Source organism: Ursus americanus, chromosome 35 (genome assembly GCF_024610735.1).
Source record: "Ursus americanus isolate L20-20 chromosome 35, mUrsAme1.1.p, whole genome shotgun sequence".
NCBI classification, from domain to species: domain Eukaryota; kingdom Metazoa; phylum Chordata; class Mammalia; order Carnivora; family Ursidae; genus Ursus; species Ursus americanus.
This window is the reverse complement of record NC_142161.1, coordinates 27,371,302-27,486,109: the sequence shown is the minus strand read 5'-3', so window position 1 is coordinate 27,486,109 and position 114,808 is coordinate 27,371,302. Positions and strand designations below refer to the sequence as shown.

The 114,808-nt window shown below is 44.6% G+C and overlaps 1 protein-coding gene across 9 annotated transcripts; it reads left to right on the top strand.

The window, feature by feature from the left end:
- The first annotated feature begins 20,921 nt into the window (after positions 1-20,921).
- NIN (ninein) lies at positions 20,922-114,600 on the top strand. Of its 9 annotated transcripts, none has more exons than XM_045798677.2 (32): positions 20,922-21,058; positions 21,535-21,588; positions 29,569-29,772; positions 41,163-41,244; positions 50,758-50,847; positions 52,344-52,504; positions 65,499-65,538; positions 66,862-67,052; positions 71,111-71,257; positions 71,724-71,891; positions 72,378-72,514; positions 72,819-72,959; positions 73,206-73,380; positions 75,893-76,003; positions 76,394-76,483; positions 78,466-78,604; positions 80,396-80,517; positions 81,829-82,334; positions 83,169-85,313; positions 86,574-86,699; positions 86,809-86,878; positions 88,399-88,614; positions 89,660-89,773; positions 92,509-92,631; positions 93,767-93,880; positions 94,659-94,805; positions 96,374-96,553; positions 97,630-97,779; positions 100,087-100,188; positions 104,237-104,437; positions 107,739-107,852; positions 110,040-114,600. In XM_045798677.2, exons 3-32 carry the CDS (start codon positions 29,590-29,592, stop codon positions 110,247-110,249), a joined length of 6,495 nt encoding a protein of 2,164 aa, XP_045654633.2. In that variant the 5' UTR covers positions 20,922-21,058; positions 21,535-21,588; positions 29,569-29,589; the 3' UTR covers positions 110,250-114,600. The 9 variants fall into 9 exon arrangements, with proteins under 9 accessions (XP_045654633.2, XP_045654623.2, XP_087715124.1 ...); XM_045798667.2 differs by having other exon boundaries at positions 100,084-100,188; XM_087858998.1 differs by lacking the exon at positions 21,535-21,588 and having other exon boundaries at positions 100,084-100,188.
- Positions 114,601-114,808: the final 208 nt, after the last annotated feature.

The window sequence follows — 114,808 nt, the reverse complement described above, 5'->3', positions numbered from 1 at the left end:
TCCACCAAGGAGAGCACGGAGGGAGGAGAGGTTTGGGGAGGATGGGGAGGAGACCTTCATTTGTGAAGATGGTAGGTGTGAGAAGCAGCTGGAGCTTTCCAGTGGAAAGCTGGAAACGTGGCTACAAAGTTCAGGAGCAACTGTGGGACTAGGCCTCTCACTGCAGAGTCAACAGCAGAGACTTGTGACAGAATCGACAGGCATATCCAGGAAAAACGTGTGAGATGGGGGGACAAGCGCTCTGAGCTGGGGCCTGGGGGACACTGGTAGGCACTTAAGGGAACCTGGGAAGGAGAGGGGGCAACAGAGGAGACCGAGATCAAGTGGTCAGAGGGGAAGGAGGTGAAGCAGGAGAATTGGCCGTGGGGGGCCAGGATGCAGGGGGGAGTGGTGAAGACATGGGCAGAGGCAGCGGAGAGGCCCCATGGGCTGAGGACCAATCAGAGGCCGGAGGCCGGCAGTGGTGACTCTAGGGGACAGTTCCCAAAAGCTGCAAGAAAGCAGATCTCCATGCAGTGAGGAACGAGGAAGCAGAGGCCATATATAGGAGCTTCTCTTCCAAAACATTTAACGGAGAGAGAGGGCAAGAATCAGGAAGCTTCTAAAACAGAGGAAGGCAGGGAGTGGTGGGCGGAATCAGGGGATGACACTTTTGAGCGTGCTTGCGATGTGAATGGGAAGAGCCAGTGAGGAGCAGGAACACAGCCGTCCTTCAGGGGGAAGGAGCTGCTGGAAGAGGTGGTTGACTAGGGTCAGAGGCCGGAGGCCTTCGAGGCACAGGTGGAGGGAACGAGCGGGGCCATCTGTTCCTCTTCCAGGACAGAAGATGTTAAGTATAAGAGAGCACACAGCACAGTCTGGAGAGGTGAGAAGGAAAAGCGAAGGCATTCCCTCATGCCGATTTCCTCCTGGTAGAAGCGGGTCCAGGCCTTGTGGGTCTGAAATGCATGCAGTTTGGGAGGAGGGCCTGTTTAAGAAAAAACACACACAGTTTACAAAATCAAGATGAGGGACAGAATGGATATTATTTAGAATGAGAAAAGAAGTCACGCGAATTACACCACAAACCCTATAAAATTCAGAAAATCATGACTTACGCTCACTGACTGGCATGCCTCTACAATGCTTTCTTTGCCTCTACATATATGGCTATCAACTCTGATCATCACTAAAATGAAAATGAGTTTGTAATATTTTCTAAAGAGAGTGTAGAAGAAGAATTCAATATTTCTTCTCATGTGCTTGGTTGAAATTTATTTTTTGATATCGATGCACAAAGCTTGCAACTTCACACACACGCTTGCTGTTTGCAGCACTGCTATGGGGTTCTGGTCTGCAAATGCAGGAGTTACAGTTCTCTCTAACGTGATTCCCACTAAAAAAGAAAAAACATATATAACGTGTGTCTTAGCTTGGAGTGCTATAACAAAATACTGTAGAGGGGCTGGCTTAAACGATAGACATTTCTTTCTCCCAGCTTTGGAGGCCGGGTGGTCTGAGATCAGGCCGCCGGCGTGGTCAGGTTCTGGTGAGAGCCCTCCTCCTGGCTGGCAGGGCTGCCAGCTCACTGTCTGCTCCTATGGCGAAGAGAAAAACAGCAAGCTCTCTGGTCTCTTCTTATAAGGCCACTTACTCCACCATAAGGACCCCATCCTCATGACCTCATCTAAACCGAATTGCCTCCTGCAGGCGCCATCTCCAGATAGCATCCCACTGGGCGTGTTAGAGCTGCAACATATAAAAGCGGGGCACAGATATTCTGTCCACCAAAATGCATTCATGATTATTACTGTTGCTTTATCCAGTATATTCCCGACAGGGAAGGGTCTGTGTTTTGACCATGCCCTGAGAACCAAATCCTTTACTTATAATTTTATACATCAGAGAATTACAAGAACTTTCCAGCTTTCCAGAAGACCAGTTTCTGGCTCTGTACATTTCAAACCCTGGTTTCCCCTCAACCCTCATGCGTCTGCTGGCAGCCTGTATGGGACCCATTCCCCTCCCCATGTCCCACCCTGTACCCACGGTGCAGTGGGGGGGGGGGGGGCTGGGAGCTGCCCCCATGCTGGGATGGCCAGCAGTAGCTGAAATTGATATGGAAATGACCAAAACAAATGGATGTTCCCCGCTGAAGTCAATCTAAATGTGTCTCCAACTTTCCTTCATTAGCTGAATCCCCAAATGCCCCCAGCCACCTCAATGCTACCTAACACAGTGGCATCTTAACCAGTGCAGTTAAAATATCTTACTGTATTTTTTAAAAGATTTTATTTATTTATTTATTTATTTATTTATTTATTTGAGAGAGAGCGAGAGCGCACGCACAGAGAGAGAGAGGGAGAAGCAGGTTCCCCGCTGAGCAGGGAGCGTGATGCAGGACTCGATCTCAGGACCCCGAGACCATGACCTGAGCTGAAGGCAGGTGCTTAACCAACTGTGCCACCCAGGCACCCCAAAATATCTTACTTTAGAAATGCATATATCTTACTTTTGCAAACTTGATAAAAGCACCACATGAACACATTGCTAGGACCTCTCTCAGGGCCTGGAAAGTGAGTGAATTCACCAAGCAAGGAGCTTTCACTTCGAGGTGATTCCATCTCTGCCTAGAGGGCACAGGCTGTGAAGGAGAGGGTGGGAGCCACGATGAGCCAGGTGTTTAAACTAGCTGACAATTGTGTGGTGCTTACCAGGGGAAATGTTACTTGTGTGTTAAGTAATTTAATCCTCTTAATGGTGCTGTGATGTTGGTACTGTGAAAATCTTCATATTACAGATAGGGAAACTGAGTCAGAGAGCCATTAGGCAACTTGCCCTGGGTCACCCGTGTAGTAAGGGCCAGACCTGGGATTTGAACGCAGTCAGGCTCATCCTTGTCCCCAGTAGCAGCAGCAGCCTCTCCACAGCGGAGCTCACTACGTGCCCTGCCACCCAGGACTCTGCGGTCCCCCCTGTGACTTTCTGACAATATATATTTTACCTATTATTTGCCAATTTATTTATTTACCTATTATTACCTATATTTTACCTATTATTTGTCTACTTTCTGTCCGTTGCTACTAAAATATAAACTCTTGGAGGGCAGAACTGTCTGTCTTGCTCACTGCTGTCTCCCTGCCCCCGGAATAGTGCTTAACCCACAGTAGGTATATAGTAAATATTTTCTGTTTATCATAAATTCTTTAGTATTCTCCTAAACTTTTTTAAGATTTCATTTATTTATTTGAGACAGAGAGAACATGGGGGGGAGGACAGAGGGAGAGGGAGAAGCAGACTCCCTGCTGAGCAGGGAGCCTGCTGTTGGGCTCATTCCCAGGACACCCCTCCCCCCATCATGACCGGAGCTGAAGGCAGACGCTCGTATCCGACTGAGCCACCCAGGCACCCCTATTTTTCTAAACTCTTTGAGAAGTAATCTATTTGGGGGGGGGGAAGTAATCTATTTGGAAAAGTGCAAAGGAAAGTGAAAATAAGAGGAAATACATACCCAAAAAATGGGGAAATTTTGGCTCACATGAAATCCAGGGGAGTAAATGAACTTTATTATATATTTTGAATATATATAATTTATTCAGTATAACTCTGTCCTAAGTGTCTGTGATTCATGTCATCCAGTCCCATGTGTCTCAGATAAGGTTGGTGATACAGGAACCAACTAGGAGTGATCAGATCATCTTGAATTTCAGATGCTCTTGAGTGCCCTTGTTGAGGTTTGAAATTCAAAATTTGTCCTATCTCCTGACTGCATGACTATGTGTTATGTGATTTTCTCCAGTAATACTCAGGGGCCCAAGAAAACAGAGGGATGGATCCAAGGTGAGGATTTGTTGACTGGCTGTGCCATGAAGTCAAAGGAGTAAAGAGATTGTCTCTGATGATGCGAATGTCCTTAAATCCAAGAGGGCTTGGGGCTGTCAGTTAGGGAGACTCAAGGCCAGATGCCTTGGGAAGACTGAAGATGGGGGACACCTGTTAAGCAGCTAACTCTTGATTTTGGCTCAGGTCATGATCTCAGGGTCCTGGGATTGAGCGCCATGTTGGCTGGGCTCCACGCTCAGTGGGGAATCTGTTTCAGGATGCTCTCTTTCCCTTTGCCCTTCTCCCTTTTCACTCTCTCTCTAAAATAAATCTAAAAAAAAAAAAAAAAGACTGAAGACAGGAGGGATGGCGGGGTAGGGGAGGAAGGGTATAGGGTTGAGGTCAGAGTGGAATTTCAAAGTTTAAGATGTCAGAGGGGAAGAAGTTCTAGGTGATGACAAGGTCTTGTAACAGGATCGGAGATATTGATGACAAGTGAGCAGAGCTCTCAGATGTGTCATAGGATACGAGAAAATTTGATATTATGTGTGTTAGGCACTAATGTATAAGTTTATCAGCTTGAGCCAGGATTTGTAAACTGTAAAGCCAGCCTGAAATATCACCTTCTCCGTTTGATTGACAATACTTTATTTATAATAATTCTAAAACAATGAACCTCCCCAAATTAACAAACCAGGATACTAACATCATCTCAATTCAGTAGGTTTATAAAGTCGGGACTGTTTTGCTTGTTGAAGGATTAATTCTGTTCATTTGCAGACAAACACACACGAAAGAAGTGTTACTTCGTGGCTCCAGATTAAGCCCCTTGTAAGATGGTACTGAAGAATCCGTATTTTATTCGGTGTCACACACATTATAAAAGATCTGCAGTCTCCCCAAGTTCACATCCCAAGGCTACAAGATCCTCAATAAATGCAAGATTTAATGTAAAACAATGGTAGGATGGATAAAAGCACTTATATGTCCCAGCCACCCTGTCCATGAGGTGCTCCAATTACCAATAAAACCGGCTGATTTTCAGAGAAACAAAACTTTACGAGGTATTCACCAGTGGCTTTTAACAAAGAAAATAGAAGCTTGAAATTGGATGTAATGTCCAGTGAGGAGTAAGATTTCAACTTCTTTCACTCTCAGGTGCAGCTGGGGATTGGCAAAGAAGGATTTTGTTTGGTTTTCAGATTTTTTTCTGTCTAGTACTTAGCCTGAAACATTAAAGACCGATACCAGAAATCCCAGATCAACGGTAGCCGGCAAGGAGATTGATTTTACTTTAAGGGTATTTGTAATAACAGAACCAATCTGTATGTTCGTTAAATTCACCTGAATGATAAGAAGTCTCACAGAGGTCTTTCATAGTGGAGGTTTTGTAAAAAATGCTTTCAAGCCTGCACGCTTTCTAACCAGGGAGTAACGAAGCAATTTCTCCTCTCCCTGCTCTGGAGGAAAGTTCGACAGGCACCTGGGTGGTGTAGAAGTTAAAAGTGGAGGAATCCACGCGCCAGACCTTGCATGAGAAGTAATTTTTAGATCTTTGATGGAGCTAGGGAAACAATTTTGCCCTTTCCATTTCCCCTACTGAGTTTTCCGTATCTCCAAGACAGATGGAGCGCATGTTAACAAAACCAACCAAATGCAGGGAGTGCAATCTGGGAGAGGGAAAATAAAGTCTTTTCCAAATCTTCACAGGCTCCTTTAAAAACACTTCTACCCAAGTGCTAAAGCAGCTAACAGAGGTGTCTAAAAATGGAAAGAAGAGGTGCCCCAAGGGTTCTTTTTTCAAAACCAGTCAGCATTAATATTTACTTCTCAGAAAGGGCTCTATACACAATCAGCAAATATGACCAAATTTAGTCATATAGGGATCGAGATGATTATATCCCAGAGAGCTCTCCACTAAGAATCTTTAAATATAAAAATTGAATCTAATCCAGAAACAGGCAAATGCAATCAATACCCAGATATAATGTTAATATTTCAATGGACTCCAAATAAACATTCAGTACTATTATATTATTCAAAGAAATCAGTAAAGAGAATATGGTTAGCTAGATTTTGACACTGTATTGTTTGCGCTTACTAACTATAAACTCTTTATTGTAGACACGTTGTAGCTTATATTTTACATTTTCATAGTATTTAAATTTTATATTTTCATAATATTTAAATGTAGGAATCTATCAATTGCGGCTCCTGGGTTTTTAATTTTCTATGTAAAACTAATTTATACTGAACCTCATGTAATTTCAGATTTTCTAGGAGTAGATTAACCTCGCAGCATTGTGTTCAAATATCACTTTTCCATTGCCATCATCCAAAGAATACATCAATATTCAATTAAATGTAAATAAAATTAATTTTTCCTCCTTTTTTCCACTGGGGCATATAAGTAAATTGTTTGAAATGTATTACTGATGGAAATTAAAGTAAATTACTTATTTCTTAGTTTCTGGAACCTCTGTGCACTGGGAACTTACCTAGGTGCTGGGGATATAGCCATGAACAAAGCGAAAGAGGCCCAGTCAGGCTAACAGGGAAAACTGGCAACAGCTCGTAAGTAAGCACATGAATGAACAGGACCATTTCAGATAGGGATGAGCACTGTGAAGAAAAGGACATCTGCTCATGGTGTAGACGGTGCCGAGAGAGGGTGAGGCGCAGGGAACAGGGTGGTTGGGAAATGAGAGGCAGTGATGTTTAGACCACTGGAGGGGAAGGAGCCAGCAATGCCCAGGCTGGGGGCCCCATGTTGGGGGAGGGAAGGAGGGACCCTCTAGGCCAAGGGAACAGCGAATGCAGGAAGGAGCTTGACGTGTTCATGTAACAGAAGTGTGGCCAGTGGGGCTGGACTTGGCAGGGAGAATAGTGAGAGATGAGATCCAGGTGTTAGAGCCAAATTTGTAGTAAAGATTTGAAGTTTATTCCAAGAGCGAGAAGAAGCCATAGGAACTGTCTGCATTATTTAAAGCTCAGTCTGTCTCCTGCAAGGCCAATGGATGGGACAGAGCAAGAATGGACACAGGGAGACCAGCTGGGCTGATGCAGGAGTCTAGGAGAGCCACCGTCGTGGCCCCATGGAGGCTGCTGGCAGGGGCCTTGGCGGAGACTGTAAGGAATGTTCAAATTCAAAATGTATCTTAGAGATACAATGTAAAGGGCCTGCTGGTAGTTAACTGCATTTTTCCAAACTAAGGTCTCTCTCTTGAGCTACATTTCCAAAGCTTTTCTGCAACACTTTTAGGTCCCAGCTCCTTGCCCTCACCTCCCTGCTCATCTGCATATATATGCACACCTTTCAGGCCTCAGGAAAATGCCCCTCCCCCAACCCTCTTAAATCACAGTTGGTCCAAATGGCTTATCTAGCTTTCCTTCCAGTGCACTGAGTGCATTTCAGGGGCTTTTCTGTCTGCAGATCCCAGACATGACTCTCCAGACAGCCTTTCCTAGGTCCTATCACCTTACCATCCATAGCCATGATTTCTCTAAATTCCCGATCATTTCATATTTGTGCATGACTTTTCATGTGTCCAAGACTTCTGCCCCCTCTGGAGGTTGTCCTAGAAGCTACAGCAGCCCCATAGCATCATCAGTCCCAGCTCAATGCTGGGGTCTTCATGAGCCTCAAGTTACTTCACAGAGGACAGAACCCTATGCAGTGCCATCTTACAGTTGGGAAAACCAGGACGTAGACATGTTTGCAAATTGTGGAAAAATACCCAGCTTGGGTTTCAGTCAGGTGAAGCTCGACTGTGCTCTTAACCTCTTGCTTCTCCAAGAACTGCCGCCCCAAGAACTTGTTAAGCGGCATAGTTAGAACACAACTCTAGGGGCGCCTAGGGTGGCTCAGTCGGCCGAGCATCCAACTCCTGGTTTGGGTTCAGGTCATGATCTCAGGGTCCTGGATGGAGCCCAGGACAGGCTCTGCGCTCAGCAGGGAGTCTGCTTGTCACTCCCCCTCTGCTGCTCATTCTCTGAATGAATGAATGAATGAATGAATGAATGAGTGAGTGAAATCTTACACACACACACACACACACACACACACACACACACACACACACACCTCTGGAGCCAGATCGCCTGAAATCGAATCTGAGTGTCACCACATTTTAGTTGCCCGACTTTGGATGACGAGACACTTAAGCTCTCTCTCTGCACCTCTGTTTGCTCCTCTCTAACGAAGACACGATGACACGATGACACGTGCCTCAGGAGGTGGGGCGAGGAGCTACTGTGTATGGAGTGCTTAGAGCGGCACCTGGCACACGACAAGTGCTGTGTAAGTGTCAGCGATCACCGTCATCGTTCTCCTGGCCCACCCACCAAGGCGGCACCCTCATTTCTGAATTTGTGCATCAAAAATTCAGCTCTATGATTGGGGAGCCATTACCCAGCCCCCCCGGAAGGTGCGTAGGTGGACGTGGTTAGGAGAGAGCACAGTGGGGTCATATCAGAAAAGCTTGCTGGGGCAAAGCGATGAGGTGAGCTCAGAGATACTAGAGAGACACTTAAGAAGTTGTGATTAACTTACTCTGAATAATGCATCGATGTGAAGACATTTTTAAAGCATTCTTCGGATTAAGTTACCTACCCTTCCGAGGCTCATCTCACTGAACAGAAGCGTGTGGAGTGGACGGCGGAGTCTGTCCTTTGCAGTAACTCAGAACTGAGCTTCTGCGTCTCAAGCTCTTGCCTTCACTTCATTGTTCCGCTGTGGCTTTTAGGATGTTTGGCAGTCAAAATAAACCAGATTTATCTGTGGTCACCACACATTTCAGCAGCTTAAAATGATGAGGTTTACTTCTTGTTCATGCTATAAGTCCCCCTGGAAGCTCTTACTGAGGAACCAGATTGTCAGCGGCCCCATCTCACAGGCTTCCTTGATGCTAGGGGCAGGGAGAAGGAGCATGACAAACCACACGCTGGCTCTTGAAGCTTCTACCTGGAAATTGCTTATATTTTCCACCATATCGCTTATATTTCTTTTGTCAAAGCAAGTCATATGGCCATGCCTGGGCTTAAAAGGGAGAGCGTTATAATTTTTCTATAGGGAAGTGCCCCCAGATACTTGGGAACAAGTTACCACAAGCAGTTAACTGAAAGTTAACAGAAAACTCCTCCAAAAGCAGCTTAAACAATTAAGGGTTATTTTCTCACACAGCAGGAAGTTTGGAGGTAGATCAAGGCTCAAGATGGTAAATCCAGTAGCTCAAGGGTGTCTTCAGGGACCCACTTTATTGCCATTTTTCTATTTTTCCATCCTTAGGATATCAACAATATCTCCCTTTGTGGTCACAAGATGGCTGCAGCAGTGCCAGCTATCACATGAAGACAAGTAATACCCAAAAAAGAATAGTAGTGTTTCCTTCCACTAGTCTCATAGCATTGAGAAAATCTTTCCCAGCACCCCTAGCGTACCTTGGGTCCTGTTGGCCAGCATTAAATCACATGGCCATGACTCAGCCAGTCACGAGCAAAAGGAAAGCCCACTTCCTGGGATAAGAAAAGGCCTACTTTCCCTTTGCACAAACAACTCTCATTTCTATAAGAAATATGTCACCAAACATCAGAAATCAGGAAAATGTAACTGAGTTTTACCAACTACGGTAAGCTCCTTTATTCAGGGTGTAAATAAAGAGGGACAATTCCTTTATGAAAAGCCAGCATTTATGCTTACATAATTATTCACAGTCAAATAACTATGGGCAAATAAAGCAAGCAAAACAGGTATCTAATAGGGAAGGATCACTTACCTAAGGGGCGGGGAAATAGGAAACTACTTTGGATTGATATTACATCCATGTCAAAAGAGTTGTGGCCAAAAGAACTCAGCACTCCCTTCTCTGTGCAACCCGGACTGTAGTTTAACTGTTCTTTCTTCATCATCCCCACCACACTTTATTGCTGTTATCTCTGTGCCTGTCTCCAACTGCAAAACCATAAGCTCTTTGAAACATGTGGCCTGCTTCATCTGTTTATCCCTGCGCATGCTAAAAATAATAATGGGTAACATTATTTGATTGCCCACTGTGTAGCCGAGCCCATTCTAAGTTCTAAATGAATTGATTCTTGTAATACAACTGTCCCACGAGGCATGTGCTATTATCTATGCTTAATACATAAAGAGTTGGAGGGTCAAAAGGTTAAGTCATTTGACCAAATGTACACAACTGTTACATGATAGAGTTGAATTTCAGATGAAGGTGGCCCGGTTGGGTTATGCACGGCACATTTGCCCCTCAAATGGGTGAACCTAGTATGGTTTAATATACAGTATGAAGGTGTGAGAGAACAGCAGTGAAGGACAAGAGATACTATCTTTTATTTACATGTAGAATCTGAAATCAAGTATGATAGACTTAAATTCCCTGAGGGTAGTGATCATGTGTGTTTCCTTTGCGCAGTATGGTGTCTCTATCTCCTAGGATACTTCCTGGCACACAGTAGGTCCTCATATGTTCCCGGAAGTGGGGGAGGGAGGACGGGAGGGACCGAGGGAGGAAGGAAAAGAGGGAAGGAGAAAGGAAGAGAGAATGAATGAATAAACACAGTTAATGTTCTCTTTCTCTTGTATTTTCTAGCTTCTTTTCCTGTATTATTTCTATGAGTAATTTGGTGTCTAAAATCTACAAATCTTACCTAAGGTAGGAGGAAGTGTTAGTTTCTCTAAGTATCAAGGGTTCCCAAAGAGAAGAGTTTAAATGCAACATTGTTACAGGGTAGAGAGGCCTCTCTCTGACCTGTAATTCATTTGGCTTTTGAAACAATGTGTCTTATATAAAGTAGATTTTTCCTCAAATGGGAATATTTTTTAAGAATTTGGACTTGTGCTTTTTCTTCTAATCGTGTGCTGCTTGAAATGTCAATACCGTGCATGGGCATATTGATTTATTTTTTAAAAAATCAATGCAAGGCCATAAACAAATGAATAGCAATAATTAAGGAAATGGCCACTGTCAGTTGATGGAAATATTACTGTAGCAGTCCCCCCACCAGCAACTTGTTTCAGCAGACAAATAGTAGGTTGGGAACACTAAGAAAGCCATGTTTCTCCTTTATTTTAGCACCAGTGTCATCGGGGTCTGCTTTCATAGAATGCTCCAGTCATACAAACTTATTACATTAGATCTTATCTTTAGACCATATAGACCCTCACTCTAGTTTTAATTGGCAAAGAAAAATCCTGGTGAGACGGAATCATTGCACTGTTGTCGCAAGTGAGTTTTAAGTGTTCTTATTCTTAAAGGGAGTCCAGGTTCCTACTGTTGATTTTGTTGTTCTGGTTCCGACCCAGAGAGCTGATTTTAAAGTGTTTCTGTGGTCTAACCTTGAACTAGAACTTTGTGAGTCCCTAAATATCCCAATTTTCCCCAATATCCCATTTTTTCCCCTTTGTTCTTTATTCTCAGCTGATTTTCAGAGTTCATTGAAATTTCTTTGAGTTATTAGGGATTTTTTTTAGATGTTTTTCAGATCCAATTTCACTATATCCAAAAATGAACCCACTGATTTCTCTCCCCCATCTGTCTTTCCTCCTAGGTTCTGTCTCTTGGTTGATGGCACCACCATTCACTCTTTGATCCAAACCAACATTTAGCCACTTTTGATGGCTCTTGTTTCTCCACTTACATCTAGTTAGTTGAGAAGTCCATTCATTCAACCTCTAGATCCGTCCTCCCTTTTCATTCCCATGCCCTAAGTCCGCTCCTTATCATCCTCAGCCAAAAAAGTGCAGTAACCCCCCACCCCCAACAACTGGCTTCCATTGTGTATCTCTTATCTCACTAACCCATCTTTTATATTTCCATTCCATTATTTTCTAAAGGAGGGATGTATCATGTTTCTTCCCTGCTCAGAAACCTACAATGGCTCACTACTGCCAATTTTTTAAAAAGTCCAAACGCTTTAACGGCATTCAAGACTTGGGCGCCTATGGGGGCGCCTTGCGGCTCAGTTAAGCATCTGCCGTCACATCTGCCTCCTACTTCCCCTGTTTGCACTCTCTGTAAACTTACATACAAATAAGTCAAATAAATAAATAAAATCCTAAAAAAAGATAACAGTCAAGACTCCTCTTCCATTACTCGCAGCCCGCCGTAGCAGTCCCATTTCCTATCACTCCCCATCATTACCTTCCTTGGTGCGGCACGTAGATGTGTTCGCCTCAGATTCATTGTAACATTCCTCAGTTCCATCTACCTGGCAAAATCCAAACTACCCTTCAAGGCCTAGTTCAAATGCCCTCCTTGGTATCCAAGTGGAGTCAGTCAGTCCTTCTTTGTTCTCATAGCATTTTGTTTCTATTCTTATTATGGCCCTATCTTAGGTCAGGTTCCCAGAAGTAGACCCTGAGAGGAGGATTTGTAGGGAAGGGTTTGTTTGTTTCTTCTTTCTTTTCAGATCTTATTTCTTTATTTGACAGAGAGAGTGAGCATAAGCAGGGGGGAGCAGCAGGCAGAGGGAGAAGCAGACTCCCCACTGAGCAGGGAGCCCCATGGGGGGCTCCAACCCAGGACCCCGGGATCATGACCTGAGCCAAGGGACCACCCAGGCACCCCAGGGAAGTGTTTTCTTAAGGAATGTTCCCAGAAGAGATTGGTGAGTGAATGAGAGAAGGAGACAGGCAAGGGAAAGCGACTGAGCAAGGGTGGCTTCAGACAAAGTCCTAGAGGGAGTGGCTCAGCCTCATTCAGTAGAGAAAGCCTGGGCATTAATTTATGTCCTGCTCTGTGGCAAGGGGGCTGGGCCTTCCTAACCCTACACAAAGCAGTCACTAGCAAGGAACCCAGCCCCCAAGCACTTCCTGCGCTCTGAATATGCTCAGTACTCAAGGCCAGCCACTCAAGAAGTCGTAGGTGCAAGCCATTGAAGCAGAAGTATGTCAGAGCTGATGGAGAACAGGAGTGGTCAGAGGGATCCCCAGGCATTCGGGAGAAGGCAGATAGCGTCAGCTACACTCCGCAGTCTCGTTGGCCTTGTTTCCGCCTAAGCACCTCCAGCCCCCAGATGGTGAAGTACGGGGAGGAAAGACGTCTTCTTAGTCATCCTTGTCCCTACAGCAGGGAAGATAGCACTCCACACCTGGAAAGTGCTTAAATAGCATTTATTGGTCCAAACAGAATATTCGTCTTGTAGGTGTTTTGCAGCATTTTGCTGCTACTAATCATATTGCTGAGATTTTTTCCCCAGCTGGTTTTAGCTCAATAATAAAAGATAGGGCTTCTGGGGTTTCAAAACCTAAGGTTCAACTTTTCACCTTGCACTTTTCTTCCCAGGGCAACAATTTGCTCAGCATATCTCTTCCTAAATTCCAAGACAGGCTGCTTGCTCTGTTCAGTCAAGACTGCCAACCTAAGAAACATTTTCAAAAGATCACAGTCAACGTCATTGCCAAAAGAAGAAGTTCTTGGCACACAAAGGACCTGGTTCAATATGAGATGCCAGATGGTGATTTCAACTTCAGCTAAATTCCTGCAGAAAAAAGTGTTTGAACTGCAGATGAGAAAAGCTTCTATGACAAATTTCCAAGCGTTAGAAGCTTCAGAGGGAAATGGCAAGTGTTGATACAGCCCCCCCCCCCCAACCACATGCACACACCACAGAACTGCTACCTGCGTCTGGTACTCAAGATTCCCACAAAGATGCCTCTACTTTTTAAGAAGACTAAGCCCTGATTTGATTTTTACTAGTATTAAAGTGTATTAACCGAGTCCATTGAAAGCAAATACTGTTTGATACATGTGGTGTTTTTCAAAGGATGTGTCCACTTAGCATCTGCTGTAAGCTTGCTTAGTATCTGGAGGTAGTTCTCATTCCTCTCTACTAATAATTCCATTATTAAGCCAATTAATAACAAGCATGTCTCCCCACCCTCCATCCCTTTCTTTCTTCCTTCTTTTTTCTTTTCTTTCTTTCTTTCTTTCTTTCTTTCTTTCTTTCTTTCTTTCTTTCTTTCTTTCTTTCTTTCTTTCTCCCCTCTCTAACTACTTTCAAATTGCAGGGAATATAAATGAAGTATAAACTGGTGGTGCTCTGCCTGGACGCTCTTGGGTCCCTGACTTCCTGGGCAGGAGGTTGAAAGCCCAGCTCCCCTGAGTCCAGTCAGAGCACATTCCGGGACGTGCTTTATGCTCCAGAGCTCCATTCAAGATTCAGCTGAGGTTGGGACTTTGCCTGAAAGCGTTCTGTTGGCTGGTTCCTCTCTTCTACTTTCCCTATCCTGTTCCTCCCTCCCCACCCTTCTCCTCCACCACACTCCCTTACAGAACTAAGGAGCATCTCTTTAACAACATTCTTGCACACAAATCCTCGTCTCAGGGTCTGCGTCTGGGGAAATGACTTAAAATTCTGTACAATGGAAAATTCAAGGCATTTCATGCTGATAGAAGAGTCATTGTTTCTGGGGGCAAGAAATGTATGCATACCTACTTTATCAGTCAAGATTTAGAAGGAAGTAGTGGATAAACTCAACTTAGATATTGGAGAATAGGTAATAAAAGGACTGATTATAAAGGGGTGGGCTGGGTGCAGAGAAGCAAGGACAGTGTCTCCCTGGAAACTGATAACAGGGGTGCCTTTACCAGCCCGAGTCTCCACCGTAAGACAGAGAACTGGTGACAGGCTTGCGTGGAGAGGGCTGTGGGAAAGAAGCTGTGATCGTGAGGGATGCAGCCAGCCTAAGAGACCCTATAGGGAGCGAGCTGGCCAAATAAATATCCCAGTCTCATGCTCCTTCAATCCTCCCGTCTTTTACCAGTGACCCCATCAGCTGAACCTAATGGGAAGCCAGGTGCAAAAGAGCCCTTCCTGCAGTCCACCCAAGCTGGCCTCCTCGGGCATAGGGCAGGTGGAGGAGGGCAGCGAGGGCATCCAGAGGGACAAACAAGCTATCCGGCATAACTCCTACCTTTTCTCTCTCTCTCTCTCTCTCTCTCACAGTTTGTCCTGTTCTTGATTTTGACCTGTGACTAGGCAAACATAAATAGGCACTGATTTTCTCTCTGCTGATCTTGTTTCTTTTCAGCTTATTTATACGTCAGAGGACCCAGAGATATGGCCGTATCATATTGCTCGTCATACAGACTATCAATCATCAAGAATTGGACAAAATACATTTTTATTAAAGTCTGAGTATGGTATCTGAGCATCTCAACAGTAGCCCCTGAACCTCAGCCTCTAAGATGGCTTTTTTTTTTTTTGTAGATTGAAATATGACTCACAGAACTCACTACCATAAAATTTATCATCTCTTTGACCTCAGTATTTTGGTGTAGAGAGCTCTAATTTATATCCCCAGAGAACCATACCCGTTTTCTCCCAAATGAAAACAAAATACAAATCAAAGATTTATGTTGTTTTTTGTAATGTGCCTAATTGCTTTCTCATCAATCCAGGTGCAAAGATGCCCTCATTATTCGGTTTACTCCCAGATGTCCTCATTATTGGAAGCAATGCTCTCTTTCTGTTGGTCTCATTTTCTGTTTTTGAAATGGTCATTTTCCCCACAAGCAGCTTTGGCTTGGCTCAGAATATAAAGCGCTGCAAAATGTGCAGATTGAAGACAAAGGGTCACTCAGTTATTTGAAATCTTTGAGATTAATCATGGAGAGCAACGTCCTGGTCCTCAGGATGCTGGCAGGAGCTGATGTGGGTGAGATGACGGAGAAGCAGCGTTTCCACATACCCTGGAGGACAGGCAGTGCCCAGCAGTGCCTCTGTGTCTCTACCCCTCCCTCTCTGCTGGGTGCTCCGCAGACTCAGAGACAGCCGAGTGGAAAACAGGGAGGTCGTGGGGCACGCACTAGCAAATGGCCTCCAAGGCTGCCATTTCTAAGGATTAAAGTGGTATATATTGGGCTTTTTTCTTCTGCAGTTTTTTTTTTAAGATACTTTTGGGAGGTTCAAAGGTTTTAGAGGGTGGTGATTTTTTTAAAAATATCTCTAAATACCATGCTTCATTTTGAGGGAGCTGTTCACAGCACCCATGCAAACTCAGCACAGAAGGGGAGTGCAAGGGTGGCCAGGCTCTGCCTAGGCAGCCGGCGCAGCCACTATGAGATTGTGTTGAGCAAGGCACCCAACCCTTCCGGACCCAGGTTCCTTGTAACAACGAGGAATGAGGTTCGATGAAGTCAGAATCCTCTTCTTGCACTAACACTGCACTGCAAGCTACAGGAGCCACTGGCCACATATGGTTAGTCTGAACTGAGATGTGCGGCCAGTGCCAAAAACCACCAGGTTTCCAAGATTCCGTACAGACGTAAATGTAAGTTATAGCAATAAAACATTTTGTATCGATTATGTGCTGAAAGGGTAATGTGAGGTATATTGGGTTAAATAAAATACACAAATTTTACTAATGTACTATTTAAATTGTGGCTACTAGAAATTATGGACTTATTCATGTGGGTTATATTACATTTCTATGGACAGAACGGGTCTTAGAATTTATTTATTTATTTATTTATTGAACTATTTAAAAATATCTTTCTGAGTTCCCATTTCTTCTGGATACACATCAAATTCTAGAAAACTTAAAGGAGTCCTTGCTGGGGGAAAAATACGACATCATCTTCCACTCAAAGGTCTTTTTTTAAAAAAGAGGTAAAAATGTCACGTCATGTTGGCTAAGTGTTGAAGAGAGTGTGAGGGGAAGGAACAGCAATGTTCCTTAAACTAGAATTTCATTTTCTTCTACTTTGAGTGAAGCTGGAGTGTCAGTCTTTAGTTTTTAGAACAGTAGAACAGGTCCAGATTGCAGAGACATGAAAATCGATGCTTCTCCAGGTGAAGAGCAGCCCCCTCCCCTGCCACACACACGCCTGCAACAGCTCTCCTCCATGTGAGTGCCACGTATTTGGAAAGCACCTAAATGCTCAATTCATGAGCTCCAGAAGGCACAGGTTCGATAACCACTTCCTGCTGTGCGCCAACTGCTGGGTCAAATAAAGAACAGTAGACAGAGACAGGGTATCAAAATATGCCTTAGGACTGACGATCTGGGCAGCACAGGGAAGATTCAGAGGCACGTAAGAGCAGAGTGGAAGGAGGGCAGGTTGCCTGGGGACACTGAGCAAACATTCATCTGCAGGGATCAAGTAGGGCCTTGCCTATCAGGAAGGAGATCTAGGACCTAACATGAAAGACGATGGGCTGAATGATCTAATGGAAGCCATGTTTTAGGGGACTCATCCCTCTCTTCCCTGTCATGCTATATGTGGTGTCCCCCAACTGGAGGACCCGATTAGAATGCAGCGCTACCTAGGGGCGCCTGGGTGGCTCAGTTGGTTAAGCATCTGCCCTTGGCTCAGGTCATGATCTCAAGGTCCTGAGATGGAGCTCCTTGTCACGCTCCCTACTCAGCAGGGAGTCTGCCTCTCCCTCTGTCCCTCCCCCTGCTTGTGTTCTTTCTCTCTCTCTCAAATAAATAAAATTAAAAAAAATCCAGTGGTACCCCACGTTATTCCCTTACTCTCTCCTGTGCGTGTTTTTTGCTTCTCCCAGGGAGAATGATACAGTCAAGGGCAAACCAGGGTTGATGTTTCTTTTGAATATCTCATTATTTCCAGGACAGTAGTAGGCACAGAGTACATACTTGATGATTACTTTAAAAAAATAATAATGAATTAAATTGTACTAAATCCCTGTGTCCCCTTCTTTCATATATTTTATGAGGGAAAATGGAGAATCCTAATTCCTAATGAGGGTTCTTCAGGGGCAAAAGTATAAACCAATTTGCCTTCTATTTCCTGTCCTTTTTTTTGTGTTTATCTCCTTTCTTCCCAGCATCTTCCTGGGTTCTTGCCACCATCATTTTGTCACTGAAACTTTCTCCGAGACTTTGACTTACGCATCTGGATGGAACCCCAATTTCCCCCTTCCTCCTCTCACCACCCATTTCCTTAGGTTCTTGGGGAGAGTATGATGACCTTTCCACGCAGACAGTCCCCGGCTCGGACTAGAAACGATTATCTGCTTTAACCATTTAGCCCTCCCCGACGCAGCTCTATAACTTACCTGATTGTTCTGATCTGTTCACATGGTCAGAGAAATTAGAAAGGCAACTTTGAAGAAGTGTAGAAGGAGCTGAGAGTTACTATAGAGTGACAGAAGTGGGTTTTTTTTTTAAGGTTTTATTTATATATTTGACAGAGCACAAGCAGGGGGAGCAACAGAGAGAGAGAGGGAGAAGCAGGCTTCCCGCTGAGCAGAGAGCCCGATGTGGGGCTCGATCCCAGGACCCTGGGACCAGGACCCAGGCAGAAGGCAGACACTTATCCGACTGAGCAACCCAAGCGCCACCTGTTTTGCTTTGTTTTTAACTGTACTGTGACTAAGAAATAACTTATACCAGACTGTGACTTGGGGGGAGGGTAGACTGAGTTTGGTTAGAACTATAGGCTTTCCTTGCCCAGAAAAGAAAGATAACTCTGTAGATCCCAGGAAATTTACAAAGCCCGAATTTTCTCTCTCTCGCTTTTTAAAAGAAAAAAAAATTCACTTTTGTTGTCCTGACTTTAATCATTACAAAGTTACTTCAAGAAGAAACAAAGAATACCTTTCTCTTCCCTAGATTATTATTTGGTTAACTTTCTAGAGCTTTTAGCTACCTGAGAAAGCCAATCCAGTATTGAAAAATGTTGCGAAAAGCCACTCAAAAATATCACCTACGTTAATACTTTAGGGATCCTGAGTCCCTGAACAAGGCTCTTTGTAAAGTGCGAGTTAATATCAGGGGCAGATAAACTGCAATAGATAAAAGCGAAATGTGGTCTGAAAAGGCTGGGTAAATGTTTATGTCTCTTTTCATTTTTCCTTCTATTGCATATAATGTAGAATTGGAGCCTGACGACTACTGACTACTATTTCTGCTATCTTCGTTTTTGTTTAACAGAGAAAAGCTCAAGTGGTAGGTTCTAAGGTAAGTGCCAGCTTTTTTCCAGTGACTCTAGGATGGACAGATTAAACTTTCACCCCGGGCAACCTAAATTGCAGGTACGTGGTATTAAATTATCTGCCTTGGTAAGACTGTCCTTGCAAAGCTACACCGCAAAGTAGCCATGCTCCACACTCTCCCCTCCTTTGTAGCAGGGCTGGGGGTTGGAAGTCATTCCAAGTTTCTAGTCCCAGCATTAACTCCACCCCACACACCCCTCTCAAGAAAGAGTATCCTGTGTTTCTCAAACCACACAACCCCCACCAATTCTGTCCTTTCTCCATAGAGAATGCCACCTCCAACATCCCCTGGCTCCCAAGAATCACCATTTTGAATTAATGAGCAATCCCAACCTTAAGTATTCTTGCAGGTAAAAGGGATGCTTGGAGAGAGAACCAGTAGGATGAGGCTCCCATGGCAGAGATTAGGTGAAACAAGGGAACATCTCTTCATTCTTACTTTCTAAGACTGTTGGCTGTTTTCCTCTCCAGTGAACATTCTTTTCTTATTTATAAGATGACACCTTTATAAGTATTCTGATCACAAGTTAGCTATTCACTTAACAGTGTGTCTGTGTGTTGGATAATTACTGCAAATGGAACAACCGTGCATAGAGTACATGACTGTGTGTGCACAAGAGTATTAAAAAGGCTGGGGAAGGAGCATGTGTTGAAAGAAGAGAACTTGGTTCTAAAATAAGTATGGTATGCTTTAAGAAACAAACTTTTAATTTGGGGACAACTATAGATGCACATTAAGTTTTAAGAACTCGTATAGAGAGATCCCTTATAGACATCGGACCCAATGATAATATTGGAATAACTAGCACAATATCACCACCAGGAAACTGACATTAATACAGTCCTAGGGCCTCACTCAAATGTCACCAGTTTTGTATGTACTCATTTGTGTATTTAGTTTGGTGCAATTTTGTCCTATATGTAATCTACTTTTGAATCTCAGCTGTGCTAAATATTAGCTGTGTGACCCTGAACAAGCTCCCTAGCTTCTCTGAGGGCCAGTTTTCTCATCTGCAAAATGGGTATAATAATGTCTGTCTCTAAAGGTGGTGTGAGGATTAGGTAAGATTATTTCTAACTTTCCAGCACACCGGATTGTCAATAAATTCTAGTTTCCTTCCTGTCTCTTGTTCTTTCAGTAGCAAGGTAATGTTCTCCAGTTTCTTGCTGAAATAACCAGACTTGTGCGTTATAATAAATCAGGCAGCTCCTTCTTCAGTTCAAAGAGAGTACAGTGGATGTCACCTGCCCACAGCTGCTGCCTGTAGGCCTGGATTTGGGATCCTGTCTGTATCCAGATCAGAGCTGTAGAGGTGGGGCTGGGGGAGTGAAAAAGGAGAGACTCTGGGGGAGCTGTGGAGTGGGGGTAGGAGGTGGTAAATACTGAACAATCTTGGGCTGGAGAACTACCAGTTCCAAGGATATTCCGTCTGGTGTGGCTAGTGACAGAGGGTTGGACGTACCCGCGGGAGGCTAGATAGGGGGTGGGAGCCGCTGAGGACATGGTGGGCAGGAGAGGAGGCCAGTCTAGACCTGGTGGGAGGATCACACTCGTTCCAGAGTGCAGTCAGGCCCAGAGCCCTTCTGTCTCCTGGAGCCCTCTTCCAATGACGGCCAAGGAGCGCTCAAGGGCCAAGAAATCCAGGACCGCCTGGGGGCAAGAGAGGCACCTGACTCCCCACCTTAAGGTCCCGCTGGCTGGAGGTGGAGGCCTCTCCTCCACACGGAGACGTGGCTGGCTGGGTGTCCTGGGCGCAGCCGAGCGTGAGCCGGCGGGTTTGGAAGGAGGGGCTAGAGGGCAGCGGGGTCGAGGGGTGGACGCGCTAACCCCTGCTCGGCGACGACCTCGAGGCGCCGACCTCCTCCACCTGCACTCCGCGAACACTGGCGTTTCCAAGTTCAAATCTCCGAAGCGACCGCTGGCAGCAGGCGAGCCGGCACCGGGCTCCTCCGTGACCCCGCGAGCCGGGGCGCAGTCCGCCTCCAGGTGGGGGCCGGACCCCGCGAGGGCCGGGACACCGCGCGGCGCTCCTCCCTCGGGCGCCCCCAGCGCCGCGGGCCGCGGAGGAGGAGCCTCGCCCGGGCCGGCGTCGCCCTGGCTCCTCCTCCCCGCGCGGGCCCGGCCCTTCCTCCCCGGCGTCCAAAGCTCCGGGTGGCCGCGGCCGAGCCGGGAGCCGAGCGCGCTGGGCGCGGCCGTCCCGCTGCCGCCGCCTCCGAGCCCTGAGTGCGCCCGCGGCCATGGTCCCCGCGGCGGCGCCGGGCGCTTGAGCCCCGGAACGCGGTGAGCGAGGAGGCCGCTCCCGGGGACCCCCGCCCCGCGGCCTGGGGGTGCGCGGAGGCCTCGCGCCGCCCCCGCGCGGTCGGCAGGGCCCTGCGCGCCCAGGGCGGACCCCGCACCGGGACCGGCTGGGGCTCCCCCTTCGGGGCCGGGGCGGGAGCTGTCCCCGCGCGCGGGGCGCTCCCCGGGGACGAGGCGGGGAGGGGGCGGCTTGGCGGGCGGGAGGAGGGGCCGGTCCTGGCGGCGTGGGCTGCGCTGCCGGGGCGGGGGGGCGGGGATGGCGGCGGGCGGGGAGGATGCGCGCCGCAGCCCCGGAGAGCCGCGCTTTTGTACGAGCTGGCTCCTTACATATGGAAATGACGCTCGCGCGGGTCCCCAGTCGCGTCCTTTTGAAGGACGCCCGCCGGAACCACGGCGCCGGCTGCGAAGTATTGTCCCGCGTCTCGAGCCCTAACAAAGCGTCCTCCTCCGCTTTGCAGAGCCCTGGAGGCCGGCGGCCGGCGGTGCGGGCGCAACGGAGAGGCCGCCGGAAGGTAGGCGAGGACGGCGGGGGCCGGGACGGCGTGCCGCCTGCTGACAATGGGGTGTCTGAGGGCTCCGGGGGCGCGAAGGGCAGGCGGGTCGGAGACGCAGCCGCATCACAGGGTGCCGGGGACCGGGGCGGCGCAGCCGGGTCTGGGCTCCTCCGCCGCCCCGCGGTCCCGGCCCGCAGCCGCCCGCTGACAGCCGCTACTGTGCGTAGATCCAGGAGCGGGCTTGAGCCCCGGAGGCAGCAGAAGGGTGGTGGTTCTGTTGCCTTGTGCCGCCCAGGCAGCCTTGTGATTGAGCCGCTGAAGAGGAACCGGTGTGGGGAAACCGGAGGCGCTCAGCCGGGGCTCTCTGAGCGGCGGAGAGCTGTTCGGGGCCCTTTAAAGGGGGGCATCGTAGCAGGTGCGTGGGAGAAATGCATATAGAAAGACTTTCCCAGTGCAGTGACTGAGAACTAAGGGGAAAAGGACAAAATGACCTGCAGTTTTTGCCTGGAAGTCTTGATCGCCAGACCGGCGGAATGAAGAGTGGAGTGCTGCAGGAGAAGCTCCCAGGGTTCCCAGGGCTGGGCTTCTGCGGCTACCAGGCCGGTCCCTGACAAAAGGACAAAGCTGATGGAACACTTTACTGCGGAAAGCTCTTTCTGTGAAGTTGAGGGAGAGAGAGGCGTTTTCCTAGCCTCAGCCCTGACAAACCGGGGTCGGAGGTGCACCTAAAACGGGTGGAAAGATTGCCCTACCGTGTACCTTGCTAGGACAACTTCACTATTATGAGGTCCTGTGCCTTCTTTACTTAACAGGGGCAGAGGAATTCCTGACATGGACTTGCCATGCAACTTCTATCCTGAATTTATGAAATCAAAACAGATTGCCTAGTCTTTTGTGACTGACATGGTAGCTTTTTAGGGTTAGAACCCTGATACAGTCCGTCATGCATATGGGCTGAGCTCCTGAGGCCATGGAAGATTTCTCAGTTGGGCTCCCTTAAATCTGTTGACAAAAATTTATGTCTGCTTGTTTGCAGAGGCTTGACAATTTACAAGGAAATATATTTTTCCTGTGTCAGCTTAATTTTATCTTGAATCTTCTCTAGTGGCTAGCGTATTAGTGGATGACCTGAAATAATGGCAGATCTTGCTCTGGAGTTGGGGGGGGGGGCGTTGTGAAGATTTCTGGACTGTGTGTAAAAGTAACATCACAGGCTGGCTGAAAAGCCAGTTTGCTGTCTCTTCAGCTGTTGTCAGTGTTCTTAGGAAGGTGAGGTGAACTCCTGGGGAGTTCATTTGCAGGTTTATTTTCACCTGTTTTCTGGTGATTCCCGCAGGGGAAAGCGTTCTGAACTGCAGTAGGGATAAAAGGAAGGACTTACAGATGTTCCAAATGGGTTGGGCATCAATAAAGATATTGCCAAGGCAGGGGAAGGCTTTACAGGAGCAATGGAAAGGAAGCCATCAGAGGCACAGTCTTCGCATTAAAATGTCAAGGATCAGCCATTTTAATAGGCACTTGCTCAGAATGGCCTGGTGTCTTTCTTGTCTTTTTTCATTTTAGATATGTGATGACCCTTAACATCAAAAGATGTTAACTGTCACAGAGGGGAGAATAGGGCCCCAGTGAATTCTGAGCAGCCACCTTAATTTAATAGGCAATATTCTTATCGTAAGTCAAATGTTGTTAAAATAAATTGTTTTAAATGTCACTGCAAATGACTTTCTAAACTAACATTTCACCAATCTTGATGCTTCCATTTTATGTTGATAATGAAAATACATTTTATCAGTCTTACATTGATAAAGGGTTGGCAAGTTGAGCCAGAGCATTTTAGTGGGATTCAAGCAGCCTAAAGCCTTTTCAGGAGGTTTATTTTTATAGATGCCAATTCATCTGTAAGCCAATAAATTATGTGGTTTGAATTCTGGCTATTGAACTTACATCTGTTGGGCAGGAGCTTGTGGAGAGACTGAGGCTTGCAAAAAGATGTTTTTATCTTATTTACAAATGAAATAGAATTTTTAAAAGATGGGACTATGCAAGTGAGCAACTTTTTTTGAAATTAGGACACTTCTTTGTTGCAGTTTGTATCAGCAGCTAATCATTTATTCAAGCTTTTCGATGGAACAGTTACAAAGTATTTACATCCTAACGTTCACATAAAAAACAAAGTTGGGAAAATATTGTTTATAGATGTGAGAAGAGAAGCTCTTTAGGGACTGTGCTCATAGCTGCAGGCATTCTGAATTAATTCCGGTAAATATGGCTCAAGAAGTGAAAGTTGTCATAAGCAGTCTCTTTTAAGAAAGTAACAAACATGTAGCTGTTTTCTGCTTCTACAATTTTACTTAGTAGCTGATTACAGGTTATTGAATCTACAATGTGCTAGGCTAATGATTTCGTTCCTCCAGCTGCCCTGAGTAACTACTTGCTTGGTAACCCACCTCACTGTTAGGTTTAACAAAAGCTTGGGTTTGACCCATCATTCAGGGTAGTGAAATACTAAAACTTTTTTCAATGTTGTAGAGTAAATGCTAGTAGGATATTCTTAGTTAAATTCAGTTTAATAGTGTAGTTGACAAAGGTTATTTTCTTTCAAATTTATGTAATGTGACTTTTTTTCTGTGCAGTGGCATTTAAACTTTTGTGTTGTGTCTCAATGGCATGATATTATTCTTGGTGATACCCTGGTGCTTGTGGTATGTAGCTAGAGGCGAGGTGCTGTCTGAACCGAGATGAGGCTACCTGACAGCAGCCGTTTTGATGAGCAGCGGTAGTTTCTGGCAGAAATATCCCTTACAGATATGTAAGCAGAGACAGTCGCTTTTCCTGTTAAGCTTTTACTGAGCTTGAATTTATTCTTGTCACTTTCATTTTATACTGAAATGAATCCAAAATGTTAAGACTGGAGATCTTTGCAATTAGAGTGTTTGCAAAAAGAAAGAAAGAAAGAAAAAAGAAACATTTTAATTTGATCAGTGGCATTAAGAGGCTTTGACTTGCCAAATGGTGATAGCTGAAAGCGGGAATGAAAAGCTTTCCCAAAGCGGGGTTTGTCCACGTTCACCGCTTTCGTTATAAAGTAACTAAATAGTCACTTGGTGGTCACTGCCTGCTCTATGGACCCCCAACAGCTATGTCTGAACACAAACTTAAAAGCATCTATTATGATACCCAGGGAAAGCGGCTGAGCCAAGAGGGGCATCCAGACAGTCCACGTAGCTGTTCAGCTGCTGGACCATCTGGAGGGAAATAAAAGGCCTGGGCGAGGGGCTCTGGCATTGTGCTCATTTATTATTTGGTTTTCCCTTGCCAGACTTTGTCCCTTTTTCACTCCCTCTGGCCCAGAACAGACGTCCCCTTTGGCTGGGGTGCCATTCTTACAAGCTCCTTTCTGTACCTCGGATGCTGGAAAGTTCAGAAGTTCACGTACCCACTTCATGTTGGCCTTATGTTGGTGACTTCTTACTCCGCCTGCACCTCCACCTGTGTCTTTCCGGCCCCGGCTGGCACTGATTTCATCAGCTGGCGCTGCCGAGTGGCGCGCAGTAGCCCAGGTCTGTAATGGACATCCCCGTCGGGGTCTACGCATTTTGGCAGTCTTGTTTTGAGTTATTTGGAAGGAAAATGCTCCAAATAGTTCTCATTATGGGTGCTTACTGGGTGGTAAATGTTTTGATAAATGGCTCTGTGCATCTGCCTCTTAGTCAACTATCCCCAGTTAGAACTCCAAAATATTGCCCACGCTGGCCCTTCTATTCCAGAGGAATTATGAAGGCTTCTGTCAATGTGATTGGGATGGTGGATGGTGAAGAGAGGCCCCGCCTGTGGTAGGCTTTATAAAGCTGGAATTGTTCTTTGTGATTTGAAGGAGGGTTTGTCACTCAAAATTTCTTCATCTCCGAGTAAGATTTCTGTTACTGGTGGGGGTCCGTTAGGCTTTAACTCTGGAAAGCGTTGATGGCGCAGATTAGACATACTTAAGTATTTTGAGGGAGTAATTTAACAATAATCAATTTCTGGACTGTGCCCACTGTTGAAGATCCAGGACTCTTCCCGATTATTTTTATATAAAAAAAAATTATTTCTTCCTTGCCCTAAATCCCAAAGCTGCTTTGGAAAAAAGAGGGTAGTTATTCTGTATATCTCTTGTGCCTTATAGGCTCTAATTATTCAATAAACGGATTAGAGAGGTAGGAGGAAGAAACCCCACCCTTCCTCCCACTCCAATTGGGAGGAGTTTGTGGCCATCAGGTTTTCATGGTGGTTTCTGGTACTTGGTACTCAGAAGTTAAAAAAAAAAAATGTTTCTTAATTCCCAACTGTATTTCAGCCTTTCTGCTTTTGTTTGATGTGAAATTTGTCAGTAATCTGCCTTTAAACATGGAGATAGCCCCGAGCCTTACCTGCTGCCATTAACCATTTAGTAACATAATACTATTTATATATGTAACACCCGCCCTGTGCATTCTTGCTGTCTGTGAGGCATCCCACAGCACCTGTTCTGCTTCTTCGAAGGCAGATCTCTGTCTGGTTGACTTATAAGTCACCTTTCCTCAGTTTACCCTTCCTTGGTCAGTCGCTCCTGACTGGTGGTTTTCTCGATTCCCCTCTTGTATCAGCTTTCTCTGGGATTATCCTGTCACTTGTTTGCCATCTTTAACCCCCAGGACGGCCCTTCCAGATGGGTATTGTTACTCCCATTTGCTCAACAAGGGGACCTGGGAAAGTGTTCTTGTACAGATTCTCCTCCAAAGTCACATCCTGTAACAGCGCCGCACCCCCCCCCCCAAAAAAAACCAAATGCAGCTGAAGTTTATGGATTCATTGGCTTAATGACTAACTCCTTAGTCAAACTCCAGACAGTTCTGGATGCTGCAGTTTGGGAGTGGGTTCTGGCTTCTTCTGCTTAGTTACATCTAAGACTGAAAATGCCTTTGAAAAAAGGGTTGGATGGGGGAAGGAGAGGTGTGCTTGTGCAAGAAACAGGCATTTCAGAGTCTGCATGTGCTCCTTAAATCACTGTCATTCAGGGGGTTTCCGCTCAAGGGATCTCCCTACACTAAGTCAGTCCATGGTGTTTCCTGAGTCTCTGGTGTGAGGAGCAGACTGTACTATGCATTTGGGGGAGGATACATAAGAAATGAGTTGTGGACCTTATCCTTAAGGAAGTTTCTGACAAGCGGGGAGAAAAAAATTCTTGCACATGAAATTGCTCATGAACATTTGGGGGATAATATCAACTAGTAAAGATGCATTCTGTGCCAAAGAAGGACTGACAACTTGTCACCATATGCAACATAATTTGGATGTTTCCGTATGCTCATTTGTTCCTCAGAGTTGGGGCTGTTTTCCCCGTTCAGTCAAAGGAATGTTTTCCGAAGCACAGCGTCTTGGGAAGGAGGGAGATGAAATAAAGAGATAAAAAAGGAAAGCTGCTGTGAAATGAAGGAGATTGGATTTAGCAAAAATCCAGTGACCTCCCAAAGAGCAGGGCCTGATAGCTTATCAAATTCACAGCCGTGGGTAAGATCAGGCCTTCACAGTACGTTCGTATATGCCCGTCTTTCATTGGTCTAAATGAACCAATCCCCACGCCTTAAAAATAGTTTAAAAAAGAGGAAATGTTAGAATTCTTTCACTTTTGAGTTTTTTTTTTTTAATATGCAAAGTCAAGTGAAAGCAGAATAGCTTGCCCTTTATGAAGTTGGTCGGATTATAGCCCGGGGGACTGCAGAGCTGTGGCAGCCCTGGAAGTCCCAGAGTGCCTGGGCTTTCTCAGCTCTTCGCGGACAGCAAACTGGCCGACTCTCAGTGAGTCTCCTGAGCCGAGCCAGCGTTGGACTTGTCTGAATCCCTAACTCCTGTGGCTTTGCTGAACACCTTGGTGTTTCTTTTCTGATGCTACGATGTTTATGTAGCACTCTCAGCTTAGTTTGAAAACATTTGCATGGTGATTAGTGAACCCAACAGACCAACCCTGGGAAGGCAGCCAGAGCCGGCAGCACCTTAATAATAGAAAAGCTGATAATTAGGAGAAGACCCACCCACCGCTCCCCCTCCCCCCCCCCCCCAGCCCAGGAGCCTGGACCTAAATGGTGCTACTTTGCTTTAATGAGTGACCCCAGTAAAAACTCAGGAGTGGCCGAGCTGTTTGAACCCACCTTGAGTCCACCTCGTTCTGCTGAAACTCTTGGGGTGCTCCTGGCTCTGTGTGAACTGTGGTGTTTGGACACTTGTCTGTGGGGAGAAAGCGGCACCGCCTAGGGCAGCGCTGATGGGTCACGGGAGCCTCTCGTTTTCAGTTCTGGTCACATTCAACACCTGCACTGTGTGTTGCCCGTGTGTCCCATCTGCTCTACGATCATCACCGCTAAATTAGATCTCTTACTCAGGGCTCTGGTTAGTTAAAGGCGTCGCTTTTAAAACGAGAACGATGACTGCCGGAGGCTGGGGGAGGGGGCAGTGGGAAGTGGCTGTGTAGTGGGTATAGTTTCAGTCACTCAGGATGAAAAACTTCTGGAGATGTGCTGTACAGTGCACAGTGAAGACTGTCCTGCACACTTAAAATTGTGTTAGCAAATTTTTGCTGGAATAGATTTCATGTTATGTCTTTTTTATCTTAGTAAAAAACGTATTGGCAAGATAAATGTGTTTTTGAAAACAGCTTTTTATTGGTTAAGGGGCTGGTTCTGAGAGCCTTGTTTCAGTGGCTGAGGTCACCGTCTCCAGGGTGTGTGTGGTGTTGGGCGTCCATTGCATCATGGTGAAGGGAGCTTCAGCCGGGCACGTTTCAGGGTTTCTTTCTTTCTTTTTTTTTTTTTTTTAAAGATTTTATTTATTTATTTGACAGAGAGAGACAGCCAGCGAGAGAGGGAGTGGGAGAGGAAGAAGCAGGCTTCCAGCGTATGAGCCTGATGTGGGGCTCGATCCCAGGACCCTGGGATCACGCTCTGAGCTGAAGGCAGACGCTTAACGACTGAGCCACCCAGGTGCCCCACATTTCAGGCTTTCATCAGAAGCCCCACCACATTAAAGATGAATTATTGGGCAAGCAACCCTCCCACCCCAGATTTCACTCTTAATATATGAGGTACCGAGAATTTCATGATGTATATTTTTAGCAGAAGTGATTCTGAGCCCACGTTCTAGGGATGCCATGGAAGGTGGAGAAACAAGGCCTGGGGTCGGGAGGCTGGAAGATGGATGAAGCAGGTGGTCTGGATCAGGGAGGCTCCCTGAGACTCTGTGTGAGTCATATGGTCTGTGGCTCCTCTCAGCCTCACAGTCTGAAAGCCCGGAGTGTTTTCCCCTTTCTCTAGGCAACTAGGCGTGAGCTAGAACTCCCGGGACTAAAGCGAGCTTCGGGACACAGTCTTCCCGGCACACCTCCTGTAATTGCACCAGCCACGTTAATTGTGCTGCTTTGTGTGGTACTCGGGTAAAAGGCATTGTGTCTCCTGTAAACAGGGGGTGGTTTGGTGTCAGACCCTTATCCGTCCAGCGCCTCTCGCTGCAAGCCTCCGGGCTGATGTGATGGGGGGCGTCTAGGCTGAGCGAAGGGGAACCGAGTAGCCGGGCCACAGGGGCGGGGTGCGACATCTGGGCAGGTGCTCTGGGGCCCGCCGACTTGTGCGGAAGCTCAGGCCACACGGCCTGTGGGTGCTACCAGTGAGTTTGAAAGGACCGAGTGTCGGAAGTGTCCTTTCACCTTCTGTAAGTCCAGGGCCAGGTGAGCTGATGGAGAACCGCTTTCAGTCTTGAGTTTGAGACTGGCCACACGCCCCAGGACGAGGCAGGAGAGGAGACTCCCTCATTCTGGTAACGATACCCCGCACGACCCGACCTGTGGCTTGTGGCCCTGACGGGAGTGCCCATGGGAGCTGGCTGCCTCCTGGAGAGCCCCACAGTCTTGTCTCCTGCCAACCTCCACCGAGGTCCTGGGCGGCCTGCACCAGGGGCTGCCGCAACCCCCCTTGTCTCTGTCCCACACAGGTGAGCGCCGTGGGCGATGGGATGGATGAGGCGGGGCAGGACCAGCATGAGGCCCGACTCAAGGAGCTGTTTGACAGTTTCGACACCACGGGCACCGGGTCCCTGGGACAGGAGGAGCTCACCGACCTTTGCCACATGTTGAGCTTGGAGGAGGTGGCCCCGGTGCTCCAGGAGACGCTTCTTCAGGACAACCTCTTGGGCAGGGTAAGGTCTGGGGAGGAAGGCGGGCCGCGGGAAGTGGGTGCGGCTTCTGTCGGGGGCTGGGGGCGGGGTGGGGGCAGAGCACGCGTGTTGCGACTTGCTTCTCACATCCTGGCTGTGTGTGCTCCTAGCCGTTAACCTGATAAACAGAAAGAGAAAATGTGATGGGCGGGACCCAACAGTGTGGCTTGCTCGGGTCATGGAGGGCCTGCTTGAATTTGTGCTCTGGAATAGAGGTGGGCCCGGAGCCTCTTAGACTAAGAGAGAAGAAGAGGCAATGAGAGCATGTTTTCCAACTCTTCTTCATTGTGGATCATTTTATGGACTCTGCATTCATCATTGGGGCAGAGGGAGGGGGCTGAAATTTCCCTTGAAGAGAAGGAAAACGCAGTAAGAAAATTGCCACTCACAGGACGAACAGATTGCTGTTACGACTTTTACTCCCAATAAAGCTATTTCTTCTGCAGATTGCTTCTGGGGTGAAGTATTAATTAAGCCTTTCACCTAGGAAATAAGACAGGAGGGTAAGTAACTACAGTGCAGACTCATTTAAAACCCCGCACGACTTGCTTCCAGCAGGGATATGCGTGTCTGCTGGTGGTGACTTCTGCATTTGACAACAAATAGTCATATTGTCCCCACAGATCAAGTCACGGAATGAGTGTAGGGTGAGAAGGGGCCTTTTTAACTCCTGCTGTGAGTGGGAAGGCTGTTCGATGTATCTCAACCTCCTATGGCCTTCAGTTCTCATAATTCTAATTAACAGCATCATTTGTACGGCTTTGAGTTGAGTCTTGCTGTTGATTGTTAGAGTGGATGAGAGGAAAATGGGCAATGCTGTTTGAACTCTGTTATTGTCACTGATGACACTTTGTAGACAATGGTTTTTATCATGTGCCAATTGAGGAAGGAGTTGTGAAATTCAGCTTTATTCCAGTGACTTTCTTTTCTTCGTTTCATTTTCACTGTCTCTTAGTTGCAAGTTGGGGTAAGTGACCTCAGAGACAGTCCTGTGTACTGGCTGTCTGTGACACGAGACAGACGGGAGTAGCAGTCATCCTGAAATTAATGTACAAAGGATGCTGTTCTCAGGGGCTTGGCACTATGAATGTCATGTCTAACAGGGCTCACACAGAAAAACAAATGTGAGATGTTTTACAAAACTGGGACCATTCCTGGTCACTCTGGGAGGGGGGATTAGCTGCCTGTGAATACATGTGGTCTCTAAAAAGTGCCGAAAATCTTGCTTCAGAAGCCACAGAAATGGGAGATTTGAGGATGACGTCATTTGGTCCTCATCGTGTCAGGCGCTCAGGTGTGTTTTCATTCTCTCTCAATCTCGAACACCTTGGGGAGCCCAAGGAGTCGAGTTTCCCTCTGTGGTCCTGGGGGAATCTCAGCCTTTTGATATATAAGGCGTAGTACCAAGACTGGGTCCGTTTCAGCGCTGATGAAAGCCTGAGAAGACCACACAACCTAAGGCTTCCTCGAGAGGTTGTCTCCGAGTCGGCGTAAACACACAACCCTCGGCTGTTAACGCATCGCGCCTCGGCAGCCCATTAACGGTTCGCTCTCCAGATGTTGCCCATCTTTGCCCTCGTGCGGCAAACTAAAATGGGGGAACAGTTATCGATTGATTTGTTAACGACTTGACACTATCAGCCTGCTTTGTACGTTTGCTATTTGCCTGTGAATAATGAATACCTAAGTGGTCTATAGCCTGATATTTACTTAGTGAGCCAGTGATAAAAGTTAAATAGATGTATGCATATTGATTTCATGTGGGAGGTCCCTGGTGACTGTCTTGAGAGCAGGGTTGGCATGAATTAATGCACTACTGTTCGATTTGCATTTTTTATGAAACTGAATTATTCTCCTCAGATGATCACATAAACTTGGCCATATGTTGTTAAGATACTCTATATGGTCTCTAATTTTAAATTATAAGGAAAAAATGCCTTAGAAATCATGGAAGAATTCTAAGCGCTGCTAACACCTTCTTGATATATTGAGTATGGATTGTAAGTTGTAAAATTATACGTTGTTTTCAATGCCAGTCATCTTTTCTTCTCTTTAGATGGTATTTATAGGAAAACTTGTAAGGCTTTGCAGTTTGGTTTCATAAACAAGGAGAAAGAAATAGTAGCATGACAAATCCCAATATATGCAACTACTCGGTAATTCAACAAATACGTGTTGTAGGGGGTCCTGCGTGTCAGGGTTTCTGCTAGTCTGTGGTATGGGGGCAACTTATTCATGTTTATCATAGACTAAGGTTTTCCGCTAAATTGGCTTCTGGGTACAGTAGTATCTAACAGCTTCCTGGGTGCCTAGGGCTTAAATTTATCTTTAAATTTTAATAATTTCTAAATAAAACTCCCAAGTTTACCTTTATTGGAATTGGGCTGAATTAATCATTTTTCCTTGAAAAAGAAATAAGATAAAAAGTATTGCCCTCCTCAATAAGAATATGAATATTTTGTTTATTTCAAAATCCATCCGTAATAACTTCCTGTTTTTTTTTTAAGCCTACTATTTCTTTTGACAGTAGTTAAGCAAAGTAACTGAAATTGACTTGCCATTTTCATGCATTTTACTCCTAGGCCGTTTACCCCCAAATTATATTTCAGTTCGTCTATCTGGTCTTGCATTATAACTTGATGTTGTATCCCCTGTGTGTGGTGTTCACTGTTTAAGTATTTGAAATGCCTGAGGATTGTGGATCACTGATTTGAAGGAAGCAGGCCATCGCTGTTGGGTGTTTCCTGCTACATTATCAAAAGAGCTCTATCCATATTTTTGTTATCAGTTAAGCACCTGTCAGGTGGGTGGGAGCTGAAGCCCAAGGCCAGGAAATCTGGGAGACACTGAAGAACTTCTAGTCTGGTGGGGTAATGTGCCTGGCAGCTGAACAGTCCTTTTTTTTTTTTTTTTTTTTTTTTTAAGATTTTATTTATTTATTTGAGAGAGAGAGCACAAGCGGGAGAGCACAAGCCAGGGAGGGGAAGAGCAGAGGGAGAGGGAGAAGCAGATTCCCTGCTGAGCAGGGAGCCTGACACGGGGCTCAGTCCCAGGACCCCTGAGATCACAACCCTGGCTGAAGGCACCTGCCCAACCGACTGAGCCACCCAGGCGCCCCCAGCTGAACAGTCCTGAGAGCAAATACTACAAACATACAAGAAACCAGAACAGCATTAGCTCTTTTTTTTTTTTAATGATTTTTTATTATATTATGTTAGTCACCATACGGTCCATCCCCGGTTTCTGATGTAGAGTTCGATGATTCATTACTTGCGTATAACACCCAGTGCACCATGCAATACGTGCCCTCCTTACTACCCATCACCAGCCTATCCCATTCTCCCACCCACCTCCCCTCTGAAGCCCTCAGTTTGTTTCTCATCGTTCATAGTCTCTCATGTTTCATTCCCCCTTCTGTTTACCCCCCCTTCTTTATCCCTTTCAGCATTAGCTCTTTTATTGAACCAAGTTTTCATCCAAACAATTGATATTGGTCATAGGTGCTTCCTGGTTTTTTTGTCTTTTATTTTTCATTTTTATTATTTTTTTAAAATTCAAGTTAGTTACTATATAACGTATTATTAGCTTCAGGGTGGAGTTTGGGATTCATCAGTTGCATATAACACCCAGTGCTCATTACATCAAGTGCCCTCCTTAATGTTCGGCACCCAGTTACCCCATCCCCCACCCACTTCCCCTCCTGCAGCCCTCAGTTTGTTCCCTATAGTTAAGAGTCTCTTATGGTTTGCCTCTCTCTCTGTTTTTATCTTATTTTTCCTTCCCTTCCCCTATGTTCATCTGCTTTGTTTCTTAATGTGTCTTTTAAATTACATGTTGTCATATGCTTCTCTCTTTTACTGGAAATCAGGACATAAATATGATAGTCTACCGTGGTTTTATTGAAGCTGTAATATCAGTTTTAAAAATGCATTTTCCTGTACTTAAGGAATTTAACACCTTTGAGATGTAACAGCCCCCTGAGAATCTAAGGAGTTTCCTTGCTGTGCTCTCTGTGGTAGGAATCTGGGTGCTGACGTGCTCCATGTCCTTGGCACTCTTTAGAATCGGAACAAGCCACCTGGTAGCAGAACCCCCAGTTGGCCTCCAAAGAGTCCCACAGGTGTGTGGACTTTGGTCATCAAAGGCACTTTGACATTTTTAGTGTTAAAATCTGATAGCTTTACAAATATATAATTTAGGTCACTTTTCCCACCTTTCATTTTAAAGTGCTTGGGGTTCTTTTATAAATATCATGACTAATTTCATACGGTGATTTGCTTATTTGTTTCTAGTTCATTAAAAGCTTTTTAAGATTTCTTTCTCTTATACATATTTTAACCATTTGAAAAGTAAATGAGAAATACAGAAGTACCTTCTGGTCGTGATTACCTGGACTTGTTTTCCGTGTGCAGAATTATGCTTGATCATCAAATAGTGTCTATTTGTAATGACCCTGGGTTCGTGCTCCTGCTTCGTATTATTGGTCTGAGGCTTTTTAAATGCACTGGAGGAAATGTGACGACATTTCTCATTGCATCTCTTATTAAATGTCTGGAAGTTGCTTTATCTTACTATTTAACCACCTTACTTTAACCTGAAATGGTGAGGGTATTGTCGGATTCCCATTTGGTCTCTGTAAACCACCACTCCCTTCCTTTACAATGGTCTCCACTGGGGTTGACTTGAACTCCTAAGGTCTGTGGTTCCCAATTATAGACAAGAAGACATTCTGATTAAGAGGCTGCAGGACTTGCTTCTACTCTGTATTAATGCTTTGTTGTCAAACTCATTGCAAAATTAACTTCGGTTTTGCATGCTGTGCACCTCGAGCCTCTCAGAGCTACTGAGTCTGATGGGAAGCCGGGGTGAGGGGAGGGCTGTTGGGAAAACCAGCAGCTCTCAGTGAGAGGCGGCGACGAGTGTGGAAAGGCTGTTCTCTCCTTCCTGCTTTATTTCAGTAATGACTGCCTCTTTCTCTGGAGAAAGTGTGCTCTAGGATGCTGACTTGATTTCTGCAGTACTCCACGGATGCTCTTGTAGCTTCTTGTTTGGACGGAGGGGACTGAAAGTTCTTTAGTGTCCATCCCAGATTTTAGACTTTAGTGTTCATCTGTATGATAGAAACCCTGGAACCCAGAATTTGGAAAAGTGCATTGGCCTGTCCAAGGTCAGGCAGCTCATTTCAAGCAGCAGCAGAATAGGGACGCAGATTTCTTCATCCCTGAATTTGAATCATGTCTTCACAGCCTCCTCAGACTCCAGATATAGCAAGAAAGAATCTCATTCTCCACCCCCCACCCCCAGCCCCATCAGCACTACCAGCACATCAAGATAGTGTAGTGTCTGAGCAGTCTTTGAAGTCAGCCCGGATTCAAGTACTGATTCTTGCCAATTTTAGCCCTATGGGGGTTAGCCCTATTACCTTATAATAGTCTGAGCCTCAATTTCCTCATCTGTATAATGGGAAACAATACCCTCCTTACAAGATTGTGATGAGAGTTGAATAAGATTGTGGGACACATAGTTAACTTCCATGTTCGAGGTCTGCCTGTATGCTTCTCTCTTCCCTGCCTCCCTTGCATACGCAGAGCAGGTCTTTGATAAATAGTGGCTTCCCAGTAATGATTTCCTGAGAAAGCTGCGAGGCGCGGAGAATGGATTTGCTCGAAATTCTCTTGTGTGGCCGCGGTTTGCATCTGTTCCCATCTGTAGGCAGGGCCCCTTGGATCACTCTTGGACTGCGACTTCAGACATTTGTTGTAGGTTTGGACTCGCCTTTTCAGACGAGCTTTGCCTCTCTTCACATCGCCTGCCGTAAATGACTACAATAACCGAGTGCGTTATTTAGGAAAAGACATTTCACAACAGTGTCTTTCATTATGAAACTATGTCTCTGTATCCTTTCTCTTTTGCATAATGCTGTACACATCGTTTTCCTGCGCGGTGACCTTCTGAAGTCCCGAGTTTCTCTCCCCATGGCAGCTAGCACTTCGTGTTCGGAGTGTTCTTTCGATTTCCCTTTGTATTAGGAGATGCAAACCTCCTCGGTGTGATGTTAGCTCCACGGGCCTTTGTCTCGTTTAATAAGATCACTTGGTTGAACACTTGGCTTGAGCCTGTCATCCTGGGGCTGTTCGAAGTGCTGCCTGTGCCCATGTGGGAGCTGCACGTCTTTGATCTCCATGATTGCACGAGACGACTTTATGCAACGTTAAGTTCCTTATTCTACTTCCTGTTACAGGGTTTTTTTTTTTTTTTTCTGTGTGTGTGTGTGTGTGTGTGTGTGTGTGTGTGTGTGTGGTTTGAAGTAACGTTTGCTTCTTATGCAGTGCTTACATTCTTTTTTCCAGAAAGGCAAATTGTGCTTCTAAAAAAGCATTCGAATGAAATTTGCAGAGGAAAAATGATGAGGTAAATTTCTATTAGGCAGGGGTGACACATGACAAAAAAATCAGACTTGACTGGTCCTCCTGTTAATTTAGTTTAAATGTCATGTGTGTTTTTAGTCCATCAGGTAATTTTCCCATTGCTGCAAACTGCCCTTTGAGGCATACAAGATATAGGAATGCTTGTAAAATGAATGGCAGCAATTATTATTCAAATGAGGGGGTACCAACCGGGGGAAGCACAGCTTGGAGGCTTGTTACCGTGTGAGATTTAATTGCGTTGTATATTTGTGAAGATTTCTAAATTTTAACATAATGCAATAGTAAAGCTCCCTTGGAGGAGAAAAATGGTACTTACAAATCCCAGTTACCGAACTTAGTGAGCCCACCGATGCACATTTCTTCACAATAGAGGGCATTGATTAACGGTTTGGTTCTGGGATGTGCCCTGAGGGGCTTTTCCACCACATCAGTATTCATGAGCATTGTCAGAAAATAGCAGTCACCTGCCTCTATTAGAGAACGATCTTCTTGAAGATGTGGAATTTACTGTTATTTAAAGTGGAGGGTCCAGGGTCTCTGTGCCCTTGCAGGAGGGAAATAAAGATCAGTTTAAGACTTAAGACGGTTCCAGTTGTTTTGATCGGCTTGCCATGTTTTCATGTTTGGATTTTTAGATGTGTGTGTGTGTGTGTGTGTGTGTGTGTGTGTGTGTGTGTGTAAGAGGTCCATCAGATAGACACTGTGGGATTATGAAGAACCTCTGAATTAATCAAAAATGTGGCTGATGTAATAGGTCCGTTTTGGAAACTGTGCAGCTCTGCCCGTGATTATCTTAGGGACGCTGAATGTCCCCAGACCGTCCCACCTGCTTGTTTTTGTGTCTCTCGAAGCACTGACCAGATTCAACCTTGTAGGTGCTAACCAGCTTTCCTTTCTTCTCCCCCCTTCTGCCCTCCCACAATCAAGATTCTCTCCCGGATCTTTTACCCCCTGGAGTCCCAGGTATTGCTTTACGTGGGCTTTGTGTCACGGTGAGGATTTGACACGGAGCAGCACAGGGATTTCCCTGAGAGGTCAGACCAGCAGTGAAGCATGTCTGGGGCAGGCTGGGCTGCCCGGCTTTGAGGAGTCCAGTCAGAAGTCCTGGGTTCTGCAGGTAACCCCGAGATGTCAAGATGTGAGGCCCCCAGCAAGGTACACGCCTTCTTCGTGCTCTGTCTCCTCAGTCCTATGGGGAGATGCCTGCTGTGACCGACTCCCATGATTACGAGATCCAAATGACCAAATGCCCGGGAAAGAATGAACCCGCGATAATACACCCGGTTCATCTAGTGTTATCCAGGACCCACGTTCATCCAGTTTTCTAATAACTGGATCTCATACCCCATTTAGTGACAGTCTTAAAAAAAGAGTTACCATTAGGGATTACAAACATTTTATTCAAGTTTTACCCTACCAAAGAGGATATTAAACATCATAAGGTCGTTCTTGATCATTTAAAATCTCCTTGGTCTATCTATATTATAAGAGCAATATTCTCACGATTTATTTAGTGGCACAGAGGTCCTTGCCTCAACACTAAACAACGGAGCCTATTAGTTTTTTGAGACCATGTCTTTTTTTTTTTTTTGAGGACTTTATTTATTCATTTGATAGAGAAAGAGCACAAACGGGGGGGGGCAGGCAGAGGGAGAAGCAGGCTCCCCGCTGAGCAGGGAGCCTGATGCGGGGCTCGATCCCAGGACGCTGGGATCATGACCTGAGCTGAAGGCAGACACTTAACCCACTGAACCACCCAGGCACCCCGAGGTCATGTCTTTTTAAGTGGTTGGTGTAGTTTTTTAAAACCAGGTTTTTTAAGTATACGAATTATACTTTATTTTTGCTTGAGGGGAGATAGTTCATGTCTTTACTCAATCCCAAGATGTCAGTCGTTACTTCTTGGAGTGCTTACCGCCAAGTGCTCCCGTCTCTTATTTGCTGCTTCTAATCTGTAGTGGGTTCGGAAGCAGGACATCAGAGCTTATAATAAATCAGGTAGAGTGAAAATAAATTCCTCCCGAGCTGCTTGTGTGGCATTTTCTGTGGAAAGAGTGTGGGCGCTTTTTCACGCCTTCCTCAGCCTTGGACACTGCTTGTTGTTTTCCAGTTGTCTGCTCTCGCGTTGTCTGACACGCAGTCTCCGTATAAATGAGGTTTACGGTCTCAGAGGGCGGCGTGTTTGTAGGAGGCCTAAATGTCCCTGGGATGTGGTATAACGGAGTCTTGGGAGTTGGATGGAATTGACCAGAGTACAGGTACCTTGGTCATTTTTCAGGGTAAGATTGAGGTACATGGACTCCTGGGCGACCTCCATGGCTGATACTCACTGAATTGGACTGTGCCAGGACTAGATGGAGAAGGGCTCTTTCTGATCCCCTCGGTCAGAGCTTCGACCTTTAGAAGACCCAGCAGAGACCCACGAGCCAAGTGTAAAAGACTTGGAGTTCTCAAGGAGAGTACCTCCCTTTTGACATAAAAGCCTCTTTCTGTTCAGCTCACAACTGGCGAGGAGAAGCTAAGGTTTCGTTCAGGTCACTCCCATCAGTACCCTACGGGAGGAGAACCCCGAGCTGAGGTCCCTAAACACAGCACACTGGATCCGTTTCTCTGATGTTGGGCAACTGTCCAGATCCTGGTGGGGAGGCAAGATCCCGGCTGTCATCTCCTCCCCCTGGCTGTCTTGGTCACTCTCAGGTCCAGGTGCTTTGCTTGAAAATGTGGCCATTTCTCTGTAAAAGCAGAGGAAGCAGTCATGCCATACACCTATTGGTAATTAACTGCACCAAGTGGTATTAACTACCACTTGCTGAGTACCTGATAAGTCCCTGGAAGTTCTAGACCTCTTACGTAACTCTCATTTTAATTTCCTACTGCCGCTGTGAGGGAGGTGTTATTTTAAATAACATGAAGTACGTGCAGTGCACCTCACACAGCAGGCGCCTGTGCTCCCCGTGCCGTTTCTGGAACATCACTCGTGGGCAGGATCTCTGTCACTCTCGTTCACGGCTCTATCAGGGCCTAGGGTAGTGCCTGGCCCATAGCAGCTGCCCGATAAATATTTGTTGAACGATCATAAAAATTGTTCGAGGTCCCCATTTTACACATGAGCAAACTAAAGCTCAGAGAGGGTTAGTAATCTAGCTACCGCAGGAAGAAGCGGCTGAGGCAGGGTCGGACTCTGGACCCAGCTGGCTCCTCACCCTCCGACTGCCCACCCTGTGGGGAAGGAATGATTCCGGTAGGCAGTAGGCAGTGCCTGGCAAGTGTCCCTGGATGGAAGAGCCCTTGGGTATGTGCTGTTTGTGGACTGGCTGGTTGGGAAGACGGCCTTGCCCCTGGAAACAGGAGCCAGGATGCCACAGTGCCTGAAGCCCACATTCATACTTCGGGCCGGCAGCAGGACCTGGCCGTCCTCCCTCTTGCAGGCTCCTCGGTGATTTGTCCGTTGGGAACCCTAGTCAGCACCACTTCCCTCTTAATTTTTTGTTGATTGCTGGGCCCTGGCTCTCTAGCAGACGCCCTGCCTCCCTTGACAGGTTGCCTTTTTTTTTTTTAAGTGGGCGAGGAGGAGGGGAGGGGCAGAGTGAGAAGGAGAAAGAGAATCCCAAGCAGACTGTCGGCTGAGCACAGAGCCTGACATGGGGCTCGATGTCAGGACCCTGAGATCATGACCGAGCCAAAACCAAGAGTCGGACACTAAACCCACTGAGCCACCCAGGCGCCCCTGCCTTGGCAGCTTTCTGCTCTGGCTTTGTAGAGTAAACTGCTTTTTAGTCTATACTATCTAAAGGAACATGATTTTAGAAAGTAATTTTAAGTGATGAAATGGATGCAGTAGAAAGAGCACATACACTGGGGAGAGCATGGCGGATTGCAAGCACATACGATTTTGTGGCCTAGGAACCTCAGCGGACTCCTCTCCTTTACATCGACTTGTGTGGATAAGGCCTACACTTTCTTTCCTCCGTTGTTTAACTGATGAGGTTTGCTGCTTTTCCCAGTACAATTCGGCAGTGGTTTTTATCTGTCACCTATATTCAAACGTCTAGGCAGTGTCTCGTAATGATGTCCCAAGAGACCACGGCGGCACAAATATCAAATTGACGGACTCTGTACTTACGTATGGTTTTCTGGGTAAACAGGTGGCACATTATCAAACTGGAATTATGGGGAGAAGAAATACCGTCTTTCCCTTCTGCCTCATGGTGAGGTCACATGAATTTAAGTTGTAGAAGAATACGCTTGGCCATAAAGAAAACCGTTTTACCCCTTCAACCAAAGCAATATCCCAATTCCGAGTAGTTACTTAGGTAAAACTTGTGTTGTTTCATCCTTCTGTCAAGGTAATTGTGTGTTTAAGAATTCAGGAAAATGCTTCCCAAGGTTCTTTTATTCTTTGTGTTTGCCGTTGATTTCTTTTTGTTTATAGAATCACAGGGGCCTTGGGAGATAAGTATTACATACCTGCCTCAGACAAGACTACGGTCAAGTCATCCTCAAACGGTCACACATTCTCTTCTAGAATGTCTTAGGACATGAAAGCCTCTGTGGGGCCTTGTTACAATGGACCCTTTACTTGGGAAGTTTTCCCTAATATCTCACCTAACCTCTTTCTCTTGTGGTCTTGTTCAGAAAAATAAAAGGAGTTGAGTTCAAAACATACCTTTTCCTGAGTTTATAAGGAGGGTTTTGCTCTATAGCTTCCCCGCTCAGGACTGAATAAACATGGAAGTTAGTGTTTAGGACACTGGGGTGTCAGAAATGATCAGCCCACTTTCCCTTCAGTGCTTTGGAGAAACGAAGAAAAGGGAAAAAAGCAAGTTATGCCTCACTTCAAGGCTGTCAGGATGCTACCAAATGGTTCTGGTACCTTGAAGATGGATTTACTTCCTTAAGGCTGTGGTGATGATTTTGAATTTATTTTTCGTTGTTTATTTTTAGGTGCATTTTGACCAATTTAAAGAAGCATTAATACTTCTCTTGTCCAGAACTCTGTCAAATGAAGAGCACTTTCAAGAACCAGGTAGGGGCGCTCACTAACTTTTCTTCTCTACGTTCCCTTTAAAACTTGTCCAGGGAAGAATTCGGGACCTTGAAGCGTGTCTATGAGAGCTTTGGGCGTCTGCCTTTTAAGACTGAACAGTTATTTTCAGTGACTTGTCTTTTGATTTTATCCTAAAAGCCTTGCAGCTGTTGAACACTAAAATGAGGCTTCCCTTCCACAGCAGTGTATTAGGGAAGAAGTAATTGGATTGTTCCTAGGCCATATGTCAGATGGTGTGCCAGTAACTCATTCCCGGAATGAGCAGAGTGAAGGCGGATGGTACTTTCTCCATCCTACTTCCTGTGTATATGGAAGGATCTGAGTTGGGGGGTGGGGTGGATTTTGCCCGAAAGAAGAGTGGCCAATCTAGAGATAATCTTATTTGGTCCTAGTAGGTGGATAACACTCTGCTATAGATATTATCGTGTTATATTATAATTGATAATATATATCTCAAGCAATGGTTCTTGAGGACCATGTTGTTTATTTTTGTATTTTCAGGGTCGAGGAGAATGCTTCACACATAGTAAATATTCAACAAATGTTAACAAATAAAGGACTTACTATTACACTACACTAATTTATTTTAAAGCACTGTAGATTATAAGACATCATTATTTTATGTATCTCTGAAAAGAACATTTTTTTGGCAGTTAGAGTAAAATGCCATCGATTGTAAGACGTATCCGAATGTCAGAGTGTTCAGAGCTGGTCGTGTTGGTGGGGGGGTGTCTGTGTGTTTGTGTGTGTGCCTATCTTAGGCTCAGTGAAATACGGTAATTATGTAAAGGTCTAAACAGGGCTGAAATTTGTATGACAATACAGTCCGGTTTTATCAAATCATTGGTTGTCAGGCTAGGGCTAGGGGTTGGCTACAAAGGAGCATGGGGGATTTTTGGGGTGATGAAACTGTTTCATGCCTTGACTGCGGTAGTAGTTACAGATATTATGAGTTCTTCCAACCCATAGAGTTGTGCACTAAAAGACCGAAATTTATTCTGTGTGAATTATACCTCAATAAACCTGATTTTTAAAAAGATTAACATGAAAATATAGTCCAGTCTTTGAGATTGAGGAGAGATCGTTAACATTTTGTCACTACAAAGGCTCCTTCAATGCGACCTATTTAGATACAGCGCGGACGGGAGCTCACCTCTTCCCTGGCGATCTGGTTCGCTGTGCCTTCTGGAATGCTCAGACGTGCGTCACGTGTATGGACGCTGCGTTTAGCAGTGTTTGGATTCCAGATTGAGGCTCCCCTTTCTGCCTGTCGTCACCACCCCAAAGAAGGCTGTCATCCACTCTGAGGCGTGCCGGCACTCTCTGGAAGCCCGCAGTGAGCCTGTGGGGGCGGTTATTGCCTTCTGGAGGTCTTCCAGACTGCTAATAGAATTTCTGCAGGTGACCCCTGCTGGAACATGGGCTTCTGTTCTTGGAGGGCTCACACTTAGTTGGTATTTTTATGTAGTCAAGGTGATCTTTCGTCTTGATAACAACGGCGCAAGATCTAGGGACCCTGAATAGAGCTGATTTAGTCAGTAAGAGCCTCCGTAACCTAAGAATTCAGTCTGTTGCTCTTCTGTGTGTCGATCACGTGGTTTTATGTGGGTTTGGCATGGGCAGTCCTGCCACCAGGCCACACGATCTCTTCGCTGCCCTTTCTTCCAAACCTGTATTGTCACCTGCCAGAAAACGGTCATACTAAACGTACCGATTTATGGCGACCACAGACGCGACGAGCACCTCCTCGAGTTGCTCAGTGTTGGGATCTAAATCGGGTGAGGGGGGGACAAAAGCTGGCTGAGCTTGGTCAGAGCCAGGAAGTACCGTTTCCGAACCGAGCTCCAGAGGGTGGGTTCAGAGTGACGTGTGTGCCCCACGGCTGTGCAGGTCGAGACCATAATCTGGACGCGTCGTCCGGGACGACACACAGAAGGGACTTCACCGTGTCGCGTGTGCTCCGTCCTTTGGGTAGGCTGCCGCAGACCTTCGTGAGAGAGCCGCCCCGAGTCAGTGGAATGTAGCAGCAGAGCGCCTATCGACAGCGTCTTGCACGGCGTGTACGGGCCCTCGCTGCTGTCTGGCCTGCAGGGTAAAATCGAGGATTGAGCCGGCGCCCCACAGAGCGTTTATCCCCTAGGAGCCAGTGAGTCAGCCCGCCTCCCACATTCCCTGCTTTGTCCCCGAGCATCACCGCTGTTTCTGTCTCTCGCCCATCTCACTCTGGCCCCTCCAGTTGTCCCTGGGGATCACGCAGTTCTTCCCACTGCAACATTCTCCCACCCACTCGAAAATGCGACTCAGCCCCCGCGGGCTGACTGCCTCGGCGGGCAAGCGACAGAGAAAGAAGGTTCAGGACTCAAATGCACTATCAAGGGTCCACCTGCGTTCACCTCCTTCTTCCCCTTTGTGAAGATGACTCTGCCCTAAATCACAGACCTGTAATTGTGGGGCTGGTGTTTTACCGATGAGCACGCGGAGGCCCGAAGAGACACGTGGCTTAACTGAAGTCTCACAGGTGGTGGCAAAGGAGGGCGTCACCAGGGGCTCCTCCTCTCTGGGAAGCTCGGGTTGAAGAGCGTTCACCCCCAGGTGGATGCGCTGGGGGCAGCCCCAGTCCTCGGTCACTGCGGCCTGCCGCAAAGATTCTGACAGTTGGCCAGAGTCAGCGGGAAGGAGTGAGAAGAGCAAGTTCACCTGATCGTTAGTGACAGGAATGCCTGTGTCCGCACTGTTCTTTGGCTTTTCTGTACTTAATTCATCTCGTACCGTAAGGGCCAGACCTGTGCTATTTTTGTCTTGTCCTTTGAAATCAATGGACCAACTAGACTTTGAGAAAAAAGACTGCCCTTAGACTCTGGAAAGTGACTGAAAAAATAGGGCCACAGGGCACAGCCTTTGAAACAGAATGGGTCACAAACGGATATTTTATAACACCTAGGATTTTTATCAGTTAAAAATACCGGATGCGGTACCAGAGTACAATATAGAAAGCCCAGCTTGATATGGTGGAAAGGCCCTCAAGCCAGGCGTTAGAAAATACTGGCTCTGCCTCTCTAACTGGGTGGCCTCCTACATCACCACCTCTGTGGTCTTCGGTCACCTCATATGTGAAAGAGGTTGTACTGGAAAATACTTAAAATCTGCTCAGCTCCAAGATTCAGTTGTGTCATCTTTGAATATCCAAATTCATGACAAAGGCTAGCTTTGTGTTTCTGTCAGATTCTACCAGACAGAAATTGACACTGCGAAGTTCTGCTTGCTAAGGACAAATGCCCGGTGGACCTCACGCTTTCATGTTCCTCTGATAAAATACAGTTATATATAAATAAAACAAAAACAAAGCTGTATTAGAACTTGAGAGGAGGGGCGCCTGGGTGGCTCAGTCGGTTAAGTATCCGAGTCTTGGTTTCTGCCCAGGTCATGATCTCAGGGTGGTGAGATCGAGCCCTATGTCAGGCTCTGGGCTGGGCGTGGAGCCGGCTTAAGATTTTTTCTCTCCCTCTCCCCACCTCCTCTCTCTTTCTCTCCCTCTAAAGAAAAGAAAAGAAAGAAGAAAAAAAAAGAATTTGAAAGGAGATGGAGTTAAGTTATTATTCCCATAGACTTGGGTTCTGCCATCTGTAATTTCTCTGAGGTACAATTTCTTTATTTTTAAAATTAGCGTGATGATTTTTCATACTAGATGATTTTCCGCATCTGTTTTACTCTGATAATTGATGATTCTGAGGCTTTTAGAGAAGAGTTTCTCCCCTAACAACAACAACAAAATGAAACATGGTGATGCTGAGACAGGGACAGGAGAATGGGTTGGGGACGGAGGGAATTGTTTGTAAATTCCTAACTGGTTAACATCAGTGATGTAATTGCTTCATATCTACACGTACAGTTTAATTTTTAAATTATTTTCCTGGAATAAGAGAGGGACAAAAACTTAATGATTGGTTATTTATTCAATTTCCTCTGCATTTGGATTATAGGATTTTTGTGGAAATGCCGGCATGGCTCTAAGCTGTATGGCATGAACACACTGTCTGGATCTGCTCTCCAGAGATGTTGTCCTTGCTTGATGCATCTTGCATTCGATTTCTGTTCAGTAGTAAATGTTAGCATAATCCCGGAAGCCCTTTCTTTCCCTGATATGGTTAATGTAGAAATCTGCCCTTTTGTTTACCTGGCGAGGGAGAACTCAGACCTGCAAAAGCCATTACGAAAGTAAGACTATGTGTGGTTTTGGTGCCGATGATGCTGTTTTTTTAGACAATATTCCTAATTCCAGGAGCTGCCCTAATTTAATGATTTTTCTTATATTTTGAAGAAGCTATAAATATAACAGATACCTTTTCGTTCACTCACCAAGTTTGCAGTGAAGTGGGTCTTATGGGCATCGAGCTGAAGATGGGTGTTTGCCACTGTATTCAGAGGCCTTGGGCCGGGCTCCGAAGTCTGGCTGAGGGCCCTGTTTATAGGAGATCTACACACAAATGGCCCCAGGGTTGTGTTCTGTTGTGCTCTCTCTGGTTGAGTCAAGTAAGTAAGAACGTGGTTCCCTGTTCCCTTGTCTATGGACGAGAACAGTGAGGACCAGCACATTTTTCCCAAAAGTTAAAAGCAAAATAAAACCACCACTGCCATCAAGAAAGGAGTGAGGAGTCCCTTCCTAAGGTCAGGGGGAATTGGAAACACTTACGCCCACTCCTGGTCACGTAACATGACAGGACCTTCATGGAATTATATGAAGCAATGAAGGAGCAGCAGAAACTATAAAAGTGCCTTTGGCTGATGGATGCGGCTCTCAGATGTTACGCTATGGAAATATTTATGGATGCGCACAAAGATGTGTGTGTAAGGGTGGTCATTGGAAATAGCGGGAAAATGTATATCAAACATAAATATTTGACAATTAGGCATATTGTGACGTCTGTAACCAAAGAATAACGAGCAGTTCAAGCGTGCTGTGGAAGAACGCTTTCGATGAGTTTACTGAGAATACTCACGATGATTTTGCACATGCTTCATTTTTACGAAGGGCAGGAAGGCGTTCTTTTAAAACCTACATGTGTTGTGCCGAAAAACCCAAAATACTCATGTGAGCAAAACCGCTGACTCGGGAGTTGTGCCAATGTTGTAAGTTTATGTCAACTTTAGAGTCCGAGAAGGTTTCCAAAGCAGGGACATGAAAAGGAGGGTTAGGGAGTCTTAGCGTCCCTCCTGTATGAGGGCAAAGGGGAAGTGACAAGGGGAAGGGGTAAAGGGGAAAGAGGTGGTAAGGAAGAGAAAATTCAGGCAAGACGGACACGGAGGTGGCCCCAGTTTCTGAGATGACAGGCTGGATCACAGCATTACGCGTTTGCCACTAATCTTGCCCTTTACCAAGAAAAATGAGGTCAAGGAAGTTTGTTGTGGGTTTGGAGGCTGTGGAGTCTCTGACTTTGCTCCCCGGGCCCGGCCCCCTGGCTCCAGGCCACTGTTGGCCCCACAGGAGCCCGGGGGGGGGGTCGGGGACCCCATGGGGTGTCTCGAGCTCCCCGGGACAGGAGCTACCGGACAGAAGAGCGACCTTGTCCCACTGAGCTCCGGTCGTCGTCCCTTCCAGATAAGCAGGCTAAGCCTTCGTGACATTACGTACCCCTGATCTTTCTAAGGGCTGAGGGTTCCGGTCCAGGTCTGTTTGAATCAAAGCCCAGGCTCTTTCCAAGGAGCTCTACTGCCCTAGAAAGCCTTCCCGTCCAGCTGGGTTGGTAATTCTAACGTGTAAAATGCTTTTAGAAAAACAGGACCGTGATCTTTATGACACCAGGGGCTGTCAACAGCATGGGTGGCACCAAATTCATGGAAGAAAAAGTCCTGTGACAGTTGTGCCATGCCGTTACCGGAGAGAGATGTTTTGAGTTGAACCTGGAACAACGGGGAGGATTCGCTTAAGTGAAACGTGAATCTCGGCCTTCTTCCCCGAAATGGCTCAAGATGCTCGGCCTTCAGCAGGCGTCAGCAGGCCGACACCCCAGGAGAAGGCTGGGGAAACAGTCCTACCATCCTGAACAGCTCAGAGCGTTTTTCTGTGCAGCTTCAACGGCTTTTAGGGCTCCGTAGACCAGCTGGTCAGACCCCTCAGTCCTGGGGGTTGCCGGCCGCACCCATCCGCCAGCCCGGGCACCCCTGTGAGGTGCAGACCTTCTCCTCGAAGCTTTCCTCCCAGGCACGGTTAATCAGAGCCCCCTGTTAACTTTGTGCCCTGAAGCACCTGTGCTCCAGCAAGAACCATCAACGCGGACTGGTGAGCGCAAACTGTGGCGACCGCTCCTGAAGTTGTCCCCGCATTCCCTGAGAGCCCCCCAGGAGCCCCCACATCTTGCGTGGGGGTTCCAGGAGAGAGGGGTGGCTGTGGAGCGGGCTGCTAGCGGTCAGGAAGCAGCTGCCCCAGAAAGGGCCGTGTGCGCACAGAGGTGTGGGGTGAGGGCCCTGCTGGCTGGCGACCTCCCGCGGAGGCAGAGAGCAGGCCGGGAGGCGGAAGGAATGTGCGAAGGCTTCCCTGATGTCTTTACGTTGTTCATTCTCTCTTGGATTCTCTTCTCCCCCTCCCTCCTTGGGACATCCTCCTCCTCTCCCCTTTCTTCTTTCTACCACTCCAGCTCACCTCTGCCCTCCTCCTTGGACCCCCCACTACACGTTGCCCCCACTTCTGGTCCCCTCCCCTATCTGCTCCTCTTGCTCCCGCTCTCTCCACTGGCCTCTAAGTCCCTGCCCATCTTCTCCCTCCCACCCCCCCCACCACCTGTGCCTGTCCGTGTCTGTCTCCTGTCTCTCCCTCCCTCCGCCTCTCCCTCTTTCATCCACCCCCTTGGTCTCCCTTGAATCCCTTCTCTTCCCTTTTCTCTTACTTAGTATCGGGTATGGGGTTGCACTCTGTGTCATGCGGGGGTGACGGTGTTCACAGGAGGCGAGGAGCTGGGGACGTGCCATGGGGCTGGGTGGTGCTCATTTGCTGCCTGATCGCCCTTTCCCACGGAAGCTTCTTGGGGCTGCTCTTCCTGATGTTTGCATGTGCTTTGGTTTTGACTCCTTATTTTTAAATGAGTTTCAGGAACCCCATGAGCTCAGCAGAAATGTAACATGGAGGGCCTCAGATTGGCGTTACTGTGTGCCGAGCGCCTTTGGCTTTGGAAGGGGCTGGTATCACTGGGAACGATTGTCCAGGCTAACCGAATGGGGCAGGAAGGGAAGGAGAAAGCAAGGGTCCACACAAGCAGTTTCAAAATAAGACTATCCCCACCAAAAGGCAGAGCTTCCTTCTTCATCGTGGAAATATCCTCAGGTCAGTTTTGGGAACAGGGAGGTTTAAATCAAAAAGCGATAAAATCTCCATCTTATCCCTCAATGGGCACAACACGATACTTTGCCCATGAGCTTCCTCTTGGATTCTCACTGTTTTGGCCATTGGGAGAGCAGAGCCTTCCAAGTGGAGACCCACATCCCCCAGGCTGCAGCCAGTCCAAGGAGGAGGCCGTGGACCCTGTGCTCTGTGCTGCTCTGTGAGTTGAGGCAGGGAGGGAGTCGAGAGAGGCCTGGGCGGGTGAGTGTCCGTGGTTTTCCCTGCCTGCAGCTGGCGTATCCCCTGAGTGGTCTCTCTCACTGACTCTGCATTTCAGTTGTCCTTTTATCGTAAGTGCAAGACTTCAGGTCACAAGTCCTACGTATGCATGGTGGTTCATCGTGATTCTGGGAAGTGGACATTATCGCAGGTCTGGAATTTCTCTCCTTGGGACAGATGGGGTATGGAGTAAAGAATGCGGTGTCTGAGTATCCAGATTCTGTTTCATTCCTAAGACTGGGAGAAATGGTATTTCCTTGTCTTTCAAATTCCCCATTTAGATCCCCCCCCCACCTGCTCGGTAGAGACTATGAGTTACTTCCATATTTCTCCAGCAGTCTTTAGGGGAGTGAATCAAGATTTCTCTGTTGTCCCCTACTCACAACCAAGTGTTTGGTTTATGGAATAAAACCCAGATCATCTAAACTAAGTCACGTAGGACTGCTTCAAAGCCACCTCACTAGGATTGGTGCATTTCACAATAAATTCTGCAAGGATGGGGTCCAGGATTCCTCTAGGCAGTCTGGGTTTGTCCTCTTTCCTTCAAAGCCCATTTTTACTTTTGTCAAATAGGAGAAATAGAAAACGGAAAGAAACAAAAATGACCCTGAAGCTTGGAAATCCGAGTAGAATCATAAGTAAATGTTCAAGGAAACAAAACACTGAGTTTGGCAATCCTTTACATACTGTTTGTTTCACTGGCGTTTCACGTCCCTCGTTGGAAAACGTAATTGGAGCAGTCCCTTACACTTACGTTAAAGAAAGCTGTCTGACGTACACAGTTTCATTTCTTAAATCAAAAAACACTGTATTACCTGGCATAGCTAAAATTGTTCCGTGATGGAACCCTGAAATGTGGAAGTTACATCTGGCTGCACTCATAAAGGACGTAAACTTTGCCCCCAGGCTGCAGATGTGTGAATGTTGGACGTGGTAAGGCTGGGGTAGAGCATTCTTTAATTTAGGGGTACAGGAGTGTCCTAAAATTCATTTGGTGGACTGCTGTTGTGGCCTTTTAAAGGCCTGGTTGAGACTGATAGAGAAAACCATGGTTTTCAAATGTTCAACACTTTAATGACTGTTGACCATGAATGTTCTCTCTGGACGTCCTTCTTCGCTTCTTGTCACGTAAGTGTAGTGACGCTCATACCCTAAATAGGGGAGAGCTATGTGAGTATGTAAGTCAAAGAAGTAGTGGTTGATGATTGGTCCCATTAGTCTGATTCTTTATTGGGAAATTCTCTAGGAGGTCACATTACCACCTCAGTCTTCCTTGGTGTGCGAATACTTTCATCCCCCAAAGAGTATACAGGTTAATAGATTTCTCTAGAAATTGACTTGGTGATGCAATTACATTCTGTTAAAGATGCTAACTTAAAGTTTGCTCAAAATTACTTATAATAATAAAATATGAAATAAGCATTTTAAAAAAATTCTTGGCAATGCAAAAAACAGTAAAATAAACCCAAACCTTGCAGGGTCCCTTAATGACTCACAATCTATTACCTTCTATCCCTAACCCAAATCCAGCACTGCTCCCTTGCCTGGCATGAGGTATTTAGTGGTAAATAACTGGGGAGTCATTTCCCCCCCAGGTGGGTTTTGGAGTATTTCCCAGTTGCTTTAAGTGGGTCGCTCTGTCCCACCAGTCTTTTCCTCTGTAAAAGTGCAGCAGGCAGAAGAGCTCCTTTGTCACTCCCATCTCCAGACTATGACCGTTCTCACACCGGGGAAATGTCACGTTCCCTTTTCTGATGGCGTAAGTTTTTCTCTTCATCTTTTCCAAACCCACCCCCCCACCCCCCCGCCGCCATCGTCGCTAACGGTGTATCTTGTCTACCAGTAAAATTTAAATGTGTAATATATTAAGGATGGTTCTGCATTGCCTCTTATCTGACTAGCGTCTGTGGGTGTCAGCTGGCAACACGTAGCTCGGGTGTCTGGGCCGCTCCTGAATACTCACAGGTTGACCCACTCTCTCCTGATGAAAGGTACCTTCAAACGTGCATGTGATTTTCAATATAAATTGTGTATGCTTAAAGTCTCCCTGTAAGAGAATCGCTCGACCAAATAACATGACTTGGCCGGGACTTTTAAGAAGCTGGATATAAATATCGCTAGAAATTATAGAGCGAGCGTAAATACTTCACTCTGAGCTTTGCTGAGCATTTTCAGAATGCTTCTGACCGCATCTGTGAAATCTGAGCTTATGCCGGAGGAAGGGCAGGGGGTGCAGGGAAGGGCAGCGTGAGTCAGACGGGATCCGTGGCCCTCCCAGGAAACGACAAAGTCATGGCTAAACCCTAAGATGGTTTCTGTGGTGGTGAAGCAAGGGTTTCACTCTTTTAGTTCTTATCCAATCAGCCACCCACGTTTTGATGATGGGTGTCCATACCTCATCTGAAAATCTACATGTCTGAGTTCAGACACCTCTTGTGAAGACTGTCCTGTTCAAACAGAACGTACATCGTGTTCTCTAGAGAGACGCCGTGCTTTTGTGGATGGTAAGAACTGAAATCAAAGCATTGCCAATCTTTTGTATTTTAATAGAAAATCTTATTCTCCTAATTCTGTGCAAGGTGCTAAAAAAAATCTATTATCTAAGATGACATTTGCATAGAGTGAAGTATTTATTCTCTTGCTTCAAAGCTACCCATTGTAGAGAAAGGTTAGTGCGTGGTGGCGGTGGTGACGGTGGTGACGGTGGTGGCGGTGGTGACGGTTGTACCTGAGACATGTTACATCAGAATGCTGAGGTCCTTCTTTAAGGTCAAGAAATGGCTCTCCCCTTTATGCACCTTCCTTTTTATTTTGTCCAACACTGAAGCTCGTGAAGAGAAAAACATAACCTACTGTTTTCCTTTATACAGTTTTGCATTTACAGCTTTTAATTTTATAATGCGATCTTGATGCCCGGTTTCATATAAGCGATGAGCTGCCATTAATTTATTAGGATCCACTCTGTCAGTTTCTTTGTTCTGTCATCCTGCTTGTCTGACGGATCAGAAGGTGGGACGGTTAACAGAGGAGTCGCTGAGGTACAGGAGGGGGTGTGAATACTAGCCCGGCTGCTGTGGCGTTTGGTTTATCATCACCCCCAAGACTTCCTCCAATGCTGTCTCTGTCGGTACGATCTCCCCCTCTCCCGTTCCCCTCCCTGCGAGACACCAGCTTCGTAAACAGAAGAACAAATAGGACGCCTCGCTTTCTCCTGAGCTCTGGCCCTCTCCGTGAGACCCTCCCCTGCTGGCATTGCAGCTCCCCCACGGGATGCAGAGATGTGCTCGGGGAGCCCTCAGTCGGCTGGAATTAGAAGGCGTGCTGTGCATCTGACCTGGTGCCTCAGCCCCGCCCCCTCCAGCACAACTGGTGAACAGTGTGGTTTATTTTGGGGCTGGTATAAGAGGCTGCGTCTGACAGCTGGGAGTGTCAGCTCAGGGCTGAGTCTGTCATGTAATGTGGCCTCAACTCTTGTCTCCTTGCCTAGACTGCTCCCTAGAAGCTCAGCCCAAATATGTGAAAGGCGGCAAGCGTTATGGACGAAGGTCCTTACCCGAGTTTCAAGAATCCGTGGAACAGTTTGCAGAGATTGAGCCCCTTGGTGAAGAAGCTCGGCCCTCCCACACCCCAGCCGGTGAGCGCAGCGAGGTAAGGAGTCGACAGGCGCGCCCTCCTGGCCCGGGGCTGTGGGGACAGGTGGACTGAGGGGTATGGCCTCTCTCAGTTCCCAACCTGCCACTCTTACTACTTGCCTTGAGACTACGCGGCTCATTTGTCTATGGTTGGAATGTTTTCATCTCCGTTTCCGCTTCTGGAGAGCTGACATTTCTGGGCCAGCTTTGCGTTTATATAGTTAAAATTCAGTTGCTGTCACGTTATCTGGGGTCTGCCACGTGCAGCACTTCTCGGGACTGTGTCTGTCCTCGAGGCACGGCCATTTTCAGTGGTGGGAAAAGCTGCCCCCCTGCCTGCCGGCGCCCACAGTCTATGAACCAGCGTCCGTGGCAGGTGGCGGAGGAAAGCGGTGCGCTCAGGCGTCTTGAGAGCCGCGCCTCATCCCTCGTGGTGGCATAAAGCGGCTTTCAGACCTGGTTCTTGTGGCCTTGGCAGTCGCCACGGCTCTCCTTCCGGGGTGTGTGGCCCCCGGGCGTGCCCGGCCCTCCAGCCGGCCGATTTGCCCGCTTTGCTCGTCGCCCTTCTTTCCCTTGTGCATGTCGCCGCAATCTACCCGCGAAGGAGAAGCAGTAACATTTTCTTTATTCTTTCCTACGGCTCATTTACCAGCATGCCGTTTATAGAACATGCCGAGAATGCCGTGCTGAGCAAGCTCTAAATATTTCTTGCAAATCCCAACTTAGACTGGGGATGCAAATATTTCAGATATTAACATAAGCTGGGAAAGGGACAAAGTTCCTCAACTTTCTCAAAGTAGTCTGTCGATGGGGGATTGACGGACGTGTGCGTGTGTGGGCACGCACGTGTGTTCATTGCTGTCCAGCGCCCCATGTTCAGCTTATTAAAGCCCGTAGGAAGCTTGCTCCAATAATGTCCCCAGCAGTCAGACATCTAGCATCTTCAGCCTTGCAGAATGCCCACGAACCCAAAGGTGACCGAAAAGAGCACAGGTGCTGAGCAGAAATGAAACCAGCCATAGTACTGCAGTCTAGAAGACACAGGACTGGTCTGCTGATCCCAAGAAGCTCCCACCATTGTTTTAAAGATAAGGAACACCTAGCGACGCCTGAGTGGCTCAGTCAGTTAAGCATCTGCCTTTGGCTCAGGTCATGATCTTGGGGTCCTGGGATCGAGCCCCACATCGGGGTTCTTGCTCAGCGGGGAGTCTGCTTCTCCCTCTGCCTGTGCCCCTGCTAATGCTTTCTCTCTTGCTCACTCTCTCAAATAAATAAATAAAATCTTTAGAGGAAAAAAAAAAGGAATATTTGTCCTCACACTGGAAGTGAAGAAGGAACAGTGGCAGACATGTGAGTGAGAAAGAAGAAAAAAAGCAGGCAGAGAAGGAAGATAGAAACCCTCTCAAAATGGTGTTAAGAGTGTCGTGGGTGAGAGGTGACAGCTGAAGACAGAAATGGCCAAAGAAGAGGACACTGCCTGGGACGTCACAGCACTGGGGCAATCGGTCTGGAGTAGAGGCTATCTCTTCTTGGGTTCAGTCCGTTTCAGACCCTTTCTTGGGTCCCTGTGAGAATTTAGATTGGGCCCTTTCCCCAGTAAAACACATGTACTCACAGGCACGAAAACTTTGCATATCTAATTTCAGAGATGCAAGTAATTTGCATACTTTAGTTATTGCTGTGTTCCTAATATTTACCTTGCTGTCAGGAAGGGTCTCATTTTATCACATGAAGTCTGTTTCATAACCCTGAGTAATGTGGGATGTATCTGAGACACTTCTCTATGGGAGAAAAATGCTTAAAATACATCTCAGTACTTCAGGGGGTAAGCTTTCGTTATGTGGAAAACACTTTAAGTCTAGTATCTCCTTTCTCCAACTACTTTCAGTACCCAAGGCATTGTTATTTGATGCTAAGAAATAAAACGATTACTTATTTTTTGATGAGATAGTTTCCAGGTACTACCTGGGGACACCCAGACAGTTCTTGGGCACAGCTGATTTTGTTGCTGGCAAATTACTTCTTATATCCTTGTTTTATCTACTCTACTGACTTCCAGTGAGATTTACTGTTTAAAAGTGAGACTTTGGGCTCATGTAGAGGTAAAGATAAGAATTGAGGCCTGAGTTTGGGCAAAATATTGCTGCTGTGTCTCAGTGAAACGGTATGTTGGGAGAACCATTTCACATGCGTCCTCTACCCCCCATGTACGTCAGCTTCTCGCCCCTCTAGAACCTCAGAGGTGAGACCTTCTGACACTGTACACAGAAGCTTTAGTTCTCAGTGACCCCTCTCAGTAGAACAGCAAATAGAGGCCCAGAAGCATCCTTTCTCTCGATGTCTGTTCTCCTTGAGGACCCCTACTGACCCGACTTTGCGAGTCTGTTATAGCCCACCGCCGAAAGCCTCTAGGGGCACTGGATAACCCCTTTTTACACTTTTAAAAATTGCTGAAGGTGGACTCCAGCCAAAGCTCACCCAGATGCTTTCTTGTGTAAAAGTGAAGTGTTTTGTGAGCTGCATTGAGACTGTCGGTTTTCAGAGCGATTCATCACTTTAAAACATCAAGAGCTGCCCATGTGACATGTTTGAAGTTCCTGTGGTCAACCCAAAGGACCCTTCCAGGCTTTGTGTCGCAGCCACGGCCGTACGTCACACTCACTCCTTCACAGATACTCACAGTCCAGTGACGTTGTTTCCTCAGGATGTCGGTCTTACGGCACACTGTCGTGTCAAGAGAGCATTCGTGTTTTCGGGCTGGTTTCCATAGGAGCTCAGCCATTGAGGGCCACTCTGGGCAGCTCGAGGTTGCCCTCAGAAGTACCCCGGTCTCTTTGGGGTGCCTGGTAATCTTCCTTATTCCACGATGGCCCCCACTTGGGAACTGTGGGGAAGAGAACATTCTTAATAACCTGTGGGGTTTATTTATTCTTAACTTATAAGCAGTTGAGAATCTGTCAGGAGTTCTTTACTGTTCCGTTGGCTTCTTTTTTTCCCTTTAGGTTGCCTGAGGCCCTTTTGTCATCTGCACTTGGGTGCTAAAAATTTATTTCTTGGGTATATTTGTTACCAGTGGTTCATACTTCATCTCAGTGTCGCTGGGCAATATTGAAGGAGGGCGCGGGGTTGTCTGTTTGCTGACGTGAATAATTCACAAGGAGTAGTCAGATGGTGAGCCGGAGATGGGCCTTCTTGGTTTTGACTGTGGGTTTCCTTCGACTCCTGGGTCCTGGCTCAGGAAAGGTGAGAATCCTAGCTTGCCTTCAGACTGTGGCCTCTGCTGCTCTCAGACAGGCCTGATTTTCCCTAAAGTGACTTGAGAGTTTTTTGATGAAGGTGAAGGGACCTGAACTTGTCAAAGTTACATGGAGTAGAAGCCCCTCTGTGGCTACCCAGCAGGAGACCGATTCTTGCTCAGGATGAATCCATTATTTTATTCATCTGAGCACTTGGAGAGGGATGGGCAATGACATGGAGTGGTGTCACGAGCACCGCTGAAAGCTGACCTCAGGGTGGCTTGCTTCCTTCTAGGAACTCCTCCTATAGGGATAACTGAGCAGACAGCTCTCTGAAGGGATAAAAGAGTAACGCTCCCCACCCCTTCCTCCTAGGGTTATTCCTAGTAGGGAAGTCGCCATGGATTGACAGTTCATGCCTCTCTCCTGGGCTAGTGGCTCACAACACCTTTCCTGCATCTTTATTTGGGAGGCCTTCTCCCGCACGTACAACCAGAACTACGGGTAATGCTCCATACGTGTGCTGCTTTATACCTCCAGCCCTCCCGCCCGCCCGAGAAGACACAGACATGCAGACAGATGAGAGGGACGCCATTATAAAGTCTGCTTTTTTTTTTTTTTTAAAGATTTTATTTTTATTTATGTGACAGAGAGACAGCCAGCGAGAGAGGGAACACAGCAGGGGAGTGAGAGAGGAAGAAGCAGGCTCCCAGCGGAGGAGCCCGATGTGGGACTCGATCCCGGAACGCCGGGATCACGCCCTGAGACGAAGGCAGACGCTTTAACGACTGCGCTACCCAGGCGCCCCTATAAAGTCTGCTTTTAAGCAACTAGATTTATTTTTAATGTAAGTCCCCTGGGACGCTTCCGGCTTCCTTCGTTGCCTGGAATCCCTCTCATGACCACTCGTGGTCCAGCGTCATGATGCGGTGCCTTGGGTGAGAACGCACGTGTCTGCTCTGGGGTCCCAGATGCTCCACCAGCTTGGCCTCACCCTCTAATGGAATATACGAGAACGGGCCTCGTTATGAGGTGCTTTTGATGTTTCAGTTCATGGGTGTTGAACTAATAAGACTTGTACACACTTTAATCCTCTCAATCCAGCTTTATTCCAGCAATTTGATTCTTTCCTGCTGAAACAGAGAATCTCTAACCGAGCTATTAAATATGCCTCCCCTACCATGTCTGGTTCACAAGGCCATAAAGCCATCACACAGGGGAAAAGACCTGTCATCTTCCTAAATTTTCAGCACGAAAATGTGTATTTCAGAATTTCATTTGGAAACCCTGAAGCAGAATGTGCTAATTCACAAGTGACAAGTAGTTTCCACCATCAGGCTGATAATGTGCGTTCACTTTCCAATTTAGTGTGTTTATCCAGCAAATGGATCCCCTTGGGACCTGACTTCTTATCTCAGGTGGCATTGAAAGGAAAGTGGTGATTTTTTTTTTGTGGGATCATTTTCACTCAAGGCAGTTCAGTTGGACATTCTATTCTGAATTAATCCAGGCCAACAAAGGGCACCTTCTAGATTCCACTGTAAGGTGTGATTAACGAGACCGTTTGGTGGTGGTTTTTGCTTTACTTGGTTAAGAAACAGAAGTGAGATTTTAGGTTCCAAAGAGTACATTTGTCCCCCCTTTTTTATGCACACCTGCAGCAGGTACTGAACTGACCTTGAATTTTAATTTTGGGCTTTCTTCTCGGGATAGGTGGAAGGGGAGAAACAAAACTAAGGCCCAGTTCCAGTCTGTTCCTCAGACCTGGTGGGCGAGGTGGTTCCGTGAATATAACTGGGGCAGGGCCACTTTGCTTTCTGCCCTCGTTGAAAACAGGGGACACCTTGTTAACTGCTTTCCTCCACAGGGAATAAAGCAGGTCTGGTAAGATGATTATCGAGAGCAGGGGGCTTGAAACAATGATTTCTTCAACTATAGACAATCGCAGTGTAAGCCAAAACCAGGCACTTTCAGTGAGGGCCTGAGAGAAAAGTGGAAGCCAGTGGCTTCGTCTGGTCAACAATGGACAAGCAATCGTGGCTTTGTGTTGGGACTGTGGGGGGAGGAAGCGGAGGAGTGGTGGGGGTTTAAGAACTAAAAAATGACCAAACCAATCCCTCAGACTGGTTTTACTGCCCCACAGAAAATCAAACTTCGCCAAGCAGCGGGAAACTGACTTCTGGTCCCTTAACGTTCCTTCTCATATGTGCACAACTTTGCAGTTAGCCTTCATGAGTTATTCATTTATATGGTTTGGGGGAAATATTTGATGCTGGAGCAAAATTCTTTTTTTTTTTTTTAAAGATTTTATTTATTCGACAGAGAGAGAGACAGCCAGCGAGAGAGGGAACACAAGCAGGGGGAGTGGGAGAGGAAGAAGCAGGCTCACAGCGGAGGAGCCTGATGCGGGGCTCGATCCCACAACGCCGGGATCACGCCCTGAGCCGAAGGCAGACGCTTAACCGCTGTGCCACCCAGGCGCCCCTGGAGCAAAATTCTTAGTAACGGAGAGAAGTTCTGCCAGGAACTTTTGTAGTTGAAATGTACCTATTTTCCCATTCCTCCCATTAGATTTTCTTGTTCGGTCTTTGACAAAGTAAGCGGTCCCATGACTGATGCCATTTATTTCCATCAAAAGATGGGACATCATCAGGATAGTTTTTTTTATTAATGGTATTCCAGCATTTCCCTTTCTTTTTCTTAAGTCTGTTAGATCCTTTGGCTATTCCCAGAGATGAAACGCTCATTCCATATGCGAGTGTAGACCAGTTGACAGTGATATAAAGAAGTCCCTTCAAAGCTAATAAGGAATCCCCATTCTAAGGCACACTGCAGCTTTCCAACTCTGAGGCTTTGTTGTCCTGGTGAGCCTTCCTGCCTTGATCCCAGCGGGAATTCCCTTAGTGTCCAGCCCCCATCCCCATGTCCTTCAGGTCAACAATTTCCACAAATCATTTCCTAACTAGAAAATAAAACAGACGACAAATAAAAAATTAACAAGTTAATCTTAATTATAAGAGCATCATTTCCCGACTCTACTATTAGGGGTATTTTCCACATGGAAAAGCAGTGGTCATTCACTGTCCACCCAGAGCAACTCTGATGGATAAGATACGGGGAGCAGATGGATTACAAAATCCCTCTCCTTTAGGGACTTTAGAATCCAGTGAACCGAGAACACTCCCCAACCTTGGTACGAGAAGAGACGTAGAGACGTAAGGCTCACACTCTTTCAAATTTAGCATTTCTTCACGCCGGCAGTCCCGAAGGCACTTTGGCAGGGTAGCAGGACTCCTCTAAGTGTGTGTGCCGTGAAAGCTCCTACACTGACTCCTGTTGTTGCCCGTACTTACTTGTAGCTCTTAATGGCTTTTAAAGATAAAGGAACTGATTGGCTTTCTGGTCAAGACCTGCACCTGCACCTGAGCGGCTCGCGCCTGGGTTCAGAGCAGAGAGAGCGGCAGCGGGGCGGTCAGGCCCTCCGTTGCCTGGCTTGCCTTCAAAGGCAGGGTGGCAGAGCTGAACTGAAGTCCCAGGAAGGGTGTCCCTGCGGAAACGGAATATCCCTGCTGGGCGTCCTGGGCTCTCAGTACCTGGCTCAGAGCAAGGGCTTTACAGACACTTAGGACTGTGAGTTAAATGTGCCATAGAGTCCTCAAGTTTTGGTTATAGGCACTCTTCTAACCTGATTTCTGTGTGTGTTTTTCCAGAGACTTCCTGTGCTTAGCTAAGTGCACTGCTCTCGTAATGGACACTATAGCTCCATTTGTTTGGGGGCTTTGTCGTCCCAGTGAATTTCCTTCCTCCTCTCTCTGGGCTTGCAAGGCTTTCCCCTTTCAAAAAAAGGAGGAGGAGGAAAAAAAACAAACCACATCTGCTTAAGGCTGCTGAGATCCGTTCAGCCACCTGTGCTGGGAAAGAGTAACCCGTGTGTGCCCCATAATCGTTTTAATTAGCCATACGTTCTGCGGGGCACAAGGTCTGCACTGCAGCAGATGGCTGGTGGGGGCTGCGACTGGGCTATTGTGGACGGGGGCCTCGTCAGGCCCGCGGGCTGCAGATGCCGGTCCAGCCTCGGGGCTGGAAGCCCGGGATCCAAGAGGCTCAGGCCATCTGCTCTGCAGTCCAGCAAAGCAGGTGGCCCTGCAAAGAAAGCATTCCTGAAAGCAGCTTCGCTGGTGTAGCCCACGTGTGCGGGGCACCCGGGCCCGGCTATGGGACAGCTAGAGCGCTCGCCACAGTGGCCAGCATGACATGGAGAGGCACAGCCCACGGAGTGGGTGCGGGGCTCCCTTTGTCTGCCCCGGGGGGGGGGGGGCGGGGGCTGCAGGCTGCCTTGTGTAGCAGCCATTTTGGGGCCAGGCACTTTTTGACCCTCTCCCCTCTGGCCGCTCTCAGTGGGGCTGTGGGCCAGCACGCTGGGCACGGTGACATGGAAGCACAGGCCGCCCCTGCAGGCTGGGGCCACCCAGGGGACACGGTCGCCCATGGGGACAGTGCCTGGGGAGGCCCTGCTCCTAAGTTGAGTCAAAAGTTGATTTCTGCAGAATCTGTTTTGGGTTTGTTCCTAAAGCTGACACTGGTCTAGCCGCAGTTTCTTTTCTCTGCCCTTGCCCTAGTTTTGGACACCCAAATAACAGGAGTACTAATGGTAATATTTATTTACTTAACAGACACTTAGCTCTTAAGTGGTAACAGGCACCGTTTTAAGTGCATTCCAAATATTAGCACACCTTTGTCGGCAGGCATCGTGCGATAATCGAGGCAGACGGGGAGTTAGGTGAGTAGTCCAGGGTTGGACAGCAGGTACGTGGTGGAGCCACTCCAGCTCCACATCATTGTTGTGGCTGAACTCATAACAGCAGCCGGCACTTCCTAAGTGCCAGGTATATTCCTCCACGTCCTCCCGGGGCGGCTGACCCCCACCTCATGGCTGAAGCCAGGTGCCCATGGTCACAGAGGGCCAGAGCCGGACTTCACCGCGGCCTTCCGCTCGGCCCTTGTGCTCACGCCCTCTGCTGTTTTGCCTCCAGAGTCCGGAGGAGTTCAAGTCCCACAGAATTAAAACATTTATTAATATCCATTTCTCCAGTGAGAGATGACATGAGATTTCAGGACAAAAAGTGAAAATCCTTTTTCATGAATTAATCTTGAGAACACATGCCAGCAATTGTCCCTCCTTTCTCTCCAGACTTTTCCAAAGATTTTTGAGATTATCTTGCTTCCGATGCTCGTGGCTGATGTGCGCCTAGAGGCCGCCTGCCAGGCTTTCACTGCACTGGGTGCTCCAGCAGCGATGAAAAGACCTCGTTCCAGAAAGATGCCTCCTTTTACTGGTGCTGTGCTAGTAGGCGAATGATCTGATTCCCCCAGCCTTCCAACCTGACGTCCCCCCAACTCCCCCTGCTTTTTAACTGGAACTACTGGCTCCAGGCAGTGGAAATAAAAGTGAGCTATGAATGAACTGGATCTCCCTCCCAGCTCCCCCCAACCCTCGAAACTGCAATTTAATAACAAACATTCAGCCCCTGTGTGCTTAGCTCCCCCTTATTAAAGGAACGGACCCTTGGTGGAGAGTGGCGGGGGGGGGGGGGGCGGGGAACACAGCACGTTTCTGGACAGCCAACCCCATCTCCCACTGAAGTGGTCTTAGAACTACAGCCGTTCAGCCTGTTTGCTGCTTCTAGAGGGCTGGTCCTAGCTGGGTCTAGGTTTCCTACACGGGGCCACGGGAGAAAAGCGCGCGTGATTGTCACCCTGGCGATGTTTTCACAAGGTCTCCCTTACCCGCCACCACGCGCCCAGAGTTTGTGTGAGATTGTTTGAGCCGCCCCTGCTGCCTGGGCTTCGGAAGGCGGGGCCGGACCTCATGCCGCCGGGTTAAGCGCCTCCAGGATGTCACGGTCTCAGGCCCCGATTCCAGCTGCCGACCAGCGTCCCTGATTTTTCCACACTCTGCTAACTGGGGAGGCACTGGCGTCACCCTCCTGAATCGCACCTGGGCCTCCCTCGAGGCCTCCTCTGTCCCAGGCCACGGGGCAGGAGGACGCCGCAGACATCACAGAGTGGTGTGTAGCAGGGGGAGAGTTCTTTCCCTTTCTCCCCAGCCCCGTGACACAGGAAATTCATTTGGTGAGAATTTGAGGGCAGGTGGGTAAGAAATAGCAAGGTCGGACCTGTTCATATTGCACAGACATCTAGAGAGCAAAGGAAATATGATCGTTTGCCATATTCACTCAACCAAATGCATCAATTTGGATTATGTCTGTTTCCTTCCAGTCTTTGTCTGATTGGGTATGTATTTTTGCCAGTGGCAGCCATAGTGTAGATAGCATTTTCATTATGGTCTTTCATTTAACATTTTATATTTTTCCATCTCCTACATGGTTTCATAATTATGCTTTTAATGACTACATTCTGCTCCGTTGCTGAAGGTTTAAATTGTTTTCCGTACTCTTACCAAAGTGCTGAATATACTTATCTATGCATATGCATTTTTCTTTTGGTTTTACTATCATTAGAAATCATATGAAATTGCTGGGTCAGAGAGTAAGAACATTTTTATGGCTTTCAAACATGAAGCAATTTTCTTTACTGAAAGGGTAATGTCCAGCCACGTTGCTACCAGTAACATTTAAACGGGCCTATTTTAAATCATAACCTTGATGGTAATAGGACTCTTATCTTAAATACTGCTAATTTAATGGGAACAAACTGATTCCTTGGTTTTAATTCACTCTTTTTGCTGTTAAAATGAGTCTTTCCCTGTATTTGTTTAATTGTGTTGTCTTTTATGTGAATTGTCTGTCTGTATTCTTTGCATATCTGCTGGACTTGGCATTTTTCTTACAAATTTATGAATAACTGATACTTTCCCAGGGCCACCCAAATTAACGCCTTAAGTTCAAATATGGTAATAAAAGTAAAATCTGCAAAAATAAATTTAAAAGCTACAACATAAACACATGCCAATAAAAATAAGATTTTATAGTGCTTATTATGTGTTAAGCACAGTTCTAAGCATTCTGCCCAACTCCGTGAAATATGTACTGCTTTATTCCCATTGTGTAGGTGGAGAAACTGAGGCAAAAGCAATTCATAAATGTGTCTAGGCCAAATTCAGTAGGTAAGGCAGACTGGCTCCCATGTCCCCACACTCTTATTAGGGGGAAGAATCAGGGAAGGAGGGCAGCAGGGAATACTGTCCGGAGAAGTGAATCAGATATAAGCATCCAGCCCCACAGACCCATGAAATATTTGAAACAGTATATTGGAGCCTCTTGCATCTCTGAACTAATTGCTCACTATTTTAAAATGAATTGAGAAGTGAGCAAAGGTAAGAAATGAATCTTTCTGTCACTATACGCACCTCGTTACGTTAGGGATTGTTACCAAGGGTTTTTTGAAGGTGTGTGTTTGCATTTTTCCATCTGTGTATCCTAGTGGGGGTTCCCTTTCTTCTTTGGGTCCAGTGATGATACATCTTCTCCTGTTACTTTTCCTGTCCATTTGTGCTGTTAAAAAAATCGTCCCCTGCTCATGGTTTCGTAGGTTTTATTTTGAATGATGGTTTTTAGATCATAGAAACCCATCTTATTTGTTTTAGGTGGATTTAAGAGGTTTCATTTTAGGGTGCCTCCAGCTTATATGCTGAATAATGAATCGTTACAATGTGGGGTGCCAAAGTAGTATAAGAATTTAAATCTTCACTCTGTGGGTGAGGAAATAAATATGCTGGGACAGACAGGCAGGCTGCTTTTATTATGGAGCTTTATTGATTTAAATCATTTCATATGACAACAGTTGAATTCTGCCCAGAAACAATAGTGTAAGAAACTGTACACTGGGCTGCCTACCCCACTGCTCCTTCCCCACCCCCCGTGCCTCATACATCCGCCCGGTCAGCCGTGTGTCTTCATGAGGGAATGGGGACTGCTAAAATTGTCATCACAGACAGACAAAAATCACGCTGTCCCCTAATTCTGTGTCCATAACTATCATGTGTATCAGCGACTTGCAGCTGTAATCTGGAGGCATTGCCGGGAACTTCTGCACCGAGTCATGGCCTTGTGATGTCTTCACGGCAAGAATGATCCCTCTCATGCTGTCAGTTTGGAGCTCCAGTGTAGGTGAACCGGGGAAACTCTCTGGCGCTGGCTTCAGTCTCTTTCTAAGTACAATATGGAACTCCGAGACCCTGGTAGACAGTGTTCCTTTAGTTAACTGGAGAAGACCAGCATAAGTGAGTACGGGGAGGAAGAAAGTAGATGACCTCAACTCCTCTCGGCTTGAATGAGATACTGAAAGTCAACCTTCAAGCGGAGAATTTTGGGCGGCTTCGCCATGTGGGATCCAAGCTCTCGGAGGCTGCGGTTAATCAGGTGTGTTTTCCTGTGCAGTGTCTTTAGGATCCCCGGAAGTCAGGTTGTCTTGTGTAGCTCAGCCGTCACGGAGAAAGGGCTGGGTATTTGTGTCAAAGGCAGCCTCATCCATCAAGTGGAATGTCTGCTGAGACAGCCGGCAGGTCTCGAAAGGGGAACACCCCCTTTCTCAACAGGGTTTCCTGCGATGGTTGTCGACCCTCCCAACAGGACTGACGAGGCAGCTCTCTGGCCAGCTGAAGGCCACTGCGGACCTCCTTGTCGCACCGACCGGAGGTAGACCTATGTTGCCTGCGCTTGGCCGGTGGAGCAAGGGCTGGAGTTGTCCTGACGTGTGCCCTTGGCTGGGTGCGTTTGCACAGTACACGCCCTGCACGTGTATGCTGTGACTGAAAAGGTCCAGTAGTAACACAGCGCAAGGGCAGAACAGTCCAGTTCAGGTCATTTTCACGGCTTCTAATGCAAGTTACCGGTAACACGTATTTAACTTGACTTTTCTAGCCTACCTGTTTTGGGTGCGTCTCTGTCTCCTTCCTCACTGTGTTACAGACACACTAGGCTCATTCTTGCCTCTGTGCTTCGGCAAACAGGAGCTGCTCCTTCTTTTTCACATGGCTCTTCAGCTTACCCTTCAGGTCTCAGTTTAGATGTTGCTTCTTTCAGGAAGTCTACCCTGATCTCCAGAATCTGGAGGATCCCATTTAGGTACCCTCATGACATTCTGAACTTCGATCATAATATACTACAATAGTGTACTTTCTGTGTTCTCGTGTGCGTGTCTTATTAGCATATGAACTTCTCGAGGCAAGAAATGTGATTGTTCTGGGGCGCCTGGGTGGCTCAGTCATTAAGCGCCTGCCTTCGGCTCAGGGTGTGATCCCAGAGTCCTGGGATCAAGCCCCACATCAGGCTCCTCCGCTAGGAGCCTGCTTCTTCCTCTCCCACTCCCCCTGCTTGTGTTCCCTCTCTCACTGGCTGTCTCTCTCTCTCTGTCAAATAAATAAATAAAATTTAAAAAAATGTGATTGTTCTGTTCATAGTTGTATTCTGAAGATGGACCGTAATACCTCGCACTCAATACACATTGAAAAACATAAATGCATGGTATGAATTTTTGTTGGTTGATGGATTCTGAATATTTGCTTTGGCTTGGTTTTATTGGCTGTGATAGGTTTTGCTGTTGAGTAAATGAATTTGCACATCCAAACGGCAAATCCGTTGTGAAATCGTGTAGTCGGCTTTGTGGTGTTTCTTAGGAGTCTGGCTGGTTGACTCAGGAGAGCCCACCTGGAGGGTTCTGAGTCAGGTGATGGATTCAGAGCCAGAGAGCGCTCTGATCTTGGGAAAGCTGAATGTGTACTAAAGCGCACTCATCTTCTCTTGCTTTCTCTAGCCCTGGAAGACACCGCGCAGTGAGGAGTATGAAGCAGAAGGTAGGAGCTGAGTGGGTGTCGGGCTCTGCCGGTCACAGGGCACGCTCCACACCCCCTTCCTGCATCTCTCAGCCTTCTTCCCAGCAGCCTTGCATGCTGGAGGCCAGCTAAGAAGGAACCTTAAGAACAACCGCCATAAAAAAATTCATTCCTGGTGGAAAGTTCATGGTTTTAAAATCCTAGCATTTAACCTCACGCAAAGTATGGCAACTAAGATGTGGAATTTTACTTATGGATCAATGACTCTCTCATACAAACTTTCAAATTAATCTATGAGCCGTAGTAAACTAAACAGAGACCTATTAAAATGCACCCATTGCCAAGTTTCAGATGTATTGAAGCAGCAGCAAGACATGTTGAATGTCAGGGGCCAGCAGATGGCGCTGTGGTTCAGCTGACAGAACCTTCCCCCACTTCACAGACTACCCTGGCGAAACTGCACTTGAGTGTAATTACTGTGTGTTCTCTAGGTCTCTAACCTGCAAAGACACAGCAGTGATAAGCTTAATTTCTTCAATAAATAGTAAGGGCAGCACGAAATGCTCTTCTCAGCCTCCTAGGGTTCTTGCAAGCATGCAAAATTGTGCCAGTAATTATCTCATGATTAAGTAATGACTTAAAATCTCTAACATGTAAGTGAAAAATTTAACTTGAAGTGAGAACTTTTAATAGAGGATAAATACGTTTTGATTTTTAAATAAGAAGTCTGATTGTTAAGAGTTCAAATGAAGCCTATCCTTAATGTTTAGATGATTAGTAACTTGCCTTTTACAACCATATCTTCTTTCAAGTGGGTTTGTCTGTAGGGCAGAATATTTAAAGGTGTAAAGATTTGGAAGCAGGCTAATCCTGAGACTTTTATGATGATGTTATGATACTTATCATGAAATCATTTCCTTCTCAGTAAAAACAGTTCTAGTGCTTTGACTAGAAAGACTGGCGATAGTGACGTCTGGTGGCTCTAGGTGGGGCAGGGCATAGAAATCTCTTTGGATGGGCTCTCACTGGCCTTCTCTCCCAGTTACACCAAAGCCTTAGCCTGTGCATGCTTTCAGTTGGAATAAAACAAACCTAGAACGTTGGTATGCTTGCGTGGGCGGTGTTTCTTGCACGGTATAGAGCAAGGTGCCTCTTAGCTCTAGTTGCAGCCCAAGAACCCGTAGTTCCGTTTCATTTGAACTGCAGATTCAAATCAAAACGGCATCAGCCTTCATAGTCTCTTTCCTGTAATATTGACTTTCAGAAAGCACGATTTTCTGTGAGGATAGGCTCTCTCTTCTTGCAATTCCTTTGCAGACAGCACCATAGACGTTTTTATTTCAGGTCAGTTAAGATTTTGGAACCCAGACGACTTGAATGCCTCACAGGGTGGGTCTTCTGCGCCCCAAGACTGGATAGAAGAGAAACTGCAGGAGGTTTGTGAAGACTTGGGGATCACCCGTGATGGTCACCTGAACCGAAAGAAACTGGTCTCCATCTGTGAGCAGTACGGTCTGCAGAATGTTGATGGGGAGGTAAGCCTTGCGGCACGTTTTTATTCAGGAATAGGAATCACGAGAAAATGGAACAGCCGGATGTTGGCTTCCTGTAGCATGTTACAGAGACCCCAGTCTTTTTTTTCTCTAGGAAGTAAGCCACAAAGAGTCTTTCTTTGCGAAGCTCAGGTTGTGTTATGGAAGAAAACAAAAACGAAAACAAAAACCAACCCCTGACAACGGCTGACACCTACTGAGCCCCTCACCGTGCTAAGATGTTACCCTGTGTCATTATCAAATACTGCCTCTGTGCAGCCATGACGTCACATATATTTGTAGAAGTGGCTTTCACTGAGCAAAATGTGGGAAAGACCTGGAGGACGGATTACTCAGGGAGTTGAGAAGATTGGAGCTGGGCGAGTGTTTCTTTCAAAGGACAGGCTGATGAGTTTAGGCTTTTGGAGAGAAGATCTTAATATCAACCATGGGTTCTTCAGTGGGCTGAGTAATATATAGGACAAACTTCAATACTGAGGATTGTCTGAGCTTCTTTTGTGGGTATATTGGTGTCAGGACAGCCTGTGGCTAGGGGACCAGCCAGGAGCCATCACGATATTCTGGTCATGAGGAGATGGAAAAGGGTAGGTTGGTGGTTTTGAAGATATACAGAAGAATCTTGAAGGAGCCCCCAAAAGACTCCTGCTTGATAAAATTTTGAGCTTTACCTTTTCTGAAGAATAAAGAGGGGGACTGGCAGAACTGGGTGCATGAATAGCTGTGAAACATCAGAATATAAATAATTCTAAGATTTGTCTTTCAAAGAGTCGAAAATAAGGAGGGACTCAGAGGTTAAGGCTTATAGTTGTAGTTTGGGGAATCTTTGATTATAATGATATTTGAAACCATACTCTCTGCTTGCTCAGGGGATAAGTGGTTTTATTTTCCTAAGCCAGAAAGACATTTATCATCAAAAGCTACCAAGTAGCCTAATTTTGCAGAAAAGCCTTTTCCCGCCTTCTCCCTAGCATATGTGACTGTTCTGTACCTTTGACTACCTTTTCAGTGGTTCAGTGGTCATTTATTTTTCAGTGTTGGTTGTTGAGTCATAACATTAAATTCATCCTCCTAAATTATAAACCAGGGCAGTGTGCAGAAACTTGGGTGGTATTGCCAAGAAATATTGCACACCCTTGGACTATTTATCTAAGAGCAATTCTTGGAATAAACTGTAGCCATTTGTGGGGAGTTGCATTTTCTTCTGTGGTGGAGTTTCCAGAGTCCAGGAAAAGAAGTAACACAGTTATTTTCCTCTGATTCGAGGATGAGTAAAACATTGCTCATTGAATATAGCTTTTACTTAATGTTTCTCCCCGCCAAAAAAAAAATCATGAAATACTATAGTATTTCATACTGCTGGCTCTAGGCCACAGAGGAGCTGAAAGTTCAAGATGATCTCATCACCCTACAACTTGGGATCATAGGATTTCATGGCCGAAAGCAATTTTAGATTTAGCCCCTTCCTCATTTTATAGTTAAAGAGAGTGATGTCCCTGCTGCTTGTTGCCATTACCATGAAGGGGAACTAGATTCCCTGTCTCATGTACCCTGCTTTCCAGAAGCAAGGTCAACTGTAAGGCAGGATGGCAAACTATCGCCCTAGATGCCAAATACGGCCCAAAGTTTTGGGGTTTTTGTTTTTTTTTCCTTTGGCCTGCCCAATGTTTAAAAATTGAACTTTTGCTACACTTTTTTTTTTTTTTTAAATCAGGAGATTTTTCTAAGAACCAGAACATTTGAGTCCATTATGCTAGCAGTGAGGGTTGGCTGGCTAGCTCCTTGGGACAGGGCCTGCACTCACGTGCTCAGTCCCTGCTTTAAATGGCGCCACTCTGTGACGTCTCAAGACTACCGGCCTTATTCATCACACCTTCCTGGCCTCTCTGGGCATTTGGGTCTGTTAACCCTAGTCTAGTGCATCAGTTCCTAACTGACACACTGGGAAATCAACCATCCGAGAGCTGGCTGGTGTGTCATGAGGAGTAAGAATGTTCTAGGGTTCTAGATATGGCTTCTGCACAGGGCCCGGGGGGGGGGGGGGCGTTGCCCATTTGACCTGCATTCTGTTCAGCCCAACTCTGCCTTCTGAATCCACAGCTCTCTCCACCACTTGCCTGCTCCCCTGTGCGTAATTACTGGTGGGACTCACTCGCTCTGCCACTTTGAAGGGATGAGGTGATGGGTTTTTAGGCAGTCTGGAAGCTGTGCGTGGACTTGGCCGAGGTCACAAGACCAAGCAGCGTGGAGCTAAGTTTAGAGCCGAAATAATGCTTGCTAACTTCAGGTCAGGACACCTGGATTTACTGTAACTTCTGGTTTGGTGGTCCTGAAAGCCTAGTCCTCCAAGAAAGTGGTCTTTTGGTCGGTAAGAACAAGACAGAAACACTGAGGGATCTTAGTAACCTTAGAATCTCACCCCAAATACCTTTCCATTGGTTTTGCCATTTAGTTCTCTATTAGGGACTGTTCTCTTCCAAAGATTTCTGCTCTTTAAAATGGTTTCTTAAAAAGAAAAAAAAAGGAATGCTTTCTTGTTTCAGAGTCCTCTCCAGAGGAAGTCGTATTAAAAAAAAGAGTAGACACAGATGTTTCCTATTGGATGTGAACTGGAAAGAAACATTTGAGATAAATGCCTCAAGCACTTACATGAAGAATAAAATCAACAGTTATGAGATGACAAGCCCTAGCAATAGTCCAGACTTATGAAATGAATATTCAGAATTTGAAGGTGTGTCACGAAGAGGCCTTTGTTAGAACGGACCCAGTTGCAGACTCTAATGCCTCAGAGTAACTTTGCTGCTTAATCTGTTTCCTTACCACTCGGCAACATGGGCGTCATCTGAGAGACTGTCAGAGATGCGGAATCTCAGACCCTGCCCCCAGATTTACATCAGACCCCCTATATCAGAGTCTGCATTTTAACAAGATCCTCGGTGATTGGTACAACGGAGGAGTTTCTGTATGGAAAAACCTCAGCCCCCAAAGTAAAGAGGAATCCAGCTGCCAGGAAAAAGGAGGTCATTGCCTTTCCTCCCTGTTTTGTGGTGTCGGTGACTCATGCTGCTTTACTCATCCCTTTGGAGCTCTCTGTTGAGCTAGGGGACACACCATCTCCTAGGCAAGCCTCTAGAAGGGACTACAGTCCAGTCTCTCCTTCCCCAGTTACATGATGAGGACTACTTGCTTATTGCAGAGGGTACAAAATAGCCAGGCAGAATTCCCTTCTCTTTACATCTCTTGGACCCTTCTGCTGGACACACACAAAATCCATCGTATCTGATCTTCATTTCTCCTGTGCGAAAGCATTAAAACCCAAAACATGCAGGGTTGTCCCAAGTACTGCTCTAAACCCCAAGTCCTGGGTTCAGACCCAAACTCTTAGAACATTACAATCTGTCCCAGACCAAATTCTGCTATGACAACATACCAATTTCAGAAATTCAATATAAGCAAAATATCGTGTAGAGTCACCACAATATACTGGCCGAATGACTGTCCAGACTTTTTCTTTTTTTAGAGAGGGGGGTAGGGGCAGAGAGAGACAGAATCTTCAGCAGGCTCCACACCCAGCGTGGAGCCGGACACGGGGCTGCATCTCACGACCCTGAGGTCATGACCTCAGCTGAAATCAAGAGTCGGACAGTTAACCGACTCTGCCACCCAGGTGCCCCCGGTCCAAACTTATTTCTATTACAACACTGGGAAGCTATACCTTCATATTTTTAAGTGATTTTTTAATCCACAGAATAATGTATAGCAACATTAAAGATTGCCCATTTTAAGAGTATGAATAAAAGAAAAAATAGGTGATTGCTAAATTGCGTAAGATTATGAAAACGGACGTTTACTTAGTTTGTGGAAGAGGAAGGACGTATTACGGAAAAGGAAAATAAATTCAGTGAAGTGAGAATAAGGGTACGTGTTCTATTTCTGGGGCCCTAAGGTCAACAGCGGTGCCAGCTTCTGTTGGCCACAGATGTACTTTGGGCCTTGTGTTATTTTGAGGGAAATACTGAAAATAAGTGGTTATTCTTTTCTAGATGCTTGAGGAAGTCTTCCATAATCTTGATGCTGATGGTACGATGAGTGTAGAAGATTTTTTCTACGGCTTGTTCAAAAATGGAAAATCCCTCACACCATCGGCATCTACGCCCTATAGACAGTTGAAAAGGCACCTCTCCATGCAGGTAAGAAATAAATAGGAAGTGATTTCTCTGTGAGTAGAAGTTAAAACCCATTTGAATAGTTTTTAATGAATTAACCTGTTGTCTGAAGAATAAGGAGAAAGAGAGAAGCAAAAGAAGAAAGACTAAACCACTGGGAAGGAAAAGTTGGGTTGAAAAATGACCATAAATTACAGAGTGGGAAGCTACTAGTTGTGCCCCTTAATGTTTAGTTAGCTGCGAGTCAGAAGAAACCTGGTGTTAAGTAGGGACACGTCTATGTCAAGGGACTCACTACCAGATCCACTGTTTCTGATAAGTTTTGCATTCTTGACTCACGTGGGAAAGAAAGATCAAAGGGGCTGCATGACTTGTTTTTCTAGTAGTGTTAGAGAGACATGCCTTCTCCTCATTGTGGTCAGGACCGTCCAGTTTGGATCAATGTCTGGTTGAAATGTCTGACCTGGCTCAAGTCTCTTTCTTCTTCCAGTCCTTCGATGAGAGTGGCCGACGCACCACAACCCCATCAGTGATGACGAGTACCATTGGCTTTCGGGTCTTCTCCTGCCTGGACGATGGGATGGGCTACGCATCAGTGGAGAAAATACTCGACTCCTGGCAGGAAGAGGGCATTGAGAACAGCCAGGAGATCCTGAAGGTGTGGCAGCTAACACGGGAGAAGAAGGACAAATTGGGGAAGGGTTGAAAATTCCAGTGCTTTGGAAACTGATTTGATTTGATTTCTCCTTAATAATTCTTTTCACAAGATCTCAGAAATAAGAGGTAACTTTTCTTACCCCCATTCGACCAGGAGTCTGTTGCTAACTACTTCCCATGTTTTTAACTCCTAAACTATTGACAAGTTAGGCAATGCTCTTAACTCATCTGTGGTTGGTAAAGATTAGAGTCGTCCTATTGCATTTATTTATGGTGCCAGACGGTATTTTTTTAAACATGCAAAGAAGTATGTTATCGTTTCCTGAGAGAGAACTTAGATTGAAGATTGTCCTAAGCAATCACTAAAGAAATGTAATCATCCAGCTTCTTGACTATACATTCCACTTCTCTGAGTTTGTATACCCTTCCCTGATTCCGCTTTAGAGGACAGAACTTACAGTCATTTTCAACTTGTTCTGATTTCTAGGCCTTGGATTTCAGCCTTGATGGAAATGTCAACCTGACAGAATTGACACTGGCTCTTGAAAATGAACTTCTGGTCACCAGAAATGGCATTCACCAGGCAGCTCTGGCCAGCTTTAAGGCTGAGATCCGGCATTTGCTGTGAGTTGGAAGGTTCACCTGCCACATTCCCTTTCCCTCTCGTGCCGCAGTCCTTCAGATGCCTGCGACGCGTTCTCTAGGCAGGTGTGGCTCACCTCCTAGCATCTCACCACTGTGTAAACGTGGTGACGCTTGCATTTGCATTGGGCTTTGGAAGGGAGCCATGGAAGTGTCTTTTTGTTTTGGAAGGGTTTTGGTTGTCTTGGTTTTGGTTTGTATTGAAGCAAGCCAGATGAGAGCTTTTTTGGGTCTACTTGTTGCTTAGAGACAGTTTCCCTTGAACTTGGTCTATTTCTCATTCTAGGGAGCGAGTTGATCAAGTGGTCAGAGAAAAAGAGAAGCTACGGTCAGATCTGGACAAGGCCGAGAAGCTCAAGTCTCTCATGGCTTCAGAGGTGGACGACCACCATGCGGCCATAGAGCGGCGGAACGAGTACAACCTCAGGTGCGGCTGGTAGGGCCACGTCCCCCCCCGCCCCCGGGCCCCCTGCGCGTGCGGCTCAGCCCGCCCGCCTGCGTGGCCACACCTGGCTGGAGGGACGCAGGTGTGGTCAAGCCTAAAGGAAAGCAGGACATGTTGGATCCCTCAAGGAGCTTCCAGTCTCTGTGACTCCGTGTTTCCATTTTTGGCGGATCTGCACAGGGCCTCTGAGGGATTTGGAGGCAGCTCGTTGGTCTTCCCTTCTCATAGGAAGCTGGATGAAGAGTACAAGGAACGCATAGCAGCCTTGAAGAATGAGCTCCGGAAGGAGAGAGAACAGATCCTGCAGCAGGTGGGCAAGCAGCGTGTGGAACTGGAGCAGGAGATCGAAAAGGCAAAAACGGAAGAGAACTACGTCCGGGACCGCCTTGCCCTCTCTTTAAAGGTAATCCTCCTCTTAGGTCTCTGGCCCGCGTCCCTGCTGGGGATACCACCTGCAAAACTAGGGCTCCGTAAGAGGGCGGGTCCGCACAGGGCTCCGTCCCAGGATTCCCGCAAGTTTGCGCTGCTGGGTCATGACCCAGACACGGCCGAGCCCCTGCTGGGATCCAGATTTCAGGAGTAGCCAGGCTTCTGGTTTGCCGATAGTGTTGATTAGTGTGTCTTGTTCTTCTCCCCACCCCCACCTTAAGCTGCACTGAGTCCTTAGGGCTGTTGGACGACCTGGTCGATGCCCTCCCTCTTCCCTGTCTCTCACCCCAGGTCGGAGCAGATGCCTTGTCTCCGGCTGCACAGAGCTCAGCAGCTTCGTTTCTTTGCTTCCAAACATGTCTTTTGCCTTATACATCGTCCTCTCCTTCCCTGTGTCTCCGGAGAGGAAGTGATCTTTCTCTTTTTGGACTCTGATGTGGTGCAGTGTAGTCTAGAGGTAAGGGGGGTTGGTGTGGACTCAGACTGCCTAGTTCCATTCCGGATACCACGGCGTACTGGAAAAGCTCGACCGCTTTATTCCAGCCTGTTTCCTCCTGTACAGAATGGGCACCATTGGGCATATTTAAAAATGCGGATTAAGAGAGATGCTACATACGTAGTGTTTGGAAAGTAATAAATATACATAGAATATTAACTATTGTTCCTGCAACGCCACACATCAAAAACTGAGCGAATTCTCCCACCCTCACCATCAAACTGCTTCCTTTTTGGGATTTCCTCCTCAACCTACATCGTTACCATGTGCTGTCACAGAAGCTAAAATCCTCAGTCCTCACCCATCGGTCTCAGACGTGCTGACGCTCTGAAAGGTCATGCAGATTTATCCCCTTCCTCTCTGTGTCCGCAGCCTCTGCACAGGTTTGGAATTCATTGGAATTTCTCAGCTGAGCTCTGTGCACCTTTTCTTCTGTCTCCCCGACCTCCATATGGCCAGCAGAGTTCCCTTACTCAAGGACATGCTGTTACCCTTCGTAAAAGTGCGGCGTCGCAGCCCCGAAGGCCCCCAGAAGGGAGCCTGGCCTCCTGCTTTTCCAACCGCAGGTCCCACCGGTAGCCCCCGCCCCCCAGCCGTGCCCCAGACCCCGCCGCACCTGCCCTCAGCGCTCTCGGGACCTCAGTGGGCTCTGAGGCTCCTTCACTGCTTGCTCCGACACGGCAGACCACAGGACTTTTTCATTCCCATGATGCCTGTTTTTCTCTTGCTAGAAGATAAGGCATCACAGACAATCGTATCTCCATCTCCCAACCCCTGGTCCAGATCGTGTTTTCCCTGTGGTCAGTAACAGAACCTGATTGGCTTCCAGAGCACCAGCACAGGCCTGATACATACACAGAGATCGCTCCTAACTGTTTTGTCATCTAAATTTAGACATACTTTGAAAGATCATAGTTTTAGAACTGGCAGTTTGGGAGAAGGTGGTATTTTTTTTTTTTTTAAGAAAAAAACGCTTCAAGCACATTCTTTTTTTATTCCATATTGCTATGTGAGGGTGTGAACTAGAATGTATTAAAAATATACTGGCTTTATATTCTTTTGGCAAAATATACTTTGAAAATAATGTTCTTCCAATCAGTCTTTAACACTGGAATAGAACATATGTCAAAATGCAGGTCTGTGGGGTTTTATTTTTTAAGCAAATGTGGGTAGAAATCTAACAAGTATTATATATAGGAAAAAAAATCTTTTGTGGACTTCAGTTGATGTGTTATTTTATTATAATAATTTAAACATACAAGTAATGAAAAACCTTTATGTGTAGCTTTTATATCTTTAAGCCAAAATAAAATTGTAAATATAAATCAAACTATATCATCAGTAAATGAAATTGATGTTCATTATTCTTTTTATACTTTTCTGAGTTCTCTTTTGCTATCAGATGAACAGGGTCTCCTGCCACCAATTTTGACAATATATTGAGAATGTTTTTCATGTCATTAAATATTATACTGCAATGTTGTCCAATAGAAATACAATGCAAGCCATTTATGTAACATCAAATTTTCAAGTGGCCGCATCAAGTGGAACAGGTGAATTTAATTCTGAATCATTTTATTTAAACCAGTATCTCCAAAACATTGACACATAATCAATATACAAAAATTATTATTGAGCCATTTTACATTTTTGCACTAACTCCTCAAAGTCTGGTGAGTATTTTACACACCTAGAGTACATCTCAGCTTGTACTATATACATATTTCAAGTGCTCACTAACTACATATGACTGCTAGTCGCTACCCTATGAGACAGCATTGTTCTACAGGAGCAAAGAAACAGGAGGCAGACTTTTGGGTTATAAGATAAATACCAGTTTTTTAATATTTACTTTTGTCCTCTCTACTGAAACTTTCAAGATGAACAAACTCTCTCAATCTTGAGCACTAATTTATGCATCCTATAAAAAGGTACAACAGTTTGCTTATTTTTAATGCTGTGCCCATTTACTTTCCCCAAATTTCTTCAGGAAAACAGTCGTCTAGAAAATGAGCTTCTGGAAAATGCAGAGAAGTTGGCGGAGTATGAGAATCTGACAAACAAACTCCAGCGAAATTTGGAAAACGTGTTAGCAGAAAAGGTACATCTGTTTAAATTTGGTCTCCTGACATGCAGCCCAAAGTGTAGCTTGCTCAAAAGAACAGAAGCAATGCCACCAAGGAAATTTCTATTAAGGAAGCGTTCACATGGCTCAAGGAGGCCGTCAGTTTGGCAGGGATATAATTTCAGAGCTTGGATACGAGGGAGACATCGCCTAGCACTGAGAAGGGATCCCTGCCTTAGTTGAACACATCACTCTAGTATGTTCTTCCCATCATGCAGCTGGTAATGTTCTGCTTAAATGTCACATTCCTTTCATACTCAAGAGACCATATTCTGGGTGAACTCCAGAGACTGGGACCTTTGGTGGGTTAAAGGTCCGGGAGGGACACTTGGGGAAAGTGGAAACTATGTTCTTCTCCTTTTCTAGTTTGGTGACCTTGATCCCAGCAGCGCTGAATTCTTTCTGCAAGAAGAGAGGCTGACACAGATGAGAAATGAATATGAACAGCAGTGCAGGGTGAGTGACTAAAGAGAACCCAATACTTGCAGGAGGGCCTGGGTTCAAATCCCACTTCACCATTTACTAGTGACCATAAGCAAGTCGCTTAATAATCTGTGGGTGCCTCCGTTCCTCATCTGTACGATGACAAACATAAGGGTACCCACTCGGTAGGTTGTGGAGAAGAGTCAGCGAATATATGTAAAACGCTTAGAACAGAGTCTCGAACATAGTAAGCACTTAACCCAAACGTTAGCTGTTATTATTTAGTATCCCCCAAGTATTAGGGAATCATGCAAACTGCAGTTAAGTCTGCTTTATCTAGGTCAGATTGCTCGTGCTTAGAGGAGAACATAGTTCTATTCCAAGTGGGGAAATACATGGTCATGTTGATGGGCTTGTTCCAGAATGAGCCTTTCTTAATCAAACGCTGCAGACCTAATCTGATGTAATTTGCTTTTGTTCTGTGGTTTTTGGGGTTTTTTTCCTGACCACAGTCCTTATTTTATTTGCAAAATGCAAATGAAGCAAAATCACTCAAGTCTTTAGCCAGTAAATCATCACAAATTCCTCCCAGAAAAGACAAAAACGTCCTTATAAAGAACAGGAATCTTTGATTTGATTTTTTTTTTTTTAAGTAACTCTCGTAAGTTTAGGAATTTGGGATTTTTTTCCCCTTAAATCACAAACACTTGTTGATTTTAACAAGGGTAAATCTAACAGTTCTAACTGATTTAGATGAAAATCGGGCTTGTGCAGAAACGAGGAAAACAGTCACTCCCTTGTGAGGTTGCTCATAGCCTGCCTTCACGCGCGCGTGTTGAGAAAAGAAATGAAACATTAATGGCACTTTTACAATTAAGTTTTGGCTCTTGGCTCTAATCAAGTAGAGTTGTTTTCCTTATAGATCTTTACAGTTATGATTTTTCATCCCAATCTCCCCAAATTCCCCAAATTCAGTGTTTTTTTTTAAGTAGATTTATATACCATTCACCCATACAATTCACCCATTTAAGGGGTACACTTCAGTATCTTTTAGTACATTCACAGACTTGTACCATCATTACCATAATCGAGGTCAGAACATTTTCATCACCCCAAAAAGAAACTCCCACTGCACTTGGCCGTGGAATCTCTCCCTAGGCAACTAATAATCTACTTTTCGTCTCTGTAGATGCGCCTGTTCTTTACGTTTCACGTAAATGGACTCAAATACGATATGTGGTGCTTTGCGGCTGGCCGCCTTCGCTGACATAGTGTTTCCGTGGTTCATCTGTGTTGTAGTGCGTGTCACCACTGCTTTATATTCCCGTATATGGTGATACCACACTTCTTATCCATTCATTTGTTGATGAACACTGGACGTAGTCTGTTATGAATAATGCTGCTATGAACATCTGTGTGCGAGCTTTCGTGCGGCTAGGTTTTCATTTCTCTTGGGTACATATCTAGGAGGGGAATTGCTGGGTTATAAGATCACTGCATGTTTAACCTTTGGAGGAACCGCCAAACTTTTCCCAAGGGGTGCGCACCATTTTACGTTCCCACCGATACGAGCGTTCCCGTTTCTGCACATCCTTGCCCACAGTCGTTCTTGCCGTGTCTTTTGAAGTCAAGCCATCCCTAGGGTTGATGAAGTGGTACCTCACTGGGTGTTTTATTTGCATTTCCCTGATGACGAAGGATTTTGAGTAGCTCTTCAAGTGCTTATCAGCCTAGCTCTTTCGGAGAAAGGTCTATTGAAATCCTTTGCCTAATTTTTAAATGGATTGTCTTTTTATTATTGAGTTGTATTATTTCCTTATGTACCTGGTTACAAGTCCCTTATCAGAGCACATAATTTGCAAGAACTCTTCCGCCACTCTGTGGGTTGTCTTCTTACTTTCATGATATCCTTCAAAACAAAAGTTTTTAGTCTGGTGAGGTCCAGTTTATTTTTTCTTTTGCTGCGTGTGCTTTTGCTGTCACATATAAGACTAGTGTTGGTTTTCAAACTCAAGGTACTACAAGACCAAGTGGATGAACTCCAGTCTGAGCTGGAAGAGTTTCGTGCACAAGGCAAGGTGTTGAGACTTCCCTTGAAGAACTCGCTGTCAGAAGAGCTTGATGTCAGCAGGGGTCGCATCGAGCCTGACCAGGGTAAGCCGTTCCGACATCATCTTTTCAGAGGCTGTGCCTTCAGGTTTTGCTTTTAGGGCCACGTTTGAAAGTGAAACTGCACAACTTTGGCAACCATCCAAAACAAAACAAAACAGCCTGGCAATACTATTTTCTTGAGCCATTTCACTCGTGGTCTGTTTTTTCATTTGTCTTTAAAATCTTTATGAAAATATTTCTATCTGATTTTTATGTGTAGCAACAAAGGAATGGAAAACATCAAACCACAAGGATATTTGCTTTCTTAAAAAAAAAAAAAAAAAAGACAAAACTGGCCCCACGTCTGGGCATCCAAGGCCTTGGGAGAATTAGAATTCAGACCCTGACTGTTGCCGACTCTTCCCTTTCTGAAGGAGTGCCTCACGGGTGTGGGGATGGTTTTGGGGAACAGGCCAGCCAGAAACCAGGATTTGGTTTTCTCATGCTGGCTCTGTTAAATATTGGCATTGCCTCTATAAAACAACAAATAAATTTAAGTGTTGGTTGGCTGTGCCTTTGCGGAGGATTTTGAGTGGCGAGGTTGAGAGCCAGTGGTTTGGGAGCCCTGCTGCGTTCATTTTTAGCTCTTTTCCTCCCTCCTGCTGTTCTGCCTCTTTCCTCCCTGTGCTGTTTGAGTTTCAGAAAGGGCTCATAATAAATTCTTCTGTGATAGTCTTCCCCACCGCTCCGGAAGTACTGGTTCCTACAAGATTTGTTTATTCCTCTGCTTATCGTTCATCTAGAATAAATAAGGGATTGGGGAGGGGACTGGGAGAGGGCTGAAGACCTTTGCTGTGGTTCTAAGTGTGCGGTTGGTAGCCTTACTGCAGTGTGAGAAGGGAACCCAGTGGATCATATGATGTACCTCAGAAGCTCTTCTGGGACTTTTTCCATAGTGTTGGGGGTTCCCCTCACAGGTGTGTGAAGCTGTGCCATCTTGGGGTGGCTTGCACCCCAATTGTCACTTCTCAGTTGGGGATATGCCAACTGAAAAGAATATATAAACAGAAACCCCAAGGCAAGACCGTCAATCCCAGATGCGAGACAGGCCCTTTCTCCTGTCTGCCTGTGGGCCCCCACACGGAAAACCTTTTTGAATCCCCTGCCTTCAGAGGTTTGCACGCAGTATTAGACGTCATCATTTTGTCTGTGTACTCGCTCAGCCTCCATTTATGCTTCACGTGTCGGTGTCCTTCCCAGTCGTCATCACGGGCAGTTGTGGAAGTGAGCCCACATGTATGAGTTCAGAATCTGTCTCCCAAACTGCCCATATCTAGGTTCCTAAGCAATACCCTGTTTTTAAAATTTTAGCTGATAATTTAAAATGGGGTTCCCCTTGCACTATAGGGAATTAATATTCTAATACTCAGTCTTCTGTAATCGAGTGGTGGGTTCGAGATCTTGACCCGTGACCTTACTCCCTCCTGGCATCATCTGCCACACGCCGCTCCTGCTCCTTTGTCGGATGGATAGAAGACTGACTGGTGTCACCAAATTCCCTCATTCCAGAGCATTTGCATTTAGAAGGTCACCTTTAAACAACCATTTCCACCCCTACCCCCTACCCACCTACTCTTCAAAAAGATGAAAGAACCCTACCGTGCTGCCTGTTCACCTTCATTTTTAATGCTTGAAACAAGAAACCTCTGGGCTTCTGTGGTTTCCTAGTAGATCTCATTAGTGGTAATTTAGGCTGAAAATCCTTCATTAGTTAAACTGGATGTCCCTCCTTAGATGCTAGCTGTGTTACTGAAAGAATCTGCTGCAGGGTCAACAGATCCCATGTGTTTTCAGGGCTTGGTTCTGAAGAATGCAATCCATTGAATATGAGCATCGAGGCGGAGCTGGTCATTGAACAGATGAAAGAACAACATCACAGGGACTTATGTCGCTTGAGTCTGGAGCTTGAAGATAAAGTAAGTCCTTCTTATCCTGTTCTCTCATTTCCTTGCGCTCTGACAAGTTTTTGCATGTAGGACATTCTTAATTCTTTTTACTCATAAAGCATCACCTTCTATGCATTTCCTCTTGTGTCTGGAGGCTAGCAAAAACCCCCTTCCTCAGGATGGTTTCATAGGCAGAGCATGAGGCCTTTTCCTCCTAGGAGAAAGTTTCTCCAGAATGTATCCTCTTCAGCACCAGTAAGCGCGGACCTTGAAGGCGAATACATGATTTCCAACTGGTTCTAAAACATCTTAATAAAATCAAAAAAGTCCTTTGATACAGCTAACATTAGGTACGAGTTCTGAATCTTGGCCTCCAAAACCCTCCACCATGTTGCTTCAACTTATATTTTTAGTCTTCTCTTTTACCTTCTTCTCTAGTCAGACTAGTAGTTCGCTGTTCTTCATCAGACTGTCCTCTTTTGTTCGTGCTATTACATGCTATGTTATTTCTTACTATCTTTTGAAAGTCTCCTTACCTTCAGAGTTTATATCAAATGCTACCTCTTGCATTGAACCCATTCCTGAATACCCTTGACCAAATGTGATTTTTGCCCCCTCTTTGGATCTCCAGGTTACATTGTAGCTCTGTTTTCTATACCTTCTATATTTTTCATTCTGCTTTGTGGTATACTTGTTTGTACTTGTCAAAACCACGTCTAGGGTGGTTTCTCCTGGATGGTGAGACTATATCTTACCCAACTTCGTGTCCCCACAAGGCCCACAGAGTGCCTATGGTGGGTGTTCAAGAAATATTTGAATTAAGTATTTTAAGACCCTACACGTACAGTTAGACGGGATGCCTGGGAAGACAAATGGTATCTATGAGAAAGTCTAGTTGTTTTTATCAGAGTTGTTTAGAAACTAGTAAAATTTGGGGGGCCTGGGTGGCTCAGTTGGCTGAGCGTCAGACTCTTGATTTCAGCTCAGGTCGTGATCCCAGGGTTGTAGGATGGAGCCCTGCATCAGGCTCCCTGCTCAGTGTGGAGTCTGCCTGAGATTCTCTCTCGCTGCCTCTCCCCTCCCCCTGCTCGTGTGCATGTGTGCTCTCTCTCTCTCTCTCCCCCTCACATAACATCCTAAAAAAAAGAAACTAATACAATTCAACAAAGTTAAAAAGAAAAGCCAACTATGCCTCAAATATATCTTATTTAACATGTTTTCAAGTCATTAAAATGGGAAAACTGAAGAATGTCTCATAGGCAAAAAGTAGCTGCAGCCCCTCTCACCTTTCCATGGCCTTGAGTTGAGTAACATTGTGGTGGTTTTGCTTTCTGACCTTAGGTGCACCATTATGAAAAGCAGCTAGATGAAACCAGGGTCGCCGGTGAAAAGGAGCAAGAGAACATGAAGCAAAAGTATGAGAGTGAAGTGTATGTCTTGGAAAAACAAATAAGTGACCTTAAAGATGAAATTGCAGAACTTCAGGGCCAGGCAGTGGTGCTCAAGGAGGCCCAACATACAACTATCTGCAGACACGAGGATGAGAAAAAACAACTGCAAAGGAAGTGGGATGAGGAAAAGACTCACCTGCAGGAGAAGCTGAGGTTGGAACACGAGTTGGAACTCAAGGCTAGCCTAGAGCAGGCAGAGGAGAGCTTTAACCGAGAGAGAGAAGGACTCATTCAAAATGGCGCCTGGACAGAAGAGAAGGTGAGAGCCTTGACTCAGGAACTAGAGCAGTTTCACCAGGAGCAGCTTAAGAGCCTGAAGGAGAAGCACACTCTTGAGAAGGAAGAGTTGCGAAAAGAGCTCTTGGAAAAACACCAAAGGGAACTTCAAGAGGGAAGGTAAGAAAACAGAGGAAAATCAAGAAACCCAGGGCACTGTCCCTTGGGGGGGCACCAGAAGTTCCGGTCAGTTAAGGGGACTTTGACTAGACTCTAGTTTCTCAGCCCGTTTTGCCATTGTGTAGACGTAAGCCTATCCTAGGGTTATTGGAACTGTTTTTTTGTTTGTTTTTCAAAGACCTTATTTCTTATATCAACAAGTATCCTTTCAGGTTCCAGATGAGGATAATTATTGTGTTCTGAGAAATGCTATTTGTAAGCCAAATTCTGGGTAAATACTCCCAAAGTATGAAATGCCACTTTGTGCTTACCTTCCTCACGTAAAATCTCAGGTACATTTGAGGGCTTTGGTGCTTCATACTATGATTAACTGGGTGCTGCTTTATTAAATAAGAAGGAAAACATAATGATTATATTAATAGGTATGGTTTATAGGACTACTGTCCTCCAGTGTATACTTAATTAAAATGAAGGAATTTTATATATTTCCCAAGCTAGGGATTAGGTTAATATGCATTTGATCCTTGATGTGAAATATCAGTTTACATTTTCCATAAACAAATACATCCAGGAGTATGCCAAAGAAGTTGGTTTCTAAATTTTCCCTCTGAATGCAGAGAGAGGTAAGTCTTCTAAATTAATTATGGCTGCCAGTCTTAGCTCTCAGAAATGAGATCCTGTCTCTGTAGAAATCAATTACATAGGAATAAGTGAAGACCATTGTTAGAAAGCATTTAAATTGTTTGGTGGCTTCTTGTGTGCACGGGAAAATGTTTTTGTTTGCTTCTGGAGTTGGTGGCAGTTTCAGTAATGCTGTATGTTGACTACATTTAGGGAAAAAATGGAAACTGAGTGTAATAGAAGAACCTCTCAGATAGAAGCCCAGTTTCAGGCTGATTGTCAGAAAGTCACTGAAAGATGCGAAAATGCTCTGCGAAGCCTGGAGGGGCACTACCACCAAGAGCTGAAGGAGCTCCTGGAACAACAGCTTGAGGAGAGATCCCAGTGGGAGTTTGAGAAGGATGAGCTCACCCAGGAGTGTGCAGAAGCCCAGGAGCAGCTGAAAGAGACTCTCCAAAGAGAGAAAGCAACTTCTCTGGTCCTGACCCAGGAGAGAGAGATGCTGGAGAAAACCTACAAAGAACATTTGAATAGTATGGTTGTTGAAAGAGAGCAGCTACTCAAAGACCTGGAAGATCTAAGAAACGTGTCGGAAAGTCAGCAAAGCCTACTGTCCGACCAGATCCTTGAGCTGAAGAGCAGTCGTGAAAGGGAGCTAAAGGATGGTGAGCAGGTCCCGTGCCAGGCAGCCTCCTCAGAGCAGCTGGCCAGCCAGCAGCTGGAGAAGCTAGCAATGGAACGGGACCGGGAGAGGCAGGAGATGATGTCCAAGCTTCAGGCCATGGAGAGTGTCCACAAAGTGACCTGTGAGAAAGCAGACCAAGAGAGGGCTGAGATGAGCACAGAAATCTCCAGGCTTCAGAACAAAATTAAGGAAATGCAGCAGGTGGCATGTCTGTCCAGGAGAGAGAGTGGCTGCCAGGCAGCGGGAGGGGAGGAAGCGGAAGCAAGTGGAGCCACATCCCTGCTCCAGCAAGGAAAGCAGCTGTTGGAAGAGAATGGAGATGTACTCTTAAGCCTGCAGAGAGCTCACGAGCGAGCAGTGAAGGAAAATGTGAAAATGGCCACGGAAATTTCGAGATTGCAACAGAAGCTACAAAAATTAGAGCCGGGGTCAGTAATGTCGTCTTGTTTAGATGAGCCAGCTTCTGGATTATTTGCAAATTCTGTGGAACAAACAGAGTCCTTTTTGCTGCAGAATCCAATGAAACAAGTAGAAGGTGTAAGCACACGGTGCGTCCTCAGTGACCTACCAGACGACGAAGCCCAGGATCTGGGCAGTTCAGGGGCGAGCTCTGCTCAGAGACAGGGGGTCAAAATGGAGGTGTCAGAAGCATCAATAGAGAGTTTTTCCGAGCTTGAAAATAGCGAAGAGACCAGGACTGAGAGCTGGGACCTGAAGAATCAGGTTTGTCAACTTAAGGAACAACTAATGATCCTACGTGCAGACTGCAGTCGAGCTTCCGAAAAGAAACAGGACCTACTTTTTGACGTTTCTGTGCTGAGAAAGAAACTGAAGATGCTTGAGAGGATCCCCGAGGCTTCCCCCAAGTATAAACTGTTATATGAAGATGCCAGCAGGGAAAATGACTGTCTCCAGGAAGAGCTGCGGGTGATGGAGGTGCGCTATGACGAAGCCCTAGAAAGTAACAAGGAACTCACTTCGGAAGTTTTCAAATTGCAGGATGAGCTAAAGAAAGTGGAAGAGGTGACGGAAACGTTCCTTAGCCTGGAAAAGAGTTACGATGAGGTCAGAAGAGAAAACGAGGAGCTGCATGTTCTGGTTTTGAGACTTCAGGGCAAGCTGGAGAAGCTACGGGAAAGAGCAGCACTCCAGTGTGACTGCTTCTCCTTGTGGGAAGCCCGCTTAGCTAACCTGGAAGTCCCGCCCGAAGAAAAGGTACTGGAACTGCATCAGACGCTGGAAGAGCGTGTGCCAAAGGTGATGAACGTACACCAGATCATAGAAGAACGTTATCAAGAAAACCAGTACCTCGAGCAGGAGAATACACAGCTCCTGGGAAGAGTACAAGCGAGTGAAATTGCCTGGCTACACAGAACAATCCGGACACATCGAGAAAAGCCCAGAGTACAGAACGAGCTTATGGTGGAGGAAGAAGACACCGCTCTCCTAGGCCTTCGGGACAGACATCTTCCGCGTCAGGCCACGATAGCAGAGTTAGAGCTGGAGAAAAAAAAGCTGCAGGAGCTGACCAGGAGGTTGAGGGAGAGAGTCACTGCTTTAGTTAAGCAGAAAGATGCCCCTTGTCAAGGAGAGAACGAGGAAGAGCTGAAGGCAATGATGCATGACTTGCAGGTCACGTGCAGTGAGATGCAACGCAAAGTTGAGTTTCTGAGGTAACGTATGCACCTTCTGAACTTCCCGGACTCCCGAGAGCACCTCAGCACGTCTAACGCCCACTGCTTGCTCTGCCTAGAGAAACTAACCTGTTAGTCTTCGAGAAGAGAGCACTACTGTAGACTTCCTTCTGCTTCTGCGTTGTCTTAACAAGTAGAGTAACCTGGCCTGGGAGGCCTTCCCTTCCCCGATAGGAGATAAATGTTGTTCGTTCGGGGTGTCGTCATGGAGCGTGTGTGCCTCGTGAGTGTGCGTCAAGTCTAACTCTTCTCTAGCGTTTCACTTGGATCGATAGTTGTTTTGGTTTTGTTTTTGCTAAATGTTGGTTATTTTCCTCATGAAATGGAACATGTTCTGTGAGAATGCCTTCCGTTTATTATTAACGCACTTGGTAGATAAGAGCTCTTATCCTGTACTATTATAGGAAAAATGTCATGCTTTGTGGCTTACAGGTTTTCACTTACAGCGCTTGAAGCTTGATATTCTGTAAACAATGGAAATTTATCTTAGAACGTATAATTTTATTGAAGAGCTATCAGATTCTAATACATGTGCTAGAAATAAAGACAAAATTAAAACCAATTTGAACCACTGCTCACTTGACTTTATATAATATGAATGCAGTTGTCTTCTAGCAAATTTGGTTTTTAAAAAAACTTGTAAAATATTACATGTTTTTGAAATATCTTAATGATATGAAACAAAATAATTCTGGATGTAGTTTTTCCTCTTCCTCAGACCATTTTTAGTTCTAAAAATCAGGATATAATGAGTTGAAAAAAATCACAAAGGAAACATGACTGTACGTGTTTCAGTGTGGTCCTTTGCTTTATGTAGTGAATTCTCTTTGTAGGAACCCTGAGGCCTGTAACTAAAGCTAATACAGCTTAGTAATAGGCTTACACCTATCTGGAGCAAGTAGAACTTGAGACTGAGATAAAGGAAGTTATTTGCTCAAAGCAGTACGCTTGCCACTGAGAAAATTAGCAACCATGGGGGCAGAGTCTCAATTCCCATCTCTACGCTCAAGTGTTTTAGCCACACTTCCCTAACGTCTTTTTGTGAAATTCGTAACTTCCCAAAAGAAATGAGTCAATATGTCATAGCTTGACTTCCATTACTAAGAGCCTACTAATTTAGACTTCTCTTTTTAACTGGCATGCAATACTTGTTTTATTGGAAGTTACTAGAAAGCATTTTCCAAAGATGCCAGATGACGGCCTTATTATAACTATTTTTTTTTAATCTCTGTAATTCAGATATGAATCTGAGAAGCTTCAAGAAGAAAATTCTATTTTGAGAAATGAAATTACTACTTTAAATGAAGAAGATAGCATTTCTAACCTGAAATTAGGGAAATTAAATGGATCTCAGGAAGAAATGTGGTAAGACATATACTTAAATTTTCTTAAGGCATTTTTGCAAGGACTAAAACTGTTTTTGCTTCGGCTTTTAAAGCCTAACTCTTAGGTTATATTTTCACTGTCCCTTTAGGCAAAAAATAGAAACTGTAAAACAGGAAAAAGCTGCAGTTCAGAAGATGGTCGAAAATTTAAAGAAACAGGTAAGGAGATACTTAGTACTTCCCAATGTTTCTTGATTCTCAAATTTTCTATATTTGTAATTTATAAATTCATAAGACATTCCCCTGGAATAACATGTAGCTGATGATGGTAAAGTTGTAAATCCTGAGTTTCAGAATAGAAACCCACCCCATGCTGACTGTAAACTAGGTTTCTATTTTTTGGCCCCTGTCATAATATATGTACTATTTCTAGAGTCGGAGTGCTTAGTACAAGCTTTATAATCAGTGGGAATGGGGAGATGATGCCTCTAAAAGCTCTACCCCTCACATTCTTTCAGGTAATGTTAGCTCCTTCCTCTTTCAATACCGTAATTGAAAGCAGAAAGGACACAATTTCACAGATACAGAGTAATGGTTCATCAGTAGATCTTTGCACAGAATTGCAGTGTGTTCAGCTAGCTTGTGCCATCCGGCACCCAGTTTGTGTAATCTCACAGCATGCAGTTGTGCAGGCAAGGCCATTGAAGAATCTGTCTGAAACAGCCAAAAGACAGGGACATCCTGGGAAAAGAGCATTTTCAGGACTTGAAACAGACAAGGTCTTAACATCCAAAATGTATTCTGTACTCTTATAAATAAATGGCAAAACCCAGTTGAAAAACAGATAATTGGTTCAAAGTAGTCAAGTAAAGGAAAAAACAAATACAACATATAAAAAGATAGCCTAATTAGGGAAGTGCAAATTAATGTTCCTTTTTTCATCTTTCAGATTAGCAAAAATTAAAGATACCATCCGTCTTTAAAAAGGGATGAAGAAATGAATGTGTACTCATACGTTTTTGGTGGGAGTATAAGCTGGTAGCACTGTGAGGAAGACACTTTGGGGATAGCTGTCAGAACAGTGTTGTATGTGCAGACCTGCTAACCCAGCAGCCCCACTTCTAAGAAAATGACCCTAAATGCGACATGCTACCATGTAGAAATGAATTTTTCAAAAAGACTGTTCTGTTTCTTCATGATTAAAAGAATGATAGCAAACCTATATGTCTGCCGGTGTGGGAATGGATAAATACGTTATGCAATGTCTTGACACAGAATATGCTATAGACACTAAAACCACACCACATAGTGGTGGTTTCTGAATGCACTGACTTAGAAAGATAAAAGTCTGTAAGATACTGTAAGTGGGAAAAGCAGGCTGTCCAAACATCTGAAATGATTCAAATTTTTGTTTTGAAGGGGAGAAACACCTCTCCATGCATATGTGTTTCCTATATACATAGAAACCCGTCTGGAGGGACACAGACCCAGCTGTGAACAGCGGCTACCCCCATGGAGTTAGACTGAACTGGGGGTCTGGCACTTCTTCGTACACTTCCCAGTTGATGGAATTTGTAGTAATGAGTACTGTAATTGTTCTATTAGTAGGGACGTGTGTGTGTACATATATCTGCCTATAAAACCTTACTACAGACAGGGAAGAACCAGTTAGCCTCTGTATCTGGTTTTTAGGAGAAGTAGGGTAACTAGTTTTTAAAACTTATCTCAATTTGAATTAGATTTCAGAACTAAAAACCAAAAACCAAGAGTTGGATTTGGAAAATACAGAACTTAGCCAAAAGAACTCTCAGAATGAGAAACAACTGCAAGAACTGAGTCACCGTCTGGCAGGGGCACTGACCCAGAAGGAGGAAGAGCCGGGACACAGTGCACGTGAGCAGTGCAAACTACAGGTGCCTCATCGGAAAGAAGAACTGGAACAGTGTAGAGTGCAGGTGCGGAGGAGAGCCACCCTACAGCTTCCGGGGATGAAATCCCAAGAAATAAAGCAATGATGGCATTGCATTTCTTACAGATAAGGTCTTCATAATTAAAACAGTGTGGTACTGGCAAGTGAATGGGCAAATAGATGAAAACTTAGTATAGAACAAAGGTACCTTCTCAAATCACTGGGGTAAAGATGGATTTTTTTTTTTTAAATAAGTGGTTCCTGGACAACTCCATAGACATTTGGGAACAGATAAAATGAGATCCATTTGTATAGTGCATAAGGATAAACTCTAATTGGATTAGGAGTCTAAATACAGAAACGAAACTACAGAAGTACTAGAAGAAAACATGGATGAATTTGTCTTTAACCTTAGTGTAGCGAAAAGCTATCCAACTATGATTCCTAAACCAGAGGCAAAAAAAAAAAGATTAAGAAAATCATGGCCAAAAAAAAAAAGTACCATAAACAAAGTCAAGAGACAATTCACAAACTGGGAGAAAAATATTTACATCACATACCACAGAGAATAGGGCTAATATCCCTACTATGTAAAGAGCTCTTAAAAATCCATGGATTCGGGGCCCCTGGGCGGCTCAGTTGGTTCAGTGTCTGCCTTCAGCTCAGGTCATGATCCCCGGGGCCTGGACTCGAGCCACGAATCAGGCTCCCTGCTCAGCGGGGGCTACTTCTTCCTCTTTCTCTGCCTCCGCCTTCTCCCCTACCTGCCGCTCTCTTTGTGCTCTCTCTCTCTGTCAAATAAAATTTTTTAAAAAAGATGCAAAATTATTTTTTAAAAAATCCATGGACTTAGAACCAAAATCTGATAGCAAACTGGGAAAAAAACCCACCTGAGAAATCATGTTCATACTGTTTAGGAGCACAGTCTTTCAAAAGATAGTTTTGGCCCGTTTCACCGAGGATAACGGTCCTACAAGGCCTGTCACTGAATTAGGGCGAGGGTCCCTGACTGCTGCCTCTTGTGAACCTAGTAAGTCTCCCCAGGCCGCGTGAAGATGTCTGTTACTTGACTTTCTGATTTTTCTTCTTAGTCCTCTACTTTAGTGTCTTCTCTGGAGGCCGAACTTTCTGAAGTGAAAATACAGACTCATATTGTGGAACAAGAAAACCTCCTTCTCAGAGATGAACTGGAGAAAATGAAACAAGTAAGACTGTGCTGCTTGGAGTGGGCGTGAAGGGGGTGGCTTATAGAACAATATGGTACCTGATGGTCTGGCTTTTCTAGCCACCAAATGTCCTTTATACAGAGTCCTGTCAAATAGCTTAGTGCGTAGTAAAATGGGGTTTGCAAGGACAAGTCCACTTACAAGGATTCCTATTGCCAATTCTCTGAATGCGGTTTTAGTTGTGTAACTTACACATATTATAGACTGCAATTCTGTTGCTATAAATCAGTCACAACCACTTCAGTTTAAGAAATTTGTTGTTCTGCTTTCTTCTGGGCAGGTGATAAAGTAATAGAAGCTCGTCTAAAAAGAAAGTGACTTTCTTGCTCATAACTTTAAGAACTGTTCATCTACATTTGTGAGACACAGGCGAAGTTCACCCCTCTTTCCCTTTATTCTTGAGGCTTCTGTCCTGGGCTAATGAGTGAATTCTAGAACGTTATCAGGGATGCAATCTCACTCATGAATTTTCCTTTTAAGAAGCCTATTTCAATGTTTCAAAGAAAGACTTAATTTTAAATATAAAACAGGATTCACCTTAAAGTTATATCTTGAATGTTGTCCTGTTTTATTCTTCATTCTGAACTTTTCAGTGGGTACAGGATTTGAGCAATCCTGATTTATGAATAGGAGAATTTCATTTTGTTTTTTCAATTTGCTTCATCAAAGGTTTACTTTGATATTATGAGATCCTTAGATTATAAAATTCTCTCGCTTGTATCTGCTCAGCCTATGAGCATAAAGGTGTCCTCTGAATGCTACAACATTGAGTCTCTACCACTGAGTTTTTTGTTTGTGTCGATTTGTAGTTGACTCCTATAAGTCTTGATTTTCTAATAGAATTGTAAGACTCCTGGGGAATTTGTGTCCCTCGTAATGCCTCGTGATTGGTACCCGATAGGAGCTTTATAAGAACCTTTTCAAGTCAGATGCTGCTATGCAAAGTATATCTCTTCTGCCGTAACAGAAACTGTCTGCCATTATAAATGCTTCAGAAGTTAAAACTCATAGGGCCTTTCTGTCGGTGCATAAGTACTCCAAAGCTGCTATCACCAAGTTCATCCTCATTACCATGGGCATACTTTTCTCCTTTACCCTTTGAAAATCTGTTGTTCAGTCTTTAAGATGTTAATATGGACTCCAAATCCATAGCATGAGAAGTGCATGTTTTGTGACTTCACTAAGCTAGAGATCAGAAGAAAAGGACTGGATTGGGGAGTAAAATAGCAAGAGGAGGACATCATTCGGCACATTTTTATCGTGTATTTTTTACGGAGGCATTGGTATAAATAGTGAAGTGGAAAAATGGTGAGCCCTGTCTGCCTTCGGTAGAAGTTGTTTCATGGCACCTGGACTCTTTTGGGTCACAACAGTGGGGTAGTATCAGCCCATTGTTGCTGCCATACGGCTTGGACCTAGGAAGTGTGTGCTGCTCTGTAGGACCCAATACAAGCAAAAGTACTTTGTGAATGAGAAATTCTCTGTTGCACAGCAAAGAAACACAAGTAGCATCAACAGGAGTCTCATGCCAGTCTCTACACCCAAAATGCTACCAGGCTTTGTGAGGGTCTGGGGATGAGGAAGCAAGGTAGGGAGCAAAGGAGACAGGTTCTTTGGTAAACCAAAGCCCAGCTACTTTAAAATACACTTTTCTATGTCCTTCTGACTTTAGGTTTGTAAGGTATGCTGGATTTGTTGTCAGTTGAAGACAAGATTCAACCCTTAGAGTCTATTTTGTCATGTTATTCCTAGAGTGAATGTGAAAGAACATAAGGTATGAAGTAGATGGCCATAAAATCATAATGAATAATAAAGAATTGAAGATGTGAAAGCCAAGTGAAACAGGAAAGTTAAAAATGTACAGGAACTATGGGAAAGGGCAAAGAAATGTACGAAACAATCGGTCTCATTAGAGCAGTCGCTGGGGGGAGGTGGGAATGACTCCCCCACGCTGGGACATTTAGCCATGTCTCGGGCCATTTTTGGCTTTCACAACTGGTGTGTGGGGAGAGGAGTGCAACAGGCATCTAATAGGTAAAGCCAGAGATGCTGCTAGCCATCCTCCAGTGTGAAGGACAGCCCCCCCAAATTATCTGGCCCCAAATGTCAATCCTAGTAAGGCAGATGCTGTAACGGAGCAGAAAACGTCTTTGGTTTGTCTTGATTCCAGTAGAGAGGAGGAGGCCAGTGTGTCCACATTTAACATGTTACTAAGCAAGTCAGTTTTGGCCTCTTCCAAAGGGGAGGGCACATGGAACACACTAAAAAACTGATTGTTTTAGGGTTAAAACTTGCCCTTGTATTGATTCACTGTGCTTGGTTCATGCCAATTTTGTAGTCTTGACTGAGATTTCTGAAAAAGATTTTTTTCCTAGTTGAAAGAGCCTGAGGAAACTGGATTGTGCTATGTATGTACACAAGTTAATTGATGACAGAATGGCTGTTACTTATTTTACCCTGAGGTAAAAACCAGGAAGCTGGACCATTATGTAACAGCGTCTGTCTACGTGACTCTATCTGGGCAGACATTTTGGCAGTCAGTTGGAGAATGGAGAGAATGTAGCAGGGAACATTTTGTTAAATTTAATTTTAGTCCCCTAGAGTTTCTACGTCCTCTGAAATGTCTGTGTGGATAGGGAAATAGCAGCAGCCATGAAAACGCCCTGGTTATAAATACAGCCGTGAGACATGATGGGGTTCTTCGTTTCTTACAGCTGCACAGATGTCCTGACCTCTCCGACGTCCAGCAAAGACTTTCTAGTGTTCTCAGCGACAATGAAAAACTGCTGAAAGAGAAGGAAGCGCTGAGTGAAGAATTAAATAGCTGTGTGGACGAGGTAGTACACACGGGACTGTGTGCCAGTATCGTAGTGGGTGCCATAGTGAGCGTTTCTCTGTACCGTGGCGCGTGGGCCTCCCGTTTTAGCCTAATTGTTCCCAGGTCTCCTGTAGAACAACATTCCAGCTCGCCTAATGTGACCTCAGAATTCCCAAGGTCATGATTTTGACAGGAGTCTACACTGGTTAATAATTATATTATTATATATAGTAATATATAGTGCATCTCATTTTAATATATAACCATGCTACTTAATGTATATTACTTAAACATTTATTTATTATTTAGAGAGAGCACGAGCAGAGGCGGGGGACAGAGGGAGAGGCGGAGAGAGAGAATCTTAAGCAGGCTCCACACCCAACCTGGGGGCTCAATCTCACGACCCTGAAATCACGACCTGAGCCAAAATCAAGAGTCTGATCCTTAACGAACTGAGCCACCCAGGCGCCCCTTAATGTATATTATTAAATATATCACTATTAACATATAATATAAATACTGTTGCTTTTAATAATCTGAGCTTTTATTAAATATATCACTATTAACATATAATATAAATACTGTTGCTTTTAATAATCTGAGCTCTATTACATAGACACTTTTTTTCTATTGTATTTTCCGTAGCAAATCCCAAAACACTGCTTTTGTCCCACCTGCCTATATAGGCATTCCGTATTTTCCTATTATGGTACTCTCTTGAGATTGAGCCAGTAGGTTGTGGGGGAGGGCAAAGGGAGAGGGAGAATCCCAAGCAGGCTCCCTGCCCAGCTTGGAGTCCAACGCGGGGCTCAACCTCACAACCCCAAGATCATGACCTGAGCTGAAATCAGGAATCAGACACTTAATAAGACTGAGCCATCCAGGGACCCCTTGAGATTTCTCATTGCCTTCCAGCCTACCATTTCACACCCACAATGAGGCAATGAGAGAGAAAAATGGAAATCGCCAAAAAGAAGAGATGCCTCAGAATTAAAGGTAGAAAGGGAGTCAGGAAAACAGCTTCATTTACCTTGCCCTGCTCCCCCATGTAAACAGACGGTGCTTAATCTTTTCAGCATCTGTAGAGGTATAGAAATTGAGGCTAGATATGTTTGCAAAAATGCCCTGTTCCCTCTTTTCTTTTCCTGAAACAGCTGGCAAAATCAAGTCTTTTAGAGCACAGAATCGCAACTATGAAGCAAGAACAGAAGTCTTGGGAACTCCAGAGTGAAACCTTGAAGTCCCAACTCGTGGCTTCACAGGAAAAGGTATGTGGCCAATTCTTGTTTCTTCTGCACAGTTACTAGCTATTCCAACAGAACTCCCAGTAGAAAGAATATTCCAGGTGGAATTGGCCTAAGAGGGCTCAGAATGACTCAACTTGACTAATATCTATCACATGCTTCTAGTATGATGAAATAATTTGAACAGTTCCCTCAAAGCTCATTATTAGAATTATGAGATTATCTCATTATGAGATTACTTACGAAAGCTCGAGAATAAAGTGTAGAAAGGACTGCTTATTTCTCATTTAGAAAAAGGGTTTCTAAGGCAGATTCCTGCCCTGTTAAAGATCTCTATCAACCTTGCTTTTACAAATTTACATTGTTCTTAATTGAACTATGTACTAGATTTTAGCATGGAGTGGGGTTCTGACAACTATATATTTTCATGTTTAACTAAGGGTTCCTTTACAAACCAACACCACTGGCTAAAACACAATTTCTACAAAATTCAATAAAGCCATCTCCTGTATGCCAGTTGGTTCTCTTTGGTTCTGTAAGAGACCACTTGGTAATTAATATACCAGATGACTATCTCAGCAAGACCCTGCTCCAGAACACAGTTCATCATTGGCCTAAATACGTAACATCCTGTAAATATGTAATATAATAGCTGGGGTTTCTACGAAGCTACTGAAAAGAACTGTATATAAATAAATAGAAAGAGAGGGGACCCAGGAATTCTCCTGTCCTAGCTCATTCACTCCTGGACGTGCTTTGGTGAGGGTCTGTGTCACAGGGTAAGACTGCTCTCCCGCTGCAGGTTCAGAGCTTAGAAGACACCCTGCAGAAGGTAAACCTGCAAATGTCACTGATTCAATCTGACCTACGAGTGACTCAGCAGGAAAAGGAGGCTTTAAAACAAGAAGTGATGTCTTTATATAAGCAACTTCAGAATGCTGGTGACAAGGTAATTTCTTTTTTATTGAGGTATAACTTTATACAGTAAGGTGCACAGATTTTAAGTCTGTAACTTATTTTTATAGATGTGTATGTGTGTTTACATAAATGAACAATGTAGGGGTTAGGATCCCCAACCCCCTGCACAGTCAAAAGTCCACATATAACTGCTGACTCCCCCAAAACTTAACTACTAATCATTAAGATTGTTCTTGACTGGAAGCCTTACCAATACTATAAACAGTTCATTAACACATATTTTGTATATTATACGTATTGTATACTCTATTCTTACAATAAAGCTAGAGAAAAAATCGTAAGAGAAAATACGATACTGGCCTGTATACCTATGTATTTGCATATGTTTATATTTGTGTAAACACCTCCTAGCTCGAAATACAGACCATATCCAGCAGGGGTTCACAAGTCAACCACTTCTCTGCCCTCTGCCACCATAGGTTAGGGATGCCTGTTTCCCAGCTTCATATAAATGGAACCACAATGACAAGGTTATGTTTTGTATTGTGCAAGACAGAAGAGCATGCTGAGTTATTCTGTAGTAATAAAACTAAAACATTTTGGTGGTGTATAGAGGGTGTCTCATTTTAATATATCAAAATGCTTCACCTGTGTGCATAGAAATTAAAAATGGTATTACAGACGTCAGCCTTGTGGAGATGTTAAGATTTGTCCTACCCTAAAAGTAGGACAGTTAATTCTAACCCAGTTATTTTGTATCTTTTTATTTTCTTATATATATATATTTTTTAAGCAGGCTCCACACCCAATGTGGGGCTCGAACTCACGACCCTGAGACTAAGAGTCTCATGCTCTACCAACTGAACCATCCAGGTGCCTCCTTTTTTATTTTTTTATTTTTTAAAGGAAAATAGTTTTCCATTTTTAAAAATTACTTCTGGGCTGACATTTTCTTCAAAATGAGATTGTAACTCTTTTTCTTTTTCATGTTTTAGCTTAAAAAGCAAAAGCCTTACCTATTTGTTACCTTTTTTAAAGCATTTTCCAGGATCCGAAAAATCACTTTGGTAGCTAAAAGCATATTCCGGAGTTCAGGCCTCAATTACATGGACAGTATGTGCTTATGTGCTTTGGATTCTAAAAAAGGATCTGATTGCAAATGTGAAAAGAGTTTAGCTTGTGAAAGCTTTCAGGTTAGCAGTGCATTTTGAAGTTCCCTTTGTGTCTTCTGTTAACCAAAAGAATAGTTATCTGGGGCAAAAGCGTAATGTTCACAAAGATGAAGCAATTTTTAAGGCCACCCATCTCTGTGCACTTGGGTTCTATATAGAATCAGGACTCGCCCTACAGTCATCTTTGTTATTAGGCTTCTGGGGCTATTTTGCCAAAGCTCATTCTAAACAGAGAATTTCCAAACTTTTTAAAAAAATAACTCCCGAAATATTGTTTTTATATCTATGTATACAACATAGATTCACACCTCCATTAGAAGACATGAAGAATGAAAGGTGCTTACTGAGAATTATTGTCATTGAGTAAATACACTCGAAACAGAAATCAGCTTGTTTTTAAGGCTTGACTCTGTCATTTGCTCTTAAGAACTGGGCCCCAGAAATAGCCACCCATCCATCAGGCTTCCATACCCAGCAGCAAAGGCTGACTTGGGACAAGATGGATCATCTGATAAAGGAGGAACAGCAGCTACTTTGGCAAGAGAACGAGAGACTCCAGACTGTGGTGCGGAACACCAAAGCAGAACTCACGCACTCCCGGGAGAAGGTAACTTGAAAAGCATTTTGTATAATCAGTTCTATATTAAAATCAATGATTTTAAATCCTCCTATCCAGAATAGCCTCATGGAAATTACGTTAACCCCATGTTCTTCATTCAAATAGACTAGCTCCCAAGAGTGATACAAAAATGGGAAAATTAGACTCACATCTTGTTGGGCTAATGCCTTAGAAGAGAAAAGGTACCCGTTTTTAAAGACTCAGCCTTTCAAGGTGAGAATGGTCTCTAAAGAGGGTCTTTTCCAGCCACTAAACTGATGTTTATATCCTTCTGCTAAGTAGCTGACTGACTATGCTGAACCTATGCGTAAACACTTCCTTTGAGGACCAAACTCTCTGAAGAGCCACAGACAGTCCTTTAGAACACCTACTCGGTGCCAGAAACTCTGCTCCCACTGAAGGTGCAGTATCGACCAGGACAGACATGGTCGCTGTCCTCGTGGAACCGGGTTGATATAAATGCGTTGTTTCAGGTGTGAACCGTCCAAGACACAGTAGATGGGACTGTCACCTCATTGACTTCTAAAAGCTATGCTCGTGTCAGAGACAAAGTGCCTAGGACTACATCTGTTTTCTGGGCAGCCACGCCGCACTGTTGACTCCCAGCAGTTTGGTAGATGCAGAGGTCCTCATAATCTGATCCTTACAGTCCTTGGATTTTGAAACCCAGCCAGACCAAAAATAGATTTACCTAGAAGGATCTTTTGAAATCCAAAAAAGCAGGCTTCAATAATTGGCAGACTTGGAGCACTTGGCTCAGCTGGTTAGGCGTCTGCCTTTGGCTTAGGTCATGATCTCAGGGTCGTGGGATCGAGCCCCATGTTGGGCTCCCTGCTCAGTGGGGAGTCTGCCTCTTTTTCTCTCTCTCTTTCCCACTCTCTCAAATAAATAAATAGAATCTTAAAAAAAAAAAAAAAAGAATTGGCAGTCTTGACTGGAAAAAAAAAAGTGGTTTTAATACAAAACCCAAGTGCTAAAAAATACCTTTCCTTATGTTCATTTTTTTTTCTTTCTTGCTGGATGACTATATTAACATTTCTTCCTCTCTCGTATCTTCTTGTTAGGTCCGTCAGCTGGAATCCAACCTTCTTCCCCCCAAGCACCAAAAACATCTAAACCCATCAGGCACTGTGAAGCCCACAGAGCAGGAGAAGTTGAGCTTAAAGAGAGAGTGTGAACAGTTTCAAAAGGAGCGATCTCCTACTAATAAGAAGGTGAGTTTTGAGAGTTTCTACCATGTGTCTATGTCCTTATTCTGATGCGTCCCTATGCGTATGTTTCTCCCCGCATGCTTCCAAGGAAATGATTACAGTGGTATATTTTGGTTCTTCCATCTAGCTATACTTTTTGTAATATTATCAAGTAGTATTAGAGTTCTTTTTGATTCACTGATGGTTGAAAAGGAGCAGTTAACTTTAAGTATTCATAATGAAGATGGTTAATCATCTTCAGTAGTATTATAACCCTTTTAAGTTAGTAAAATCTATTTTAAAATGTATATATCCTGAATATTAATAAGACCTCTTAATATGGTATTAGTTACCTATTGCTGTGTAACAAATTAAAACAACAGACATTTGTTGTCTCACAGTTTCGGTGGGTGGGGAATTCAGCAGCAGCTTAGCGGACTGGTCTGACTGAGGGGCTCACGAGGTTGCAGTCCACAGACCAGGTGGCCCTGCATTTATCTGAAGGCTTCACTGGTACTAGAGGACCCACTTCCAAGGTCAGTATTGTAACTGTTAGGAGGAGGCGTCTGTTCCTCGCTGGCTGATTACCACAGGCCTCAGCTGCTCACCACCTGGGCTTTTTCTCAGGACGTGGCAGTGAGTGGTAGGAGAGAGACCCCAAAAGCTGGAGTGCCTTTTCTAAGCTCATCCTGGAAGTGACAGGCCATCATGTGTGCTTTCTCCTGTCGGTCACACAGACTAACCCTAGTACAGGAAAACTACACAAGGGTGTGAGCCCCAGGAGGTGGAGGTCACTAGGGACCATCCTGGAGGCTGGCCACCACATGGTTAAGCCTCCGTAGCCGCACTCAGTTTGTTTTCTGTACTTTGTTCCATGAAGTAAGAGTTCTAAGACCAGTGTTACCCTCGGAGTTCTTGTTACTTTTCTTTCTTTTTTCTTCTAAAGTAAAACTCCGAGTTCTCACTGCTGTCTTCCTCTTCTGAAAATTATGGTTTGTGTAAAAATCTGGGAAGAATGATGAACAATCAATTACTTCTGTTAGAAAAATTGTGTGAGGGACACCTGGGTGGCTCAGTCGGTTAAGCGTCTGCCTTCAGCTCAGGTCATCCCAGGGTCCTGGGATTGGGCCCCACATCGGGCTGCCGGCTCAATGGGAAGCCTGCTTCTCCCTCTCTCCTCACGCCCCCTGCTTGTGTTCCCTCTCTTGCTGTGTCTCTGTCAAATAAATAAAATCTTTAAAAAAAATTGTATGAAAATTTTAAGTTTGTGAAAGTTATCATGACCGTAGGCAGTAAGATTTGGTTTGTGCTCTAAAGCTGAATACCATTCAATTGTAGGTACATTCAAATAAACTTTTCAGAAAGGTAAAGGGTTTCATCCAGCTGCTAAGGGAAAAGTCTAATGATACGTTTTAACCTGAAGCGATTACACTTCTCTTTAACAACTCTCGCTCCTCTCCTCAACTCTATTTGATAGAAACCAAAATCAACGTCCTATATTCATATGTTTACTACTTAGCAATATTCTAAATTCCAGGGTCATGTAGCTCATTAAATTCTTCCTATAATAGAGAATTCCAAAAATGGATACTCACAAAATCTTCAAATTTCATCTTTAAAATTGAGAAAGGAGGGTTGCCTGGGTGGCACAGCGGTTAAGCATCTGCCTATGGCTCAGGGCGTGATCCCGGCGTTCTGGGATCGAGCCCCACATCAGGCTCCTCCGCTATGAGCCTGCTTCTTCCTCTCCCACTCCCCCTGCTGTGTTCCCTCTCTTGCTGGCTGTCTCTATCTCTGTCGAATAAATAAATAAAATCTTTAAAAAAAAATAAAATTGAGAAAGGAGTTCTTGAACTCAGGTTTTATGTACTCTCCGTTTTAAACCTTTATGCCTTAAGACAGTGTTTTTCCCGCTGCAGATCCATAGTAGAGAATCATGAAAGTTAGTGAAACATCAGCCTCTTTCATTAAGAAGATATGCTAGAAAATATCAGAGTACATGGCTCATGGTGAGGGTAAATTTCATTTCATGGAAGCGTTCTGTCAGTGATGTGTATTTATACCTGGTTATGGGCATGGGCTTGTGCCCTGGATGTATTTCTTACAGGGAGCGGCACTGAGGTTTGAAAGCCAGGTGCCTTATGAGATCTGTTCCATGTAAGCAGTGGTGATTAAAAACTATCCTACTTAAATGTAATCTGCACTGAATTATGTTGATGAGTGACCTCCACTTTCTACCAAAGGTTAAGATTTCTGACTAGCATAAATTTGTAAAAGTAGAGCAACTCAAGTGTTGGGGTTTTTTAAAGGGAATTTTCTGTTTTTTAGCAGGTCAGTCAGATGAATTCCCTTGAAAGAGAATTAGAAACGATTCATTTGGAAAATGAAGGCCTGAAAAAGAAACAAGTAAAACTGGATGAACAGCTAATGGAGGTAAGTTTTTAAGCAACTGGCCTTAGCTATGAAGAATATTTTAATCCATGAATGTGCCATTTGTTGGGAGAGGCCAGCATAGCGTTGAATTCCTGTTATGAAGAAAAGAGAAAAAGTATGCTGCCAGGCTGAATTCTTTGGTGTGTCTTACCACGTTTGATAGACATTTTTGCTCATTACATAGTCACAGGAATTCATACTGCTTCCCAAAGGAAGGAATAGTGTGGACTATCCTAAAATGCAAGGACCCATACCTCCACAAATTCAGGGGGCAGGGGCTCTGTCTGATATTGGCCAAGAGGCCCAGAGCTCCCCCGCCACTGCTGGGGTTGTAACAGTTTCCAGATATCTCCCCTGGTGTAGTGTTTTACAGATGGGATTGCTAACGACCTCTTTAGTTTGGAAATCCATGCAAGGAATTTGGGAGCATTAGCATTTAGAAGTTTAATCTTCAAGTGCTGTCATTGTTCGTTACTTCATTTGTAACTTAGCATTGCCTTGTGAGAGGTACAGCTGTTCAGTATAAAAGTGGAGTTGTAAAACTTGTCCGCGTGGACACTGAGTTTCCAGTGTACTAGATTGCTTTCTGAATACTAAATACAGTTACAGGATCTAAAACAACTTACATACAAATCCTCCTTAATAAGTAGAAATTTCGTTGAGATGTTTTGCTTGGGGTAGATGAAAATGTCACATAGTGGACTGTAAAATTTATTTAAGGTAGAGAGGCATGGGTAGAAAATATCTTTTTGTGCTCTTAAAAAGTACTATGTATACACATATTTTAGATCCAGAATTACAGGATGAGAGAGATTTAGACATTTTCTTTTATGAAGCTGGACACACGCAAAGGTAACTTTAAATAGATGGTTTTTAAATGTGAAATATGGACATATATGTCACACTGACATTTAAATGACCACTGAGGTTTCTGCCAATTTTATGTTCTCTGATTTATCTGCTAATAGGGAGATTAAACTAGAAATAGTGAAATCTAAACCCTTTTTTTCTTTCTCTGACAGCATATAATAAATGTGTTCCAAAGCTTGAGCTGCAGGCTGTGTTTAGATGTAGACATGCTTTCTGATGAAATAATTATATATTGTGATGAATAAGATATCTGAAGCTAAGCTCCACATGTCTCGTACCAAATGGAGAAGTAACAGGGTGTACTTAGTCACTGGCAGATCCTCTCCAGATGTTCTGCCAACAGGCCCGTTCTCCCACCTGCTCTAGCTGGCCTCAGAAACCCCTCTCTCTTCCTCACCCCACTTTACATGACTAGCCATCATAAGCAATTTCCTTTCATTATTTTTCTCCTTGACCTAGTAGTAAATATTTGCTAATGGATGAAGTAAATCGAATGTTCATGGCACTAGAGCTGAATAACTAAAGCACGATTTTTCCGTTGGAGCACTGAAAAGAACATCTTCTACCCTATTCTAATGAAATTTTCTTTAGGCAATAAGACAGCTGTTAACTCCGTACAGACCTATACAAATTGGATTCTCTAGCAGCTTTACTAAAATGTGATTCATACACCATATAGTTCACCTGTTTGAAGTGTGTGATGCAATGACTGGTATGTTAATTTTTTAAATGGTGGTAAATATACGCATAACACAATTTGCCATCTTACAATTCAGTGGCGTTCGTTACATTCACGGTGTTGTACAACCATCACCACTCCTTCCAAAACATTTGCATCACCCCCAAAGACTAACCATTAAGCAATAACTCTCCCCATCCCACCAGCCCTACAAATTAGATTTTTATTTATGTTCTGATATCTATGGATTGGGCCACTTTGGGGAGCGTACGGCGGTTTTCACACCATGCTTTGTGCCCACCTCGCCTGAGCGATAGGTGCATTCCTTTCACTTGGCAGCGATTCTCACTGGGTTTGCCCAAGGAGCTGAGCGCTGGTGGGGACATGTTCCTACATCAGAACCTTTGGGATCAAGGATTTTAAGAGAAGTTTTCTAGGTGATTCCAATCTGATGTATGTCCTTCCTTGCAGGAAGGAGTTTCTCCTCATCCTTCTATGCCAGTTTAAAAGTCACTGATCTAGGGGCTCCTGCTTGGCTCAGTCGTTGGAGTGTACGACTCTTGATATCAGGGTTGTGAGTTTGAGTGTGAGTGTAGAGATTACTTAAAGTCTTCAAAAAACAAAGTCACTGAGCTAATACAATACATACCCATAGCCTAGGGCAATTAAATTCTTCCTTTTCCTCCTCTAGTGATTTGGGATCTTTAATTCCCACTCCAGGGCTTTTTCAACTACATGAGGGAATGTTCTGTAAACAATTCCATTTGAACGTTCAAGAAAAGGGTTACAGTCTGTATCAGCAGTTCTCAAGTCTGCGGAGCCAACAGTTCCAACACTTGAGCAACAAAATTGCGATGTGGAGATGCAGAACGTAAACGATAAAAGTATTTAGTATCAGATCCATCCATACTGGACCTGGAGTGTTCTAAATAATTCTGTTGGGGGTAAAGATGGTAAGTTCACCAACTAACCAATCACAGTAGGGGAGGAAGCAGTTGCAGGATTAAGGCTGTGAGACATTCGAAGATGTGTGAAATTGATATACAGAGAAATGTAAATGTTGGTCTCTTATAAGTTCTTACTGACTAGGGCACACATGTTCAGGTATATAATAGACCCTGTTTTAACGGTTCTCTTTTTATAATTCATCCTTTTCTTCCTCTTTTTATGACTCCTGTAATTTTCTTTTGTTTTTGTTTTGTCTGTGGCTAACCTGTACCTAGAACTCTGTGGTTGGAACTAGCAGAGAAGGGTGCAGTTCTCTGCCTGAGATAGTGTGTGAAGGTAGACATTCTCTTTCAATGAATTTCACAGCATGGAGATGTCTCATTAGACCCCTTGTTCACGTAATCATTTCTACTGACTGTAACAGCTAATAAATATGTAAGAGCCAATATTCATTTCCATTTTGCTTTAACTATGGAGTATGTCTGTTTACATTTACACCAGGATTTTCCTCAATATTTAAAATCATCCTGCGGATATAAAATCATAGGATCATAATTCTCCCTATTTTTTTTCCTGCAAATAAAATGGTGGGTTTCTGAATCTATAACTAGAAAATTTTGAAATGGGTAATCTCCCACCTCAGAAGTTTAGATTTAAGAAAATGGATAGTGGCTCTGAAGTTTCGTGATGTGTAATTAGAGTTGTGTCTTGGAGGCCCTTTTCCCTTCTCACAAGCCTGGAGGAGCTGCTTCTTGAGTCTGGTACTTGGTCATGTTCATTGCATGCCTTCTGTGGAGTCCTCTGTCTGCTGAATGTGTCGACAGATGTGGAGCGGCATGCCTCACTGGCCAATGCAGTGCGTTCTCCTTTTTCCTCTCCCCAGCTTTAGCATGTGATACACGTATCATTTCCTCATTGTCTTGTACAGATACTTCTGTTCCATGCACTCCAATTCCCAGGGATTCTAGGATATCACCTTTGTCCCAGAATTGCTTATCTTATAGTGCTATTTAAGAGTTTAACATTGATAAACTAAATTAGGGTAAAATCATTTTAGATAGGAGATTCTTTGAAAAAATGGCTCTCCTGGAAAATATGTAGTCCTTGAACATTTGTTTTGAAGAATCTTTATGAATGGTAAGTGGCAAAACCCGAAAGCATAACCACTTTCTCCCCTTTGCTTACTCCAACCCTGCCGGTGTTTGGTTTGTTTAAAGAGGCATAATTAAATGTTCTAGGGGAAGGAGACAATGAAGTAGAGCCCAGACACCTCCTGTGTATGCTGTACCTCATGCCCATATAGCCGTCACTGAAGAGTGAGGAAGCACAGTGTGTTAAGTCGAAACTAATTATAATATCTGCTAAGGAAAATGATGCTTCCCCATTACTTCTACTCAAGTCATGTACTGTCTGTCCTGTTTTCAAGTTTTCAGTGGGTCTGAGAGGTCATTAATGAATCCATCAGCTCCATTCACTCTGCTTGACACTTTCAAGAGTAGCTCTGTGCTGGAAAGCACTGCCGCTGACCCGGGCTTTGCCTCTGTCCTCCAGATGCAGCACCGGAGGTCCACTGTGATGCCTAGCCCATCCCCTCGTGCTTGGGATCTCCAGCTGCGCCAGCAGCAAGCCTGTCCGACGGTGCCCAGGGAGCAGTTTTTGCAGCTTCAACACCAGCTGCTGCAGGCAGAGAGGACAAACCAGTGCCTGCAGGAGGAACTTGAAAACAGGACCTCCGAAACCAACACACCACAGGTATGAGGCTCGCTCTTTCCTAATGGTTAACCTGTTTATGGGAAAGCTATACAGTTCAAAGGTGGGGATCAAGAACCCAAATCTGTCAGAGAGCTCCACCTTACCTGTATGACAGATCCACAGAACTGCAGTGTTATGTGGGGGTTTTGTTTTGGGTTTTTTTGCAGTGATGCTCTTGCACTCTCAGCTTCAAAGCTGGGGAACAAAGTGTTCTGGGTCTCCTTGCACATCTGTAATCGAAGTATCAGGATCACTTGAGCATAGTGTACAACTGACCTAATGTTTTTTGACTTAACATTTGTCCGATGCCAAAAATATTACAGAATTCAAGTGCAACTCTAGGATATGCATTATTAACAAAGAGGGGTGCAGCCTGCTGAGTTCCATAGAATTTACAAGTGGGGACTTTAAACAACTAATAGTGTAGTCAGTGACTTGAGTTGATGTATTTCGTTTAATTTTTAAGAATGATCGAGTTTGAAAACCTCTTGTTAAGAAAGTAAACATCTTTTCCCCTTTCCTTTGAATTAGCATTATCCTAGCTCACTACAGTCACAATCTGATACAACCGGGTTTTCAAATCGTTCTCTTACATGTTTTCATAGTCAAGCCTTTTCGGAAGTCTCTTAATGCTTTTTGCTTGCCCTATTTGTTTATTCAGAATGAGGACTAAAACAAAAAATACTACTTAGTTTGTATAATTCTAAATTCATTCTGGTTTGGATGCTTTTCTTCTGTTGTCTCTCAGTGGACTTTTAATAAGGAATTTCTCCACCCCCTTTTCTGTAAGCGTCTCAGAGTGCTTTGCAATGTCAAGTTAGCACTGTAATTAGACCCTGGGGCAGTTCTGTCTTCCTCTTCTAGTAGTATAGATCTGTGCTTTGTCATGATCTGCTGCTGTCACCTAGTCTTTCAAGCAAAACCTTAAAATTCTTTTTGTCTTTCGTGCTTTAAAAATCCACGTTTTTGGAAGTTTCCTCTATTCCACCTCAGTTTCCAAATTGTGCTGGTGGAGTGGGGAGCTGATGCTTCAGCAATTCATTACAGAACTCAATTATAAAACCTTGACTTCAGTTTTTAACAGACATTTTAAACCGAAGGATTAGGTGAAGATTTTATCCACTGCTTTCTCATCCACACTGTTTTCAAAGCACGCTCTTCCACCCCACCTGCCGATGTTTAAAAATAATATCCTTCCACTCCAATTACTTCAGGATAGGTTAGACAAAAACTGTTAAGGACAAAATCTTAAAAAAAAAAATTCTCCAGCCGGACGGCAGAGTGACTAGAATGCCACTGCAGACTCTATTTCTGGTAACTGAGCTGATGCTAATTTTAAGATGACAAAATATCTGCATGTTGCCTCTGTGTGTGGAGTGATGTGATTTTTTCTGTCTCTGTGTTGCTTTGCTTGCATATGTGGTGTTAATGTGTGTGCTTTTAAAAACTGTTTGCATTATAAGTGTGTGAATTTAGACTCCTCCCAAAACATCATCTTGACATCAGGGTGAAGTGTACCACTTGCCTTCTTTCTCTAGGCCTTGCTACCGGAGCAGCGAGCAGTGCATGCAGATTCCTACAGAAGGATTGGGCACCTGTGAAAACTGGGCTGCTAGTGATGACATTTGTTACCATGGCAGATATTCAAATGCACACCCCCACGCACACCCCCCCCACACAGAGACATAAGCTGAAAAATGGTTTGGAATCAAGTGCTCTTTTAAATTATTATTATTATTAAGCCTTTGCAGTATTATGTCTCTTATTTATTGTAGAAATGACAGACTTTGTGAATCAAATTCACAAATTTCAGCTTGTTTTGAATCGTTTTATTTATACCATTTAAAGAGTGTGGACTTGAGATTCTTAAAAGGATGTATTCTATATATATTTTCTCATTCCGTATGCTGTAACTATTTTTAACAAGAGGTACTACTTTTATATATGGAATTTGAAGAAAATTTGGGTTATTTATACTGTTTTGTATTAAGATGTATAATGCTCTTTTGACAGGAAAAAGGAAAATTTTGACAATAAAATAAATTTTAAATATATGACTGACTTTGTTTTTCCTCTTTTGCCCTGTTCCATGTTCTTAGAGTTACCTGTTATGGTTTTTTTTGTTTTGTTTTTTTCAGGCAAGTAGAAATCGGGCATTTCCCACTTACGTTTGAACTTTAAAAAGCCATTATATCTTTTAAAATACAGTATGTTTTAAAGCTAGATGTTCTCACAGCCTGATTTCTTGAGGTTTACTTTCTGCATTAGACTTTACCTACTATAATTTTTGTCTTTAAATTAGTCACATGGTTTAGTTGCTTATATTTGAGTAAATGCTGTTATTTTATCCAAACAAATGTTGGCTTCCAACCCACGTTTGGTCATTCTGCATGCTTTTAAAAGAAGTTATACCATCAACCATTAACACCTGAGTTTCGCATAAACATTTGAAGAACCTTTTAAAATCTGAAATTCCTTATATGGACATTTTAGTGGCCTGCCGGGAGGGGCAGTTGGTTGCACTCTAAATCTGTGGGTCCTTGGGCTCTCCAAACCCCACACAACTCCTTAATCCATCACTGTTGTGTGAGGAGAGGAGGGGCACCCAGGGGTCTTCTGTCCTCTTGTTTTATCTAGGAATCATGTGTGGGGAGAGGATTCTTAATTTTAAATCTTTTATGATAAACCCATCCTCAGTGCAGATGTTTGCTTCACACTGACAAGTCACATTGGGAAACAGATGACTACAGTAACTGGCAGGAAGAGGCTGATTGTTACGAGGAAAGGAACACTCACACACACTCTGACAGTAACCGGCCATTTCACACAGGAGAAATGGACACGCACATTGCAAGCTGACTGGACTTGTTAGGTGATGCTGAATAAACTCAGTTTTGTTTTATTCTTGAGAGACCCACCGTATGGCAAAGGCCCAAATCACAGATGGAAGGTTGATAACCATAGTTTAATTTACTTTGGATACCTATTTTACTAGAAGAGATGCACAGAGGTACTAAGTTATGGGTTTTAAGAATATTGCTTTATCTCAGGGGAAGATGGTAACACAGGTAAGATTTTTTTTTTAAATCTTTGATTCTCTGATAGGATTTCTTTTCTAACATGCAACCCATGCGTTGTGCAGAACCCCCATTTCACCAGAAATCCACCCTTCCAGTTACAAAGGCAAACATTTCCTGTCCTTTCTCTAGGCATCTTCTGGGGAAAAATAAATTACTAGTGTTTTCTTTTCAGTATGGCATGATTTTCAAATGATAATACCCTTTTTTTTTCTTCGCTTCAGGGAAACCAGGAACAACTGGTGACTGTCATGGAGGTACGGATGATGGAAGTTGAACAGAAATTGAAACTGGTGAAAAGGCTTCTTCAGGAGAAAGTGAATCAGCTCAAAGAACAAGTGAGCCTCCCGGGTCACCTCCACCCACCCACCTCACATTCCACGTTTCACGCCAGTTTTCCATTCCTTTATCGCCACTAACTTGTTCACTTTTGTTGTCACATAAAGGCAAATTCTACTACAAATGTACAGAATTTAGGATTTGCTCTCCCCCATACCATACCACTCCAGAAGGATGAATTCTGTATTCTACATTATTTTCCCAAAGCTCTTTTAAGACCAGTTGGTCCACAATTTTAAAAATGTACGTTTGCTAACAGAGACTGATGCAGACCTAACGAATTGATTCCTAACAAAGTTCAGCAGCTCAAATTCAATTTTTGTAGATTTTTTGCCCAAGATAGGAAACGTTCTATTTAAATAATGTATATTGGTAAAAAATTGGGGGATAATAAATGGAACTTCAGCTTTCCTGTTTGCAACAGTTATGGTGACCTCAAAAAGTACCTTACAGCTATAACCAGATCCCAAAGGCTGTCCTCTGAATTAGAATAGGGACCCTGGATTCCAGGACCACGATGCAGACTGATCCTTTTCACCTGCTGGTGGCAGGTGTGGCCTGGGTTTAGAAAGTATTTGTGTAACCACTGATGACATGCAAAAAAGAACTACTTGATAGGAATGTGTTAATAGTGCTTTCGAAACTGAAATTAAGAACTGAGGGGCAGGGGCAGAAATTGTCCTACCTGGTTTTCTAGATATATAAAACTTAAGAAGAATAATCCCAAGAGAAGATCTCAATGCAGAGGCAGACTGGAACTTTCCTTTGCCCAATGTCTTAAACACAAAATAGAAAGAAAGGAAAGTTTTACACAAAAGCATTTATTCTATCCTTTAATCACTCACTCAGAACATAGCTGCTACCGTGCCAAGTCTTGTTCTAAGCACCAGAGAACAGCAGAGAACAAAACAAAATCCTGCCTGTGTGGAATGCAGTTCACATACAACGTGTCAAGCATTTGGCAAGATGGTAATTTTGAAAATAAAATGGGGTCCACTTCAGCAGAGGGAAACAGAAGAAATACTTGATCCAACTTGGGTTTAAAGCAAGTTTCCTGCAGGCCTCTTAAACCAATTACTGATGCAGAGTAAGATTTGAACAGGTGAAGAGATGTGAGAAGGGCACTGTAGGCTCTGGGAACGTCACACAGTTATGGCAACATGTGGGGTGTGGACATCTACAGACGTTTTGGCATTAACAGTTCATACTGTCCTGAGAGAAGCAGAAGAAACTAGAGCAACGGAGGAGGCAGCAGAGAGCCTTAGGTGCTGAGCTGCGGAGCGTGAATTTCATTCTGTCGGTGATGAGGAGCCATCAAAGTGTTTTTTAAAAGGAAGGAAGGAAGGGAGAGGGGGAGGGGTGAAAAGTTGTCCTAGGACAGCTCAGTAGTGGAGGTCAGTATGTTGCACCTGCCAGTCATCTTGGTCCTGGGTTTCAGTGTCACCGTCTTTACCATTGCCTTTTGAAATAAATTAGCTAAGCACAAGTTGTTCTTTATTCCCTTAAACCTCTATACTTTTAGATGCCCTGTTAAAACTGGGTGTAAAATGAGGTGTAATGAGGGAAGGGGGATTGGAATACATTAATAGGAACCAGAATAAAAGTATCCCAAGGCTGCTGACAAATTTTCCCACCCCAACCTAGACTATATATTCTAACCCTAAAAATTAAAATGTATCTTCTAAACAAGCGCTACCGTGCAAAAGAGGAGGAGTTAAGGAAAAGTGACTGCCCCATTCTCACCTCTTTGTTGTATGTAATACGTGGACCAAATTTGAAAATAATCAGGTTACAGCCATGAATGTTCTTAGCAGATGCTTAAGCTTCCCAGAGTTAAAGTTCATACCCTGTACCTCCGAAGCGATAAAAATATTTTGATATTTTGTAGAGAATGAAAAAGTGGTAACACCTAATTTATTTAGGTGGAAAGGGACTTTGATTTTTGAGCCTTTGAATATCAATCTGTTCTTTTTATTAGTGGCTTCTACAAACATTATGCAAAGAAACAGCTTGGTATAAGTGAATTTGCTCTTTTTGTATCCCTGATGCCAGGTCTGATGTCAAACCTGTGTTGTAAAATAAAATATGATTGATAGACGTCATTTGCCTTTATGAACTGTCCTAATGTCACACCCTTAAACTTAATTACAGAAATGGAGTCAAGATGTTTCTGGTTCTGTTTCTAGCTCTGCAAGAATACTAAAGCAGATGCAATGGTGAAGGATTTGTATGTTGAAAATGCCCAGTTGTTGAAAGCTCTGGAAATGACTGAACAGCGACAAAAAACAGCAGAGAAGAAAAATTACCTCCTAGAAGAGAAGATTGCCAGCCTCAGTAATATAGTCAGGAATCTGGCACCAGCACCGCTGACTTCTACGCCTCCCTTGAGGTCATAGCCAAGCCAAAGGAGACACACAGATTTGTGCACTTTACTGAAATGGACGGAACATTTCAGTAGGTTCTCTCAACCTTTTTTTTTTTTTTAAACCTTTAATGGTTTAAAGTTAAGCTCAACCTAAAACTGCCAGCAACAGAACTGGAGTCTCCATTCATTATAATTAGTTTTTTAAAGAGACCAAATTATTCCCAATTTTGAATTTTTAAAAAATATCCTAATAGCCACCAAAAAGGTAGATGTATGAACACAATGCAAGAATCCCCAGTTCTGAATGAGTTTTTTTTTTAATTATGTACAAAGCTATGTGTAAATTCCAGATATTTAAAGTTTAAGATCTGATTAGTTTATTGTCTGATCTTTATTTAAACAACAAATGTATGTCTTCTTATACATTCAAATATGGAACAGTCATTCCGTTTCTAATAATTTTGGTTCTTTGGTGACAGACCCTGGGCTCAATAACCACAGAGGTCAGAAAAGCCAGAGACCATAGTACTCTACCTTCTAACACTTTTGACAGTATTTCCACTCTTGATGTATTATAGATGTAAAACTGATTTATTCAACTGCCCTGTTAACTAATGTTAAAACTGTACTTTCTTCAAACATTTTTTTTTTCCTTCTTAGAAGTTTCATTTGGGGAGCTTATCTTCTAAAAAATGGATAAAGCCATGTTCTTAAAGCATTTGAACTATAGGGAAAGCACTGAACAAATCACTTTGGAGGAAACAGCTACTTTTAGAAGAGAAATAAGCAAACCATGTGGGTTTCTCTCAAGACTCGGGGTTCATGAACTTACATTTAGGGTTGCTTCAAGAACTCAGGGAACAATACTTTGAATGATCTTCCTGAAACACTGTAGGGCCTCTTCAAGAATTTGAAATGCATAAACCATGTGACCTTATTTGTCTTATATTTAGAGCTATACCATGGATTTTTATTTCTACCTTTTTCGTGAATTTACTCTTCTGAAAAGCCTTGATTTTAGAGTTAAAAACTTACGGAAGAGTTATTTGCTTGTTTAACATAAGTTAAAATTTCCATGCTTCCTATTCTTCCAGCACTTCAAATCGGATCATAAAATTTCTTACTCTGATTAGCCCTGGCATGCCATCTGAGGTAAAAGAGTGCCAGGGAGGATTTTCCATTCAGTTCCCAACACCTGAGCTTTATAGAGCAGGTGACATTTTTAGGATGGGTAATTATTTTCCCCCAAATCAAATCTTTGCTGCTTAGCCTCCTTCAGCCAGCCAGCAGCTGGTGGAGGACTTCTGGTTAGGACACTCACAAAGCTCACTCTAGTCACCTAGCCAGCCAGCCGCTGGTGGAGGACTTCTGGTTAGGACACTCACAAAGCTCACTCTAGTCACCTAGCCAGCCAGCCGCTGGTGGAGCACTTGGGGTTAGGACACTCACAAAGCTCACTCTAGTCACCTAGCCAGCCAGCCGCTGGTGGAGGACTTGGGGTTAGGACACTCACAAAGCTCACTCTAGTCACCTAGCCAGCCAGCAGCTGGTGGAGGACTTGGGGTTAGGACACTCACAAAGCTCACTCTAGTCACCTAGCCAGCCAGCCGCTGGTGGAGCACTTGGGGTTAGGACACTCACAAAGCTCACTCTAGTCACCTAGCCAGCCAGCCGCTGGTGGAGGACTTCGGGTTAGGACACTCACAAAGCTCACTCTAGTCACCTAGCCAGCCAGCCGCTGGTGGAGGACTTGTGGTTAGGACACTCACAAAGCTCACTCTAGTCACCTAGCCAGCCAGCCGCTGGTGGAGGACTTCGGGTTAGGACACTCACAAAGCTCACTCTAGTCACCTAGCCAGCCAGCCGCTGGTGGAGGACTTGGGGTTAGGACACTCACAAAGCTCACTCTAGTCACCTAGCCAGCCAGCCGCTGGTGGAGGACTTCTGGTTAGGACACTCATAAAGCTCACTCTAGTCACCTAGCCAGCCAGCCGCTGGTGGAGGACTTGGGGTTAGGACACTCACAAAGCTCACTCTAGTCACCTAGCCAGAGGCTGGTGGAGGACTTCGGGTTAGGACACTCACAAAGCTCACTCTAGTCACCTGTTTGTTTTTGTGGAACAGCAGTTAGATAAGAAAAATTCATTCTGATGTATTCCTGGAAGGCCACGCCCATCCATTTACAAGACAGGAAACAGCAAAAATCACACACTGCTTTATGGGCAGGAACCAATGATTCAAGCATACTGCCTAAGAAGTCATATAATGTTTAAAAATCTCAGAGTAACTTGCATCAAGCAGCTTTCAGGTTCCTCACGGCCTAACCACCTACTGGCCCCACCTGACGAGCTAGGGCAACACCGAAGTCCTCATTACCAGAGCTCTGACAAGGCATGGCCGTTGGTGGGACTGGAATCCACACTCATGAAGCAAACCTTTCCAGGTCTGGACAGCTCTTACTATCAGAAAGTCCTGATTTCCCCATGGAAAAATAATTAATTTTAGTCCTTCCCTATAATAAATAACCCTTCCAAACATGTGTGATATCATGCCTTCCCTAATCTTTCTTCCCAGAGCAAACAGTACTAGTGGACCCAGCTACTTGTATGGCATTGGCTTCAACAGAGAACGTTTTTTACTTAAAACTGTGGACAGACCTAGGCTACTAAGGTCATAAATAAACTATGCATCTGTGGTGTATTTATGTGATATGCTTCAAGTTACTCATGGTTATTACTATCAAAACTGAACACCAAGCAGATTTCTCAAATAACTGGCTTTAGCATGTGATCATGTGTTGTAATTTTTGTTATTTTCTACATTACAAAAAGCGTAGGTTAATTTCTCATAAATCTGTATTTATGTGTATATAAAATGCTGTGTAATGAATGTAAATATGACTTTCTGGAAAGTTTTAGACTACATTTAGAATCCCTTTATCCAAAATCAAAATGCTGCTCAAATGAAAGTTAATTGAATCAACACCTAGGTGCTTTATTTCTGGCTTTACTGCACTTAAAAGGAAAAAAGATCAACATGAGAAATAGTTACCTTAAATTCATACATTTGTGCAGCAGTTTATTTTTGTAGCCTAGGGTGGGAATTTAGTTGGCAATTTATAATAGCATTTACAGCTTTTAAAAAATCTTTTGAAGAGATTAAATTTGAACTTAGGTTTTGCTCTCAGACTTTATAATAGCACTCTTTAAAATCACAAGTAATGTATTCTTTTATAGGCGTTTAGCTACTTGTTTATTAAAAGCACTGGTTAAACTTTCTTTGGCTTAAGAGTTATTTAAATTAGTCTGAGAAGATGGGACATTCATTTCAAGGGAAGAGTCAGGTTTGCTTTTGCGATAATGTTACACTAGGACAGAGAAAACACGGACCACAAAACCTGCATTATTCTACTTTGCTTTCTTCTGCTTTTTAGAAGCCTGAACTCTTAAGCTCAAATTGTGAAGGGAGAAAAGCAGAGGGGGAGGGGTAGAACCGATCACAGTATTTTATTTATTTTTCTAAAACTCTTTTAAAAAACTAGATTTTAAAACTATTTTAAATGTGAATCCTTCCCAGAAGCTTCAAATACATTGTTTATATATATTTAATCTTGAGCGTATTTTACATAAATAGATCACAAAATCATAAGCTTTCAGGATATAGATGGAGCTCTTACAGGTCTAATGTTTCAATAATGTACAAATACCCACGTCAGGTATTATTATGAACTTTTTTTTTTAAAGAATGAATAAAAAGTCCACCTTATGGTGGACTTTAACATATGGGAATGAATTTATTTTTTTGATTTCTTTCTTTTTTTTTTTTCCTGAGTGAAGGAAAAGAGAAATAATGTTGCTATTGTCAGCATCTTAAAGGTATTTCCTATCAAGGCAAGGCTAAGTGCTTTGTAATAGTATTAAGCAAGTCTTGTTTTGAATGGATTACCTGTAACGGCTCATTGGAATGATATACAAGTAATGCCAAAAGCCAAGTCAAAGCCTAATAACCAAAGCATTCCATGTTTAAAACTTATTTATTGTATCATATTTGGACCTATTTGAACATCTCAGCACTCTAAAATAGAAAACTATTTTATGGCATATGATTAGCTGTTTAATAAAATTAACCTTCTATTTCTCAGCTTTTTTGAATGATTCAAGTTAACTTTATTCTTAGAGGAAGACATTTTCACACCACGATTTAAAGGAACACTAGTTTTGTGAAAAAACCCTGAGTTCATCAAAAGCCATCTGTAGGATTCATTTGAGAAAAAAAATTAATGTGAATGTGTTGATATCAACTTTGTATATTTCATCTCAGCCATTCTATCTTAAAGGTTTTAATGTCAGCTTAAAATGTAAATAAAGAATTTTGTAAACACGGCTCTTGTTTTCTATATGTTCTGAAATTTTATACAGTGTATGTTCATCATCGGTCTTTAGAGTAAAAGCATCAAAATACTGCACCAGACACATCATACAAATGCAGAATCGCTGCATCTACCCCAGACCTAATAAATCCTATTTTTCTGCATTTTAAGAAGATTCTCAAGTGATTTGTATGGGATTTAGAGCATCAGCCCTCCATTTC

Bases quoted from the DNA above. Each gene is read 5' to 3' on its own strand.
- NIN (XM_087858998.1), top strand. From the start codon at position 29,590: ATGGATGAGGCGGGGCAGGACCAGCATGAGGCCCGACTCAAGGAGCTG. The intron at 71,258-71,723 runs GTAAGAAATAAA...TTCTTCTTCCAG, and splicing joins AAAGGCACCTCTCCATGCAG to TCCTTCGATGAGAGTGGCCG. The intron at 71,892-72,377 runs GTGTGGCAGCTA...TCTGATTTCTAG, and splicing joins ACAGCCAGGAGATCCTGAAG to GCCTTGGATTTCAGCCTTGA.